Below are 129,746 nucleotides of genomic sequence, written 5' to 3'. Positions count from 1 at the left end.
TAACCTTATTTAGAATGAAAAATTATAATAAAAATATCAAATTTTGTTAAACTATCAATTTTTTTAATGATAGTTATTATTTTATTATTTTCTCAATAACCAATCTATAGTTATTATCATTGTTGTGATTACTATGACATCAAAAAGTATACTGACTTTATACTTATAGTACACTAACTCTTTTTTAGGATAAATTGCTAATTTAATTCCATAATCATTGACTTGACACTAATATGATTTTTTTTAAGTGCTCTTAATATCACGACACATAAATAGTCTCTTTTAATCTCTTTTTTTAATCATGAAATATTTATGAACTTTGTTTATGATTAATCTAAAAAATCTGACTGATTATCTTTAATGTGATTTTTTTTTTAATTATGTTTTTCATTCATAAGGTTAAAATTTAAAACCTTACCTAAGAGGATCGAATCTAATACCACTCAGACATTTTTAATCTTTAAATAGTTTATTTAATATTTCAATTTTTTTAATGATTAATGTCATAATTATAGACTTTAAATGATTAATAAGAATTAAAAAAAATACATGTATGAGTAATGTACGGTACAAAATCTGTTTAATTAAAAAGAACTCAAATAAATTAGAAAGTAAATGTATTTATGTTTTATCATTTTATTTCAATTACAAGTACTTAAACAACTATATTATTATAATTTTTAATCTATTTGTTTAAATTTACAAATCAGTCACTTATACTACATACTTAAAAAATAAAATTATCTACCAATACTTTTTAATTTAATTTTGATACATCATCATTTACAATGCCAACAAATTAGAAATCATCCTAAATCTATTTTTTAAAGCAATCATTAAAAAGGTCTATAACCTTACAGCAAATAAATTTTTGAAAACAATGTCGTCAAATTCTATTTTTACAACATCCATATGGTGCCATTATTTCAGATATTTAGATTTTAGTTGCAGAAGACTGGTATGAGACTCTATAGCATGTTCTCCGGCAAGGCCACTATTGCACAGGTTTCATGTCCAAAAGTTCATCATGGTAACTATTTCGATGTACTTAACTGCTAATCAAGTTGGTGTCCTCTTTGCTAAGAGTAGGTGTTTGCTCAGTGGCTTATGATCATTGTAGGTTTTTTCTAGTTTAAACTTGTCAAAAGGTTAAATGATTTTTTTCTTTTATCTTATTTTTTTAGTTTAGATTGATCTTTTATCTTTTTTAAAAAATAATTTTTAGTCTTTTATCTTGTCAAATTGGTTCAACTTAAATTAACATCATTAAGAATTTGAAGATATTAGCAATTAAAAACTACCAAAAAACACAATATTTTTCCAAGGTTAAAATATGTTGTTTGCCCCTATAAATATCAAAATGTTTGGATTTAGTCATATTGTAAAAATTTTGGTCTATTTTTTGTCTTCACAAAATTAAAATGTGTTACTTTTTGGCTTGAATATCGGTTTGGGTCATCCAAACCTATATATCATTCTTTTTAATTTAAAATTCAAAATTATAGTTTGTGGGAGTTAAAAATCATCACAATCGAAAAAAACAAACAAAAATGCAACAATCAGAGATCGTCCACACCCACCACCATTAAACACTATAACCACCGCACCTCCAACCAAACAACCACCATTTCAAACCAAACAACACCTAGATTTGCACCTCCAACGAAGCACCTCTCCTCCAACCAAACAATCACCTCCCTGTGTAGAGTAACCACCCACCTAAACCCAAATTGTGCTGTCATAACCAAACCAATGGACTCAGATTTGCTACGAACAACAACCACCCTAAAATCCATCAACGATGCAAACCTACGAACTCATATCTACTCTTTCTAGCTTAGATTTGCACTCTCTCTCTCTCTCTCTCTCTCTCAGATCCATGTTGCCGCTACCCCCTTTTGTAACGCCTCGACAAGTCACACCCGAAAGAGAAGGATCCAAAGACTATGTAGGTATGAGACTCTATAGTTGAGAATAATGTAAATGAATTAATTGATATTGTCTATACAAACAAGATGCATATATTTTTCGGCAACCCATCACTTAAGAACTCCATAGTTAAGCGTGCTTGGCTTGGAGTAGTTCTGAGATGGGTGACTTTTTGAGAAGTTCCTTGAAAAGCAGGTGAGTGAGGACAAAATATGTTGAAAAGTCTTGTGTTGGTTTATGGGGTCAGTCATTGATCCTGAAGGCAAACAGAGATGATTTTCGAGGTCTCGAAAAAAATTATCTATGGAGGATTCTGACTGGTGGAAGGTTCTGATCAATAGGGATGTTGAGTGGAGTGTCACATCGTAAAGTGTCGTAATGTGAGAGTCATTGAGAAATCGAAAATCAGGGATGTTACACCTCCACTATGTCATTGTTGGCACGTCCCCGTTAGGATCATTCCCTTGCAGCACCTGATGTAATAGCCGTCCCTTTACTTCCTATAAATAAATAAATTAAGATTAGGTCATCAATTCTCTCACTATATAAATTAACTTTTAACCCAGAATAGCTTTTACAAAAACACGTTCTATTTCTTTCTTCTTCTTTTTTTTCTGACGCACAAGAACCCTAACAGAGTAGTCGGAGGAGGAGCTCTAGAGAGCACCAGAAACGCCACCATTGCAAACGGGGAACGCTTGAGTGACTACATTGAGATAATGGATGAATTACTCACTCTTGGGAATTAGAATGGACATGTATAGGGATCTCTAGAAAATCAATTTTGGGTTGTTTTTATAAATTTTTAATTCATGAACCTTTTCCAATTGAATATTTCATATGCTAAATTGAGTGTAATATTTATTATCATGAACTTCTATGATTCTGTTTAGTGTATATTGACATAATATTTTTTTATTGAAGGGGTCATATTTTTTTTAAGTTGTCAAATTGTTATCACTTGATTTTTTATTTTTGTGTATATTAATGTGTACGATTTTTTTGTTTTACGCTTGTGCATTTACCATTGTTTTCGAATTTGTCAGTGAATTGCTATCATTCGAATTAAAAGTTTGACCCAAATAATTGTATTCCCTTTGCTTGCAATCAAAATTTATGAACCACAGGTATTGTACCACTTTGTTGAAATATAATATATATATCTCGAATATGAAGCTGACCACGTATGGTTGTTTTACTGAACTTCCCTCTTGTATCATCAAACCATCACCCATTAATACAACACCAACATTTTTGGATTCCAAATTCAAAGCATATATATATATATATATATATATATATATATATATATATATATATATATATATATATATATATAACATATAAAATAAGGTTATAGAAATTATTGCTTAATAGTGATTATTTTTGTTACTTTCTAAATTAATTGTTGTGGAAGTTTTTTTAATTGAAATTAATATATTACTATTGAATGATATATGTATGATGCATGAGATGTGATAAATTATTTTATTGGCGTTATGAAATTGTGATTGAGATTGTGTGTAAGTGATAATCATTTGGTATGTAATGAATTGTGAATTACATAGGTGTTGAAATGTTGTATGTATTCAATTGTGAGCTATGAATTCTGTAATCACACAACTGTATGACCCTTTAAGGGCGACCAATTAATGGGTGATGAGTTGTGATGGGTTCCACGGTGGGAACCCGACGAGTTTAATCACTTGAGGCGCGATGAGTTAAAATAATTTTCAAAAATAATTGAGATTTTGAAAACAATTAAGTAGTTGTGTGCATTGCATAATTCATAGGTAGAGTCTATGTGTTAAAATATTTTCTGGGTTGGACCTGAATTAAGAGGGAGAGGCCTTGACGGACTCCTTGGAGTCTAGGTCTTGGAGGTAAATACACTCGGTTTGAGTGTTCCTTTAAGCCTGTGCTGATCCCATATGGTTGGAGCATTCTCGCAAAACAGAGTGATCCTGAATGGTCTCCCTATGATTTCACTTAGTGAGAGTGACTTAACTTACCCATTGTGAGGCATGTCCCGTCATGTACTCCTAGGCGCCCGATGAGATTTTTCACTAAAAAATGGTATCATATTGCATGTAGGCTTGAGTCTAGCATATTTGTTGCATAACGCTTGTGTTTGACTTTCATTGAGTTAACAATTGCGTCATTTTCTAGAGTGTGTCAACTTGAATAAGTGTGAATAATGTGTGTGATTTTGTGAAGTGATGTTATTTATATAAATTCAGCTCTAAGTATTATATGTTTCACATGCTCTAATATTTTATTATATACGAATGTGATAACTCACTCCCGGTGTGTGTTTGTGTTTGGGTTGATTGCCATTTTGTTTTAGGTGAGCCAACATATAATGAGTTTCATCCTGGAGATTGAGAGACTTAGCCTATGATAGGGATATGCTCTGATAAGTGTGACATCGGGGCGTAGGATTTTACCTCACATGTTATAATTTCGTGAATGATATAATTGTGTTATGTTTTGTTTTCGCTTTGTTTTATATTTATTCAGAATGGGTGGCCTTGTTTTGAGCTGGGATAACTTTATCTTTTATTCGCATAATTTCTACTATGATTTCACTAAGTGGATGTGAACCTTTTACCTTTTGAATTGAATTAAATTAAATGTGTTTTTTAAAAAAAATTAATTCCGCATTATTTTATTTCCTTTTATTATTTATTTATATTTGTGAGGGTAGATGGTGTCACATTTAGTGGTATCAGAGCAGGTTGGACCTTTTGGCCATGTGTGTTATGAGCTTTCTGTGTTTCCTTGTGTACTCTGATGCGTTGTGTTTTGTTTTGTTTTGTTCAGAGGTGTACTTTGTTGTGTTGGTATATTTTTCAAAGTTTTGTTTCTTGCGTGACATAGGAAATAATGGCTGTGAGAAATGAGCGAGAATGACTTCTTATCGAGGCCTTGAACAACTTGGTGCAAGTTATGGCTAATCAGGGAGGTGGTGGAGGAGCAGTGTTGTACCATGGTTTAGATCGCTTTCGGAGGAACAACCTACCTACCTTCAAGGGGGGTTATGATCTTGAGGGTGTTGAGGCTTGGTTGAGGGGGATTGAGAAGATCTTCCGGATGATGGAGTGTCAGGACCAGCAGAAGGTGTTTTTTGCTACTCACATGCTGGCAGATGAGGCAGAGTACTGGTGGGAGAACACTTGCCCATGTCTAGAGGGAGCAGGTGGTGTTGTTGTCCCATGGGGGACTTTTAGACAGACTTTTTTGGAGAAGTATTTTCCAGAAGATATGAAGAATAGGAAGGAGATGAAGTTCCTCGAGCTGAAACAGGGGAGCATGACGGTGGCAAAGTATGCAGCAAAGTTTGAGAACCTTGTAAGGTATTTTCCTCATTATTAGGGGGAAGTTGGGGAGAGGTCCAAATGTGTGAAATTTGTCAATGGCCTCCAACCAGAAGTAAAGATGATGGTGAATTGTCACGGTATTCACAACTTTGCATAGTTGACCAACATGTGTAGGATTTTTGACGAGGATCAGCGGGAGAAGGTTGCATTTTACAGGAATGCCAATGCTAGTCATGGGAAAAAGAAGAAGCCTGTGACTCACAGTCGTGCTAAGTCGTATTCTACCCCTCCTGGGGAATATGGAAATCATTCTGGGGGACAGAGGACCAGTGGAGGACATCACCTTGTTGGTGGGAGTTCTCAGCCAGTTAATAGGGTGTCTTAGCTTGCTGATAGAGGTGGTACTCCTGCTATACTTGCTATGCCAACTCAGTGTGCTAAGTGTGGTAAGATTGGTCATTTTGCTCGTGAGTGCCCAGATAGTGACGTGATTTGTTTCAACTGTCGAGGTATGGGCCACATCAATACTAGTTGTCCGCATCCTAGGAAGGAGAAAAGTAATGGGAGTCTGAATAACCAGAGCGGATGACCGAGGACCACAGGGAGAGTGTTTGCTCTTAATGGTATTGATGCCACACAGTTTGATGATCTCATCCAAGGTATGTGTTTCATAAGTCAAGTTCCCTTGGTTGTATTCTATGATTCTGGTGCGACACATTTGTTTATTTCTCGTGTCTATGTTGAAAAACTTACCTTGCCTGTGTCTTCTTTGAAATTTGACTTGATTGTGGATACACCTGCTAGTGGGTCTATTTTAACTTTTGATGTGTGCTTGCAATGTCCTATCTTAATTTTTGATAGACAGTTTCTAATTGATTTAGTTGTTTTACCTGAGTCAGATTAATTTTATTCTTGGTATGGACTGATTATCTTCCAATCACATCTTATTAAATTGTTTTGAGAAATCTGTTGTCTTTCCTGAGTCTGGTATGAGTGAAGGTGATATGTTTTTGTCTGCTAACCAAGTTGAGACATCTTTTAGGGAGGATGCACGGGTATACATGTTCTTAGCTAGTATGAGTGTCGAGACCAAAACCCCTATGAGTGATATACCATTGGTGAGAGAGTTTCTAGAGGTGTTTGAGGAGGTGTTAGGATTACCACCTAAGAGAGAGGTCGAGTTCTCTATAGACCTAGTGCCTGGCATTGGACCTATATCCATAGAACCTTATAAGATGTCCCCTGTAGAGTTAAGCGAGCTTAAGAAATAGTTAGAGGAGCTCTTAGAGAAACAATTTGTGAGGCCTAGTGTGTCACCTTGGGGAGCGCTAGTGTTGTTAGTTAAGAAGAAGGATGGGACTATGAGGCTATGTGTAGACTATCATCAACTGAACAAGGTGACGATTAAGAATAAGTACCCTTTGCCTAGGATAAATGACTTGATAGACCAATTAGTAGGGGCTTGTGTGTTCAATAAGATAGATCTCAGGTCAAGTTACCATCATATTAGAGTGAAGCCTGAGGACATTCCGAAGATTGCCTTTAGGACCCGTTATGGCCATTATGAGTACTTGGTTATGCCTTTTTGTGTGACCAACTCCTTAGGTGTGTTCATGGACTACATGAATAGGATCTTTCATCCCTACCTAGATAGTTTTGTAGTGGTCTTCATAGATGATATCTTGGTGTATTCCCAGACTAAGGAGCATCTGAGGGTTGTGTTACAAACCCTGAAGGACAACAAACTATAAGCTAATTTATCCAAGTGTGAGTTTTGGCTAGAGGAGGTGAGCTTCCTAGGGCACGTTATATCCAGGGGAGGGATAACAGTAGATCCTTCCAAGGTAGAGGCGGTGATGAGTTGGGAAAGTCCTAAGTCAGTGTTTGAGATTAGGACTTTCCTTGGTTTAGCAGGATACTACCATAGATTCATAGAGGGTTTCTCTAAGCTAGCCTTACCTTTAAGTAAGCTTACTTGTAAGGGTCAAGTTTTTGTGTTGGATACCCAGTGTGAGAGTAGTTTACATACCCTTAAGGAAAGGTTGACCACTGCACTAGTTTTAGTGTTACCTGACTCGAGCAAACCCTTTGTGGTGTACTGTGATTCATCCAAGATGGGTTTGGTTGGAGTGCTTATGCAGTAGGGACAGGTAGTGACCTATGCTTCTCGACAACTCAAGATACATGAAAGGAATTATCCCACACACAATCTCGAGTTAGCAGTCATAGTTTTTTCTCTTAAGCTTTGGAGGCATTACCTTTTTGGATCTAAATTTGAGGTGTTTAGTGAACATAAGAGCCTTAGATATTTGTTTGATCCAAGAGAGCTTAACATGATGCAGAGGAGATGGTTGGAGTTCCTTAAGGATTACGATTTTGAGCTTAGCTATCACCCAAGTAAAGCCAATGTAGTAGCTGATGCCTTAAGTAGGAAATCCCTTCAGATGTCTGCTTTGATGGTTAGAGAGTTAGACCTCTTAGAGAAGTTTAGAGACATGAGTTTGACATGTGAGATCACCTCTGGTAGAATTAAATTGGGTATGTTGAAATTCACCAGTGAACTTTTGAGCGAGATCCGTGAGGGTCAGAAGCCTGACCCATTCTTGTTACCCAGTTAGAGTCCATAGTTGCAGGGAGAGAGAGTAGTTTTAGAGTGGGGCCTAATGGATTCTTGAGATTCCAGGATAGGGTGTGTGTTCCTAGTGTACCCAAGCTTAGGAGAGCGATCTTGGAAGAAGGTCACAGAAGTAGTCTGAGTATCCACCCGGGAGCGACTAAGAGTTTGTCCTTGCGTGCCTAGTTTGTCAGAAAGCTAAGATAGAACACCAGAAGCCTTCAGGGAAGTTGCAACCTTTAGAAATACCTGAGTGGAAGTGGGATAGTATCTCCATGGATTTCATGGTGGGGTTACCTAGGACCCCCAAAGGTTTAGATTGCATTTGGGTTATTGTACACAGGTTAATGAAATCTTCTCACTTCATCCCAATTAACATAAGATATTCCTTAGAAAGGTTGACTAGCTTGTACGTCAGTGAGATAGTTAGACTACATGGTTTTCCTTCTAGCATAGTCTTTGATAGAGATCCCAGATTTACCTCTAGATTTTGGAAGAGTCTTCATGTAGCCTTGGGGACCAAGCTTAGGTTGAGTTCTGCTTACCACCCATAGACTGATGGTCAGACTCAGCGCACCATCTAATCCTTAGAGGACCTCTTGAGAGCCTGTGTGTTAGAGCAGAGGGGTAGTTGGGGTAGTTTCTTACCCTTGATATAATTTACATACAACAATAGTTTTCACTCCAGTATAAGTATGGCGCCTTACGAGGCATTGTATGGTAGGAGATGCATGACACCTCTATGTTGGGTAGATCCCAGTGATAGCATTGCCTTAAGACCTGAGGTGGTTCAGCAGACCACTGAAAAGGTCAAGTTGATCCAAGAGAGGATGAGAGCAACCCAAAGTAGACAGAAGAGCTACCATGATAGGAGAAGAAAGGACCTTGAATTTGCTGTAGGTGATCATGTATTCCTGAGAGTCACTTCGTGGACTGGGGTTGGCAGGGCATTGAAGTCCCGTAAGCCCACACCTAGATTCATTGGTCCCTTTGAAATCCTAAAGTGTGTCGACCCAGTTGCGTATCAAGTGGCCTTACCACCATCTCTCTCAAATCTCCATAGTCTCTTCCATATCTCTTAGCTCAAAAAATATGTTCATGATCCATCGCACGTGATCGAGTTGGACAACGTCCAAGTGAAAGAGAACCTGACATATGAAACACTGCCACTGAGAATCGATGATCGTATGGTCAAGCAACTAAGGGGGAAGGAGATTCCCTTGGTCAAAGTGGTATAGGGAAGTGCTTCGAGCGAGGATGCCACTTGGGAACTAGAGGGCCAGATGCGTGATGCATACCCTACCTTATTCGATACTTGTAAGTTTTAGGGGCGAAACTTCTTTTAAGAGGGATGAAATTGCAACAACCGTCCCTTTACTTCCTTTAAATAAATAAATAAATAAAATAAGATTAGGTCATCAACTCCTTCACTATATAAATTAACTTTTAACCCAGAGCAGCTTTTACAAAAACACATTCTATTTCTTTCTTTTTCTCTGGCGTACAAGAACCCTAATAGAGCAGCTGAAGGAGGAGCTCTAGAGAGCACCAGAAATGCCACCATTGCAAACGGGGAATGCTTAGGCGACTACATCGAGATAAAGGATGAGTTACTCACGCTTGGGGATTAGAATGAACATGTATAGGAATCTTTAGAGGATCAATTTTGGATTATTTTGGGTTGTTTTTATAAATTTTTAATTCATGAACACTTTCCAATTGAATATTTCATATGCTAAATTGAGTGTAATGTCTATTATCATGAACTTCTATGATTCTGTTTAGTGTATATTGACATAATATTTTTTTATTGAAGGGGGTCAGATTTTTTTAAATTGTCAAATTATTATCACTTGATTTTTGTGTATATTAACGTGTACGAAACTAAACCAAAAAATAAACCAAGATACCAAAAATATGATTTGAACTTTTAAAATAAGTTCTTTTTTAATTTAGTTTAAGAAGTTTCACAACCAAATTTGTTAATACATTCTCAATTGATAAAAGCTTATTGAACAATTGTTGAATTAAACTATTTACCCAAATGTACTTAGTCATTTAGTTGTGGTTTTCACTTTAGCGTGCGCACACAAAAGAAAAGCAAGAATAGGCCAATCATATCTCATTATCTTGTTTAATTCGTACAATAAGAGGTTAAATTCATCTTAGGAATGCAAATCTAACCTCAGGTAGCATGACTTTGTCGACATGTATCATATATCAACAGATTCAATTACATTGGAAATTTTCAGGCAATATTTTATGATATTAAATTTGTGGTGTTGCCTGAACTAAAAATATTGTCCCATCTTTAACCACTCCTTCAATGTCCTGAGGGCAACCATAAACTCATGTTCACAATTTCACATCTCATAATGTCACAGTCCATCATCACATGTTTACATGTATCTCATAATTTAACACATGTTCAACTTTGCACTTATACTCAATCTCAATAACAATATTATAATCTCAAAGCAACATATTATTCCATAATTCATCACATTCAATTTATAGACATTGCTCATGAATTATACAATACCCATGACCTAACACTCGTGTTTCAAACACGTTTAACATATTGCGCTATAATTTAACACTGGTTCCTAAATAGGAAACCTACATTTTTCCTTTAACACTGCGCATCAACACTTTTTCTCAAGATAAACACTGGTCGGGTTATTGTATAATTCACAACTCACATCACAAGTAATGTCACATCAAATGTTAATCACACACTTATTCACAACTAAAACTCATGTTCACAATTTCATATCTCACTATGTCATAATTAACCATCTCATGTTACATGTATCTCGCAAATTGACACATTCCACTTTGCATTACTCAATCTCCATAACAATATTATAATCTCATTATAATAATTTATCACACATCATAACTCATATACACATCACACAGTAATAATATTTGCATGACAAAAAATACACACACATATATATAGTAAATCAAACTATATTATTTTTAATCAAAAGAGTTTCTACAACAATTAATTTAAGATTACATCAAAAGAAATTACTACTAAGCATTAACCTTACAACTTTCTTTAATTTATTATTTTAGTATTACATTACACACACACACACACACACACACATAACATGTTAATCATCATCGTGGGAAATACAGAATAAGATAATAATTTATATAAAATAAGTCATTAAAAGGAATACTACTTAGAGTATAATTCACATTAATAAAAAGAACTCAATTTTTAGGGTTCACACTCAACACAAGAACACATCAATTTCACATAAATTGGTTCGTTAAACATATATAATTCACAGTTATAATTATAAAGATAAAATCAAAATTTGCAGAACACTCTTCCCATCTAATTGATACTCTAAGGATCCTTACACATGTTCTCACTACTCCCCAATTGTGAATAACTCACCCCTTACCCCTAAGCGGGCTCACTTATGCATTGTGATAGCAATAGCGGCATCTCTAGCGATTTCTTGAGATTCCTCATATTTTTCTTCTGACTGCTCTGATAGGGTTCCCAAATGTTAGAAAGAAGGAGAAGGGATTGGAGCCTCCATTCTATTAAATATGTGAGATGAGTATTTCTCTCTCCATAGATGTTATTATGCAAATCCCAACGGTTAAGATGTGAGGAAATGAATCTCAAACCACATATCAAAATTTCATGATAATCCAACGGTTAACAAGTCCGGGATTGTAGTTTTTCCGAGACAGTTTTGAGTTTTTACGGGAAAAGAAAAAACTACGATGCAAAGGGTATTTCTCTCAGCTCAGACATTTTTTTCTTAAGAAAATGTTCAGAAATGAGTTCTGAACCTGGTGCTCAAATTTCACAATGATCCAACGGTGAATGAGTCCGATATCGTCATTTTTCTGAGATAGGTTTGGTGATATGCGGGAAAAAGAGAGGATTTTGAGAGGAGACGGAAAAACGAAATTGAGAGGAAGAGGAGGCGTAGAAAGTATCGTGAGTCTGAAAACTGACCTAAGATACATCTATTTATAGATATGGTACTCATAGCCTATTATTTATTTTATTTATTTATTTTTATTATTTTATAAAAAAGAACTCTATTTTATTTCCTATCAAACAAATAAATCAAATATTTTTTTTCAAATCATTATTTTAATACAGCTATTTATCTTTATTTATTTAATTATAAAAATCTCACCATTTTCTATTTCTTTTTACTAAAAAACCTTTTTATTTTATTTACGAAAAATGAAATGTTACAAGAAGAATTTCATCACGGATTCTCTTACTAGCATCTCCCTATTGCTTGGCTAGTTCAAGTATATTGTTTGCAGAAAATTAGTAAATCTGTCTTGAGCTTCGCTGATTTCACTGCAAATGGAATACAATTCATTTCATAAGCAACAGATAGGCTTGTGATACCAACGATTAAGATTAGTATTACTCTATATAGAACAATAAGTGAGGAATATCAAACATGAACAAGTTGACAATACGACAAAATACTTTATGAAATTGGGCTAAGGCAAATTATTAATTGGACCGACGATCCACCATCAACTACAACCATTCAAACTACATTGCTAAATTATAAGGGTTGAGAGAAAGAATGTCTGAGAGAAATTGTGTATGAGGGAGGGTTACATACTTGATCTTGTATTTACAGCTAGATTAAAAATCAATCAATGGAGTAATAAAGGAGCTAATTAGGATCCAATTAGTAGCTAACTTACAATCCTAATCACTAGCTAACTAATTAGCAATCATTATCATCACATTAGACCATATATTCTAACAAAATGCTAATATTCTACATATTTATAGTCGACGTGCGATCTCGACACATGCCCCTTATACCTAGGATTAGACATTTGGAGCATGAAAATTGTACAACTATATATATATATATATATATATATATATATATATATATATATATATATATATATATATATATATATATATATATATATATATATATATATATTGCACTGGGAAAGACAAGAGGAAAAACAAATTTTTGGACAATTGAGGGTACCCAATATCACATCTATGATGGCCTAAAAAGTGTATCATGAAAATGGTGCACACATACAAGTCTAACCTAAAGAAGAAAGGAGATTTATGTTTCACTTATAACAAATCCATAGTGAAATTGAACAGAATAATCCAAAGTTCAAAAGAAATAGTCTATCGAGCGAGAAAAGGAGATGCTATAATTATCACAAAATGGATATGAAACAAGAACTTCTATGGAAAGAATAATTAGTAAAAGGAGTGAAAGGATAATTATTTACCAAGGTTTTACATTAAAATTCTTATTCCATGTGAGATGCCTGCAAGCCATGAACCTCATCCAAACTAATATTCCAATCAGCCCTAGTTCCACTTCTGTTTTGCAACGATCTATCAGCTCCGTGGCAATATTGAACCTGAGAAAAATTAAACATATTAAATAATCATTTCAGAGTTCAACTACAATATATAATTTTTTAATACAAAAAAAATCAAAGTGAAAAGAAGGAATTTACACTACAATGATGATAGTAAAGATCTTCAACAACATAAAAACCAAAAAGGGGAAAACATAAGAAGAAAAGGAAGTAAACTAACAACGACTATATTACAATATTAATTTCCTTTCCTTTCCTTTCCTTCAAGTCTTTGTAATAATTGTATTACAATGTTCTCCTGTCTATATGTCTCACTAGACAAAGAAGTCACTAGAAAGTAACCTAGAGAGTTATCATAAACTTTGTTTTAATGAAAATGAAATAAAAGGTTTTGTGAAACACCTAATTATTGTTGGTTTTATGGAAGAAAAGAAAAATAAAACAAAGGAGCAAAGCAGAGAGGAATGGAATGCGTTGAATATTTGAAGAAGGAATGGAATGATAAATTTTATTCATTAGCAGCACTACATTTGTAATAATTCAGATAAAATAGAAAACTATCACATTACCAAGATTTTAGCAATATGTGGATAACAACCTAACTTGCTCCTAAAGTGTAGGAACCACTTATTGACTAAAACAAAAACTAAAACAATAGAAGATAAAGATAAAAGAGCCTCGTAATGTTGTCCAAAAGCAAATAATTAACACTCCTCCTTGCTTTAGGATCTGCAAACTCCAATCTTTTATCTTAAGAGCTCAAACTTGCTAACAGGAAGTGGTTTTGTAAGCAAATCTGCCAATTGATATTCTGACTTGCAATAAACTAAAATCACTTCTCCATTTTGTTGCATCTCTCTTAAGAAGTAGAGCTTGATGTTAAAATGTTTAGCCTTCCCATGACACACTGGATCCTTTGAAATTGCAATTGCTGCTTGGTTGTCAATGAAAATTTCTGTCATATGATTCTGCTGCATATGTAAATCACATAAAACCTTTTTTAACCACAAAACTTGATTTACAGCTGTTGTTGCTGCTATGAATTCAGCTTCTGCAGTGGATTGTGCTACAATCTCTTGCTTCTTTATGCACCATGAGAAAACTCCTGAACCTAGGCTGAAACAATATCCTGAAGTGCTTTTCATGTCATCAATGGATCCAGCCCAATCACTGTCAGAGAATCCATATAACTTTAATTCTTGACACTTCTCAAGTTTGACACTATAATCAACAATGCCTCTAATATACCTCAATATTCTTTTTGCTGCTCTTAAATGAATTTCACTAGCACAATGCATAAATCGAGAGAGGAGACTTACAACAAATAGAATGTTTGGCCTTGTTGTAGTGAGATACATTAGACATCCAATCAAGCTCCTATAATATCCTTCATCAACTTTATCAGCACCATCTTCCTTGCTCAACTTCTCTTTTTGATTCATTGGTGTGCTAACTATTTTACATTCCTTCATCTGAATTTCTTCAATATTTCCTTTGCATATTTTTTTGGCAGATGAACACATCATTCTCACTTTGTTTAATCTCAATTCCAAGAAAGTAGGTCATAAGACCAAGATCTTTCATTTCAAAAGCCTGCATCATTTCTTATTTGAATTCCTCAACCAGCCTTGTATTATCTCCGATCACTAAAAGATCATCAACATAGAGGGAAATTGTGAGAAAATTGTTTCCCTTACATTTCACATAAGAGTGGATTCAAATAAGCTTTTTACAAAGTCGATGCTCAAAAGGTGATCATATATCATGTTGTACCAAGCCCTTGGTGCTTGCTTTAGGCCATAGAAGGCCTTTTTTAGTAGATAGACTTTATCTTCTTCACCTCGCTTCACAAATCCTTCTAGTTGCTCTGCATATATCTCTTCTTGTAAAACTCCATTTAAAAAGGTAGGTTTGACATCTAACTGAAATACTTTCTAGCCTTTTTGAGCAGCAACCATTAACACCAATCTAATTGTGTCTAATCTGGACATAGGAGCAAAAGTGTCAGAATAATCAACACCAAAAATTTGTGCATACCCTTTTACTACGAGTTTGGCCTTGTATTTGTTGACTGAGCAATATGCATTAAGCTTTGTTTTGAAAACCCATTTAACTCCAATGACTTTTCTATCTATAGGGTTGTCAACTAGCTCCCATGTTCTATTTTTCTGAATCATTGACATCTCCTCCTTCATTGCAATTTTCCATTTTGGGTCTTTTAATGCTTCTTCACAGCTAGCAAGTTCACATATTACTACATTACATCTTTGATAAATGTCAGACAACGACCTTGTGCCTCTAATTGAGGGTTCACCTTCTAACTCATTCTGCAACAACTCTGTTGTTTGCTCTTCAAGATGATTGTCTTCAATATTGTTTAAGGATCCATTTGTTCTTTGTGGATTCTTCCAATCCCAATTATGATCTTCATTGAAATGCACATCTCTTGTGATAACCATCTTTCCAATTTGAGGATGATACACTTTGTAGGCCTTTGAAATTGAACTATAGCCCACAAAAATACCCAGAATCGCCTTCTTGTCAAGTTTGTCCCGCTTAACTTGTGGAACATGTGCAAAACAAACACAACCAAACACTTTAAGAAAGATCAGTGAAGGCTTATACCCATACCAAGCCTCAAAAGGAGTTTTATCTTCTAAGGTCTTGGTTAGAAGTCAATTTTAAAGAAATACTGTAGTATTAGCTGCTTCAGCCCAAAATTGTTTAGGCAATTCCTTCTCATGCAACATACATCTAGCCATTTCCATTATCGATCTATTTCTCCTTTCACTAACTCTATTTTGCTCTGGAGTGTATAGAGTTGTGAGTTGATGTTCAATGCCAGCTTCTTCATGAAATAAAATAAATTGTGCTGAGGTATATTCCTTCCCATTATCGGATCTTAGAACTTGAATCTTGCAGCCACTTTGAGTTTCCACCATCTTCTTGAACTTTATAAATACTCCAGCCACTTCATGCTTGAATTTTAAGAAAAAAATCCAGCACATTCTTGTAAAATCATCTATGAAAAGAATAAAGTATGAACTACCTTGTAGTGATGGTGTTCTTTGAGGTTCTGCCACATTAGTGTGAATTAGTTGCATCTTTTGAGAGGCTCTCCAAGTTGATTTGGGAAATGGCATTCTATTTTGTTTACCAAACTGGCAAGCATTGCAATTTGGCGAGAAAACACCATTAGACTTCTTGTCATGTCTTTCTTCTTCATGTTCAACATTCTTTGAATATGACAATGGCCAAGTCTCTTATGCCAAAGTTCTATGGGGCTGGCTTGAGTGAAATAGGCTACCCACTCCTCCTCAATTGGATCAAATGAGAAGCTTTTACCTCTCATTTTAACTCTCAGCATCTCCTGACTAGCAATGTCAAAGATAAGGCAATGTTGATTTTCAAAAAGGATACTTTAAATCCTTTCTCTATCAACTAACCTACGCTAAGAAAATTTTGGTCAATATCGGGTACATAAAGAACATATGAGATTGTCTTTATACCTGAACTTGTTGAGATTACGATGGCTCCTTTTCCTTTTGCCGAAATATAGCCACCGTTCCCAATTCTGATTTTTGAGACTTTAGTAGGCTTCAAATCCTTGAAGAGTGTTTTGTCATATGTCATGTGGTTTGTACAACCACTATTAATCAACCAGCATTCTGAACTACTCCTTGCTGAAAAAGATGTTGCCACAAACATTTGATCTTCTTCATCTTGCTCTATGACCTGGGCATTGTCTTCATGCTGTAGAAACTTGCTTTTGCAAATAACAGCTTCATGTCCAAACTGATTGCATTTGCTGCACTTTGCATCTGGTCTTCTCCGGCATTTGAATGGTGGGTTACCCATTTTGCCACAATGGTGACAAGGTGGGTAATTTTTCTTTTTACCCTTACCTTTACTTTGGTCATTTACAATACTTCCACATTCATAATGCTTGGCTGGTAAAGTACCATCAACCACATAATCTTGTCTCATAAGCCTTTGCTGCTCCTAGGCCTACAAGGCATGTAACACTCTTGCCAAAGTGATCTTGGATAGATCCTTTGTGTTCTCCAATGTGGTTATTGATGCTTCATATCTCTTAGGCACTGTAACCAGAATTTTTTATACAATTCTGGAATCAGCAAATTCAGTGCCCAATAATCTAACCTTATTAGCAATGCCAAGCAATCTATTTGAGTATTCTTTAATTGGCTCAGACTCTTTCATCCTTTGGAGCTCAAATTCCCTCATCAAGTTCAGCACTTGCATGCTTCGAATCCTCTCATCCCTTGCATATTCTTCCTTTAAATAATCCCATATTGCTTTTGGTGTTTTGATGGTCATGATTCTAGTGAAGACAATCTTTGAAACACCAACAAACAAACAAGTCTTTGCTTTTGCTTTCTTGGTTTTCCTTGTGATTTTTTATCTGAGTCATGGTGGGATTGTCTAACAGCGAAGGAACATTGTAATCCTCTTCCACAGCTTCCCAGAAATCCAATGCCTCTAGGTAGGACTCCATTCTAACTGCCCAAAGGTCATAGTTCTCCCCATCAAAGACAGGAGGAGCAACTTATGAAAAGCTTGCTTCAACGTCAATTTTCACAGGTCTCGTAAGAAGATAGTTATGATACCACTTTATTGGTTTTATGGAAGAAAAGAAAAAATAAAAAAGAGGAGAAAAGAATAGAGGAATGCGTTGAATATTTGAAGAAGGAATGGAATGATAAATTTTATTCATTAGCAGCAGTACATTTATAATAATTCAAATAAAACATAAAACTATCACATTACCAAGATTTTAGCAATATGTGGATAACAACCTAACTTGCTCCTAAAGTGTAGGAACCACTTATTGACTAAAGCAGAAACTAAAACAATAGAAGATAAAGATAAAAGAGTCACGTAATGAAGTCCAAAAACAAATAATTAACAATTATCATAATCACATGTGCATCAAAGATCTCTCAGCTTCTTTCTCTCTACGAGAAATTTCATCCAATAACCATAAAACAACCTCTTTTGCATCTCTATTGAATTGTATGTAAATTGAGCAATATGTAAGGCTTTTCAGGTAAAAAAAAATTCTAAAATATTATGTTACACAATTCTTTTAATTCCTAAAGGAAAAGTATTAGGGCTCTGCAACAATAGTAAGACCAAAGGCTACATCATTTAATCAACATGAAGGTTAGGCATTTATAGAAAAAGAAAATTTAATAAGAGGCTATTAGAGTAGAAGAGTAGAATTACTCCTTTTCAATTTTTTAACTACGGTTGGTTAGTTGTGTTAGTCAACTCAACTAACTTAAGGTTAGTTGGCAGTTACTAATGTTATTGTAACAACTGTCTAACTCTAATATAAATACTAAAGATGTAACTATTTTCAGTTGAGTTAGTTAATATCAAAACTCCATTTTTGAAGTTAGTGATTTTCTCTTTCATTTCTGAAATCCTTTTATGGTATCATAGAGCTTTGTTCAATCTTTTGAGCTTCAACAATGGCTTCCGCAAACAATTTTTAACCTCCTCCTCCCCCTCTACCACCGTTTTCTTCAACTCCGATGGCTAATTCTATTCCTCAATCGATTTCAACATTGGTACCGGTTCCTCAACTAATTCCAACGGCGATTATGGTTCCTCAACCAGTTCTGACGAAGATTCGCCAGTCTATTATGAGCCAACTCCAATTCCATTGGTTGCAACATTGCTTCAGGCGGTTCCAACTCTGGTCGCTGCAGCATCCTCGCCTTTGCAATCGCATCCTTCTACCTCCTTAGAATGAACACGTGTAAAGATCCCTAGAAGATCAATTTTGGATTATTTTATGAAATTCAATTCTATTCTTATGCTTTTATTCATGAATTGATTGTGTTTGATGGACTAATTGATGTCCCGTGCGAAATTGCTGTGAAATTGATATGTTCTTGTGTTAAGTGTGAACCCTATAAATTAGGAGGGAGAGGCCCTGACGGACTCCTCGGAGTCTAGGCCTTGGGGGGAAATACACACGATTTGATTGCTCTTTTAAGCCTATGTCAATTTCACATGGTTGGAGCATTCTTGCAAAACAGAGTGACCCTGACTGGTCTCCCTATGATTTCATTTAGTGAGAGTGACCTGACTTACCTATTGTGAGGCTAGTCTTGTCATTTACTGCTGAGCACCCGACAAGGTTTTTCACTAAAAATGGTATCACATTACATGTAGGTTTGAGTCTAATATATCTGTTGCATAACGCTTATGTTTGACTTTCATTGAGTTAACGATTGAGATTTCGGTGTTGGTTTCTGGAGTGTGTGAACTTGAATGAGTGTGATTTTGTGAAGAGATGATGTTTATGTTAATTCAGCTCTATGTATTTATATGTTTCACATGCTCTAGTGTTTTATTATATACGAATGTGATAACTCATTCCCGATGTGTGTTTATGTTTGGGCTGAGTGCCATTTAGTTTCAATTAGCCAACATATGATGAGTTTCATGCTGGAGATGGAGAGGCTTAGCCTTTCTCAGGGAAATGCTCTGATAAATGTGACATTGGGACATAGGGCTTTTATTTAACATGTTATAATTCCATGAATAGTGTAGTTGTTTTATGATTTTCGTTGTTAGTTGAATTTCTTTTCATAAACTTGGACGGCCGTGTTTTGAACCAAGACAATTTGATTTCTTTATTTGGACTAGTTCTATTTTGATATTTGAGAAGTGAATGTGAACTTTTTATCCTTGAAATTTTTTTATATATTATATGTTTGATGAACTTTTAATTAATTATGCACTTATATTTCTTTTATTACATATATGTATATGGGGTAGAGGGTGTCACAGGGTGTATTTAATCAATAGACTTCCCTATACATCTATTCAAGATAAGGTTCCTTTTCTGAAGCCGTTTCACAAAATTCCAGACTACTCCTTCCTCAGAATTTTTGGATGTGCTTGTTTTCCACTTTTAAGACCCTATAATTCTCATAAACTTCAATATAAGTCAGGAGTGTGTCTTCTTAGGCTACTCCAATTCACACAAAGGCTATAAATGCTTTAGATGACAGAATTTACATCTCTAAAGATGTATTATTCAATGAGTCAAAATTTCCTTATCCTACCTTATTTACTTCAAAACCTTCTACTTCCACTGATTCTCAACCTAATCCCACCCCCTCGCTATTTTATCCACTGTTCCTGTCTCTGTTGGTGCACAACCCTCCCAACTATCCACTGCATCTATACAACAACAACACTTTTCCTATCATCCTACACCAAAACCTAGCCTTTCCCTTCCAACCACATATGCTTCTACTTCTATTTCCCAACCTGAACCTATTCTTGAACTTGTCCTTGAACCTGTTAATCCCTCTCCCATTTTTTACCTCTTGTCAACTTTCACTTGAAGTTACTAGAGCCTCTCATCCTTTTGAACCTTTACAACCTACTGCACCAACTCAACCTTCTTTATCCAGACCAGAAAAAATTCATTTCGTATGTACAAGGGCCAAATCTAGCATTGAGAAACCTAGACTTAAATCCTACGCTGCTATTGACTCATGCTGAACCTAAGTCTGTCAAATCTGCCATCTTAAATCCTACCTGGTATGCAACCATGCAATCTGAATTTGATGCTTTGGTCAAGAATGGCACTTGGACTTTAGTTGAGTTACCTCCTAACAAAATGGCTATTGGCTGCAAATGGGTCTTTAGGCTGAAACAGAATCTAGATGGATTTGTCAACAAGTATAAGGCTCGACTGGTTGCAAAAGGTTTTCATCAGAGAATCGGTCATGATTATAATGAAACCTTCTCACCTGTTACTGAAAGAATCATTCTTACTCTTGTCATTTCAAATAACTGTTCCCTTCAACAGCTAGATGTAAATAATGCTTTCTTAAATGGTGTGCTAGAAAAGGAAGTTTACATTCAGCAACCATCTGGTTTTGAAAAGTCTGACAAGCAGCTAGTTTGTAAACTGAACAAGGCGATCTATGGCCTTAAGCCGGCTCCTAGGGCCTGATATGATAAACTCTAAAACACTTTGTTGTAGTTTCAGTTTATCCCTAGTGTGATCCCTCTCTATTTGTGTATTCTAAGGCAACTTCTAGAATTTACATAAATCTATGTGGATGATATTATAGTCATAGGGAATGACTTTAAACTAATTCGAACACTGGTGACTCGGCTAAACGGTGTGTTTTCTTTAAACGATCTTGGAGATCTTGACTATTTTCTAGGGATTGAAGTCACTTATCATCCTGATTGTTCTCTTACTCTTACTCAATCCAAGTATCTTAGGGATCTTCTAACAAAGACAAAAAGGGATGAGGCTAATCCTATTGCATTTCCTATGGTTGGAGGCTGCAAACTATCTAAATAGGTTCAGAGAGATTTTGAGATCCTACTCTTTACAGATTAGTGGTTGGGGCACTGCAGTATGCCACTATAATAAGACCAGAAATATGTTTTTCTATGAATAAAGTATGCCAATTTATGTAGCATTGGCAAGCTGTGAAGAGAATTCTAAGATATCTGAATAGGACTTTAACGCTGGGATTAAGGCTACAACCCTCTAAACTATCCAATTTTTCTGTCCAGGCATGTTGTGATGCTGACTGGGCTTCAGATCTAGATGATATGCTATCTACTTCAAGGGCAGAAATTTGCTTAGGACCTAATCTAGTGTTCTGGTGGTCAAAGAAGCAGAAAGTTGTTGCTAGATCTAGTACAGAAGCAGGGTATAGAAGCCTAGCTCTTGCTTCTACTGAAGTGACTTGGATTCAGACTTTGCTATTTGAATTAAAAGTTAGACACACTACACCAGTGATCTTTTGTGACAATATGAGCACAGTCTCTCAAGCCCACAACCCAGTTCTGCATTCCAGAACCAAGCATATGGAGCTTGATTTGTTTTTTGTCAAAGAAAAAGTTATGGAAAAGAGTCTTCAAGTGATTCATGTTCCTACTGTTGACCAATATGCTAACATCCTCACCAAATCTCTATCTCCTTCCAACTTCATTGTTTTTAGGGACAAGCTCATAGTTGTTCACAAAACTTTTGTAAAGGAAGGACCTCATGAGCTTGTCAGGGATATTAGAGTAGGATAGTAGAATTACTCCTTTTCTGTTTTTTAACTACTGTTGGTTAGTTGTGTTAGTTAACTCAAGTAACTTAAGGTTAGTTGGCAGTTACTAATGTTAGTTGTAACAGTTGTCTAACTCTAGTATAAATACTAGAGATGTAACTGTTTTCAGTTGAGTTAGTTAATATCAATACTCCATTTCTGAAGTTTGAGATCTTCTATTCTTTCATTTCTGAAATCCTTTTAGAGGCCATCATTAATACTACATTAAATATTAATAGGAGCATTCTGGTTTTAGTTGAGGAAAGTGATAACTTTGTCAGTTTTTTTCTTTTCTTTCTATTCCCAAGTTCTTTGAAGTTATCACTGTTTTCAAGGATAATTTGGCTAAGAGCAGTGTAGTTGGTTGAATATAGTCCTTAATTCTTTCTTTACATGCATCTTTGGCTTGTTGTCAAACCTTACACTGGCCTCATATTTTTTCAGTATATTTGGGTGGTAATCCACATAGTAATTTGGATAGTGTAGTTCAAATGGTCTCTATCTATTTGGATAACTTCGAAGGATTATTTTTATTCTTTGGGTACTTAATTCATGCTTATTCAAACATTTTGTTCAATATTCCCCTATCATCTCTCTTTTTTAGCACAGTTCACCCACTGAAAATCCTTTTCTTTCTTTACATGGCTCCATTTTCCCCTAGATTTCAACTTGCATAGGAAATTTAGTGATAATGAAATTAGTGAACTAGAGTCCATACTAGTTTTACTTGATTATATTCATCTCAAATATTATTTGTCTTTTTATTGATTTACTCCCGTAATCACCAGAGAATCCTACCTGGCGATCATTTCAGAAGTCCAAAACTCCCTCAAAGATCAATCTTTCATTTGGAAAGAGACTAGACAGGGCCCACCCAATAATGAGTGAGGCCTAAGGCAAATTTGGAGAGAAACTTTGTTTACTTTTAATAAGAGACTTATATATTGGACTTTCTTGACAACATATGTGACATTTTTTACTTTAAAAGACTAATAATAAATAATTTTTTGTTAATGAGCCTAAAACTTAAGTTTTAGTTGTTTTACCCTTAGGTCAGTCCTAAAATCAGAAAAGCCTATCTGACATTATTTTGCACCTTTTTGGCGCACTATTTTGTTTTCCTTTCAATTTCTTATGATTCTTCGGATGTAAATTCTCTCATTTCTTTCTATTAATTTATTATTCTCTTATCCCCAAAAAATAAAAGCATTATTTGGCTTTTTTGAGATTTCTTTTTTCTTTATTGAATGAGGTTGTTATATTTGACGATTTTGGTGGCACTTTAATAGTGTAGTCAAGACAAAAACACACAGGATTAAAAATGGAGCGAAAAAGAATTGCAGTCAATAGGACAAACAAATTGCAAGAGAGTTACATGGGGAACTTCAAAAAAAAAAAAAAAAGTAGTGAAGAAACAAAAAAAAAAAAAAAAGTAGTGAAGAAATCAAGCAAAAGTTGACAGAATTCGATGAAGGCATACAGGGATCATGGAAACATAATTGAAATGAAATATTAAATAATCAACATTACAATGTGAATACAACTGACTGGAATTGATCACCTGGTGTTCTATATGCTAATTCATTTAAAAACTTTTTCAGGAACTTTTTAATTGCAAGAGGCCAAAAGGGTGAGCATGTGGAACTATGGCCTGCATATTTTAACATAACATGAAAAATGTTAAAGAAGAAATATGAAAATGACCTTTTCAGTTGGATTGATTGGTTTGAGCTCCGCGAAGAAGTTTTCCCCATTGTGTTTAATCCAATATCCACCTGTCCAGATGACAAATTGAATACCAGCAAAATTCCTTTTCTGCAAATTGACATCTACAATCTTTTTTCGGGAAAAGGGGGGTAAGAAAGGTGTATGGTTAGTATATGTCTTTAACCCATGAATCCACAATAGTAGGACTGTGAAACAATGCACTTGCATAAACAACCTGAAAGGATCTATTCCCTGCAAAGTTATCTCTAAAATAGCTTTGACATGCTCCAGAAACCAGTTTTGAGTTTTCTGGCCATATCTCTTGTGGTGGCACCTTCCACAATATAGCAAAATCAGATAATGAAACCAAAAAAAACATGTAACTGCTGTAACAGAGGCTTAAGAATATGAAATTATAAACTCACCAACCACTCACTTGGAGAGGACTTGCATACACCCCAGTGAAGCACCGTAGTACCTTTTGTGTTTGCAGCAATGAAAATGTGGTTGTTGCCATTAATGGTTTTTGAAAATACCTATCAATGCATGAAAGTCTTAAAACTGTCCAAAAAAAAATAGTCCTTGAGGCATGACAAGAATGATAACAACAAAACTAACCATAATCTCATAGTTATGAACATGATATATTTGCTTTGACAATACATCTGTTCCCCCTATAAAATTCTCTATAAGAGCTGCTGTTGATATGGTGCCTTTGGCATGCCCTTCAGAATGCTTTTGCAACCAGTCTTCAATATTAAGGTAGGAATATTGGATACCACTTCTGAGTTTATCTCTGTTATCATTCACAGGTTTTATTCCTCCAGTTAGATAGCTATTCCGTGACTCGGTCAAGGTTATTCCTTTTGATAAGTGATTTGGGAGCTCTCTCAATGCAATATCATAATTTTGCTGCACCAAAAATGTGAAAGTACAAATGGGACTGAAATTTGTTTCAGAAAATGAATAATAAAGTTTGGCATATCTTTGATACAACAAAACATAGTGATCATACTTTTATTAACATAGCTACAGCAGAAAGACAACAAAAAACCATTACACAGGAAAAGACTCTATATGTAAACGAGAGAACTAGGATGAAAATTTCCCATCCTCGTAGGTTCACTTCAATGCATAGACTGTCATTTTATATTGAAGAAATATTGCCTTATGATAGAAATGAAGAGGGGTACAAGTGCATCAACAATATTAATTCCAAAGAGTTTTAATATTTCACTTTGTTGATAGTTATGGCTCTTCAAGTTGTGACTTTAATTCTTAAGGCTACTTGTAATTACCACTTCAGTAAATGAGAGCAAATTTGAAGGTACCCTTGAAAAGAGTATCTATATATATGACATACTTTGAATTTGTTGTAGGACAGATTGATTCACTATCTTGCCTCTCTTCTTGCACCTTTTGCTTTCCTTTTTCTTTCTCTCTACTCTATTTGCATTGTGCTTTTTCTCTAATCCCTTTGATGTTCAACATGTCACATTTTCTAAACTAGGCTACATGTACACAGCACCATATATAAAGTCTACCCAGATGTCCCACCAAAAAGACTCCGTGTTATAATTGTAGTGGTGAGAAAAATGAACAAGCCTCTCATTGAAAGTCTCTTTAAAAATATAAACTTTTTTTCGCTGCAATATGTTAAAAATACCTTCTGTTGCTGGGGCAAACTTATAGGCCTTCCCTCCCACCGTGAATAAGCCTTCTGTTCTATCAGATTTTTTGGTATTCTAGAATCAGAATGAGATATTCCAGGAGCATCACTTGCAGGTATCTCTATTCGAAAATTGCTGTGGTTCAATTTCAACCTAGAAACCAAGAAATATAATTTTCACTGGACAAGTTCAACGTTGCAAAAATTGAAACCAAGAAAAATTGGTACAAATCTTAGTTTATTTAAAAACTTAGAGGCAAACCATCTATCGTGATTTCCATCTTTCAGAACAAACTCAATGGCATGTATGCTAGGGTCCCGCAACTCAATTATAAGCATGTATATCTGTCCATTCTGCAAATCATGCATAAAAAAACTTTAACATGCTGACCTCTGGAGCATCATTTATCCATATTGTTGAATTTTAAGGATAAAATAAAACCTTTGTAAATTGTGACTGCAATGCACCCTGTTTGTAAGATTTTGCTCCAGAAGAATTACCAGCTGGAATGAACCAATTCCTACAGAGGACAAAATAAAAGTTTGTACACTTCATTTCACTTGTTTTTTGCCTTTAAACAGTTGTTACGTGAAGCAACAATTAACAAGGTATGACAAATCATCAAAGATATAGATAGTGTAGCAAAAACATATTTAAAATTCCATATCCGCAAATAATCCAACACTAATGCACACTGATTTTTTATTAGTAGGCATCCTCTATGGAAGTCAGGGTAATCCTAATCGAGCTGAGTGGAGGCTCAAGTTGAACTATTATATGCATATAAAAAATTCCAACTTGAAATTATTGAATAAACTGAAATAATCTCAATTAATCAACACACTAAGTGGCTAATGCACACTGATTCTAGGAATTAGTGATTCGGATGAAAAATAAAAATTGCACACCTAAGCATTTTTCTTGAAAAAAGAAAAAGGTTTTACTTTCTCCATTGTTTTTTAATTGTCAAATTTCGGAAAAAAATTGTTTCTATTTATCTATCGATTACAAAGTTGAAAATTACATTAATTACTACCTTTCTTTCTAAAAATAAGATTCTTTTAATTAATTCACATCAATCCTTATTAGAGATAATATATTTATCTTTTTAATTCATAACATTTATTGTAAAGTAATTAAGGTTATTTTGGTGAAAATAATTATTACAAAAAACAACATGAAGAGTCTTATAAAAAAGGATAAACAAAATTGAAAAATAGGAACTCATGTAACGTCTCTAATTATCAATTTATCGATAGTTCTTACACCACGACAACATTTTTAATGGTTTTCACATGATGACACGTCACTCATCATGATGATGACACGTCACTCATCATTCTTAATGGTCAAAACTCTTCGCATGTAGTCATTTCTAAGATCTTGACAACAAGCTCTTACACCATTCGACTTCAGGATCATTGTCAATCCCCATTTACTAGCACAAAATTTTTTTTAGTATGTTTTGTTTTCACTCACACGTTTTCTGAAAAATTTTCTATAAAATTATTCATCTCATAACTCATTCAAATTAAACATATTTAACTATAATGTTCTTTAAGTGATAGACTACCGAACAATAAATACATTTTGTTTAGAGTGTTGCAGCTCATATTTAAGGACAAATGTAATATTATTTCATCAATAAGATCCTTATTTTATCTTTTATTATTTAATTAATTTACAATACATTTATTATGGAATGAGAAAAAAATGGAATAAAATAGGAAATCATACAATTATTTTAATAAAATGAAGAAAATTTATTATATTTTTTAATTTCTAAAAAAACAAAAAGTAACGGAGGTAGTAGTATTTATTTACTTATTCCCATTGAAGACAAAACCCCAGTGAAGGATCCAAGTCCCTGTACAATTTTTGAGTTGAAATTCAATTCGCACGTTGCGATTCTCCAATGATCCGGATATAATAATCTAGGAAGATTCAACAAACAAAAAAAGTATTAATGATATACGATTTATTATATCTCAAGTTAGCTAAAATTATAATTAATGACTCAAGAGAAGCCTTGTACCGCAAATTGCATTCCTTCAATTAGATCAAAATGAAGAACACGAGGAGCCATGGCATTGTTGCTTGACCCAGATGGCGCCATAGCTACTGTTTATGTTTTTGTTCGCAACGAAAACGAAAAATGGAAAAAGAAGATTGAGTTTCAATTTTTATAGCTACCAATTTCCTTTATACGATCCTTTTTTTAAAAAAAAATGTTTTATGTGTGAAGAGATGCTGCAGACAGGACAGAAAGATTGGAAGGACCATTTTCCAGGTTGAGCGCCACCGCTAAGATTAAAGTATGGAAAAAGAACCGAATGCTTTGCTTTGAGAGCAGAATTTCGAAAGATGCTACAAGTTGTATCGGCGAAAACACTTGTTAGCAAGATATGTAAACATAAATATACAACATCAATTTATTTTTTTTGTTTTTTTATCAGTATATAAACCATGAATTTGTTGTTCGAGTATTACACTCCCTCTAAAAATAATAATATTATACAGATCATTCTTAAAATATTGAATATCTATTAATTTATTTCCTATTTAATATATTTTATTAATTTTCAGAGAGTAATTTGAAGAACGGTTCAATATTATTACAAATATCACATCAAATAGATATTTATCATGTCAATCAAAATCAATATTAATAGCATAAAAAAAACTAACAAAAATAAGATGAGTGAAAAAAATATATTTTAACTTTTTTATATATTTTGAAATTCCATCACTAATCACCATCATGTGTAGATTTACTTTTATTAAAAAGTGGGAATTTATATATTATAAATACTTATTTTGACAGATTTTTTTTCTTAATTAAATTGTTATTTTCCATTTTTTAATCAGCAAGCAAAACGTTAATTTATTAATTTTTATTAGTGAAATTTTTTACTGCCTCTCTCATTTTTCCTTCGATTACCATTACAAAGTTAATCTTATAACTTTATCACGTTACTTGTCATATTTTTATTTCTTTCTCCTTTCTTTTTCTTTAAGGTGTCACAACATGAAAGTCTCCGTGTATAATTTTTCAAACCGGAATCCAAATAGACGGCTATTTTACTTCTTGCTTTGGGCAATTGGGGCAGCATCAGATGCGTTCATTCACTTTTAATGACGATATTAGATATCACCCTTTGATATCATCTAACAATATTAGAATGTAGGTATAATTAAAAATTGCCTTGAAAGAGATAGTTGTGTTGGATATCACCGTTTTTAATTTGCAGCAATCAAGTCAATAAATTAAACGTTATAAGAATGAATGTATTTTTTTACATGTTTATACATTATCTAATGTTTTATCAAATTATCAAGATATATGTTAGAAAGAATGATGAATTGAAAATGAAACTCAAGTTTGATTCATTTGTGATTTCTATACTAGTTCGCACACAAATCTCAATAAGTAAATCAAGATAGACGACAGATTTTCATCAAGCCTATTTTACACATGTCTGTATAGCATGATTCAACCACTAAGAGTTAAAAATCTATAAGACTCTTGTATTTATTTTTTGTTGTTGAAACATTTATACCAAACACCCTGTAACACCTATCAGGTCTCATATCAATGACTGTTGGTTCTTTGAGTTGAGTGTATATTTCCAACCACTTCTTTCAATAAAAGTCTTTACATTGCGAATCATTTACTTACATTTCAATTTAATATTCTTACAACTTACATTATCAACCAACCTCTCTACTATTCGCTTCAGTGTGCTTTCATCTATTGTCCATCAAATTTTCTGCTCGAATATACTTGTAGCTTCTGATAAATATGCAATTTTGAGCTTCATATTTGGTTAGAAATGATACCATATCAATGAAATACAAATAAACACAATGTTGCTCTATATATCAACGCGAAAAAGTGGAATAATCTCGATACAAAACAAAAATCATAGCCAAAAAGAAAATAGCCATCAATATACATGTCTAGTAGAAACTAAATGATTCATGAAGGCTCCCCAAAAACAAAAGGGGCCCATGCATATGCAGAGAAGCACACATACAAATGACAGAGCACATGATTCGTACGTTAGAATTTAGCATATGAAGGACACTCCCGGTAAGTGGTTCGACCTGCATATTAGAATTCATGTTTAAAATGGAGATTGTACTCAGTAAGGTTGATTGTCATTTGTCAAATGAGACCCCAGATGTTTCACTTAAGTGGAGAATGAGGCTTGGAAGACGCTTCAAGAGGTCCTTCCATCGCGTCGACAAGACGCAGGTTCTTACGCCGTGTTTGGCGTTCAGGAATGTTAGTATGTGGAGGAGAACGCAATCGTTTCTGCTCTGGCCGTTGCTGCGCTTTCTCCGTTTCATCTTAGGAGAATCAAACACTGTCTCGTGCGATAGATTACGCGCGTTCGGAGAAGAATCTAAGCGTGAAAGAAATAGGGAAATGGAAACGAGAAATTAGGAATACCTGCTACGGTTGAGAGCATGTTTGGAATCCGTTGCAAAATTAAGTTTGAAGAACTATATTTTTGCGTTCATTTTGTTTCCATCCGTTGTATTTGCATTGAAATGCCTCTCGCAGCACTTCCAATATGCATTGAGTTGGGAGTGAAATGGAGGTGTTATGAACCCTGGTTTGTGTTGGTAAGGAAGGAACGCGTAGTAGTGTGAGAAGCGGATAGCAATCGTTTCGTTTTCAGGTTTTGGAGGGTTGATGGTTTTGATTTCGCGCGGACGGGTGGGGTCTTAAGACTGCATATGCGTTAAGTTAAATCAAGTTTCAGGGTGTTACCAAAAATAAATAAATTAAGTTTCGGGGTGGGTTCAACTTCAACTTGTTTATTATTTTATTTTTTTAAACCAAAATTGAACCTAAAACCTTATACGTGTCACTTAAACTTTCACTGTTAGACCGATTCTAATAAGTTACTTCATTTTTAATCAGTCAAGTAGTAAACTTTCAAGTATTTATAAAAAATAAAAATACAAAATTGGCGAGCAGTTACTTAAAATGTCCATTTGTTTTAATTAAATAAACAAGTTACTTGACCTAAGATGCCCTGTGAGCATTAAAATTTTGTAAACAAAGATTACTCCATGGGACCTAAATTATATATTTTACAATTTTTAATTAGATTTCAGTATTTTTTTCAACTGAATTCTTGAATTTTTATTTTTTTTAATTGATCCTTCCATATCATTATCGTTATAGAAAATTAATTGTGTGAGTCAATTGTATAAATTTATTATAGGGTGAAATATGAAGAGGCTTTTGAAATAATATTAAGGTTGAGTGCAAAATTAATTGTCCAAGTCAATTGTGTAAATGCGCAGTTATAAGGTGAAACATGAAAATACTTGTGAAACAATATTCAGATTGAGTCAACCAGCAAATGTGAGAGAACACTGATTGAAGAACTTGTTTGATATAATCGGTAGAGATGAGAATGAGATGTGAGAATATTAAATTTATACAATTAAGTATGTGATTAATTTTTTGTCATAACAATTAGACATGAGAATCTGATTAAAAAATAAATGTCAGTTCAATTACACAATTAAAAAATAATAATAATTTAATGACCTAACGTCAAACATTCATTTCAAAGAATCTATGAAATAATTTAACATATTTTTATGATTTTTTTTTCAATTTATGTGTATGGACAATGTTATGAAAATAAATGACTTAACTAATTCAACTAATCAATTATTTTAGTAACAGTTTAAGTGGATTATTGGATCGACTTTTAATTGGTGTTATTGATTTTTGTTCCTTTTTTTTTCCCCTTTTCTTATCATTACCTTTTTTCCCTCTTCTCACCATTACCTTTTTTCTTAATATTTTCAAAATATTTTTATTCTCTCTTACCTTCACACCCTCATATTTTTTTATCGACAAATATTAGTTATTAGAATTGTTAATTTTTGTTAATGAGAGAATTCAGACCCACAGTCTCTTCTGATTTTATTTTTTTTTACCTTTAAATCAATCTTATATCTCTATTTTTTTATATCTTATCAAAAGGTTGCATGTGAAAGAGTACTTGCATGTTGGTTATTTTATTCTTAGAGATGGAGGAAGGGTGGAGAGCTTACTTTTTATATTTTTTTTATATATTTTAAAAATATCTTATCTTCTCTCACCTTTATGCTTCCACTTTTTAACTTTTGCATATTTTACATGAACTAGTTTCTATAACATAGTTATATTTTACTACATTACGGAAATTAATTTTCATAATATATTAAAAGATACACTACTTATTTTCATTATAAAAAAAATAAACTAACGTACTCCAATGTCCAGAAGTTCCTGACTATGTGAAGGTATGAATGAAGGTTATTAATATTATACCCCATCTTACATATGTAAAGAGATTGTTTTCAAATTCATATTTACAATCAACCAATCAGCAAGATATAACTTTATCGTTATATTGTGTCAGGGTTCGTCTTCATTTTCATTATAAAATAAAAAGAAAAGATTTTAATACGATATAGTATGGGTAAGCTTCTTGCCCCAGTGCAGCTGGATAATTTGTATTTCTACGTAGTCTTTTTTCTTTTTTCCCACCTTATGTACAAGGATGCTAGATATCATAGTGGATCTCTAACAGACAGGTTTTGGATGAAAAATTAAAAGAAAAAGGACAATCGGAAGAGAATTGAGTATCAAATGAATCGATAGTTAATATTGTTAACGAACGTCAACAAATGCCTCATTGAGGTTACAGTGTCTTTGACTTTGAGCACTTTTTGGCACCTATCCGTTTTATATCACTTTACTACTTTTGGGTGTGTCTTCATTCACGGTATGTGTATGGCAAAAGAAGACTCAGCAATTAGAAGGAAAAAAATGAATGTAGAAGTACGAAGACAAAATTAGTTGCATATAACACAAATGACAAAATGATACTATTTCCGGTTTTGCAAATACACGACTTTAATGGAAAAATAAGTGTAATTATTAAGGATAAAAAAAATTTAAAGATAAAATAATTTTTTGTTTCTTATAATTAGAAATAAAAAATGTTATATTATATTTCTTATATATAAAATTGGAGATAATATTGTTGTAACTTAATTTTTTCTAACCCAATGGATTGTCTGACTCCAATGAAACATGAGGTGTTCCATTTGGCTAACATTCTGTAATTGACAAATACTGAAACAAATTTAAAAATTTGGGAAAAATAAAACTTCTTAAATAATAGTTTTTCCCAAAAAAAAGTGATATTATTATACTCGTAAACAATAAATTCAACTTGAAGTTGCAAATAGTCCGGCAACAATTAGTTGTAACTAACATGAACATAAGTTAATAATAGACTTGAAGGTAGCGTAAAAATTCTAACAATTTTATTTAATTATAACTATGCTTAGTATAATATCATAATATTGGGATATAATGATAACAAGAATGACAATTATTTTTGAGCCACCATGTGACACCTTCTACCCCAACATGCATATAAATGAAAAAAAACATATAAAACATGAAATTTAATTAAATCAATTTTATTCAATAAAATTGTAAGTAAATTCATGTGGGTAAAATATCCACATTCGTTTCATTGTTATCAAGTATAACTTCTTAGGAATATTTTCGGCTCAGAACAAGGTCGTTCAAGTTTACAAAAAGTCCAAGTTAAGTAGCAGAATAAAATAAAATAACATATTCAAGAATATCATGCAATTAAAACAGAAACTCATGTTCCAATATCACATCCTATCAGAACATTGTGTCTTGGCGTCCTCCAATAGAAGGTTCCTTAAAGCAATCCACCTAGTCATCTACTCCCACGAACACAAGATTCGAGATCATCACAATCCAAACATAAACAACACACGAGGAGTAAGTCATCACATTCCTCAACGAATAGAGGCAAACGGAAGCATACATGTATGATATAAATATAACGATAATATAATTATAGCAACAATATAGGTATAACAAGACTCAACTTTGACAAAGTTCGCATCATTTCAACACTCAAGACATAACCTCACTTGTTCTAGAATTTAATCACAAATCACATTCCATGCCTTCATGATTAATCACATATTTAAGACAACATATCTCTAATGCAATACCGCATCACACACTTACACAATTCATTACATACCATCACATAACAAGTCACAATGATCATTACACGAGCGTTATACAACAGATACACTAAGACTCAATCTTATATACAATGTAGTACTATGTTAATGAAAAACCTCGTCAAGCGCCCAGGAGTACATGACAAGACAGACCACACACTAGTAAGTCACATCACTCTCACTAGGTAAAATCATAGGAAGATCAGTCAAAGTCAAATTGTTTTGCAAGAATGATCCAACCATGTAGTCTCACAATTTAACACATACCCAACTTGTCACTTACACACAGTTCATCACACATTCATAATCCCAAGACATCACGTTATCATACCTCATTAATCATATACATATCATACAATAATAATATTAATATGTTATGTTCATATGATTAATCATCTCATTAAAACAGACATTTAAAATCATATATGTGCCGCTGGAGTTTGAACTATGTAATACACACAACTATTCAATTGTTTTCAAAATCATTTTAACTCGTTGCATCTCAAAGTGATTACATTTGTTGGGTTCCCATAATGGAGCCCATCATAAAACCCGTTGTGCATTAACTCATCGTCCTTAAAAGGTCTTACAATTGTATAATTGTACAGTTCATAGCTCACAACTCAATGCGTACAAAATCTCAATACATATATCTTATAGTTCAACACATCCTTAATTTATCACATATACTCAATCTCAATCACAATGTTATAATCTTAACCCAATATGTTATCACATCTCATGAATCATATACATATCACTTAGTATTAATATTTCCATGATACAAAACATGTATATATTAAATCGAACTATACTATTTTCAATTAAAAAGAGTTAATAAATAATTAAAATAAATATGCATTAACAATATTTATCATTTAATCTTAATATATTAATTTCCTTCAATTTAATTTTATTATTTGGACTATTAATTACTAATTTATTTATTTTTTTAAAGCACAAAACAAGGGAATAGAACACATCAAATTCACAATAATTTCACATCAGGACATTAACCGATTCATCAAACACAGTCAATTCATGATTAAAAACATAAGAACGAAATTAAATTTCATAAAACAACTCAAAATAACCCGAAATTGATTCTTTATGGAACTATACACATGTTCAGTCTAATCCTCAAGCGTGAGTAACTTATCTCTTACCTCTAAGCAGACTCACGTGTGTAGCTCAACAGTGATAACAACATCTCTAGCGATTCCATAAGATTTTTCAAGTTTTTCCTCTAGTTGCTCTACTAGAGTTTCCAAACGTTAGAAAGAAGGAGAAATGATTGAAGTCTCAATTTCATTGTCTTTGTGTGAGGGGAATATCTCTCTCCTTAGACATTATTTCACAAATCCCAACTGTGAGAATGTGCAAAAATGAGTTCCAAAGGTGTTATTCAAATTTCAAGACGATCCAACGGTTAATAAGTCTGAAATCATAGTTTTATTATGACAAGTTTAGGTATATGCTAAAAAAAAGAGTTTTAAGAGAAGAATAAGAGAGTATGAATTTGAGAGGAAGAGATAGTGTGAAAACATATCGTAAATGTAAAAACTGATCTAATATGTCTTTATTTATAGTACTCTGAGCCTATTATTTATTCTATTTTTCTTTATTTTATTATTTTATAAAAAGGAACTATATTTTACTCTTTTATTAAATAAATAACCAATTAAAACATCTCTTTATTTTTTAAAACATCATTTTACTCTATTTATTTTCTAATACTATGAAACCCTTATCTTAATTAACAAAAACCCTTTTCTCTTATTTATTTAATTTCTAAAAAACTCTATTAATTTTTACATAATTTTTTTTTATTTTACAAAAGAGAGGGTGTTACACACCACAACAAGAATGATAATATGCATGAAACAACACAGAAGACGACAACTAATATTTATTTGTAAGTATATGTACATTTGGAACAAGTCTATCTGTACTAATTAACATATTCCAAATGTTCTCACCAGAGCACAGCAGCACAAGCCTAAACTTCATCAGAGGTCGAGATTAGCACACCGCTACGTTGATATTCAAATTAGCAACCCATCCTTGAGTGGCATAGCATATCACCTAAAATTCATCTCTAAAATCAGGGTAGCAGAGCTTTGATCTCAATGAAATTATTACAGTCAGGGACAAGCAGACAGCATTCTTACAACACAGGCCCCATACTAATGAATATTTTATGATATAAACACTGAAGGAAGATCATCTGATAACATATACACAAACAATGTCTTGGCACTTATACCAGCATCAATATTGCAGACTACTATTTAATGTTAGACCGGAACAGCAGTGCTTCTTGACACTTGCTAATCAGTAATCATTTCCATTTCCGAGGGCTACTATCAGTCATAACCCCGAATTTCCTAATTGTCTCGGGTATGTATCACTGCTTCTAGATCTGCATCTGATTAGTACACCGACAATATACTACAGAGGGACCATTTTATAAAACCCCTCAACTTAATGAATCACTTAGTACCTTCTAATCAAAGTTTCCTGGAATGTCAATATCTGTATCTGAAGGATTAGAAAGCTCAACCAGAGGTTCCTGATGATCAAATAAACCCCACGTAAGAGGTAACTACTCATATGCATCTTATAAAGAATTGTGTTACCTACATAATCATTGTATTTACAAGTGTACAGTTGGCTCCATTTTAAGTTTCATTGGTAAAGTGGGGCCATTTAAACTCAGATGAAGCCGCCTGTACAGTCAGAGTCGTGAATACAAGAGTTGTGTAGTTAAGATTACTCAAATAGGAATACCTGTTCACTGTCATTTGTTGAAGAATGACCAATTCCCAGTGGCAGAACGTTCGTAAAGTGTTCTGCAGTTTCAGGCAATTCCTGAACAAGAAAATCACCCCAATACCCATCAGACAAGTATCATAACAATTCATTAATGAGAAGCTTTCAATTTCTCAATACCAGAGGAAATATGTTGGAATACTCCAAATTATCTGTAAAAGAATGTGTGTGTGTGCAGAGAGAGAGAGAGAGAGTGAGATTAAAACTACCTCATCACTGGGGTTTACAGCATGATTACTAGAACCATCCGCTGCATTGGACTTGGAAGGATCTTCAGAACTACCCTGCATACCCCACAAAAGGTTTCATGAAAATGAAAATACATTTGCACTGCTGAAAATGAATTTGCAACATGTAAAAGATTCTACTTGCTCATCATGGATGCCAGGCAATTCCCCTTCAAGAACAGAAGTAGGCTTGACATCAATAGGAGTGTCCTGCAAATTCCATTGAGGTTGATAGGTAAACCACCAATGTATATAGGACTATGATGTAATTAAAAGGACCTAACAATATGCACCACAAAGATTTTCAGGCGAGGCTCCCAAATCAATTCAAACAACCCAACTCAAACTATAAAGTTGGTTTATTTGCTTTTCACCCTTTTTGGGGTTTAGGTTGTTTTGGATTTTGAAAAAGAATTGGTTCTGATTCTGGTTCTGGTTAGAAATAATTTTAATCCAAATCTTCATATTGAACTACAGTGTTCAATAATAAATCTTTTACAAAGAACTAAATGAAATTTATTATCATGTCAACGTATACTGTTTCCATCTGTTTATGACAATCAGAAATCTAAAGTGGTGAATTTATTTATTAGTATCATTTTCGCTGAAATTTAATTGAAAATGTTGATAAAAAAAGCATTTTGTTTAGCTACAGATATATTATTTGATATTAGTGTTGTATGAATTATCCATGCCTGTCAGAATTCTTTAACTAGTAAGTTTCATCCAGATACCTTATTGAATGGGATTTTGATCTGTGATCTTTGACTTTGTTAAGAAAGGGGAGTAACTGAATCGTAATTAGAACATCAACAACTTGACTTATGACTAAATTATTATCTTATTCTAATAAATTTAATTTTCCCATCACAAAAATATGGAATTATTTTTCTTTTCCTATCCAGAAAAAAAAAACTTAAGATATTGCACACTCAAGAATTTACAAGTTATAACAGATCCATCACCGAAACCATTTCATTGGGAACTGATAATTAAAAATATAAGTAGAACTTATCCCCCTTCGCATTTACAATTGGCTTCCAATCAGGGAATAAATCTGGAAAAACATTAAGCTCTCTGTCTTACATACCAGATCACTTTGCTCAACAGAAAGATTCCTTCCACCCTTACTGAGATCTCTGAGTGTGCCCTGTCAGAGTTAAGAAGTGGATTCAGGGTAACTGAAGATATTTACAAGGTGCAAACAGTTAATGAGATTGAAGATGCAGTGCATAAACTGGAATGTAAGGTAAAAGAAACACAAATTAATATTCTGACCAGCATATCATAAAGTTAGAAACTAGCCACTGCTAAGGTAAAAGGGCATTTACTATAAAGCTCCAACCAGTTCCTGTATGGCTATACCATTGGGACCATAGTCCAAAGTAGTTGCCAATTATCTTTTGGAGGGAATTATATGAAAGGGAAAAATAAATATTGTACGTCAGATTTTGATAATTCTACTTTAAGTTTTATATGGCCTTCCTGAAGACTAGAATTTTGACATAACACGATGGTATCATTTCAACCATGTAGCTGACTCCATTTAGCAGAGGAAAATACTTTTGTTGTTGTTGTACTTCAAATGAAATATAGAAGTTCAAGTTCACAGCAAGCATTTCATCACATCCAAACTTATAAGCACAATGACTAACCTTGTTAGCCCACATAAGGCCGCATGCATTACATAAAGTCCTTGGTCCAGCTGGCCCCCGACGCATTGCAGGAGTATTATTTTCACCGACACCACAATGGTGACATCTACGTCTAGAAAGCATGAAAAAGCAATGTGGATAATATTTACAGAAATGCAATTAAATCATACATGCAAAAGAACCGCAACATTAGGATAAAATAATATATGTAGGAAATTCAAGCTTTAAAACTCACACAGATTCAGAATGAGAAGTGCCAACTTGACCAGAACTCTGTGCAGAATCCCAATTAGATGAACCTGGGCTTTCCTTCAAGGAAGCAAACTGCCCATTCTTCCGATGCATCCTAGCAAGAATAAAAGACAGCAAAAACAGAACAGAAAAAAAAATTATAAATATAGAAGAACAAATTAAACTTCAAAAACAACCTGCAATCAAACAAAACCTACAAGAATCCCTCAAAATGGCACTCAAGTACCAACTATCAACACAACACATTATGTTCCTCAGTCCTTAGCTGTTGGGAAATATGCTCACTGATTTGACTTTACCTGATAACAACTCAGGCCTAATATTTCATGATAAAAAATTTCAATGTAAAAACAATTTTAGTCAGACCAGACACAGACCCTCTTTTACATTATAAATTCTACATATGACAATCAAGTTCAAATGTATTAGGTTTGTCCCGTTAGTCTGAATAACTTTTTTATAACTTGCTTACCACAGGAACGTATAATGTTAGAGATGACAAGATCAGAAAAAAGCAAGCTTTCTATTTTAATCTTTTTTTGTGGCATTTCAATGGTATTAGTGCTAAAAAGTTTATCACTGGAGCATAATGCTAGGGAATATAATAAGCAAGTGCTTATTTTCTTGACCTCCTTATGGATTAAAGCACATTGCTTTTCTCAACAAACTTCCTTGATAGTTTTGTTGAAGGGGGACAGGGAAAGTCTATTAAGTTAGTTCATTTCTTTCTCTAAAATAAAACACATAAGCAACAGTCTTCTCAGGAATATTATTCAGATGCCAGCGACACAAATATGGTGTAGACATGATAGTGTCCTAGTAAAAGAGTTCTAACAGATCACAATAGAAGATATTTAGCGAGGGAAAAAATTTAGAAAGAAGAAGCGAAAATGATTATTAGCCACTGAACTTTGAGAGTGCAGTTAAATACTGCAACTCTCTGTATAATACTTTAATACCCCCCTCAAACTCAAGGTGGGTGAGACTTTGAAGGAGTCTCAAAGCCCATTGAGTTTGGCCCTTAGAAACATGAATCTGGTTGGAGAGAGGGGCTTGGTGAGAGCATCTGCCCACTGATCAAGAGCAGGAATATGATGAACAACCAGCTGCTTGGTTGAGACTTTTTCTCTAACAAAGAAGACATCAATCTCCATGTGCTTGGTCTGAGCATGAAGAACAGGATTATGAGCTATAGCAACTGCACATTGATTATCGTAGAAGACAATGGGAGTTTTGAAAGGAACTTTTAACTCAGTTAAAAGGGTCTGAATCCAAGATATTCTGCCTCTGTACTAGACCTTGCAACAACCTGCTGCTTTCAGGACCACCATGAAATGAGATTGGGACCAAAGTAGATAGCTGAACCAGAAGTGGATCTTCTGTCTTCAATATCAGAAGCCCAATCTGCATCACAGAGGGCAACGAAAAGGATTTTTTTTTTATCGGCAAAGATAATATATATATATATAATGAGTACCAGAGGTACAAACAATACATGTAAATAAACTGCAAGCATCATGGTTCCAAAATCAGACAAAGAGCAGTCTCGAAAGGAACCATTAGCTGCAGAGGCAGGAAGGCAGGGAAATACAGTGATAAGTTGCTCCCACTTCCTATATTTTCTACCCCCCTGAAGAGACAAAGCCTGTTGAGATGTTAGATGCCCAGTAAGTATATGGGATTGCGAAATCCTTCTCAAAACTCTTCAGCCATGTCCAGAGTGTGAAAATAGCATCCTCCATCACCTTGTTACCATCAAAAGTGACATTTGAGAAGATTATTTTATTCCGTTGCTGCCACACTGACCATGTGAGGGCCAGCCACCAACACCTCCATCTATTAGCACAAATACGATTAGGCAAACAGATCACATGCTGGGAGAAATGCTGCCACAGTTTCTGCGGAAGAGCACCATGGATGTTGACCCATGACATAGATTCCCACCATAGCGGGATAATTCTGTCACATAGAAAGAATAGATGTGCTTCATTCTCCTCATGGCTCCCACAGAATGGGCATAATGTATCATTGAGTTCCACCCGTCTCCTCCTCAAGTTTGACTTTGTTTGCAGTCTTTCTTTTATTAGCCTCCACGCAAAGATTGCTATTTTAGGTGGAATTCGTATCTTCCATAACTCCTCATACACCCGCGCCTCCTCCCCTTCAATTTCCTCTGCTGAGAGCACTGTATAGGCGCTGCTGGCTGAATATTGGCCGCTAGGTTCTAATGTCCAAATCCACTCATCTTTTCTGTGAGGCTGAATGCAACTGCCAGCAACATCGTTTAAGAAACAATCAGCCATACCAATCTCACTATCAAACAGATTTCTTCTCCATTTAAAGTTCCATTCCCACCCAATGCTGGCCTGCTTTCCCATCTCCTGTATAGTCTGATTCTGTTGGCATGATATCAAATATAATCTGGGGTATTTTGCTAGAAGTGTTGTATCACCATGGCTCCACTTGTCCTCCCAAAACTTGATTTTCTCTCCATTCCCCACCTTCCATGCTATCCCTCCCTGCAGTGCATTCTCATATTGAGGATTATGAAGAGCTAATTTAAGATCTTCCCACCACAAGGAGACATTATTGTCTCTTGTTACTGCATCAAGGCCCCTCCACCCGCCGTACTTTGATTCTAGAATCCTTGCCCATAGCTCACCATTGTGATGGAATAAATTCCATTTCCATTTGGCAAGCAATGCAAGGTTAAACTTGGTGATATCCTTTATTCCTAAGCCTCCTTTGTCTTTAGGGAGACATACCGTCTCCCACTTGACCCAAGCAATCTTGTGTTGGTCATCACCACCACCCCAAAGAAAGCTTCTTTGTATGCAAACCAACTTTTTCACCACCCTTCTAGGAACCCTAAAAAAAGACAAGAAATAAATAGGAATAGAAGTTAGGATTGACTGAATAAGAGTGACTTTCCCCCCCCAGGATATGTGTTTCTGTTTCCATTTTGCTAGTCTCCTCTCACACTTTTGAATGATTGGATCCCATAAATGATACTTCCTTGAGTTTGCCCCTATAGGTATCCCCAGGTAAACAAAAGGAATGACCAATAAGCTACAATTCAAGAAAATTGCCACGTTTTGCTTCCACGAATCAGACATGCCAATAGCTCCAAAGCTGCTTTTGCAAAATTTATTTTAAGTCCTGACACCAATTCAAATGTCCTCAAAATGGTCTTAATTGCTTTAATGTTCTCCATTGACGCCTCCCCAAAGAATATCGTATCATCCGCATACTGCAGAATGGTAACATCCACTTTATCTCTCCCCACTGAAAATCCTGTATAGAATTTTCTATCAACAGCTTCCTTCACCAAACCATTTAGGCCTTCTGCTACTATGTTGAAGAGAAACGGCACAAGAGGATCTCCTTGTCGTAGACCTCTTTTGGGGGAAAACTCCTTGGTTGGGCTCCCATTAACCAGTATCGAGACAGACACTGAGGCTAGACATCCCTCAATCCACCGAATCCATCTAGGACTAAAACCCATCCTTGTCATCATGTACATTAAAAAATTCCATGATACTGAGTCATAGGCCTTCTCATAATCAACCTTGAACACAAGGCATGGGTTTTGCTTTCTCCTAGCTTCCTCCACCACCTCGTTTGCTATTAGTACACCATGTAATAAGTGTCTACCTTCAATGAATGCAGACTGTCTTCCATCTATAATGGACGGCATCACCTTCTGAATTCTTTTAGCCAAAAGCTTGTTGATGATCTTATAGATACATCCAATTAATGAAATAGGCCTGTATTCCGATATCTCTTGTGGGTCACTCACCTTCGGAATTAATGCTATGAATGATGCATTACCACCCTTCAGAAAAATTCCATTCACGTAGAATTCATCAAGGAAGCGAAGGATGTCAGGCTTCATAATGTCCCAAAATTTCTTAATGAATTTGAAATTAAGACCGTCCGGACCAGGGCTTTTGTCGCTTCCACAGTCCCAAATAGCCTCCCTCACCTCCTCCTCCTGAAATCTCCCTACCAACATGTCATTTTGCTGTTGGTTAATTGACTGAAATCGGATACCGTCAAGAGTTGGTCTACTAGGTTCTGGTTCATGAAATCTCTGTTGGAAGAAAACTCTAACTGCCTCTTTCACCTTCCTAGGCTCATCCACCCATGCACCTTCAATCATGATGCCTTTTAGGAGATTATGTCTGCGGGATGCATTCATCATGAGGTGAAAATACGTTGAGTTGCAGTCACCTTCTTTGAGCCATCTGGATCGAGCTTTTTGCCATAACAAGGATTGATGAGAGTGGGCGGCCACCCACAGGTCTTCCTGTAACTTTTCCTGCAACGAAAAGGATATGGTTTCCCCAAAACAGTAGGTCTAAGATGAAGAACAAGCAGCACTATACCTTTCAAGTATCTTAGGATTCTTTTCACTGCAATTCAATGAGAATCTAAAGGATTAGCCATAAATTGACAAACTTTATTTGCTGAGTAGCTGATCTCAGGTCTAGTGATAGTCAAGTATTGTAAGACACCCACTACAGACCGATACAAAGTAGGATCAGAAAAGAGATCTGAGTATGTTTTAGTAAGTTTGCAGCTGGAAGCCACAGGAGAGGAAATAGGTTGAGCCTCTGCCATATTAGTTTTCTGCAACAAATCTCTGATATATTTACTCTGAGTGAGGAGTAATGACTTGTCAGGAAGAGTCTAGCAGACCGAGTTGTTTAAGAAAAAACTTTGAATTAAGTTGAGATGTCAGGTGCTGAATCAACTGAGTGGAACTGCTAGTAAGGATGATATCATCCACATAAACTAAAAGATACACAGTGAGATGAAGTCTTGAAAACAAAGAGCGAGGGATCACACTTACTAGCCACAAAACCAAACTAAGTTAGAGCAGATTGCAGCCTCTCAAACCATTGTCTTGGGGCTTGTTTGAACCCATACAAGGCTTTATTTAGTTTACAGACTAGAGAAGGATTTGATTGTTGGAAACCAGGGAGTTGAGACATGTAGACAGTCTCATTTAAGCAAGCCATTAAGAAAGGCATTATTTGCATCTAGCTGAGCAAGCACCCATTGATTTGTGATTGCTAGAGTTTTTTTTTTTTTTTGAAGGGCCAAAAATAATATATATATATATATTAATCAAACTGAAACACAGCAGCACCAGAGGTACTACTGGTGATTGATACATATGTGAAACACAGAAAAAGAAATCAAGCCCCCCAAAAACAAACTGAGAAAATCAGTTACATCCCATCCCCAACAGAACTGAGAGATCAGTTAACCAAAAAATTGCACTATATTGGACGACCAAAAGTTGAAGGATTCACAAAAGCTTTTGTCTCTGGTTTTTAGCCATGACCACATAAGGAATAAGGCATCTTCCATCACTTTCAGAGGCTCAAAGCTCTTGCCTTGGAATAGCATAGAATTCCTATGCTGCCATATAGAACTTGTTAAGGCAATCCACCAACAACGCCAACGGTTTTGCTTTTTGCCAGCTCCAAAGCCCTCACAGAATTGAATATAATGATTTGCTAGGGAGTCTGCTAGGGGGCCAACCATCCTATTCCAGCTCATGGATTCCCACCATAAAGCAATAGTGACCTTGCAGTTGAAAAACAGGTGACCAGCCTCCTCTTGATGGGATCTACAAAGAGGACAAGTGTGGTCTGGAATGGATACGTTTCTTTTTAAAAGATTGTGTCTAGTGGGTAATCTGTTTTTTAAAATTCTCCAAGCAAATACCGCAGCTCTTGGGGGTATGTTAAGTTTCCACAGCGAATTGTAAATATTTGGGTGAGGGAGATTTCTATTGACATTGATTAGCAGTCTGTAGGCTGACTTAGTTGAGTATAGGCCCGAAGGATCTGCTAACCAACTCATGGTATCCTTCATATGAGGCTGAATATGAACATTGCTAATTAGATTCATAAATGTCACAGCTTCTACCTGTTCATGATCAAAGAGGTTTCTTCTCCATTTTAAATCCCAACACCAGCTACCTTGGGATAAACTACCCATACTGCGGATATTACAATTCTGCTGCCTGCTGATGAGAAACATCTGATTAAACTGCTGTTCCAGGTTAGAAGCAGTCCCTAACCATTTGTCCTTCCAGAAATTTATTAAAGTCCCATCCCCAACCTTCCATTCCATGTGCTGGATAATGGGGTTGAAATCAGGCTGTTTAACTAGCTTTCGGAGGTCCTTCCACCATTGAGAATGCCACAGCCTATCTCTTCCATTAATAAGGTCTGCCCAGCCCCCATACTTGGATGATATAATTCGAACCCAAAGCTGATTTTGGTTAGAGGATAGATCCCATATCCATCTTCCCAACAATGCTGCATTGAAATTATTAATATCCTTGATCCCAAGGCCCCTGAACTCCTTGGGAAGGCAAATGGTGTCCCATTTTACCCACGGAATTTTCTTATGGTCATGATCCCCCCCCCCCCCCCCCCAAAAAATTCCTTTGCAAGGAGATCACTTTCCGGACAACTTTTTGGGGGATTTTGAAAAAAGATAGGAGGTATATTGGTAGGGCAGTGAGGACTGAGTTTATCAAAGTGATCTTCCCAGCCATTGATAAGAATCTCTGATTCCACTTAGACAGCTTTGATTCGAATTTTTTAATGAGAGGTTCCCATAGCAACCAGCTAGAGTGCTTAGCCCCTAGAGGAATCCCCAAGTGCTGAAAAGGGATCTCCATGAGTCTGCACTTAAGAAAAAGAGCTGCATCATGAACCCAGTTAAGGTGATCCCCAAAGATACCCACACTGCTCTTGGAGAAGTTAATCTTCAGCCCGGATGCCATTTCAAAGCCCCTAAGCATGGTCTTCATGACAATTACATTGTCCCAAATAGCTTCACCCACAAAGATAGTGTCATCTGCATATTGCAGAATATTTACTGGCACCTTCTGTTTACCTACTAGGTAACTACTGTAAAGGCCTTTATTTAGAGCTGTCCTCATCATGCCATTCAAGCCCTCTGCCACGATATTAAAGAGTAAAGGGGCTAAAGGGTCCCCTTGCCTCAAGCCTCTAGTTGGGGCAAATTCCTTTGAGGGACTACCATTTATAAGAATGGAAATAGTAGCTGATTGGTTGCATGCCTTGATCCATCTTCTCCATTTGAGGCAGAACCCCATTCTGTCCAGCATATAGTCCAAGAAGGACCATGAAACAGTGTCGTAAGCCTTTGCAAAATCCACCTTAAACACCAGGGCTGGCTTCTTGCATCTTTTAGCTTCCTCCAATACCTCATTGAGAATTAAAGTTCCATGAAGGATGTGCCTATCCTTTATGAAGGCTGTTTGTCTCTCATCAATGAGGGCAGGCATTACTCTCCTTAACCTGTTAGCCAATAATTTAGCTACAATTTTATACATACAAATAGGCTTCACAACTGGAGAAAAAGTTTCTGAAAAATCAAAGCCTTTAACTTGATTAAAACCTTTGGCAACCAGTCCAGCTTCACATTCTTCTGCAGAAAGAAAACAGAGAGGAATTTGAGGATTGACAACGAAACGTTGAAGGTGATGTGATTTGATGACTGACTCAACGTGTTAACGCCATAAAAGGAAAGTCGAATCATCAAGCTTATGGCGCAATTGAATGAGGAAAAGGAGTAAGAAACACGTTGCTTTGTGCCGCCATTGACGACCTTACCAAGCTCTTGATACCATAAATATGTTCTAACAGATCATAATAGAAGATATTTTGAGAGGGAAAAACTTCAGAAAGAAGAAGTGAAAATCATTATTAACCACTGAACTTTGAGTTACAACTCAGTATATATAGGCTTAGATAGTTAGTTATGACTAACTAACTGAGAACATAAAACTAACTCCTGAGAGTTCAGTTGAATACTGCAACTCTCTGTATAATACTCTAATACTTAGAGGCAAAACATACAAATGACTTTCAAATATCAATCTGATAGGAACAAAGAATTGAAAAGAGAAAGAACAAAAGGATTTTATTGACTAGTAAGAAAATAGCAGAAAATAGGAAAGAAAACTCTCCTCCAAGGGTTTCCCCTTCACAAAGGATTTCTCCTTTCACAAAGAGCTAACACTCAATCTACAAATGATAAGATCTCCCTCTCTCCTATCCTTCTTTCCCTATTTATATCTAATAAACCCCTCTAACTAACCCCTTAACTAACTAATCAATATCCTAACTGGAGTAACTAACCTATTAATAGTCTAACTATGTTAACTAACTTTCCCTTCTCCTTATATTCTAACACAACCACAATTATCAAGAGCATAAATGGTGAGACAATTGAGCGTCCATATTGTTTTCACTGGCAAGTTAACTTCCATTGGACAAAAGTCATCAACTATTTGGGTGAAATTGTGCAATATGGAATTTTATTTACCTCTGTGCTACCTCTTTTCTGACGGAATACCTAATTTTCTTGTCAAAACATCTTTCCTTGCGTTTCTCGCGGAACCTGACCAAGGATGCTATTCTTCGTGAAAGGTTTGAACGCTTTGGAGTATCACCCATGTCCTAGAGATTTTAGTAGAGTGCTCAAATGCAAGCATAAAAAGGCATTACAAGTTATAAAACTGATCTCGTTAAGTAGATGTATACATTACCCTGTTACTTTGATCAAATGGTGGTTCAACTGCTGGCACACTTGCCTGCACATCACGTCCTCCCAAAAGCAGCAAGACAGCTTGCACCTGCAATGTTAAATTTAATCACCAAGCATTCCTCAGTTATCTTCCTTTTTCAATAATTGAGAAGTAGATAGGTCTAATTTAAATGCAGGTTACTTTGTAACTTTATTCCATAATATTGGTTAATTTTCTATGTTCTATCAATCTGTTTTAACTAATCAGAAATTTGAACTAATTTATAATTGGTAACTTCATTTCTAATGTCAAAGGTTTGCTGATAACTTTTCTGACTTGGATTGCAGAGACTAATTATGCTCAAGAGTCAAGAAGAATATTAGTAACACATTTTCTAACATATTATTTTATTGGTTAAAATTCATGTGGGACCCACTAAATAAGAAGTGAGATCTATTGGGACTCACATCAATTAATGAGACTTACATGAATTTAATCTGATAGTGTGTTGCTATCATTTCTTCTAAGCTTAATTTATTTTATATTGCCTCAGTCATAAGATGAAAGCATAGGCTTAGTAGGCTACACTTATTGTTCCTATTATTAAGCCTTACCAAATCAAACCCATGCTTCCAACACTCCTATTAAATGTTTTTGTTTTGAAAGGTTTAACAATATATTTATTGAAAGTAAGAGAAAGAATAAGAATATTTAGTAAATTTGTTTCCCTAATAAATACTAATTCTCTTGAATACTTGTTTTCTTAATTTGTGTGAATAAACCTTAAACAACAGTCAATTTGGGATAGAGGGAGTATATCTTTCTTTTAATTAAGTAAAAAACCAAGACATAGAGACAAAGCCCGCATGCCCGGCAGAGTATCATTCATTTTGCATTATACGGCTTCATTAATCATCTCTGCTTTGAATATATCGGCAATCAGCATGCCACTTTGCATTTAATCTATACTCCCTCCGTCCCTAATTATAACATCATTTTCAAAAATTTGTTTATTCCTTTTTATAAGACCTTTTTCTAATTTCTAGATTCATTAATTATTTTTTTTCTTCATATCGTTGGTTAATTATTTTTTCTTCAAACCTTGATGAAAAACAATTAAGTAGATATAGAGATATGAAAAGGATAATCTTGGAATGATAATACAAACTTGTGTTATTTTCTTAACGCTTAACAGCATTCCCCTTCCCCCTCAAACTCAATTTGTTAAATTTAACGAAACCTACTAGTCCCAAGCCAATTGCAACGAAACATGCTAACAAAACGACGAGCTACACCAATCATAGCATAATAAGACAAAACAAAACAAAAAACTTGAACTCTCCAAGAAAGTAAAATTACCTTCTGAGGAGTGACAGCGGGAAAGACATAAACTTCTCCCTCGAAAGAAAGAGTGAGCTCGCTAGTTCTGGAAGGCATAGCCACTACCGCTTCATAATTTACACTCGCGGCATTAGTAACGTTCACTGAGTTAACATTCGCATCCTCCAACTCATCCATAGCGTCATCATCACCACCGTCGTCGTCGTCGTCATCGTCTTCGTCGACGGGTATCGCTGGGTCCTCGAACTGCAGAGGCTGCGGATTCACGGTCGCCATCGATTCCCCCCACGCGCCTGTCGGAAACCCTAATTTCGGAGCATGACCCAAGTGACGGAAATTGGAAGCATTGAAAATAAGTTTCGGAATTGGTGGAGGGTACGAGAAGGATAGGGGAGAGAGGATTGAATGAAGTGAAGTGAAGATGCGTTATGTTGTGGAGAGCAGGGGTTGTGTTTGCAATTCCTGGAACGCACTCAAAATGAGAGTGAAATCTGGTTTGACGGCGTCAGAGCGTCGTGAATTTTCTTTCTCCTTTGAGATAGTAGTGGTAGTTAGTTATCGTGAAAAGGTGTACGGTTATAGAGTGTAGGTACTACTTCTCAAGTTAACGGTTCTCAGAGTCAGAAGGGTCTTGCAGCCATCTAACGTCTGCTGATAGGTTTGACCATTGCTCAATGGGATTTATCTCTTTTGAAACTCTTGATAAAGTATAATTGTAACTGTAACTAATAATAAAAAATTATATTCAGAAGGATGCATTAAGAAATGTATTTGTTAATATTCCTTATCCTATATTTTTAATCCATTCGGTAGTAAAGTTTACTTGATGATAAAAAATGAATGAATAGTAAAGAACATTTACCAAGAAGATTTGCTAAAAATTAAAATGAAACACTTTAAATTAACAAATATTACAAAATGTTTTAAATTCTTTGTTAATAATTTTAAAAAAATTAAGTTTTAAATATATTAAATCATTTTTATTCACCTAAAATATTCATGAATAATTTTTTTTACATATTAAATGTTTTTAATATTTAATCCATTGACAAATATCCTTGACGAAATGTGTTTGATAGTAAGATTCTAAAACAACATTAAAAACAGTGTTGAAAAGTGAAAACTGCGGTGCTATCATTTTTATAGTAGTGAATTTCAGTGATGATGTAACGGGAGACAGTCTGTTCTGAGCATTATTGGAAGTGGGAACCAACCATTTTATAGATAGTTCGTGGGATGAATATTATGATGTTGGATTGGAATCTGCGTTCTGGTTCATTGGTCTCTTGGATTTTGTTTGTGTCATTTTCTCTTGATTAAAAATCCTAAAATTAATGCACTTACTATTTTAGATGTTTGCTACAATTATGCTTTTTGCACTTATGAAACACAACTGACATCTTAAGATATTTTTGTTACATCCGAAGATATAATCATAGGCATGTAGAAAAATTATAACATATAAATAAGTAAATAAATAAAAAGGTAGAACGATTTATAATTAGATTACAATATGTATTAATGTAAATTAACAAATGTATCAGCTAATATTAAGATTCCACCAAAAAAAAAATGTATCCATAAATGAATAATAATAAGACTATAAGAGTGTATTTTATTTCAGGTTAAAATATATTTTTTATTTTAAAATATAAAAATATTTAAAATTTATCCTTACAAAAAATTTCAATACATTTTTTATTTTTATAAAATTAAGATTTGTTCAAAATAAGATTTAGATATCAAATTCTACTTTGTATTATTTTTTATATTTATTTTATATATATATATATATATATATATATATATATATTGTAAAATCATCATATTCACATCGATTACATGTATAATTAATATAAAAAAATATTATATTTATTAATTTTATATACATATCTAATGTAAAAAAATTATCGCTACAGTATGTACAGCTGTATCCATCCATAACCAAAAACTGACATTTTATGAAAAATACACTAAATTTTTTTAGAGAAACCAATGCGAACATTTCAATATTACCAGGATAACAAAATATTTTATCCTTTATTTTATTAATAGCTGCATCACTTTACCGGCAATTTGTCGATATAGTAGCCGTACAAAATAGCATCTTTTGTTTGGACTTTGGACAGTCCAGCAGAGAAAGTTCAAAGTGTCCTTTACAAAATCATTATATTAGTTTGAAAAAAAAAACACTACATTTAATTCCCACATTGTAAATATATTATGCATAAAAAATTTCTATTTAAAATAGTTTAAAATAAGCCCTAAAAATTTATATTTTATATAAAATGTATGTTTTTTAAATAAATAAAAATAAGTAACACAATCTTCACTATTACATTGAAATACTAGCTTAATCAGATGAGAGCATGAAAAGGGGTAATCTTGACTATATGATTAAATTAAATGGTCAAGATTATTTTTAACCACTATAATCTTTACTTTTTTGTAAGGAACGTAGTTATTCACATGTAATTATATGATAAAGAATTCATTTATATACATTGTAATAGCAACAAGGCAAAGTGAACACTGAGGATGATGCTAGATGCACTCAACGTTTTAAGTGAATGGGCGAAAATACCTTTCGCTCAAGTTGATTCGTATGACTCATACGGATCAAATTCATCCATACAAATCAAACGAATCAACTTGATCCATATGTTTAAATTATTCTTACGAATTATATGATCTGTATATTTATACGGATCATGTAATCCATAAGTTTAATTTAAACATACGGATCAACCACGAATTCGTTTACCTTCGATACAGGATAATTTTAAAATTAACAAAAAATATTTGATGCACAAGCAATAAAACTAGTGTACCTAGCAACACTCGAACACATATAGTAGCTACCTTCTACCCATCCCAATAGATAGAAATATGTCCCCCGCCCAACCTAGATAATTTGTTTATAAATTATCCAGGAGTATCAAAAACATCTATGGATATTCATGGATATTTTCTAAAAAATAAATCAACAAAATTATTTTGTAAGATCCAGACACATGCTGCAAATATCACTGTAAATTTATAAATTAAAAATTGTAAAAAATAATCACTATAACCCAAAATTATTGTCAATTTTTCTAAAACAAAATTATATTGATAAATTTACGTCTTTTTTCTCCCATGATGCATAAGATTTATCATATTTCTAAAGAAAAAAAAACTATTCAAACTATCTAAAAAAAACTGTCTATTGTTCAATCTTAAAATTTGGTTTTGAAAACATCAATTCCATCGCTAACACTTCGCCTAAGCTTTGGTTAAAAAGTTCAAAATTGTACGGAGAAGCAGGGCTCGATCCCAACGTATACACATGCCAATACCCCTCTAAAATAAAATAAAATAAAAATAGGGAAGTGGAAAAATTTTCCACCAGAACTATTGCATGTTGTTGCGCACATTTTTCACTAGACTAAACTAAAACCACCGACCACTGTATGAGGATCAAGTTCGTTTCAAATTCCAGTTTATACATTCATAGATAAAACAGTTAATGCAACTGTCCGAGAGTAAAGCAATAGATCTCTTGTATGAGATCAAGTCATTCCAAATTCCAGTTTGTACAGTCATAGATAAACATTTTAATCTGATCAGAGAGTATAGAAATAGAGCTCTTGTATTGACGAGAACTTTGCTATATACTGTACATTCTATAGGTCAAACTGAATGGAATTACTATAAACCTGCGAATGTCACAGTCAAGGACTTGCATTTCCTGTGAGTGGAAAACTCAACGATCAGATACCAAAGCTTTGCTATCATTAACAAGATTGTTATGCTGTGCAGGGATGCCACTCCGAATGTCCAAGTCATTATTATTACTGCCCTCATCAACCTAGTCATCAGGTGCAAAAGAAAAAAAAAAAGGATGCTTTTGTTACCATACAGAGTAAAAGATAACCTGATAATAATTAATAAATGAAAACATACCTGCTCAGGTGGTGTAAGAGAGTGTTCCAGGTTTCTCTTAGAAAGATCCCTCAAAGTGCCCTGCAGAATTGCAGTGTCAGAGGGACTAAAGAACATCAAATTCAGAATTACTGAATTTAGCAAATTTCAGATACACAGTTGGGCAAATTTTAATATAATGCTCACAAGAATATAGTCACACCTTCCTTGGCATGCTTTGAAATGGGAGGGAAAGGAAATTAAATTAATATCGGATGTCTCTAAGAAGAAAATAGTATAATACTATAGCGCAAAAGAACAAAAGAATTGGGAGAGAGATCAGTGTAGAAGAATAGGACTTGATGTAGAGTCCACTCCTAAGTCATAACAAGCAGACAAGGCAGAGTCTTGGCTTTAAATGAATTCTGGGTCTCACACAGCTGATATGGGACTAACTCCTACATCAATCCCATATGGCAAGAAAGAGTGGTCCGCTGGTCCACACTGCAGGTGGACAAGCCAATCTCTAATACCAAGGGTTTAACCTATGGCACTTGAGAAATAGAGGAAAGAATAGGAAGGAGATGCAAAAGATAGCCAAAAGTGAGCGTCGTCGAGTTAGAAGAGTAAATTTTGTATTTTTTTAATTTCAATAGCTTTAGATAGATTAACTTACAAGTATAGAAAATAAAAAACATGAACCGATTACCAACCCCCCTCCCCCCTTGGCAAAAAAAAATGGAGAAATACTTACCCTATTTGCCCAAAAAAGCCCACAAGCATTGCAAAGTGACCTTGGACCAGATGGCCCCTTACGCATCATTGGAGTGGATTTTGAACTTATTCCACAATGTGTGCAGCACCTATACATTCATAATCATGCAATACAAAGAGATGAATAGGCATATCCTCAACCCAAATTGCACCACCAGAAACCCACAATCAGTCACCGAACAATATTAGGATGAAAGAAAGATTCTGGCCACATGATTGCAAGGGTAACATGATGAAACTTACAAGGTTTCTGATTGAACAGCATCCTGCCCTGACTCTTGATCTGAACCCCAACTATTAGTTCCATCCTGATTCTTTGATGAAGTAAATTGACCCTTATTTCGATGCATCCTACATTTAAAAATCAAATAAGAAATATACATTGATGCAAATTAAATCAAACACCTAAAATGGTGAGCAATAAGAATAAAATGTGGAACATAGATGATGTGCAATAGTCCGTGGGAAGATATGAACTTCTTCATTTGATAGCATTAATTACATATGAAATAACAAATGCCCAAAAAGGTTCTTGCTGATAAAAACAAAGCAATTTGTTAAAACAATGCAACCATGTACATACCAATACACACACACACACACGCATACCCATGGCTATAGCAACAAAAATCTCAATGTCCAAAATTAGCCATTCACTTGAGCATATATATCCAACTTGCTGGCAGAGGATGCTGTTGAAGCATGCCTTATATTTGAAATCTTGTTGTACACAATTTGTCATATGGGAAGGGGAAGCAAAAACATAAAAGCACTAATGTCAATTTCATCTTAAATGTATTAAAAGGTCAAAATTTGTCACACAATAGTAACAAAGTAAGAAACAAATAAAGTAGTTAATGAAGGAAGATGGCTGGGAGTGAGTCGAGTGACTACCCCCGAAAATGCTGTATTGGAATTGTTGACTATAGAATGGCCGCTACAGCAAACATAGCAGCTGCAAATAATTTTATCCTTTAAACCGGGAAAAAAAAACAGTGAACAAAGTTTCAATTCTCAAAATTTAAAGCACTTATCAATTATCCTAGTGAATAAGTTATAAAAAGAAACATAAAATACAATAATGAAAGTCTACCAAGCAGAATTAAATAAAAGGAAATACACTTATTATCCCCTAAAAAAGGGACAGTGTAGTCAATTACCAAACACAAAAAACAGTAATGTAAATAACACATCTTTTCCCTTGCGGTTGCTGTCTACTTGGAAGGTAGAAAGCAGAAAGAAAAAGTTCAGAAGACAGTGTGGTGCAAATCAGAGGAAGGAGTGCCATGTGTTTCAGCTACCAAGAGCTATTGTGGCACTCTGCACCATAACAGCAAAACACTCCGATACCAGCATTTGGGAGAGGCTCCACTCTGGTAGTGCAATTACAGACACACCAGCCACTATTAACTACTTTGGAAACCTATTATGCATGGATACTCCAAAATTAGTGATGTATCTGTACAGTTTTACTATCCAATACCAATACTTATCAATATAACAGCATTCATATATCTGACATCTCTATTTTTTTATTTAAATGTGTTCACTACCTGCAAGGTTTTGGTATAAAAAAAATCTAAGATACAGATTCAACTGCTGTTCTCACTAATTACCACTCTCAAAATCATATTTCCACTCTTGAAATCATATCTAACTAAAATTATTCATATAATGTAAAGTTTCTCCTTATTACATGAGGAGGGAAGAATTAGAACACATGGGATTTGTATGGCAACAATGTTACGCAGACGAATTGTATACATTATTATATATTTTATTTGATAGATCCTGTCACACCCATATCTTAATTTTTAAAAAAATTATTTTACTTGCATGTCGTATTGGTATTGGATACTTGTACCGGTACACATGCAACATAGCTTGAAACAAAACCCTTTCAATCCTCCGATTTTGAACTACCTTCATGTAAAAACCACACATTTAAAGTACAATGGAATTGATTTGGCATATAACTCAGAACCGATACACTTGTTTCAACTTTGAAGAAAAATTATTTTATGATATAGCTTTCTGTTTAGAACAGTTTTTAGAGGTGCTGTTATTTCTAAGTTATGTCCAAAGAATTAAAACACCTTTTTTGAGATAAAGGTTGCCTAATTTTTATATTTTTAAAATTTCTTTTACTCAAAAACCACTTTTTTCTTTAAAAATAACACAAACAATATGACCTAAATAAAATAAATAAATAAATAAATAATCCAGGTTTCTGACAGAAATGAATTACAGGAATCCACAACATGCTTAAATTTATACAAAAACAAATGAAATTAGAGTGAAAAATAATGGACAGCATTAAATCTATCAAATATTTAACCATCTTCTTTGTCGATTTAAAGTTCGCTAGGTATCAGTTACCATTATTATTGCTGCATAGCATAACAAAATGAAACATAAATCAGGAACCAGTCCTACAACTTCCACAATACAAAAGTGCTGGCTGTAGTATAGTGCAGTTTAGGGATTACTCCTCATCAACCCAATCCTTCAAAATATACATCGTAGAGTGATCTGAGTTCTTCACACAGTAAAACTACAAAATCTATACATTCATGATGAGATGATGCTTTTTACAAAGCACGTATTATTCTTGGCTCTTTACCATACTGATCAATAATATAATATACCTAGTAAACACTTAAGACGGAATTGGTTTGAGAAACAAAGAAATGCAAAATAACTTAATATTAAAAAAAGTTCAACATTCCAACTGCAAATAGAAAGCTTACTATCAGATTCAGACCTGAGTGCAACTTCTTGACGTACACTATATCTAACTTTCTTATCAAAGCACCGCTCTTTCCTCTTCTGACGGAACCTATTCAATGACGCTGCTCGATGTGGTAGACTACATTTTGCAGGATATTCCTCCTCACCCTGCATCCATCACCAACAAACAAATAATTAGAAAATACCTTCACAAAGATCCGTTTGAATAAACTTCTCCAAGCACTTACAGGAGAATAAAAAATATAAGAAAGTAAAATGAATTGAGCTTCTCTCATAAGTTAAAATCAACTTATATATTAAGTTCTACAGAAGCTTTCTCATATAACTTCTCTAAATATTAGGGTGATACGTTAATTTTAACTTCCGAATAAGTTCAATTCATTTTTCCTTCTTATTTTCGGAGATGTTTAAACCTAAAATTCTCTAAGCATCCAAACATACAGTCTGATTTCGAGATGATAGCTCCGCACATTGCGAACCCGAAGTTAGTTCATTTCCTCCCAGCAGCAACAACACTGCTTGAACCTGAAACGGCGTCGTAATAGTGACAAAAAGAAGAAGCATAAATTAGTTCAGTCTCAGAAGAGACAGTGATTAAAAAAGGGAAAAAGTGAAAACAGAAGAAAAAAAAGTGCCTTATCAGGTGTAACAGCATCGAAGACATAGACTTGGCCGCGAAACGAGAGCGTGAGCTGGCTAGAATTGTCGATAGAGATTTCAGGGCCCGGAACGGCGGAAACGTCTTCGACAGCGGCGCCATCGTCTTCGATGGTGTGGGAACTGTAATGGATGTGGTGGTCGGAGGCGGTGCCGTCTTCTTCGATGGTGTGGGAACTGTAATGGATGTGGTGATCGGAGGCGGCGCCGTCGTCTTCGATGGTGTGGGAACTGTAATGGATGTGGTGGTCGGAGACGGGGCCGTCGGTGTCTTCGGCGGAGACGATCTGGTTGATGGAGCCGAACATTATTGTTGTTATTGTTGGAAGGAAGGTAGAATTACGCGGGTAAAGTAAAGAGGAACCCTAACCCTAATCCTACTTCTAACCCTAACACCGTTTAATTGAGAGGGAGTAAGAAAGAAAATAACGACAATGGGGATAACTATAAATACGTCTCAGAACGTGTTGTGTTTGTGGGGGTGTGAAGGCGAGCAATGTCGGAGTGAAGAGACTCAAGAGAGAGAGCATACTTCTAAAGTGTCCCCAATGCTGCCAATATTTAGCAGGCTGCCGCTCTTTAATACTATTCGCGTTTGAATATAGAATTTTAACTGAATAAAATAATTTATAAGAGAATTTGAATTTTTGTAACTTAGAATTTATTGTTTGGATGCTTTTTATAAAGAAATTAAAATTTTGAAATTTTAAAACAGAATTTTAAACAACTAAAAGGTGAGAAGTTGAAATTCTCTTTTTACCGTCTTCGTCAAGACACACCGTCTGAGCTCCTAACATATCGAGGAACACGTCTAACTAGCACACCAATTATTTCTTCTCTCCTTTCATTCATTTTTTTCATCCTCATAATTTTAATTTTTTTTATCCAAACACAAAATTTTAAAAATAAAAGAATTTCAATTAAAGTATTTGAAATTTATCAGAATTTTAAATTTTTCCATCCAAACACACTCTAAAGGAATAAAATATAAGAAGAAAATAAAAGTTGAATTACATTCATGAAGAAAATTATTATCTCAAATTTCTTTTTATTTATCTTTAGGTTGTTTAATGGAAACCAAAAACTACAATCAATTTTCTTAATTCTAATAAAATACCTATAAAATTTCCTATTCCTTTCCTTTCCTTTTTCCACTCCATAACAAATACATGTGTAAATTAATCAAAAATAAGAATACAAATAAGAATTATAATTGATAAGATAGGAATTATAATTGATAAGATAGTAATTAATATGATGTTAAACTTTACAAAAAATAAATAAATAGGAACATGATTTCTCCAAAAACCCTACAATAAAAAAGTGGAAGAAATAGTCATCATTTAATTTTGATAGTCTCAATAAAAAAAGTTGTTGGAGTAATTCATTTCCAAAAATATCATCTACATTAATTGCATAAAGAGAAAGTTATTAAAAATAAAACTTTAATTAGATAAAAGATATTTTAGATATTTAATCACTAAAGACTTAATTATTGCTTTAGTCTCTAAATTTGGGAATATGCTTTTTTACTTCCTGAAATCTAAAAATGATTTTTTAGAAATTTTGACAATTTACTTTTTTTAGTTCTTCACACAATAAATTGACACTTTATGACATTTTTAGCACTTTGTGACGATTTAGCACTATGACATTTTTAAAATGAAAATTCAAGCGGTTAAAAAATAAAAACTAATTTATGAAAATTAAAAACTGTCACAAAAATATTAATTTATTATACTAAAGACTAAAATGAGCAATTTGTCAAAATTCAAGAGCAAAAAGAAATAATTTTAAATTTTAGGGACTAAAAAAAATACACATCTCAAATTCAGAAACTAAAACAGTAATTAAACCTTGTTTTAAACTAATTTTGATACCAAAGATCATTTTTTATACTTATTTTAAAATTTATTGAAACTAATTTAGCAAAGAAAATGGATTGATTTTGAAATTAAGTCATAATGTTAATTTATTTTGAATTTACATTTTAAAATTATTATTAAGTGCTAAAAAACCGTCACAAAATGTTAAATATTGACATAAAATATTAATTTATTATGTTAGGAACTAAAAATAATAATTTATCAAAATTCAGGGACTAAAAAAAATATTTTAAATTTTAGGGACTAAAAAACATATAACCTAAATTGAGACACTAAAACCATAATTAAACAATCATTAAATAATAAAAAATTACTTAAGAATTACTTTTTAATCCAATACACAATGTTTTTTTTTCCCTTCGATTCAGTATGGAGGAAATAATACTTAGTAAGTAATAGCACACTAACATCTAATGTTTAGTTTTCTTGTTTGCATTAAAAAATATTTTTTTATAGACAAACATGTTATGTTAGTGAAAAAATTTGAATCCATGATTTTTTTTTTATCATTCTAACCCTTAACCCTTATGCCCCTAAAAAATATTACTTTTGTCCATATATATAAGACTCTTAAATATTTCACACTCTTTTAGAAAATTAATTAATTTAATTAATAACCTTAAATTTGTATTTTTTTTTCCAAAATTTGTCATAATTATTAACACTCATCATCTCTCTCTTTCTATCTAATTAACTAATGTATGTCAATCTTTTTCTTCAATCTTATAAGATATAATACATGTTTATTTTAATAAAAAATAAAGATAACTTAACAAAAGTCATGTAAAAAAACAAACAATTGAAAAAAGTATTATATCTAAGAAAAGAGCTAGTAAAATCTATTTATTGTCATATAATTTTTTTTACACAACTAATATAAATGAAGATATAAGATAAATCGGATAATTAAGAAAAAAAAAGTTGCGAGATTGATCCTACTAACAAAACTAATATTTGTCGATAAAAAAAATAAATTTTTTTTTTTTGTAACAATGATATTAAAACTTAATTTTTGCCACGTGATTATTACAAAGAATGGACTTATATCTAAGAATCACTTTTTTTTATTTATTTTTCAATGATAACCGCTTTATTACGTGAGATTGTTTAGCTACACAAGTTGCTGATAATCGTGAAGCCCAAATTTTAACACAAACCTGGCATAGTTCCATTGCATAAACAAGAAAAACTGAGGGTTGTATTGGCAAGGGTATGAAAGAAGCAGAAGGTCAAAGCGGAAGTAAATTAAGAGGTTAGAATATACTGTTTTAATCAAAGAAACTAAGATATTCTGTTTTACGAGTGATAATTCTCCGTTGCCGATATTCCCAGTCAATTGTTCTTAGTATCCTTAAATTTCATTTCATAGACCTTAAAGTGAGCAACATCAGCAGATACAAGACATGGGCGGAGAGTTATCCTTCGCCTGTATGATAAGCCATTAGGGCCTGTCTGTCTGTACAATCCAAGTGTTAACAGAGAAAACCAAAAATAATAGCACAGCTACAATTTTAGTTCACAAGAATCCTATTGAAGAATTAACGAATATAATGTACATGTATGACCAAACCCGCCAAGTCTTTACCTCCCTAATTCCAGGAGCTTAGAAAGTAGATGATACTCCACCCAGTTCTTCTATTCCACAGTACGAAAGAAGTCGATATGCTGCTTTCTATATTCAGGTAAAGCTGGTACTCACTCATCTCATCTCTGATCTCACAGTATCCACAAGCACTTCACGGGGATGATACACAAAACAGCCAAAGGAAGAAAATGAGAAGATCACCACGTAAGTGATATCAGCAATTTAGCATATAACCCCAAATATGTTGTCAATTGTCAGTGGGTGCACCTGTAACATCTGTAGAAGAAGAAACATCATAGTACGTTTTGGATGTAACTTTTCTAAGTACAATCAACAAATATTGTGGATTATTCATATTATCTACAGATTAACATACACAGAGCAATACAAAAGTGTGGTAAGAACAATAAAAAGAAAGGCTCACGTTTTGAACATACCCACTTTCAAAAGACAAGTTTAAATTATCAACACTATAGAGAAAGATAAGTTCAGAAAAGAGACATTCAAGGGCAAACTGTCACCCATTTATTAAAATTACCAGAGTTGTTCGGCTCCAAATATATATATCTTGAAGAAAAATTATGAGTTCTAAGACAAAACTTGCATTGTGAGTAGTATTGATGTCACCTCTGATTTTAACGTTTACTTACAAGTTTTGAGACAACTTGCATTAACCAATTATAATGTATAATAAATAAATGGTTAATTACAATAATTCAATTGATAAATGGTTTTCTTATGTGGTAAATGTGTAATCCTGCCTAGGTTAGCTTTGCTATTCTTAGCCGGTCCCAAGCCCGGATAAAAGGAGAGGGTTGTGTTAGGCTTTCGACAGCCAACGTTAAACTTTGTCGAATCTCTATGACATGGATCAATTACGTAATAATGTGAATGCTAGGTCGTTGCCCGGAAGCAACGCGCTGTATGGCTCGAGTACAGTGTCAAAAGAGCAAGAGCCGCTGCATCGCCGTCCGGATGTAGTGAAAAGTAAGCAAGGGTTCCCACATTTTCGTGAACGGGTGTGGGTAAAGAAGCTAGTTCATGACAGGAGGATTCGCTTTGGTACATGGAATATAGGCACACTTACTGGAAAATCTATGGAAATAGTGGATGTTATGGTGAGGAGGAAGATCAATTTTATGTGCCTACAAGAAACTAAGTGGACAGGTGAAAAAGCGAAAGAATTAGACAACTCGGGATTTAAGCTGTGGTATACGGGAAAAATCAGATCAAGAAATGGGGTAGGGATTATTGTGGACAAGGAGTGGAAGAAGGATGTCGTGGATGTAAGAAGAGTAGGAGATCGTATCATAGCCTTAAAATTGGTAGTGGGACAGGACACCTTTAATGTTATTAGTGGGTACGCACCTCAGGTTGGGTTAGCAGAACACTTTAAGGTAAAATTTTGGGAGGATCAAGAAGGGGTACTTCAGGATATACCCCAAGGAGAGAAAGTTTTCCTAGGAGGGGATCTCAATGGACATGTAGGTAGCGTGGCTAGAGGTTTTGAGGGGGTGCATGGGGGTTTTGGCCTAGGGGAGATGAATGGGGAGGGTAAATCCATCTTGGAGTTTTCGGAGGCTTTGGATCTTTCTATAGCCAATACATGGTTTAAGAAAAGAGAGGAACATCTTATCACTTACAAAAGTGGAGGGACATGTTCTCAGATAGATTTCTTCCTTATCAGGAAGTCTGATAGGAAGTATTGCTTGAACTGTAAAGTTATCCCGGGAGAGAGCTTGACTACCCAACATAGAGTTTTGGTTATGGATGTAAGAATTAGAGATAGGGCAAAGAGAAGAAGTCCTATGGTAGCACCAAGGATCAAATGGTGGCACTTGAAGGGTGAGAAACAAGGAATCTTCCAACAAAAGATATGGGAGGGATGGTGTGGACAATCACAAGGAAGTGCAAATGATATGTGGAACAAGATGTCCCAAGAGATTATTAAAGTGGCTAAAGAGACGTTGGGTGAATCTAGAGGTTTTGGACCTAGGGGTAAAGAATCGTGGTGGTGGAATGAAAATGTTCAGAGCAAAGTTAGAGTAAAAAAGGAGTGTTTCAAGGAGTGGTCTAGGTGTAGAAATTCTGAAACTTGGAATAAGTATAAGATAGCTAGAAATGAAACCAAAAAGGCGGTGAGTGAGGCAAGAGCCCAAGCTTTTGACGGACTATACCAAGCTCTAGGAACCAGGGACGGAGAAAGATCTATATATAGGCTTGCTAAGGGTAGAGAGAGGAAGACTAGAGATTTGGATCAAGTAAAGTGTGTTAAGGATGAAGAAGGCAAAGTCTTAGTGCATGAAAAAGATATCAAGGAAAGGTGGAAGGCGTATTTCCACAACTTATTTAATGATGGATATGGATATGACTCTAGCAGTCTAGACACAAGAGAAGAGGACCAGAACTATAAGTACTATCGTCGGATTCAGAAACAGGAAGTAAAGGAAGCGTTGAAAAGAATGAGTAACGGTAAGGCGGTGGGGCCAGACAACATACCTATTGAAGTGTGGAAAACTCTTGGAGATAGAGGTCTTGAGTGGCTCACCGAACTCTTTAACAAAATTATGAGGTCAAAACGCATGTCGGAGGAATGGAGGAGAAGCACGTTAGTGCCAATCTATAAGAACAAGGGGGATATACAAAATTGTGCAAATTATAGGGGAATCAAGCTCATGAGTCATACCATGAAATTATGGGAAAGAGTGATCGAACGGAGATTAAGAAAGGAGACTCAAGTTACTGAGAATCAATTTGGTTTCATGCCGGGAAGGTCGACCATGGAAGCGATTTATTTATTACGGCGGGTGATGGAGCAATATCGCATGGCCCAACAAGACTTGCACTTGATTTTTATTGACTTGGAGAAAGCGTATGATAGAGTGCCTAGAGAGATTTTGTGGAAAGCTCTAGAGAAGAAAGGGGTTAGGGTTGCATATATTCGAGCTATCCAAGATATGTATGATAGGGTATCGACTAGTGTTAGGACACAGGGTGGAGAGTCAGACGATTTTCCCATCACAATTGGTTTGCATCAAGGGTCAACCCTTAGCCCCTACCTTTTTACCTTAATTCTGGATGTCCTCACGGAACAAATCCAAGAGATAGCGCCGAGATGCATGCTTTTTGCAGATGACATAGTCCTCCTTGGAGAGTCGAGGGAGGAGTTGAATGAGAGGTTGGAAACTTGGAGACGAGCTCTAGAAACACATGGCTTTCGCCTAAGCAGAAGCAAATCGAAGTATATGGAATGTAAGTTCAACAAAAGAAGGAGGGTTTCTAACTCAGAGGTGAAAATAGGAGACCATATTATCCCTCAAGTCACACGGTTTAAATATCTTGGGTCTGTAATACAGGATGATGGGGAAATTGAAGGGGATGTGAATCATCGCATTCAAGCAGGATGGATGAAATGGAGAAAAGCATCGGGGGTGTTATGTGATGCAAAGGTACCGATCAAGCTAAAGGGAAAGTTTTATCGGACTGCGGTAAGACCGGCGATTTTGTACGGAACAGAATGTTGGGCGGTCAAGAGCCAACATGAGAATAAAGTAGGTGTAGCGGAGATGAGGATGTTGCGGTGGATGTGTGGTAAGACTCGACAGGATAAAATTAGAAACGAAACTATTAGAGAGAGGGTTGGAGTAGCGCCTATTGTAGAGAAGATGGTGGAAAATAGACTTAGGTGGTTTGGACATGTAGAGAGAAGACCAGTAGACTCTGTAGTGAGGAGAGTAGACCAGATGGAGAGAAGACAAACAATTCGAGGTAGAGGAAGACCCAAAAAGACTATAAGAGAGGTTATCAAAAAGGATCTCGAACTTAATGATTTGGATAGAAGTATGGTACTTGATAGAACATTATGGCGGAAGTTGATCCATGTAGCCGACCCCACCTAGTGGGATAAGGCGTTGTTGTTGTTGTTGTTGTTGTTGTAAATGTGTATTGGGACATCAGCTAGATAGAGTATATTAGTGGAAGGCAACCCTCACTCTATGAGTTAGTTTTTGGGATTTAAACTCAAACCCACATTCTAAGATGATATTAGAGATTATCTTAGATCCATTAAACGGGTCACACACCATGTTATCTACGCATCAAACCCAAAAGTGCTAGGAGTGAAGGGGTGTATTGGGAAAAACCTAAGTCCCACATCAGTTATGAGCTAACTTTGGGGTGAAATTAGACCCAAATCCACATTCTAAGAATGTGAAAGTGAAATTGATTATTTAAAAGTCAAATGTGATTAACATTTAACATTACTACTGAGATTAGCATCAGAAATGTAAACCTGTAGAACAGTAGTAATTATTAATTATTATTAATATAATACCATTGCAAGATAAATTTAAACAAATGCGGACTGGCATTCCTAAAACATGTCTTCACTCAACATTGTCAACTCTCAAATAATAATTTCTACACATTTTATATGGAAAAAAAAGCCAAAGTATGCATCTTTGTTACTTGCAATATAGTCAGCAAGAAGTCAACAATAGTACTTTGAAGGATAGTCCGATACCTTCAAAAGCGTTCCCCAACAATCATGCTTAAAGGATAATTATGAAAAAAACCTCAGGTATTATTTGAATAATTTTAGTAATTTCTATATGTTTCCCTTTTTTATCTTTAACAGAAGAAATGACTGGCAAATTTCCGTAAGGAACAATAGGGTACAGACATTGTTAATCATGGATAACTAAAGTGCATGGGAAGTAATCTATCGGAATTCTTATGTGATAAGCATTAAGCAATCTGCAATCTGCAATCAAGCACAATCCTAAGTATTGATACAAGAGAGAAAAAAGAAAAGGAAGCAAGTAGTCATAAAATTGACGGCATTTTACCTGAAACAGTCATCATGGAACACCTCTAACTTTCAAAATTCCACATGCACCTTCTGCATGTATTGTTATATTTTCTGTTATGTCAGTTTTGATTTTGTACTTTTGCTGTGGCTAGTTTTACGAATCTGAGGATTTTCTATTGAGTACACTAGGAGGCTTCCATCTTTTGTGCCAGCTAAGAAGCATTCTTCTGGGGTTACTGCCAGAGATGTCAAAACCTTTCCAACTCCTTGATATTTCTTAACAACTTCAAGGGTGTTCATAGAGCGAACAAAAATCTGTCCCTGGTCACCTGCGCCTACCAAAAACTTTCCACATCTGCTCAATTGAACAGCATTAAGGCGTCCATTGGATTCAGAGGCAGCAAGATACTTTCCATTAATTGAATACAGGTGCAAACTAAGATCATCATCAGCATAAATCACAATCTGGCCACACTGAGAGACAACTAGCTTTGTGATTGGACTGCCTGACGGATGCCGTAAGGATCTAACATATCTACCTTCTCGCAGGGTGTGGAATACACAAGTTCCATCTTTTGATCCACTGATTATAATATCAAGTTCATGACTAACATATAAACAAGTTATTATATCATCATGCCCACAAAGGATGTGGCATGGAGTTTCAATTATCACATAATTCTTACGGGGCAACTCAGATTGACTGTTACGAATTCTCTTTTCTGCAGTTTTACCACGAAAAACTTCCCAAACCATTACTGTAGTATCATAGCTTCCAGTTGCAAGGATACTTCCATCAGATGTAACTGCAGCTCAGATATCATTCTCTAGTCAGACAGGAGCAGGAAATAGAAGGTTCAAGGTTGAACATCACAATGCAAAACTATATGTTAACAAAACACTCACTGAAAGCTGTCAAATGAGACATTTATATATGGGAAAGAAATAACAAGTATCACTAGCAACCTTCGGATATACAAAACTGGCAATTCAATCTTTCAACCAACAGCAAAGAAAACATCTAAGAATAAAATGATGGTTGAAATGAAGAGAATAGAGAAGGACTATTCTGAAATTGATATTGACTCAAATATACAATTGTTAGACATGTTACAATATGATTACAAAAGAAAAACCACCAATTCCTATTTATATATTTGTACTAGACACTTAATCTAAATAAATATGGATATAAATAATGAGATAATAAGGTAATAAAGAAACCAATCTTAAGAAACTCTAAATTATTCCAAGATATAATATATCTGAATGTTGTGCGTCGTATGTCCACACGTGCATCTTATATATAATTACATCATTAGAGTACAATAAAACAACAACAACAACAACAACAAAGCCTTATCCCACTAAGTGAGATCGGCTACAGGGATCACACGACATCATTCAACAAGGTTAAAAACCAAAGTTTCATAAATATTATGAAATCTGAGATCTCCCTTGATGATTTCTTCAAACGTCCTTTTTGGTCCCCCTCTTCTCATTTTTCCTGGGCTAAAAATCATGCAATCTACTCTTCTAACTGACACCTCTTGTGGCCTTCTTTGTACATGCCCAAACCACCTTAACCGATTTTCTCAATGGGTGCTACATCAATCTTCTATCGTGAGGTTTCTATAGTTAGCATGTATTAAACATGCTATTTGTAAGAAAGTGAGTTGAGTCTTACTCAACCCTACAAAACTGGCTTATATGGTGAGGATTGCTCCCCACTTATATAGTCTATCTTGACACTATCTTTAGTCAATGTGAGACTTCAACATGTCCCGCTTTTGCCGACGGCTACCCACCATATCAGACTTTCAACACACCCTTCTATCTAGGGGTGACCATAATTTAGGTGGCTTTTCCAACACTATCTGATAAAGATATTATAGGATATTTTTCATATATTCTAACAATGACCATAATGATTGCATTTAGGGCTCTAGGCTTAAAAAAAAAAATCTTTATCACTTCATTGAATAGGGAAGATCACAAGAAAAAAAAAACAGATTTAAGGAATGGATGCCACTCTTAAACAAACAAGACCGTATATTGCAGGGCATTAATGGTAATTATGTAGTCACCATATTAGGAATCCTTTCTGAACCATTAAACATACCTGCAACACAGCTCACCACATCCTTGTGCTGTCGGATACTCTGTACCATTCTGCCATCGCTTAATGATATGACCTGAAAACTATTTTCCCAATTGCCACATGATATTAAGAAATTCTCAGAGGGTGATTGCATTGTTGCAAAAGATTGAGCTCCAAGTTCAACATTTTCAGGCACAGGAATCCCAATTTTGCGTGGAGAAAGTATGTCAGAACCAACTCCAAAGAATGGATCCTGCTGAAAGTTAGAGTTTGTTTCATTACTTATGAAACCAAACATAATTCTAATAAAAATACACCAAATAAATATCCAAATGTATTTTTCAGTGTCTGATGAAACCAAGCCTAACCTGGGAACCAGAAAATGTAAAATTTCCACCAGACTGTAGTTGAGTTGTCAACCACATCTTTACAGACAAGTTGAGACCCTCGTCCACAAGGACAATATTCGAGTCCATCAGACCAACATAAAGCATAGCAGATGAATATTGACTTGTATTACAAACAATGGAAGTCAAACTAATAGAATCAGGAGCAAAGTACAAAGGATGTGCAATTGGAATAGGTGGCCCTCTTCTCGGGTGTTTCTTACGAAATATCTGGATTGGAGTCTGACCAAAGTTGGCTATCTGGTCTTCGATAGCTGCTCTTTGCAAATCATCTTCCATTGTTTCCAGATCAACAGCACCTTCATAAGTCAAGTAGTAGAAGATGTTTGCTGCCTATATTCAATGTTCAAATTTTAACAACTCAACAAACCTGAGTTTTTAAAGTTTAGCCAATTCTAATTTGCATAAATGGTCATTGAAAAAAAATGTGATCTTGATGTATACCTCTACAGCAGGTTTTCCACGTTGCTTGTAACCAAATACCAAATCTATCCAGTGATGAAGATTTGAGCTAACATATTCACTTTCAAGGGCCTCCCGATTTCTCCTAATGAATTCTTCAGGTGAACCCTGTGTAAACAATTTCTAATGAAGTCCTGTCTATTTATTTAGATTTGAGTAGAGAAAATGAACTCAGGTTTTATTGAGCCTCAAATAAAATGGTTCAGTAAAAGATCATAAATTAATAATTGCCACCAGTATGCTACTCTGTTTTGCATATAGTTGATGTACCTTAGCCCAAGGAGGCAGGCAAACATCCCCAATAGGTTCACCATCCTGTTTAACTCCTAGATGATAAGAGTTTGAATTGACAAGAAACTCAGGCATGTAAAAGAACTCGGGTATTAACTCCTTCACATCACTAGTATTTGTAAGGCAATTTCTGTAGGTACCCTCAATACCTTGAAAAAGACGGTCAGCATGATCAAATTTACCACCCTGACAACAACAAAGAAAAAGCATTAGCAAAAATGATTTGTGGTGTACTGTGAATATCAGGGAAAAAAAAGATAAAAACAGAAGAAAGACAATACAAAGCAATGGACAATACACACAGAAGGCCAAGAAACTAGCTCTTGGCTAGTCATAGTTTTTTTTTTTTTGCACAGCAAAAATCAATATATTATATATGAAATCCAGTACTAGGTGTACTGAAAATACAAAGATAAAAGCAATACAAATACAGTCTGCACCCCATTAGGAGAGACCGAAGTCAGCCCACCAAAGTACAAACCCATCCCCTCTAGGAAAAAGCATCCTTTAGATTGGTTGACCAAAAAGTAAAGTGCATGTTGAAGTCCTCCACACATTTTAGCCAGGACCAGGTATGGAATAAGGCATCATCCATGACCTTTTCAGGAGTGAACGGCTGGTTCTTGAAAAGCATGGCGTTTCTATGATACCAAATGGAGAAGGACAGGGCTAGTCATAGTTAAGTACCTTGAAATAGAAGATGAATAATTAAAGGGCATACACATACGTTTATGAATTCAATTTCAGTTCATACAACAGGCTAAGGCCCTACCTAGATAGAATACTTTCCTGTGAAAGAATTAAAATTAGTCCCACATAATATACCAAAAATAAATGTTAAAGACCAATTCACCTAAAAACTTAAGCTGCAGTGTGGAGACTCCTGAAAGATTTTGTATCTCTAATCATTACATACCCTCTTACACAAGAGCCACCTTAATAGTGATCGCCCCTAGCCTGCCTTAATTATGGTTTCTTTGTGGGTTGCTTTAATTGCAGCCTCGAGGGAGAGTATTTAGTCCCACATAGTCTAGAGATATAACTTAAATAGAGCTTATAAAGTTTGAGCAATCCTCACCCTACAAGTCGGTTTTATGGGATGAGTTAGGCCCTTTCCCTAAGCCCAAATTCTAAAATGATTTCAGAGTCTATTCTAGATCCATTTTTGGGTCACCTGCATTGCCATGCTCTAGGCCCATAGACATTTGTTTTTTGCTCGGCAAAGATAAATATATATAAATAATCAAGTACCAGAGGTACAGTGAATACATGAAAATAAGCTTCCAGGCAGATGGTTCCAAAATCAGACTATAAACAGTCTCGACAGGAACCAAAGCTGGGAAAATACAATGTTAAAACTCTACCCGATCCTCTGCTTTCTACCCCACCTAATACACAAAAGCCAATGACATGTTAGACGACCAATGGTAGTAGGGAATATCGAAGTCCTTCTCAAAACCCTTCAACCACGTCCATAGAGTAAAAATAGCATCCTCCATCACCTTGTTGCCGTCAAAAGTTCCATTTGAAAAAATTATATTGTTCCTCTGCTGCCACACTGCCCATGTAAGGGCCAGCCACCAACACCTCCACCTTGTATCCCTAATGTCCTTGGCCAAACAATTCACATGTTGGGACAAATGTTGCGTTGGGTTCAGAGGGAAAGCACCTTGAATGCTCACCCACGACATCGATTCCCACCATAACGGGAGGATTTTGTCACAGAGAAAAAACAAGTGTGCTTCATTCTCATTGGAATTCCTACAAAAAGGGCAAGATGCATCAATAATTTCCACGTCTCCTTCTCAAATTCTCTTTGGATGACAATCTTTCTTTAAGTAATCTCCATGCAAAAACAGCAAATTTAGGTGGGATCCTTAGCTTCCATATCTCTTCAAATACCTTTACATCGTCCCCCTCAAGCTCCTCTCCTCTCAACACATGGTAGACACTTCTTACTGAAAACTGTCCACTCGGGTCTGGTTTCCAAATCCAAGCGTCCCTTCTGTGAGGTTGAATAATAGCTCCATTCACATCCTTGAGGAAGCAATCAGCCATCTGAAGTTCACTGTCGAACAAGTGTCTTCTCCAGTTGAATTTCCACTCCCATCCATTACCCTCCTGAGCTCCCATCTCCTGAATTGTCTGATTCTGTTGGCATGAAATTAGATACAACCTAGGATATTTTGCAAGTAGTGTTGTGTCGCCATCAAGCCACGTGTCCTCCCAAAATTTGATCTTGTCACCCTTCCCCACCTTCCACACTATCCCTCCCTAAAGAGCGGTCTCATGATGCGGAATATGGATGACCAATTTTAGATCTCTCCACCATAACGAGATATTACTATCACTTGATGCTTCATCAAAACCCCTCCATTCGCCATACTTTGATTCCAAAACCCTTGCCCATAGCTCTCCACCATGATTGAATAGGTTCCACTTCCATTTGGTAAGTAATGCAAGATTGAATTTGTTGATGTCCTTAATTCCCAAAACTCCTTTGTCTTTAGGGAGGCATACTGTCTCCCACTTGACCCATGCAATCTTGTGTTGATCGACTCCACCACCCCAGAGAAACCTTCTTTGAATGCATACCAACTTGTCCATCACTCCATTCACCAAAATTGAAACGGACGCAGATGATAAGCAGCCCTCGATCCATTTGATCCATCTAGACCAAAACCCATCCTTTTCATCATATAGAACAAAAAATTCCATGAGACTGAGTCGTATGTCTTCTCATAGTCTACTTTAAACACAAGGCATGGCTTTTGCTTTCTCTTAGCCTCTTCCACCACCTCATTTGTAACTAGCACTCCATGTAGTAAGTGTCTACCTTCTATGAACGCTAATTGTCTTCCATCTATAATGATCGGCATCACCTTCTTTAATCTTTTGGCCAGAAGCTTGCTGACGATCTTATATATACATCCAATCAGTGAAATAGGTCTGTAATCCGACAATCCTTGCGGATCAGAAACTTTAGGGATTAAGGCTATGAACAACGCATTTCAACCCTTTGGGAAGATCCCATTCACATAGAATTCATCTAGGAAACGAAGGATGTCAGGCTTGAAGGTTTGCCAGAACTTCTTAATGAACTTGAAATTAAGGCCATCTGGACCCGGGCTTTTCTCACTTCCACACTCCCAAACCGCCTCTTTTACCTCCTCCGAAAATCTAGCTATCAGTGAAACATTCTGATGATGGTTGAGTACCTGGAACCGTATTCCATCAAGTTTGGGTCTGAGAAGCTCTGGCTCTTTAAATCTTTGTAGAAAAAACTCTCTAACTGCCTCTTTCAGCCTATGAGGTTCGTCAACCCAGGATCCCTCAATCATGATTCCCTTCAATAGGCTGCTTCTACGAGACGAGTTGATCATGAGGTGAAAGTACCTTGAATTGCAATCTCCCTCTTTAATCCATCTTGTTCTTGTCTTTTGCCTAAGTAAGGACTCATGTGAGGGGGCAGCCACCCACAGTTTTTCCTGTAGCTGCTTTCTAAAGATTGCCTCCTGAGGTGATAATTGCCTATCCATTGTCATCTCTTCAAGGTTGTTTAGCTCATCCTGGATCTGCTTTACCTTCTTGTATGTGTCCCCATATTGCTCCTTATTCCATATTTTCAATCTATTTTTGAGTAGTTTTATCTTTTCTTTGAGTACGTAGGCCCCCCACCCACTATGTTGGGTAGATGACCAGCAATCCTGCACAACTCTGGCAAAGGATTTGTCTAGAGCTAAGAATCCAGAACCCTAAAAGGTTTAGGTCCCCAATCAATAGATTTCGACCTGAGGATAATCAGACAATGATCTGAGTAATTTCTGACCAAAGTGCATTGCGTGGTTGCTGGCCATTTGGTAATCCAATCAGGTGACAGCAGAAATCTATCAAGCTTGCTTTTGGCTGTTACCAGGTGAACTTTCTTCCCATCCATGGTGCATCCTCTACCTCCAAATCCTCAATCCACTCAATAAACTCCCTTATACTATTGTCCCCCTCTCCTCTGTGACAGCTGCCTAGTCTTTCTGAATTGTTTCTGACATTGTTGAAATCCACCAGAATGCACCACAGTCCTCCAGTATATGCACTTTTCAGCTGCTTTATTGTCTCCCAAAGATTTCTCTTGCTCTGAACATCACATGGTGAATATATGTTTACAATATGGACTTGTTGAGCCTCCTTAAGCCATTGGCCTACCAACAAGATGAAGCCACTACCAATGACTTTGTTTTGTAACTTGAAAACTTCTTCACTCCATATACACAATAACCCGCCTGTTGTACTTGCTGCTGGCTGCCATTCCCACCCTACCTCCTTGTCCCCCCACAAAGCTTGGCACAAGCTCACATCAATGTTTTCTTTCTTAGTCTCTTGAATATACAACAAGTCAATTTTCTCTTTACGGACCATTCTCCTGATTGCGGCCCATTTTACCCCCCTCCCTAAGCCTCTTCCATTGTAGGAAATAATATTCATGGGTTTTGTGTTCTTGCACCCAATCTCTCTGCCTCCTTCAAATCCCTTTCCTCCATTTCCTCAATTTTGTTGATCAGCCTTTCTTGGTCTGTTTCACCTGTCATCCCCAACACCTTAGCCATTTTCAAAATATCTTTTGCCTCCACTGGCTGAGAAGTGAAATTACTATTTGCAAGCTGTATGTCTTTCGTAACTGGTGTGCCTTCTTTCTGTCCCGAGTGCCCACTATTGGGAGAAGCACCTTTGTCATTTTCTAAAATTTGCTGCTGATGTGTGTTCACTAGCAAATTTTGTTCCTTTAGACAACCCATTGTTTTTTTGCCTTTGATTCCTCCTTGTTCGAGAGTAACGTTTGAAGTTGCTGTTGAGGGCGGAAAATAATGTTTGTGGGCTGTTCCGCACTTGGTCTTGTTAACAATGGGGGTGTGGGTAGAAAAGCCCAACCCATTGCCCCCAACTTCTTTTTCCAACTGGCACTCACGTGCTACTTCTCCCGCATAAGTAAACTTCCTTTCCACGGCACCATCACTTACAGCTTCTAGCTTTCCTTTTTTGTGTTCTATTTCTACCCCCTCGATTTTCTTGACCACCCCCACCTGCTCCCCTTCCCTCTTCTAATTTCGTTCAAATCGCAAGTCCAATAATCCTTCCATCAATTCCTGTTGTGCCACGTGGCAGGCAGTGACGACATCGCAGGTGTCCCTTACACTAGGTGTCGGACTGTGCGACTTTATCCGCTGGACAGAGTGAGCGTCCATCGATCCAATGCCAGCGGGTTGACTGTTGGTTAAAACACCATCGTGGATCTTCGTCGCCGGCGGTGCCGATACTTCGACACTCCGTGCCTTGTTGACGCTTGGTGTAGCCCACGATTTCTGTGCTTTCGTACCATTCATCTCTGTCGTCTCGTCGTCGCTGGATGCTCCCGTGGTATCCTTTGTCGGTGAGCCCAAGCAACTGTCGTCAGAGTCGATTTCTTCTGACGACCACGTCTCCCTCCGTCGCCGGCAATTACACGTGTCCAAGCCTCAACTAAGTTCCTCCACCCCCTGCACTTGGTACACTTCCTCCCCGATGTCGAGATTTACGATGTGATGGATGGTCGGGCACCATGGCGTACGGATGAGCACCCTAGCACGGTCCACCCTTCGAGCCTCCTTTATAACGTCGTCGACATCCACCAATTCCCCTATTGCAGCCACAATCTGCTGAATATACTTCCTATCCCAGGCTACGAGTGGAATGCCCCAGCAGTGAACCCAAGCTACTCTTTGTCCCGTTCTTAGGCTCGGGTGCCATTTCTCCAGCGAGTAAAACATGGAATGTTCTTCCTCCATTGCCTCCTTCGCCATGCGTTCAGCTGAAGCGTTCGTAAACCCGAGTAAAAGCACCATGTCATCCCCCATGTACTTTGGGGTTATTTATGCTCTGAAGTCCCATAATGGGTCTTCTTCAAGTCTATCGTACCACCTCAGGTCTTTCAGACACCCGACCTAAGCTTGTCTGAACCACTGCTTGTCATTCATTGGGATGTCTAGGTGTAACGATGATCAAGACTCAGCTCGCTAGGTAGCTTCCTTGTATGATCCCTTTGGCTGGCCATGTTTGTAGCTGTCTCTGGCCACTACCTCCACATACGAGGTTGAAAACCTTGTTGCTTGATGCTGACCTCGATGTGGTCCTTCTTTTTGTTGCTTCCCCTAATGCCTGTTTGGTACTGGTATTGTCGCTGCCTTCATTGCCTTGTCCCTCTCATATTTAGGTATGTTAACGTACAACTTCAAGCCTCCGATGACAATTTGGTCCAGTTGCCTAGCTAACTCATGCGCATCCTTCACTCCCTTGAATCTAGCGAAACCATATCTCCTGCCATTCCTGTTTTTTTTGCTTTGAGATGAAAATCTCCCTCAAATCACCCCACTTCCTGAAGCGATACCACAGGTCCTGTTCTGTGATGTCGTCTGAAAATCTTGTGAAGTAGAAGGTCGAAACATCCAGCTTATCCCTCCAGTTTTCTCGTTTGTAGTTTTGCTGTTGACCATCCCTGTTGCTGGAGTATGTCCGTCGAGGATCCACGTGAAAGCTCACTCTATCTCTCACTATTGTCTTGCCTCTAGTCCTAACTCTCTCCCACCCCCTGTTTCTCTCTCTACTCATTCTCTCTCCCCTAACTATACACATTTTGCTCATTGATAGAAATATTCTCAAGGATAGTATTTACCATGGGATTTCTTTTAATACTTTCTCCAATGTCCTTCTTGGCCTCTCTCTACCTCTCCCCATAGACATTGGCATGAAAGGGTGTTGAAAGTCTCCCAAGTTGTGGTCACCCTTAGCTGGCCTTAATTGCAGCATGACAAAGTTTAGTAAGAGAGAGAGAGAGAACATTACTTAAATCAAAGGCATGGATAGCCAATGACACAAGCTAGCATTCCATAAGAAATGGAGGATTGAAGCAATGAGAGCAGCAATTGAATTGATTTTGTTGCTACCAAGCAAGAAATTTACCGAAGACAAGACTTGCTTCAAGAAATTCACCGAAGACAAGACTTTGATTATTTGATGACTCCATGAGATAATTCTTCATGTTGAGTTTCTTTGAGATTGTATGTAAGAACGTCATCAGTGCAGAAGATGATGCAGCCATTGAAGACAAATGAGAAGGGAAAGGGACTGACTGATCACAATAGTTTTTTTTTTTATCAACAAAGATAGGTATTTATATATATATTAAAGAGTACCAGAGATACTGAAATACATATAGGTAGATGGCCGTGCAAATGGTTCCAAAACAGACTAAATAGAGTCTATGAAAGAACCAAGCAGGCTACAGCATGATAGGAAATGTTACTAATGTAAGTATCTTTTCAATATTAATACAAAAACCCTTCTCTAATGTTACTAGACCACTGATTGAAAGGTAGTGAGAAGTCCTTCTCCAAGTTGGATAACCATGTCCACAATAGAAAAGCCGCGTCGTCAATCACTTTGTTGGCGTCGAAGGAGTCATTAGAGAATATAGTCTTATTCCTCTTCTGCCAAATACTCCAAGTTACTGCCAGCCACCAGCATCTCCATCTAGCAGTTCTAATCCCCCCAGCCAGTATCAACCCATGTTGGAGGAAATGTTGCTTTGGATCATTCGGGAAAACTGCAGAGATGTTCAGCCATGATATTGATTCCCACCAGATAGGAATGATTTTCCTGCAATGAAAGAACAAGTGTCCTGCATCCTCTTCCATATTTCTACAAAATGGGCAGCTCCTATCCACAACCTCGATTTGTCTCCTATGCAAATTTATTTTAGTAGGCAGCCTGTTCCTGAGTAATCTCCACGCAAACACTGCATATTTAGATGGCACCTTTAGTTTTCACAGCTCCTCAAAGGCCTCATCCTGTATCCCATCAACTTCTATCCCCCTCATTAGATTATAAGCATTTTGCGCCGTGTATTGCCCTGTATTATCTGCCAACCACACCCATTCATCCCTTCTATTCAGCTGTATAGTCCTACTATCAATGTCTCTTAGGAAGTTAGTGGCCATTGGTATCTCATTGTCAAACAATGTCCGCCTCCATGATAAGTTCCACTCCCATTCCTCATCCCTAAAACCTCCCATCTGCTGAATTAGTTGATTCTGTTGGCACGAGATTAGGTACAATCTGGGGTACTTTGTTATCAATGATACATCACCATCTATCCACTCATCCTCCCAGAATTCAATCCTATCTCCACTTCCCACCCTCCACTGTATCCCTCTTTTTAGCTCTTGTCTCTGTTGTGAAGACTGAAAAGCTATCTTTAGGTCCCTCCACCACATTGATTCTTTAGTACACCCCGGTGCTTCATCCAATCCCCTACAACCACCATATTTTGACTCCAATATCCTTGACCATAGCTGTCCCTCCTGCTGGAATAGATTCCACCTCCACTTGCCTAGTAAGGCAAGATTGAAGGTGTTTATGTCCTTCACCCCCAGTCCCCCCTTTTCTTTTGGTAGGCAAACTTTGTCCCATTTAATCCACGCAATCTTGTTATTTTCTGGACCGCCTCCCCATAAGAATCTTCGTTGCAATCCAACTAGCTTATCCTCCACCTTCTTCGGTATCCTGAAAAATGACAGAAAATAAATGGGAATAGAATTTAGGACTGACTGAATAAGGGTTATTCTCCCCCCAAAAGACAGGTGTCTTTGTTTCCACTTGGATAATGCTCTCTCACACTTTTTTATAATAGGATCCCACATTTGGCCCCTCCTCGGATTTGCACCAATAGGTATTCCTAGGTAGACAAATGGAAAGGACAACAAGCTACAGTTCAGCCAACTGGCTGCTTCAGACTTCCAACTCTCTGGCATTCCAATTGCTCCACAACTACTCTTTGCAAAATTAATCTCAAGGCCTGATGCAAGTTCAAAAATTCTGAGAATGGCCTTAATCGCCCTAATGTTCTCCTGCGATGCCTCTCCAAAAAAGATTGTGTCATCCGCGTATTGAAGGATGCTTATCTCAACTCTGTTTGCTCCCACTACAAACCCCCGATACAGGTCTCTCTGAGTAGCTTCTCTTACCAGTCCATTTAATGCCTCCGCCACAATATTGAAGAGAACAGGTGCTAGTGGGTCCCCTTGACGAAGGCCTCTCTGTGGAAAGAACTCCGCCGAGGGGCTGCCGTTAACTAGAACCGAAATAGATGCAGATTTTAAACATGCCACTATCCACTGGATCCATTTATCACAGAAGCCCATTCTTCTTAGCATGTACACGAGAAAATCCCATGAAACCGAGTCGTATGCCTTCTTATAGTCAACTTTAAAAACTAGACATGTCTTCTTACTCCTTTTAGCCTCTTCCACCACCTCATTTGCTATCAACACACTTTGTAGCAAATGTCTCCCTTCTATAAAAGCGGATTGTCTTTCATCAATCAAGATTGGCATAATCTTCTTCAGTCTGTTTGCCAATAACTTAGCTACTATCTTGTACATACATCCAATGAGCGATATTGGTCTGTACTCATCCAAAGACTGTGGATTTGTCACCTTAGGGATTAAGACTATGAAGGAAGCATTACATCCCTTTAGGAAAGATCCATTAACATGGAATTCATCCAAGAACCGTAGAACATCTGGTTTCACTAAATTCCAGAATCTCTTGATGAACTTAAAATTAATGCCATCTGGTCCCGGACTTTTGTCACTTCCACATCCCCAAACTGCATCCTTTATTTCCTCCTCCAGAAATCTCCCTGTCAACGTGTCATTGTGCTGCTGGCCAATAGACTGGAAATGAATGCCATCTAGGTGAGGCCAATAGACTGATCACAATAGTTGAGCATGGATCAAGGTGGGAGAAAAATTCCAATTCATTACGGTCTAATGCTCTTGATACAATAACGAATAGTGAGAGAGAAAAAAAAATCATAACTAAAATGTAACTATTATTATGACTCAATTACAAATGATACAAGAGGGATAACTGTCTATTTTATATATAGACAGACCTAACTAACAGTGGGCCAGCAAAAAGACTTGGCCCATAGAGAGCTAGCATACAAGGAAAAGTAACATCCTACACATTTATCTCTAATATACCGAATTCCATTTGTCCTTCCATACCAAAACATTATAATTTCAATTATTATTAGAAAAAAAACTAACTACCCCAGTGTGCCCAGAGCCTCCTCGCTATGCAAAGGTATGAGGGAGGGTCATCGTATGCAACCTTACCCTTGCATATGCAAAGAAGTTGTTTCCGGATTCAAACCCATGATCAACCAGTCACCAAGGCACAACTTTACCACTATGCTAGGGTTCACCCTAGACTTCAACAATTATTATCTTTTGTAAAAATTATTTACCAGAAAAAAGGGGGTAAAGGAAAACAGTCGCTAAAAAACTGTGGTACATTCATTGCAAGACATTTCATGCTAGACTAATAGTAGAAAGAACACCATATCTACCATCTAATTGAATATAAAATACAAATCAGGTAATAAATTTTGAAAATATGTTGTGAATTCCAATACCTGCAGATTACGGTGAAGAGAGGTAAAGGGCTCCAATCTAAGAAGGTAATAAAGCACAATGCCCATACTTGAGTAATGAGATCCATAGTAGAAACTGCATCAATAGACAAACACCATTACATGACAGAAAATTATCTATCTATCTGTGTGTGTGTGAGAGATAAATAAAGGATCACTGGAAATCCTAAACCAAGCCTGACCAAATTACCTGGGTATATCAGGATCACAGAAGTTACGGTATCTATCTTCAAATACCTAAATTTAAGAAGCGTACACTAAGAATGATAATTAAAAAAGAAGAGAAAAAAAAGACCAATCCATCCACATTTTAAATAATAATAGAACAAACAAACCTCAAATCGTTTAGTATCAAGCGCTCCAACAGGCTTTGAGAGATCTCGAAATGTAGATGATTTGTTAAAATCAAGAACCTCTGATGAGTGGTCAGCCAAGACCCATGGAAAAACGGGATATTGTGTCAGATCATTATAAGATCTTCCAGCAAGTGTATTGAGAATCATTAAATACTCAAAGTTTGTTATATCCCTTCTCCTCCAGCTTTCTCTGGCAGTTTCTGCCATTTCTTGTGCCACTCGTCGATCAACAAAACTAATAGATCCACTCTTATCCTTTCCACTTCCTTTGGGAAATGAATATTCATTTCTTGTAGTAACTATCAAGTTTCCTATATCTTTTGCATCCTTCTGCGATGCAAAGTTTAAAAATACTGGGGCAACTGAATCACTAAAGAATATCTCTATTGCAGTATATCTGAGCAAATATCGCGTCCAATGAACAGCTTTTATCTAAAATGATAATCAGACAAAGAGTCACCCAAAAGAAAAGAAAGAAAAAGGGACAATCAAATTTCAATCTGTAAAAAAGAATATGTGAAGAAATTAAGAAAATGAAACCAGTAAACCAACCTTGGCCACACTCCATCTTCGATGGCGTTTAACACATCTCATAAGTTTAACAGATCCATTTCCATTTATTAGCTCTATGTTACCGACTGCAGTTCCCTTCTGAGGATCCATACCAGAAACAGGCCACTTCAATGATCTTTGTTTTAGATCAGACTTGGTCAGATCAGAATTAATTGAGGCATCAAAGTTTCTAAAAACAGATGATCCACCAGTACCCTCTACCAAGAATTGAGCAAAGAAATGCAAAACATTTTTCATCACTGCCAAATGACCAGCTAATTTTCTCTTTGGGGTCACAAGAACGCATGGAACTGATACAAGCACCTGAAAATTGAAATTAGGCACAACATCAACATTACTGTTTCAGACACCCTTTAAATATCAAGAGATCATATTCCTTCATACCACATACCTCACTAGCTTCTGTTTCAGGAGAAGAGGAAGTATCTTTTCGTTCTTGCACAATATCCTTTCTGTCACTGGCATCCTTTAGTAAGTCTGAGGATTGACATTCTGAATAATCAGTGGGAATTTGAGAATTTTGTCCACTTATTACAGTATTGGTTTCACTAATGTCCAAAGTTCCCTCATCAGTTATTTTTCTCATCCCTTTCAGCAAGAGCTGCTTCATTTGTTCAGGTACATAACCCACAAAACCAGGATTACTTTCATTGACAGGAGTAGCAACCCCACTACCAATGGCAGGAGGACTACACAGATTTTCATCAAAATGGTAATTTTGCCTTAGTTTTGGCCTGCGCCGCCATGTGTCTTCTGTCTTATCAAGTTTCCAGTGTGTTACAACAGAATTTGGAAAAGGGTTAGTAGACCACGGACCCCTCTCATCAATTAAAGAACGAAACATGTGTATCCATTTTTCCTGTAAAAAAGCAACCCTGGTTGTTAACAAACATACTGATATTAAATTTCACCTCTTTTATGATTAAAAAGCAGGGTTAACAAATAAATAAATATATAAAATAATGTTATGCTTACAGCAACATTTTGCTGCTTTTCCTCATAAGCAAGCTGGAATTCAGCTCTTCTGCTATCATCTGTAGCAAGAACAGAGTTCAAGCTACTTAGTATATCGTCTTCAAAAGCTTTCTTACTGCTAGATTCTGCCAAGGAGTTTTCATCTATTCTAGAATGAAGCTCCTGTATCTGCTGGGTGCGGTCAATTTTAGATGTCTTCATGTATTTAGCCTCATCACTGACCTGAAAAGTGAAAGGCATCAGTGAAAAACACAAAATAGCACCAGTGGTAGACAGAAACACAAGGGTTGTAGAAAAGGTAAGGTATAAACATGTGTCATACAACAAAACATTGCATTAACCATAGCCAAAGAGGTAAATAATAATAATTTCATTCATATTTAAGATGCCTCCATGATCATTCATATTTAAGATGCCTCCATGATCATTCATATAGAATGGAAATAGTCTAGCAGGGAATGAAAAAACTAAATTGATGAGTAAGATTAACAAGTATGAAAACATTTTATGCATTGTTTGACCAAAGGTTTTGCAATAAATTTCAGTTCATGTGATGATCTTAATTAGTTTTATAACTGACAGTCATCAAGTAACTTCAATCCTATGCAGGGGGCAGCATGGGCTCACATGCTGATAACTTAATATAGGATATTTTTCTTACAAAATGGACAGAAGTTTCACATTATGGATTAATTGTGAACCCATGGCTTAGAAATGTCTTAAAAGTTAACATATAACATTTCAAATAATTGGAAATATCAGGTGATCAACTTATTAAATTCTCTCAATGATATTGGAGATTACCCCCCCCCCCCCCCCTGAAAAAAAAACAAAGAAAGAAGACATATATGTATTCAACAATATATTTTCAGACATACTGCTGTCAGAACTCGATCCTTTTGAATTAAATTTTGAATGGACCCTGCATCTTTTGAATTGTAGCTAGGATCAAAGGCATCATCTCGACTCGCAATGCTAGTAGCAAGCATTGATTTTCCAATATTGACAGTCTCCCGTATCAAATGTGATAAAAGATGAAAACGAACACCATCATCCAATATTCCGTACTGTGACCTAACAAAAAGCAGTGTCCTACCAACATCCAAACCAAAAGTTAGTTTCTGACAATTTAATCTCAAAAATGAGAATTGACTTTGAGCCTGCTTGTTATAGGTTTTTGTGCCCATAAACACATCTGTGGCATTTCTGTCAGAGGGAAATATTTCTTCCTGTGGTCAAATCACCAATTGGGATACTTCCCACCATGTAAAATCACATTCTTTAATTGGGAGAGGAGAGGGGACAAAAACTATAATCCATGTTGAATAAACTTTTAAATTTATATACTTGCTCTTATGTATTTAGTAGAAATGTTACCAGATAATAAGTTGTAGCCTGCTCTTGCTTTGCTCATCATCAGCATTCAAAAGGCAAGGTAAAAGTGAGATGAACTGGTGGACACACTGTGATGCTCTTTCTAGAGAGGATTTACATAAATACAGAATAACAAGGCGATAAATAATTCTTGGACACCTCTCTCCTCGTAAAACCATAGCCTTATCAACATTTTTGTTAGGTTTTGCAGCTAAAGCAGTGCCAATCCCTCCTGCTACAACAACTGCAGCGACTTCAGCAGCAGGAATGTTTAATGACTCAACTAAACCACGAGCCCTTTGACCAAGAGACGGTCCTGCAAATGACGATGACTTGGGTAACATATTGCTGGGTCCTTTACCATTCATCTTGCTAATAACAACCCACAATTTGTCATATAGATTCCACCATTTCTCCTCAATTGTATCATCATTTGGTATTGGCTGCTTAGAATTCTGTGATTTTCTGAAAGTGCACAGAATCAAATTGTAAAGAGTTATCTCAAGCATCAACTAATATTTGTTTTCATTGTCATAAGTAGTGTCATGGGTAGCAGGGTTCTGCATTTTCATACCTAGATGTTTGCACGTCAGCTTCTTCTACCAATACTTCCTTTAAGGCAGAACTATACTCCTTGTGACACTCCATTTCAAAATCAACATGACAATCAAAGTCACTTCCGAGAAACTGTAAGAAAAAAAATGGCACGTCTTGAATAACGTATTAAATGGGCTAAAAACATTACATATATATATATATATATATATATATATATATTAAAAGATATAAATCCGTACAAGAGGTACTGTGATATGTACATCCCAGGTTTTATCCTACATTGAGCTACGGTAACCTAATATTAGCATTTGAAAGCAAATATTAGGCAACCATAGGTCTATATCTATGCCGCGATACCCTTCATTAATTAATTATATACAGAAATAAAAGCATGATATAATACCATTAAACACATGACATTATCATATTGTAGGCTCAAAGGCTTTTATAGAGTATTATCTCCTGATGTACAAGTGATATGATAATAAAGTTTGGAGAAAACTTGTTTTTACTTTATTTCTTAGCTTCAAACATTTAGAGAAGAACCCTTAGTTATTTTTAGGACTGGTCCACCAAACCTTGTTGAATACTTAGCATCCATGAGATACAATTCTTTTGTTAGCATCTATATGTTGGTAAGATAATAGCAGTTTCAATAAAACTTGGGTATTATGTCACAAGGATGTCCACATTTGATATAAGGATATTGCATCTTCCACACATAATTTTCTTTCCTCGTAACATTGAACTTTATAAAGGAAAAATGAAAAATCCATACAAAAAAATTGCTAGTAAATGCAATACCGGGAGTTCTTTATCAATTTCAGAAATTAGCATCTCATCAATCAATCTCAGAAGGTATAACGTATTGTCTCGACAGGGCTGTGAAATGAAAATATTGTCCATAGCTGACAGCTCTACCAGATTCTGAATCAAATCCTCGTATATATCACGAAGAAAAAATCTATACGAATTGCCACCCTACAACAAAAATTCGACACAAAATCATCACTTGAATTACATGATATATGCTGACTATAATAGCTAGGCTAGAATAACTATCATAAACACATTCTTGCATCATTAAAATGAATAATGTCAAGGTGTAGTCAGATTCCCAACATACTTCCTCAAAGTGCATAAGAATAAAATTGACTGTCTCTTCCATCTGTTGCCAGCCACCTTTTACAGAATGCAAATAGTGACAGAGAACTAGGGAAAACAAATTCCTCACCAAGAGCAGCTCATCCATCCCACAGTCACCTTTATCAGGTAATTTGGCATTGTACTCTTTTAACACATCCAGCTTCAGAGATGATGTTAACCAGGCATTCCACCCATATTCCTGTTAACAATATTATCAATTAAAAAAACAATTCATCACCTGTAAACAAAGAAGAGCTTTCAAGAGCCATACCATAAAAGCTTCAATATTAGAAGCATTTGAATCAAGAAGGTCAAGTAAATCTCTGACTATTTTCATTCTTGCAGGTGCATCCTTACAGCCAGACAGATATCTGAAAATCAGAGGCAACATTTGAGGAAGTAAAAAATGACTACCCTTGCTTCTCACCCTCTCCAGGTGGTTATGTCTTTGTAAAACCTGTAAAGAAAACTTCCTTTAGAAATTTCAGGCGCGTAACCATCAATAAGCATCATAATGTAAAAGACTTTGTCTTGGCAACTTAATTCACTTTAACTCATTATCAAGCACACAATTTAAACCTTGTAATTTAAACTAGCAGGGGGGGAAACATGAGGGGTCTATATGTCATATTACCTGTTTGGGGCTAGCACCACCAAGAAGAACATCAAATAAAGTGGCACACAGATTCTCGGTCTGTGGAAAACAGAACAGTCTATTAGATATAGCTAAGAAAATTGGTTGCATTCTGATTTTCCTCTGGTTATCTGAAATTGATCTGGATCTTCCCATTGGGAGATTAAAGAATCTTGACCCCTTCTTCTCAGCAGGAAGGCCAACCAAAAGCCTCCCTATGAACTGTAAGCTCAACAATCTAGTAGACTCAGATCCCCTAGGACAAACCAAAAAAAACACAAGAAGGCATCAGACCCAGATATCTAGTTACTGATATCATAAAACTATTTCTTTAACCTCCAATCTACATGTCAGTTGTACAGCCTAAAATATTTAGAAAACAATGCAATTATCTTTTATAATTTCTTTATAGTAAAAGAAACATTTGTTTTCATAGAAAACAAATTATAAAGGTAGAAGAGTGCAAAGGATATGATAATGGATTTTGTTTGGATTGTACAGAAAAACACTGAACTCTGAACTTCCATTTATATTTAAGCTTTACAGTAAGATACACTTAATTTTTACAGAAATATGAAAAGAGCATAAATAAGGAACCTAGTAAAGGATAATGTAATGAGCCTAGTAATCTGTACACTGTACATGGATTTTATTTCTACACTCCCCTAAAGCTGGAGTGTGTATATTGTTTATATGATCCAAGCTTTTGAATAGTACAAAGAAAGAGCACAAAGACAACCTCTCAAGAAAACAAATGAACCAGAATCTATGAAATTGAATCATGTAACAAAGGATATATATATACTTATCTTCTCGAACCACCAGCTTGGGCAACAAAACAACTGTAATTTAGTACCTCTGGTACTCTATTATCTATATATATACTTATCTTTGCTGATAAAAAAAAAATGTAACAAAGGATGTCAATTTCTCACAAGTCAAAAAACACCTCTAAGAAGATCATGAGCAGGAAAAATAAAAAGGTTAATGAAAAGACATCCGGACCAGGAGCGTTATCTTTATCTTTATCCAAAAGTAAAACAGCCTCACAAAGGTCTTTCTAACGATGTGGCCTTTTCTGAAAAAATGGGATTTCTATCCAGCCCCTCTAAAAATGGTCTAGAGGATCCCTCCTACAAAAAATCTCCATATAAATTCTGGAAATTTCAAAAGCAATAACCCCAGAATCCCTAAATAGACTCCATCTTCCAGATCCATTTCAATAGAATTCTTCCTTCTTTTCCCTTACACCATCCTGAGAAAAAACTTTGAATTAGCATCCCCTTCCTTGGCCCATAGGACTCTAGAATTTTTCCTCCAGCAAACTTCCTCCTCTAGCAATAAGGTTTCAAGTTCAGTTGCTCTTGCTTAAATCTGGTCATCCATGCCCGCAATAAGCACGTTGAATTGGATCTGTTCTTTGTCCAAGAAAAGGTTCTCAGCAAGAAGTTTCATGCTCAGCATGTTCCATTCCATCTACGGAGCAATGTGCTGATATCCTCACCAAGGCTCTGTCCCCTGCCTCTTTTACTGCCTTTAGATCGAAGCTCAAAGTGCGTGAAAATTTTGCATCACTCCCATCTTGAGCTTGCAGAGGGTATTAGTGTATTGTATACTCTTGAATTGGTTTAAGTATTTTAATCAACAACTAGAGTTTAGTACTGTAAATATTATCCACGCACCAAGCCCAAAAGTGTTGGGTGTGATGGGATGTATCGGAAAAAACCCAAGTCCCATATTGGCTAGAGATAAAGCAAAGATAGAATATATAAGTTTGTTAGAATTAGTTATAACCGTAATATGATAGGCTAAGCTTGCTTAACAAGCTGTTCAGCAACAATAATATAGTCTGTTATACCCAGATTCATAATAATGATAGATTTCAGATTTTCATTTCAGAAAACCTTATTTCTCTCTCTCTCAGACAATCCTAGTTTCTACAAGAACAAAGTATGATTAGAATTAGACATACAGAATTTGAAAATACAACAGAAAAGGGAGGAAGATAAAGAACAAAAAAAGAAAAAGGGATAGGAAAAAAGTAAAGAGGAAAAAGACAGACGAAGGGAAAGAACAGAGGATGAAACACAAGTACAGAAAAGAGACAGAAGGAGAAAGTGAAACAAGTGTAAAACAGAGAAGGAAGAAAAGGGAGGACAGAACAAAAAAGAGAGAAAGGAAAAATAAATAGAAAATCTTACTTAAAAGTGGGTAAGACTCACTAGAGACTTGCCGGCTGCTGCAAATGACAGAAGGATGGACGAGGGCATGAATGGAAACAGATTGAAGAGTGGGGGAATCTTTTATGATAGCAAAGGGTTACCAATTTAGTTAGTGGGTGTGAGACTGACAGTGCATACATGTGCAAAGGGTGATGAAAACAGTCAGTCACACCCAATGTGACTATTCATTTAAAAAACAAAACTAAAACAGTCATGTCTTCCGCGATGCATGTGACCACTTTTTTTTAATTATTATTACATGTGACCACTATTGTGGCTGCTACTGTTTCATGGAATACATAGCAGATTCTTCAAAATCCACAATGCCATAATGCAACTACAGCCGCTATTTAACACTGAGCGAATTCATGTAAAGATGGGCATACCGCTGGAGAAGATTGACAAAAACCTGACAACCACCAACTATATTAACTTGTTCAAGGAAAGAAGCCAATAATGATATCTGAGAAACAGCACGAATAACCATGTGCAAGACATCTTCAATGCAGGTCATATCCTGACTTTTCTCAAAAAATGCTATCAGAGCTTTTATGTCTCCAGCAGCAATGTTCTGCCTGCGTATCCCCAAAAATTTGGAATGAAAAATTGAACAGAGTATGTAGACTATGAATAATAAATATTAAATGTCAAGTGGAAAAGGGGAAACATGAAACTGTACCTGAGACTCATTTCACCAAGACTCAACAAAAGAAGACGGATCTTATGCATTTCGTCTTTACTAGGTCTTTCCCCCGTAACTTGCTCAGAAACAGAATGTTGAAGGGGGTTACTTTCAACAAATGATTGAGACTTTACATTATCACGATAGAATTGGTGAATTATATCAAGGACACGCGGAAGTCGGCATAGGCTCTTCAGTAATCTAGGATCATTGTCAAATTGTTGGATGAGAAACATGTACAATTCACGTTGCACCTTGTAAACAGCATAAACCCAGATAAGAGGATTAAGAAATATGTTAGACATAGCCTCTTCCACAAGTAGCTCTGCCAGTCCTGAGAAGCATTGAAAAGGAAATAGAAAAAAACAAATTTATGGCAAAAGAAAATATCATCAAATGAAAATTACATGTAGAAGACATGGGAACAAATTACACACCAGAATTGGAAACAACATTAAAAAGATGCTTCAATGCAGAAAGGGTTTCCAAATTAAGTTGTCGTCGAGGAACTGATTGTAACAAGAATCCCAGGACAGAAAATCCAGAGACAATATGCATCTGTTGTTGATTTGCTAAATTCTCATCTAAAAGAGATGCAATAAGCTCAATAACTTCTGTTGTCACACACTCCCTCATTGTCTGTGTTAGTGGTGCGCCCATTTCAGATACTCCAACTTCTTCGTTTTCAAATTTACAACACTGGGTAATAAGAGGGAAAAGCACAGATACACCACCAACACAGTATATTATCTGCTGCAGTAAACGTCTTGAACATAACTGAGTACCACCAATGACAGCTGCTTCAAAAGAATTCTTATCCAATTGATGACTTGTTATCGGTGAAACATTAAACAGCATTCTACTAACGCTTGCCTGAAAAAAATAAGAAACATGCTTGAGTTTAGATGTTGATGAAATATGGCTCAAACATACCTCTTCTATGAAAACAAACAAATACTAAATAAACATGCATGTATAGGCATATAGAGGACAAAAAATTCATGGACCTGGGCATTGAGTCCAAAGATAATTCTTGATGCCAGACCATCTTTAGCATCAAGAATCCCACTTGGTACTTTGTCACCAGAAAGAGGCAAAGATTCATTGTCAAGGAAAGAATACATATAACTTGGTCCAAGAGAGTAGATACTCTGTACTTGTTCAGCAGAAATGGCATCATTAAATAAATAAACAGGACCAATTTGGCCAAAAAAAGGGGATGAATCTGCGATGGATTCGAATGTGAGCACATTGTCTTCATAGTGAGGCATCTTGAGTTTAGCACCAATCATGCAACTTGTTAATGATTCACTGACTTTTGCATACCTGAATAAACAAAGCATACAATCAAATCAGAATGTCACAACTAGCAATTTAGCAATTAATCACAAAAAATAAAATCACAGAAATAGAAAGGAAAAAATATGAAGGTATGAACCTGCATCTTTCAGATGAGACAAGATCACCATCCAAGTAACATCTCAACAAGCTACCGGCAGAAAAGGCTCTTCCTATGCTATGAGTTATGCAAAGAAAATGCCATCTCCTCCTGACTAAACTAACATGCAGGTCCATGCGCTGTCTCTTCAGATTAATTGACTGCAAGGGACAAGAAAAATCAAGCCAGCAAAAACTTGCATTTAAAAATAAGAACAAAAAAATGTTGAGGAACAACACACAAGTTGAATAAAAGAACTAATTTTTCAGAAGATTTATTTCTAACCTCATAAGTGAGCTTCTCCTTTGCAAGCACAGCCAAGGACCCTCTTCCATTTTCTGTAAGGAAACTGAAAAGACCCATTGATCCATTTCTAGGGAAGTTCTCAACCCTAAGCCAACAGGAAAAAGAAAAACCCTTATTGAGGGGCCACTGCAGAGGGGTTTTCAGAATGATACCCTACAAGAATTTGAAAAGAATGAGATAATCGATGGAATACAAGAATGAAGCAGTAGTTTGGCAATGAAAAACTGCTTCTACAAGAACTATAAGCAGGGAACAAAAAACAATACTTTTACAAGCATCATACGACATCCATTAACAACTAACATAAAGAATGTATCCTATACACCCAAGAGTATTTGTAATTTAACCTAAAGCTCATTAAGAAATAAGAAATGTTCCGATTCATAAACCACAATTAAGTCAAAATAACTCAATGCTACTTAAGTCAAGATTGACATGGTCAGGTAATACTTCTGTCAGCTGCTCATTATGATCTGGCATAGCCAGTTTTGATGGTATTTGTCATAAGTAATAACTTCTATCAAAGATACATCATAACCCAATCATCCCATATAACAACAGTTCACAAGTATCCATACTCCTTAATATATTCATTGGTTCAGCTAAAGAGGTTTCCAAGTGAGCTTCGTTGGAATTGATGGATTACTACGTTCCTTCATTATTATAACTCAGATAAGTTCTTCAGTTACTTGATTCAAAATCCTTCCAGCAAGAATTTAGTCCTTGCTAATTCTTTCTTAGAAGCATTAAGCTCTCACCAAAGTTAAAGTCTTAGTTTTGACAAAACTAAATAGAACTTGAACATATAAATGATATCCTGAGTAGACCACATTAGGTTGTATACTTGTATCCTTGCATTTGTTTGACGTGTCTCATAGCAGAGATTAGTAGCCACCATTTTAACACTGAATTGTCTGGCAGCTTTGTAATACACATTCTATTATATTTTAGGAGCAATGGGCGTACAGCGTACCTGTTACCTAAGTAGAACGCTTGGAACTCCTATTTCCACATTTCAGACTTTTAGGAAGACAAACACATATTCTGTTGAGGCATGCACATATGTTGCAGTTAAAGTAAGGGTAGAAAATAATGCCACCAGCTTTTACAATCTCTGAGGATGGACTAGTTTTTTGGGCTTCATTAAGAATAAAGGCTCATTTTCCAGTTAGGGAGAGGAGAGATTCCCTTATCAACTTGGCAAAGGGATCAGATAGCTCTTCTAAGCTAATGGTTTCCATATATATCTTTTTCATCAACAGTCTTCTCGGTAAACATTCTCAGAGGGTATTATATCCTCAGTTTTCTTAAAAACTGTATTAATAAAAGATGTTTATTATTCAAATATGACTCTTCTTTTCTTCCATTAATGTCAGCTAGTCACACCAATTATAATTATATACTGAATATATCTAGGATGGAAGAAAAAGTACTGTTGATGCCAAATACTTCAAAAGTAACTAAAGAAGAACATGGAGTTCTAGAGATATATCTATAATGGCTTCAGGACTTACAGAATCAATTCCATCAAGATCAAAAAAGGCAGTTGGCCCCTTCTCATGTAGCATTGACAAGAGACTTGTTAACAAAACAGAGCAGTACTGCCTCCTCATCCCAACTTTCTCACTTCGGAGTAAAGCAAAGATTTTGCGGATATCCTTCCCTGATATGCTATGCCCACCAATGGCTTGAATTAACTGTGCAATCTGAAAGATCACGCTGTCATTATCTTCTTGAGAAAACCAATTAAGAAGAAAATCAAGCATTCCTGCTCTGACACAAGAAGCTCTATTAGAAATGGAGTCTCTTAGAAGCTGCTGAAAAATGTCTAGCCCGTGATGCTGCAATGACTCACTGCTCTGCCCAATCAAAAGATAACAAGCAATAAAACAAATGGCATTATTTTCTTAAAACAAACTTTAGCAAAACTACTAAAATAATCATTAAAGAAAATAATTGATCAGAAAAAACATGGGGAAATGAATTGCAAACCTTTTGCAGTACAATAAGATATAATATTATTACATCTTCATTCTGAAATAAAAAAAGAAAAGCAGAAAAATAAGAAAACATGAAAACAAGATTTATTAAATGAAGATTTCACAGTACTAAATAAGATATAGCATCAGGTCCACCAAATACCACTTTCTTCAGTTTCCTGGAATAGAAAATGAAACAATGCAAGTGGATCAAACAATTTTTGAAAGCTAGGCCTATGTACTGGTACATCACCTTTATCATAGGACTCATTTTGACATTGAATTTTCCATCAACAAGCATATCGAGCAAAGCATCTAAAAGGATTTCACTTGAATGCAATTGGCAAAAATCCAATAGCAGACTCTGCAGCGTCTGGTAGCCCTTTCCAGCCAGAGCTCTAAATGCTGCCTGCAAGAGATAATAATACAAGAAGTTATTGAATTGGAATGCATTGGTACAATATAAGCAGGTACAGGAAAAAGAATATAAAAATATGATCTAGTTGCAAAGCAAAAAGGATAACACTTTAAAGGAAAGAGCGTGATTGTTGTCAAAAGGCACTCAGCCTATACTCAAATTCGTATGCAACCAAAATACAGAAAATAGAAAAATTAAGGGCAGTTCAAGACCTAGTGTCTGGTTTATAAATTTTTTTAAACTAAAACTAAAAACTGGTTGTTTTTAAAATTTTGGAAACTTACAACTAAAAACCACCCCAAACAAGCCCTAAAATTTCAGCATATCTGTCTAGCTCCTACTCAAGTAAAAACCCTTTGAATCCATAGACAAAATTTGCTCTTAATCATCTTTGGGCATAGAGAATGAAGAAAGTTCCATAGCCACTTTGTAGACAAAGAAAAGTTTTCGGACCAAGCTTCCATATCTTTTTACTTCAATTTGAGAAAAAAAAATATTTCATGAAAGATCAATTGATTTAAAGAGCAAGCGATATTAAAGAAAGGAAAAAAAAAGGATTTATCCTTAGAAGTGATGTAATAAACACATTCATATGCCTTTACAGCTTCAGGAGAATTGGTTATAACATCATTTGTGTCAATTTTTTGTTTTCACAAACTGTGAAATAGGAAAATACGCCACCGAGAGAGAATGAATAGGTTTACAGAGAGAAACACTGGGTGGGGGAGAGATAGGTTTAGAGGTAAGGTAGCTGAGAGAGACAGAGCGAGCTTCAGGGAGGCACCCCGACGGGACTATGCCGGAAACAAGGAAAGAGCCCAACAACTCTGCACTGTGACAAACTGGAGGGACCACAAGGATATCACATCCTTTTACTTCACTCGTTTTGGTGAAGACATTACAGAGAAGGAGCTGTGGCATCATTTCAAGAAGTGGGGTGATGTAAAGGAAATTTTCATACCCAATCGTAGAAACTACAGTGGAAGGAGGTATGGATTCGTCAGATTTAAAGGGGCACGCGACATTCCCTACTTGGCAAGGCAGCTAGATAGGATCGTTATTGGCGGGATGAAATTATATGTCAACATCCCCAAGCATGGAAGGGAGATGCCAAGAAAGGTAGTTGCAGGGATCAAACCACAGGGGTATGAGGAAGCACTCAAATAGAAGCTAATTGAGCAAGACAAGCATGTCAAACAAACCCAGTTTCATACATGGATGTGCTGACAAGAAATAACAGGGTTTCGGGACAACGAATGGCCCTCAACAGCCCAACCCACAGCCGTGAAACTTCAACTTCCTCGGTTCACATTGACATCGGACCAGAAGACATCAAATGGCTGAAGGATGCGTGGGTAGGGCGTCTAAAAAACGCAGCTATGTTTGAAAGAATGGAGGACGATTTATGGTGGGAGATAGGACTGGATATAACTCCCAAATACATAGGAGATGACTTAGTCTTGTTACTTGGCCTCAATGACGCCGGTGCAGAACAAATCATGAATGGTGGACAAGACGGAGGCACATCTATGTTCTATTCAATGGAACGATGGAGTCCGAACTTACGCACAGGGAGTAGGCTGGCCTAGGTTATATCCACCAGATTTTGGCTGTTATGGGAGAAATGGTGGATATGGATGACGAGGTTGAGGAAAAACGGAGGCTGGATAGAGCAAGAGTGCTCATTAAGACCCCTTGGAGGCCGACAATCCAACACACCATCAACGTCCATATTGGTGGCGAAACCTTCAAGGTGTATGTTGTCGAGGAGTGCGGCAGTGGTACTTGTGACTGCCTGAGGAGGGGACGAAGCTTCAGGGGTTCGTCGGAGGAGATCGACTCCGACGAAAGCTATCTCGGCAACCCCACTCTGACATCGACGGAAAACATGGTGTACGAAGATGACATGCAACACCTGTCGGCACCGGAAACGCGACCCGCACCATGCTACATCACTACTAGGCCCAGTGCCGGCGTCGTAGATCACGAGATGACTCTATTATCCAGCGGTCAAAGTGGCTACAATTACCCACTGGATACTAGCAATAGTCCGCAGGTGTTTGGCGGAAACCAGCGAGTACCTACGGCTGTATAGGAAGACAATCACAGGCGGCAGGCACAGATCACCTACCACCATGACGAATCAGCCAAACAGGGGCAGCCACTCAGTGACGGGTTCACCAACCATGCAGCAGGGGAGCAGACATTTCACGGAAATGGTAACAAAGAAAAGGGGGAGACATGTGGCATGGCAGAGGCCCAGAAGATATTAGTAGTTGCAACACGTGACGAGGCAGAGGCACAAGACAGCTTTTGTGCACATGACAATCTTAAAAGACAGGAGTGTGGTGAAGCTGTAATTGAAGAAGCAGCACGTGAGCAGGGGGGAGTAGTGTCGTGGATATAAGTGGGCCAAATAAAAGGATGGGTTGTTTAACTTACACCCCCACTGAGAAAACATACAACTTGGGCCTTAGCCCAGAAAATAACAAAGCAGGAGCTGAAAATACCTGGCACGTGTATTCAAGACAAAGGAGGTGTCAAAAGAAATCCCAAATGGGTCATTCTTTATCTACTACAGTGGCAGAAATAGATAGAAGCAGAATACAACCACAGAACCTGGCACAAATTGGGACTGCGTGTACTGCCATTAATACCCCTACCACTGAAACAGCTACACACAATGGAGGTCAAGAAGCAAATACAGAGCTACAGCACATTCAAGAGGCAGCTAACATATGGAGCATGGCTAAACAAATGGGGGCTACAGGAGGAGATGAGCAGAATACAATCATTGAAAAAATTAAGTCTACGGAAGGAAGGGACAAGATAGAATGTGAGAGGTGGGGAGACAACAGAAGGAATCAATGAATATAATTTCATACAATGTCAGAGGTTTAGGGAGGGGGTAAAGTGGGCAGCAATTAGAAGATTGATCAAGAAGGAGGGTGCGGATATGTTATGCCTCCAAGAGACAAAGAAAGAAGTGATTGACAAAGCTATGTGTCAGGCTTTATAGGGAGATGTTGAGGTTTGTTGGGAGATGCAGCCTGCTAATAATACAGCAGGAGGCATATTATGTCTATGGAGCGAAAAAACATTCAGGTTACAGAGGAAAGTCATTAGCAATGGATTTATTCTCTTGGTAGGGGAATGGATCAAAGAGGCACTCCAAATCAATATAGTTGCTATCTATTCACCATGTGACATTCATAATAAGAGAATACTATGCGATACTGTAAAGCAGTTGAAAGATTCATTGTCTGGAGGGCTATGGTGTATCCTGGGTGACTTCAACAACATCAGGGACACAGCTGAAAGATTTGGCACATGTCAAAGACTATCTGGGGAGAGCAGCATCGAAGAATTCAATGACTGGATAAATGATCTGGAGGTTATTGAGGTACCATGGTTGGGAAAAAAGTTCACCTGGTATAGACCAAATGGAGCATCTAGGAGCAGGCTTGACAGGTTCCTGATATCCCATGAGTGACTTGGCAGATGGCCTGGTAGCTGTCAAGCTACTCTCGCAAGGAACTTCTCAGATCACTGTCCAATCTTGCTTCGGTCCAAGGTCGTAGATTGGGGTCCTAAACCTTTTAGGATTCTAGATTGCTGGCTATCAGACAATTCCTTCAAGGCAACTGTACACCACTGTTGGACTTCTCACCAGCAATCAGGTTGGGGAGGTTATGTTCTCAAAGAAAAAATAAAGAGATTAAAGCAAAGGCTGAAGATTTGGAATCAAGAACAGTTTGGAGATACCCTCAAAAAGGTCCAGAAAGTTGAGGCTGAATAAATAAATTGGAGGAAGACACAATCCAAAGAGAGCTATCCTCCCAAGAAGTCATGAAAAGGAAACAATTACAAGAAGCACTATGGGTAGCTGCCCAAGCTCATGAATCTTTGTTGCGGCAGAAGGCGAGATCGAGATGGCTCAAGGAGGGAGATTGCAATTCACGGTACTTCCATTTGCTGATGAATGCCAATCGTAGGAATAACTCCCTAAAGGGGGTCATGATTGATGGAACATGGACTGACGACCCACATAAGGTGAAGGAGGAAGTTAGATCTTTTTTCTCACAAAGATTCCATGAACCAGATTATTACAAGCCTAGGCTTGATGGCATCAGTTTTCAAACTATCAATCAGCATCAGAATAACATGCTGACGGCTCCATTTCAAAAGAAGGAAGTAAAACAGGCTGTCTGCGATTGCGGGAGTGAGAAAAGCCCAGGTCCTGATGGGCTGAACTTTAAATTTATTAAGAAATTCTGGCAGATGTTTAAACCTGATGTTCTTCGTTTTCTAGATGAATTTCATGTTAATGGTGCTTTTCCTAGAGGCTGTAATGCATCCTTCATAGCATTAATTCCCAAGGTGGCTGACCCGCATCTCTTGAATGACTATAGACCTATCTCACTAATAGGTTGCATGTATAAGATCGTGGCGAAGTTGTTGGCTAAAAGAATGAAGAAGGTAATGCCATCTATCATAGATGAAGCCCAATCTGCCTTCATTGAAGGTAGACATTTACTACATAGTGCACTCATTGCCAATGAGGTGATTGAAGAAGCCAAAAGGAGCAACAAATCATGCCTTGTATTCAAAGTAGATTATGAGAAGGCATATGACTCAGTTTCATGGGATTTTCTGTTGTACATGCTAAGGAGAATAGGTTTCAGTTCCAAATGGGTCAAATGGATTGAGGGGTGTATGAAATCTGCATCTATTTCAGTTTTGGTGAATGGCAGCCCCACAGCTGAGTTCCTTCCTCAAAGGGGATTTAGGCAAGGGGATCCATTAACACCCTTCCTATTTAATGTTGTAGCTGAAGCTTTGAATGGGCTGATGAGGAGAGCTATGGAGGAAAATCTATACAAAGGTTTCTTAGTTGGCTCCAATAATGTGAGCATTAGCATCTTATAATATGCGGATGATACAATCTTTTTTGGGGAAGCATCTAAGGAGAATGTCAAAGCAATAAAAGCTATCCTACTGACATTCGAACTAGTATCAGGTCTAAAAATCAACTTTGCAAAGAGCTGTTTTGGAGCATTTGGGGTAACAGATCAGTGGAAGCAATCTGCAGCCAATTACCTGAATTGTAGTATGCTGGCTTTTCCTTTTGTTTACCTTGGCATACCCATAGGGGCCAACCAGAGGCGATGTCAAATGTGGGATCCCATTATCCACAAATGTGAGAGAAAATTGGCAAAATGGAAACAAAGACACATATCCTTTGGGGGGAGAGTGACACTAATACAGTCAGTGCTAACATCAATTCCTATTTATTTCTTTTCTTTTTTCAGGGTGCTTCAATTAGTGGTGGATAAGCTAGTAAAATTACAACGTAGATTTTTGTGGCAGGAGGACCTGACCAAAACAAGATTGCATGGATTAGGTGACAGACAGTGTATTTACCAAAAGAAAAGGAGGGTCTGGGCCTCAAGGACATCAACACTTTTAATATTGCTCTTCTCGACAAATGGAAGTGGCATCTTTTACAGCACCAAGGGGAATTATGGGCTAGAGTATTGGAGTCCAAATATGGTGGATGGAGGAATATGGATGAAGCAGGTAGGGTAGGCCCTGAATCAATTTGGTGGAGGGATTTAAAAAGGGCTCTTCATCACTCACATCAGGGTAGGGTTATCCAAGATGGATTAAAATGGAAGGTAGGAGGGGGGATAGAATCAAATTTTGGGAGGATAGGTGGATCTGTCGGGAGGAATCATTAGCAGAAAAATATCCTAGACTATACTTGGTTTCATCACAGCAGAACCAGCTTATTAGACAGTTGGGTACTCACAAGGACAATGGTTGGGAGTGGAATTTTATATGGAGAAGACCGCTGTTTGATATTGAAATTGATTCGGCTGTTAGTTTCCTAAGAGAGGTTAAAGGCAAGTCTATACAGCAACAGGGATCTGATGGATGGGAGTGGTTAGGAGAACCATCAGGTACATACTCTACACACAGTGCTTATAACATGATATGGGAGGAGATAGCAGATGGGAGCCAGGAGGAATGTTTTGAGGAGTTATGAAAAATCAAGATCCCAAGCAAAATTGCGATTTTCGCATGGAGATTATTTAGGGACAGACTGCCAACAAGAAAAAACTTGCAGAGGAGACAAGTGCAGATTTCAGACATGTCATGCCCTTTCTGCAGAAGGGTGGAGGAGGACGCATCCCACTTGTTCATCCACTGCCACAAAATCCAACCTATTTGGTGGGATACCATGTCTTGGTTGAATATTAAAGGTGCTTTCCTTTTAAATCCAAAACATCATTTCCTTCAACATTCATTTGTTCAGGCTGACGGCATAAGGGTCAAGAGGTGACAGTATTGATGGTTGGCTGTAACATGGTCCACTTGGCAGCTTCGAAACAGAATATTATTCTCCAATGCAACTTTCAATGGTAACAAACTGTTTGAGGATGCAACATTCCTACTATGGACTTGGCTTAGAAGAATGGAGAAAGATTTCTCAATCCACTTTAATCATTGGTCAAGTAACCTCCGACAGGGCTTTTTGTATTAACAGAGGGTAGTATAAATAGGCTAAACAGCAGATGTACATTTCATATGTAGTCATAGTCTGGTTCCTATTCAGACAGTGTTTGTCTGACTATGGAACCATTTGTATGGCTTCCCTACCCATGTATTAAGCACCTCTGGTACTTCAATTATTTATATATATATATATATATATATATATATATTTGCTGATAAAAAAAAACATAGTTCCAAAGCCCCTTTGTCTAAGTAGTTAAGAATTTGATCCTTGTCTACCTTATATTCTTCTTAATAAAAATTGAATTCAAGTATATGATAAAAACGAGCCAGTGTTTTGTTCATGCCATAAGCCCATAGGCTCTTGTATAAGGTGTGATAAAGAAATAATTTTATGCATGAGTTTTAGTCCAACAACTTAAGTTTTTGCCGTAATTGGTTTGCCACAATCAAAAAACAGCTAAAGGACAACAAAAGAAAGAACTTATGGAGCCTATGGAAAAACAGTAAGATACAATTCATAAATGTGCTTAATCGAAACAAAACGTTTGTAAAAAAAAAAAAGTAACAACATTAGGGAAGAAAAAAGGGGAAAAAACAATGAAGATAAGTACCTTTGAGGTATCATTACTTGCAAGCAGACAAGTAAGTGTTTGGAGTACATTCAGAACCAATTTCTCCCCATTTGCCTCATCAAGGTTGCTGTTCAGTAATGATACAACATGCAAAAAGCATTCCCCATCCCGAAATAGAGTCTGATAGTACTGAAGCAATAAAGCATTAAAGTCAAGCCTTCAGTAAAATTGCCAAAAGCATTTGAAGACATTTAAGCAAAGAGTAAAGAAATAAATCAATATTGGACACATACTGCTTGGTTAGCCTGAAGCATATCTCTCATTCCTACCAACAAATCAACAGATAGATCAACAAAACTTTTCTCACGTTCTTTTAATTGAGTAAACATTTCTAAATACTTAGAGCATAACTGCAACTTCGCTTTTTTATCTTCCTCGGAGAATGGCATAATCTGACCAAAAAAATAGCCATGTTAAAACTGGTAACACAGAAAATCATTTCCCCAATTACATTATAACAGCAAAATTCAAGCAAAAAGCACATAAAGAATACCTTCATGAGATCGAGTATGTGTCTAAGCACATCATCTCTCAAACCCTCCACCCAAAATAAATCAAACAAGCAATCAATGCATGTAAAACTATGTAATATCAAACTCCTAGTATCTTCAGCAGCTGCTATAAACTTGGCAAAGAACTCCATGCACATTTTCATGCAATTAAAACAACTTTGTATAATCTTAGGTGAATTGCATGTATTTTGATCTTGCACTGATACCAATGCTTCCATGCCACTATTCTCATTGGAGGGCTCCATACTTCCTGGCCTTCTAGACTCTTGTGCTTGAACACAGGCAACTTGTAGAACACGAGAGACTGCATTCAAGTTCTTAAAGGAAGCAATTGTTCTCTCAGGAGAAAGCTGCAAGATGCGAACCAAACTCCCCACAAGAACACATGCAATTTCCGGATTACAGGCAGAATGTTCAAGTGCATCCAGCAAAGCAGACAATTCTCTCTGTAATTAAAACAAGGTATAAATACTTAGACAATTGTCAAATAATTTACTTCAATTATACAATGCATGCACAAGTATCTAAAAAATTAAAAAAGAAAAAAAAGATATTCAGGAAATTAAGATCACGAATAAATAACACAAGCATGCAAATGGATAATATATACACATCAGAACTCTTAGTTCAGCAAAATAATAATGAATAAAGCCAAATTAACTAGACAGGTAGTGCATAATTTAAAACAAATATCCAACATGAGTGACATAACAACATCTAGTTTCAGAATGCAATCACTGTGTTGCTAAAAAAATCATCTGATCATTAGCTGACTTCCGCCTGAAGCACTGATCTCGTCAGCTTTTTGTTCAGTTCTTTCCTCACCTAACCCGAATTGAGTGGGGTCACCATTTGGTGAGTACGACCTCCTGGCATCATTGTTGACCGTGGTTACAAAGTTTGTATAATAACCAACAGGAAATTGCTGCAACCCGATGATTCTGTCAGGTTCGTCTCCCTCTACACCCGCTGCTGTGTTGGTTCCCGGAAGCTCGCCGCCAACCTGTGCTTCCTCCGACAGAATATCCATCCTAACCTCACTCCCAATTCATCAGAAGATCCTACATAGCCCCCTCTGTTACAATTGCATCTACAATAATTGTAACACAGCTCTTCTACAATCGTAACCACATAATCGACCCCATTAATGGACGCAGTTACTGTGTGGTTAATTGTAAGAGGCCATGGTGTTTTGATTAAAACTCTTGCCCTATCTAGCCTCTAAAGATCATCTACGTCTTCGTCCACATCAACCACCTCCCCGATCCCCTTCGCGATCCTTGCGATGTTTTCCGCATCCCATGCGTGTAACAGAATCCCCAAGCACATCACCCATACCAACCTGAAACCAGGCCTCAAGCTTGGACTCCATTTCTCTAGAGTATGGAACATAGATAAACCACTTTCGACTCCTTCTCTGCACAGCTCTTCTGCTCTTGTGTCATTGAGCCACATGAGAAGCACCATGTCACCGCCAATGTATTTTGGTTTAATTCTTCACCTCCATCCCACATAAGTACTTCATCAAGTCTATCAAACGCCATTAGGTTCCTCAGTCTACCTATCCAAGCTTTGGTTAGCCATGCCTTCTTATTCATTGATAGTGTTAGTTGGATAGACGAGCGAGAGGTCATACTTGATGCCTGCGCATACTTCAATGTCCACCGTTTCACCACATGCATACTGTCTGCTGCAACCACATTCGGATATGATCTGAAAGTTGCCTCTCGTTGGGGATTCTGCTGTTGTAATCCTGTATTCAGTGTCATATGTTCTGTTGTCCCCTTTCCTTTACCTTTGTCTCTCTCTTCCACCTTTTCTATGGCTACCTCCTCCTTTTCCTGGTGTTTCTTGTTGACTGTCTCTATCGGATTCCATTCCCTTCCATGCATCGGGATGTTCACGTGTAGCTTCAATCCTCCAAGAACCAGGTTATCCAATTGTCTCTCTAGTTTCCTTGCATTTTCAACCCATTTGAATCTCACGAAGCCATATTTACGGCCACTCCTATTTCAATTCCTTGAGATGAATACCTCCCTAACGTCACTCCACTTCTTGAACTCGATCCATAGTACCTTTTCTCCCATGTCATTTGGAAACTTTGTGAAGTAGAACGACAGTATGTCCGGTGCATCCCTCCAATTTTTGCTCCTTCCCTTCCCCCATCTGGTCGTTGTTGCCGTCGCACCATGTTGCACATTCTCCTTCCTGGCATAGTTGAGGCAAGGCCTATCACTCACGTTCTCTTTGTTTCTCTCTCCCACCCACTCTTTGTTTCTCTCTCTACCTCGCTTTCTCTGTTTCACTCCCATTTTGTAATGATATGTTCCAAAGATGTTCTTTTAAATGAACTAAGTTTTCCTTACCCAACTTTGTTTCCTGAACCATCATTAATCACTTCTGATGTTTCTGACACTACATCCACCCTTACTGTTTTATCAAATACTCAACCTTCACTTGCACCTAATCCTACACCTCTACCTTCATCCACACCTTCCATCCCAAGTAACACCTCTATTTCATTCAATTCATCTCTATTGGAAAAAATCCAAGTCCCACATTGACTAGAGATAGTGCCAAGATAGAGTATATAAGTGGGGGCAACCATAACCCTATGAGCTAACTTTTAAAATTGAGTTGAGCCCAAACTCACATTTTAAGATAGTATCAGAACCTAACCTAGATCCATTAAAAGGGTCACCCACCAAGTTATCCACACACCAAGCCCAAAAGTGTTGGGCATGATGGGGTGTATTGGGGAAAAAATAAGTCCCACTAAAGATAGTACCAAGATAGAGTATATAAGTGGGGACAACCCTAACCCTATGAGTTAACTTTTGGGGTTGAGTTAGGCCCAAACCCACATTCTAAGAATCTAAACATTTGCCATCTCCTTTATCTGTTCATTCTAAATAAAATGCTTCTCCACTCATCCAACCCAATATTAACATCGATATTGATCAAGATTGTACTGTCATATCATCTGACACTGGCCCTACTTCAGAAAGACCACTCAATACTCACCCTATGTGCACTCGTGCTAAATCTGGGATAGCTAAATACAGAATAAATCCTACTCTTCTCCTTGTTCATCTTGAGCCAAAATCAACCAAAGCTGCCTCGACAAATTGCTCTTGGCAATCAGTTATGCAAGCAGACTATGATGCTCTCATTAAAAATGGAACATGGACTTTAATTGATCTTCCATCCTCCAGAATTGCTATTGGGAGTAAGTGGGGTTTTAGGGTGAAAGAAAATCCAGATGGCTCTATAGACAAGTACAAACCCAGGCTGGTTGCAAAAGGGTTTCATCAGCAGTTGGGATTTAATTAAAAGAAATTTTTTCTCCTGTGTCTATTAGACTTATTCTCTCTTTTTCCATTTCTCACAAATGGCCTCTTCAACAACTAGATGTCAACAATGCCTTCCTCAATGGCATCCTTGAAGACGAAGTGTATATATCTCAACCCCCTGGATTTGTTTCCTCAAACAAACATTGAGTGTGCAGATTACACAAAGCCATCTATAGCTTAAAGCAGGCACCTAGAACCTTGTTTGACAAGCTCAAGGCTACTCTTCTTAGTTTTAAATTCTCTTCTAGTAAATGTGATCCATCGCTCTATGTATTTTTTGAAAATGGTTTTGTAGTCTACATTTTAGTCTATGTAGATGATATTATTATTACTGGTAACAACATCAAATCGATTCATTCACTTGTGTCACAACTGAATTTTGTATTTTCTCTCAAAGATCTTGGTGACTTGGATTATTTTTTGGGAATTGAAGTTCAAAGACAAAAGGATGGATCACTCATTCAAACTCAGTCTAAGTAGATCAGAGATCTCTTGGTCAAGACTAAAATGGATGAGGCTAATCCTATTTCTTCCCCTATGGTTGGAGGGTGTAAATTAACCAAGCTTGGTTTTGAAGATTTTTCTGATCCTACCTTATACAGGTCCATTGTTGGGGTCTTGCAGTATGCTACCATAACAAGACCAGAGATTAGTTTTTCTGTAAATAAGGCGTGTCAATTCATGTCGAAGCCTTCGGAGCAGCATTGGTTAGCTGTAAAGCGAATTCTGAGGTATCTTAAGGGTACTGTCAATCAGAAAACCATGAACAACTTGCAGAAAGTGTTTGGAGCATGGTCACTGATTTGGGGCTGACAACAGGTAATTCACAGAGGAACTTTGTTCAACAGCCGCTGGAATTGGAGAAAAGAGATGGAGAAGAGGCAGCTAGATTGGGAGCTACGAGACGGATCCCATGAATATTATTTCATACAATGTAAGAGGGTTAGGGAGGGGGTTAAGTGGCCGGCAATCAGAAGGATGGTCAAAGAGCATCATATTGATCTTCTGTGTTTGCAAGAAACAAAAAAGGAGAATATTGACAAGTCTTTGTGTCAGGCCTTATGGGGGGATTCCGAAATTGTATGGGAGGCATATCCATCAGTTAATTCAACTGGTGGTATTCTTTGTATCTGGAATGAGAGAGAATTTAAGGTTGAGAGCAGATTCATTGGAGCTGGCTTTATATTGCTGTCAGGAAAGAGGGGTCAGGAGTCGCAACCAGTGCATATTGTTAATATATACTCTCCATGCAATCTTCAAGAAAAAAGGGTGCTTTGGGACAGTGTATCTCAACTGAAAAATCAAAATGCGAGTGGATATTGGTGTATTTTAGGGGATTTCAATAACATTAGGACTTCTACAGAGATAATAGGATCGTCTCAGAGGGGGCAGATGGACGGAACCATAGCGGAATTCAATGATTGGATTGACGACATGGAGGTAGAAGAAGCGCCTTGGGTGGGAAAGAGATTCACGTGGTTTAGACCAAATGGTATAGCTAAAAGTAAGTTGGATAGATTCATGGTTTCCCCAGATTGGCTTTCAAAATGGCCTGGGTCCACTCAATCTACGCTGGTCAAGAACTTCTCGGATCATTGCCCCGTCTTACTTTCATCCAAGAGTGTCAATTGGGGCCCAAAACCTTTTAGAATACTAGACTGTTGGTTATCAGATAAGTCCTTCAAGAAAGTGGTTTTTGACAGCTGGTCATCCAATCCTCAGAGTGGGTGGGGGGGCTTCGTGTTAAAAGAGAAAATCAAAGCCCTCAAACAGAAGATCAAGGTGTGGAACAAAGAACAATTTGGAGACACTTTCAGAAAATTCAAGAAGATAGAAGAAGATTTAAATAAAATGGAAGAGGAGTTAACAGATAGGCAGTTGGAAGACAACGAGCGGGCCCTCAGAAAGCAGCTACAACAGGAGCTGTGGGAGGCCGCTCAAGCTCATGAGTCGTTACTGAGACAGAAGGCCAGATCTAGATGGATCAAGGAAGGAGATTGTAACTCGAGATATTTCCATCTGATGATTAATTCCAAGCGGAGATCAAATTGTTTGAATGGAGTGTTGGTTGATGGATCATGGAAGGATGAGCCGAAAATAGTCAAAGAGGAAGTCAGAAGGTTCTTTTCACAGAGGTTCAGGCAAGATGATTTTGATAGACCAAGACTAGATGGTATTAGTTTCAAGACCATTGATATGCATCAGAATGACTTGCTAGTGGAGCATTTTCAGGAGAAGGAGGTGAGAAGGAGGTGAGAAGGGCTGTATGGAGCTGCAGTAGTGATAAAAGCTCGGGCCCGAATGGAATTAATTTTAAATTCATCAAGAAATTTTGGGATGTCATCAAACCAGACTTCCTCAGATTTTTTGATGAGTTCTATGCTAACGGAGTCATTCCGAGGGGATTGAATGCATCTTTTATTGCCTTGATCCCGAAGGGAGCGGACCCTCAAGTGTTGAATGAATACATGCCTATCTCACTAATAGGATGTACTTATAAGATTCTTGCTAAGGTGTTGGCTAATAGACTGAAGAAGGTTATGCATTGCATCATCAATGAATGACAGTCAGCATTCATAGAAGGCAGACATATGCTCCATAGTGTGTTGATCGCCAATGAGGTAGTCGAAGAGGCTAAAAGACGCCAAAAACCTTGTATAGTTTTCAAGGTGGATTATGAGAAGGCGTATGATTCGGTGTCTTGGGAGTTTTTGATTTACATGATGAGGAGAATGGGTTTTTGTTCAAAGTGGATTTTATGGATACTCGGTTGCTTAAAATCAGCTTCAATCTCGGTATTGGTAAATGGAAGCCCCTCATCTGAGTTCTTACCACAGAAAGGACTCAGACAGGGAGACCCACTATCACCTCTTCTATTCAATATTGTTGCCGAAGGATTGAGCAGTCTAATGTCAAAGGCTATAGAGAGAAGGCTCTATAAAGGTTTTTTAGTGGATATAGATAAGGTTGAAGTTAGCCTACTCCAGTATGCAGATGACACAATATTCTTGGGTGAGGCAAACTATGGAGAATGTCAAAGCTATCAAAGCTATACTGCGTGCTTTTGAACTTGCATCGGGGCTAAAAATAAATTTTGCTAAAAGTAGTTGCGGGGCTTTTGGGGTGTCGGATCAGTGGACCTATGGAGCATCCAAGTACCTCAATTGTAGCCTGATGTCCTTTCCTTTCACATATTTGGGCATCCCTATAGGTGCCAATCCCAGAAGATGTCAGACATGGGAACCCATAATCACTAAATGGTTCCTAAACAGGTGATCGACAAATTGGTCAGGTTACAAAGGAATTTTCTATGGGGTGGGTCATCCGAGCAAAACAAGATTGCGTGGATCAGATGGGATACGGTGTGTATGCCAAAGGAAGAAGGAGGATTAGGAGCCAAGGACATAACCTCGTTTAATATATCATTGCTGGGAAAGTGGAAATGGGATTTGTTTCAGAATCAAGGGAAGACATGGGCAAGGGTACTACAATCAAAGTATGGCGGTTGGAGGAATCTGGATGGAGCTCAGAGGACTAGTAGCGATTCCATGTGGTGGAGTGATCTGAAGAAGGTATCTCAACATCCTCAGCAGGGACAGCAGTTGAACAAATTGACATTATGGAAGGTTGGGCGTGGGGATAAGTTTAAATTTTAGGAGGATAAGTGGACAGGTGGAGACAGGCAATTAGCAGAAAAATACCCAAGGCTGTACAACATATCGGATCAGCAACATCAATTTGTTCAGCAATTAGGAGTTTTCAATGAAGCAGGGTGGGAGTGGCAATTTGAGTGGAGGAGACCATTGTTTAATAGTGAGATAAAGATGGCGGTCGCATTCATACAAGTTGATGGGCACAAGATCAGGTCTGACATTGAGGATCAGTGGGTGTGGGCGGCAGAGTCAAGTGGTAGTTATTCGGCTAGGAGTGCATACAGAGTGATTAGAGAAGCCATACCAGAAGAGGAACAGGATGGAGAATTCAAGGAATTATGGAAGCTCAAGGTCCCAATGAAAGTGGCTATGTTCGCATGGAGGTTACTCAAAGACAGATTGCCAACCAGAGATAATTGGAGAAGGAAACGGGTAGAATTGCACGAATATGTGTCCTTTATGCAGATCAACGGATGAGAGCGCAAGTCATTTATTCTTTCACTGTAGCAAAATTCTCCCAATATGGTGGGAATCGTTGTCTTGGGTGAAATTGGTGGGGGGCTTTCCCACACCACCCAAGACACCATTTTCTTCAGCACAGTCAGCGAGTTTATCAAGGACTGCAGGGGAACAAATGGACATGGTGGTGATTAGCACTCACTTGGACTATTTGGAAGCACAAAAATAGCATTATCTTCTCCAATGCTAATTTCAACGCTTACAAAGTAATGGATGACGCAGTGTTTCTAATTTGGACATGGCTTAGACACTTAGAAAAGGATTTCACTTCCCATTACAATCAGTGGTCTTCAAATCTCAAAGAAAGTTTTCTTCGGACATGAAGATAGGAATCTAGGATTCACTCCTGTACTTTTCTCTTATTGTGGTTTATACCAGGTTCTGTAATTACAGTGCCTGTTTGTGAACCAGCTCTTGAGTGTATTTCTAAAACATGTATTGCTTTAGTACCTCTGGTACTTATTAATATTTATATGATATTTTTGCTGAGCAAAAAAAATCTTAAGGGTACTCTGTCTCTTAGGGATTACACTTTCAGGTTGCTTCTCTTCAGCATCCCTTCTCTCTTCATGCATACTGTGATGCAGATTGTGCTTCTGATCCTGATGATAGGAGGTCAACTTCTGGTGCTATCTTTCTTGGGCACCAATCTCATCTCTTGGTGGTCTAAGAAGCAATCAGTTGTGGCAAGATCCAGCACTGAGGCAGAGTACAAGAGTATGGCTCTTATTGCAGCAGAAATAACTTGGATTCAGTCTCTTCTTTCTGAACTTCAAGTTACTTGTACCACTCCAATTATTCTGTGTGACAATACCAGCACTGTCTCTTTGGCTCATAATCCTGTTATTCACTCTAGAACCAAGCACATGGAGCTGGATCTGTTCTTTGTCAGAGAGAAAGTTCTCACCAAACAGCTTAATGTTGTTCACGTTCCTGCCATAGATCAACTGGCTGATATTCTGACCAAGGTTTATCTCCTTCATTTCTTTTGTTCAGACCCAAGCTCAGAGTAGTTGAAAGACATTCTTCCAACCCCTCATGAGCTTGCAGGGGAGTATAAAAGTATACATTACTCGCAGTGTATTTTTTACTTAGCTGTTATTCTAACTAGTAGTTAGCAGTTAGTCAGTTTATAGTTAGTAGTTTAGACCTTTAGTTCTGACAGCTTTGTGACAGCTGAATCAACTAACTCAGGTTAGTTGACAGTTAGGATAGTTGGTAGTTATCCAACTATATGATGCAGATTGGGCTTCTGACCCTGATGATAGGAGGTCAACCTCTGGTGCTGCTATTTTTCTTGGACCTAATCTCATCTCCTGGTGGTCTAAGAAGCAATCAGTTGTGGCAAGATCCAGCACCGAGGCAGTGTACAGGAGTATGGCTCTTATTACAGCAGAAGTAACTTGGATTCAGTCTCTTCTTTCTGAACTTCAAGTTACTCATACCACTTCCCTTATTCTTTGTGGCAATACCAGCACTGTCTCTTTGGCTCCTAACCCTGTTCTTCAACCTAGAACATGGAGCTGATCTACTCTTTGCCAAAGAGAAAGTTCTAACAAAACAACTTAATGTTGTCCGTGTTCCTGCCATTGATCAACTGGCTGATATCTTGACCAAGGCTTTATCTCCTTTATTTCTTCTGTTCAGATCCAAGCTCAGAGTAGTTGAAAGACATTCTTACAACCGCCTCATGAGCTTGCGGGGGAGTATAAGAGTATTCATTCCTCACTGATTTTTACTTAGCTGTTATTCTAACTACTCTAGTTAGTAGTTTAGCCTGTTAGTGCTGACAGCTTTGTGACAGCTGTATCAACTAACTCAGGTTAGTTTTCAGTTAGGGTAGTTAGTAAGGTTAGTTGTCAGTTAGGGTAGTTGGTAGTTATCCAACTATATAAACAGTATTGTAATCTGATGTTAGTTGGGTTGAATAATATCAGATTTCTCAATCTCAATTTTCTCTCTTCTCTCAACTCTCTTAAAACAGAATTGCAATCTGATTATTGTTGGGTTGAATAATTTCAGATTTCTCAATCAGAATTTTCTCTCTTCTCTCAAATTCTCTCAACTCTACTATTATCTAACTTACCTGAAAGTTGAAGTGCACAAGTTAATTTTAGCTTATGGAAGAAGCTCAATTCGTTTTACCTTCTTAATTTCTTCTCCTATAAGTGTTTATAGAGAAGTTAATTCAAACAAAACATGAACATATCCAACCCCTAAAATTTAGAGATGCATAAATTGTGATATGTGATTGTGAATATGAATATAAGCTCAAGCAAATTAAAAAAGAAAAACAAGAAAATATAAATGCAAGAAGAGGGAAATAAAAGAACCAACCATGTTCTGTGTGTTCCCATTACTAGTTGAAGCAAATTCAACAAATGAAATTACTTGCATCTGTAGACTATTAACCCCATTAACTTCTTCTGTATTACCAGTGCTCCTTGAAGCAGACGATATTTCAGACTTCTCGGTGTATGCAAATATCTGTCCAGCAGATTCATCTGAACCTGATTCGAAATAAAAGAAATTTTCTGAAAATATAAGATCCCATATTCCCTCTTCGTGAAAAATTTCAAGTGACATGGGAGAAGAAGAAAGAAGGTTTCTAAATGCATTAAGAACTGTGTTCTGTAGAGTTGAGACAAAGACCCTGCAAAATGGAAAGAAAAACAACATATAAAAAATCAGTTCAATACACGAAGGTCCTACTTGAGAGCCATATTAAAAGAAATACTTTGCAATACTGTTTTTGATAGTTAATTAGACTTTTCAGTTTATAACAAGGAAAGACACAGCGAGCCATTGGCAAATTTCACCTTAAATAGCCTGGCAACTCATTCTGACTTGAGCAAGTTTTGATGCAAGGAAATATTGTAAATAAAACCCTCATGACCCATTTGATTGAAAGTTCATAATACGCTGAGGAAACAGGCAATGCAACTCGACCAGAAGATACTTGAACATTAAGAGATTTTGAACCCTCGGGAACTAACAGAAATGAACAGAGACCTCTGCTCAGCATAACAACATAATTATTCCAAAAATCAGAAAAAGAAGCACGTGATGGAAGGCTATCAGAAACCACCACTGGATCAGGCTTTGTGTGATTCTCATTTTCTTGAATGTCAAGACCAGGCATACCAACAGCATGCCGTCCAGCAAAATCCTTCTCCCGTCCCAAATCTTGAAGCAGAAAAGCCGGCGAACAAAAACTATTTGCAAATTTATGCACCCTACCATTTTCACAAAGAAATTGTAAGTTGTTCACATTCCCAAAGCTGTATCAATGTCAAGGTCTCAAGCATCAATAACTTCTTCACTAAATTTGAACGAGATTCAAGTAGCAATCAATCAAAAAAAAAACTCAAGTTAAATGCAAAAAAGGACGACACTGTCCTAACTGCCACAGGAATAAAAATTCAGAGAGGAATACCTAAGAATGACAAGCAAATACATCTCTAGTGAATACACATGATATGTTTCAGAATGTCAATAGGCAATGATGTTGATGCAATTTTTTTGTTTTATGTTTTCATTTTTTTTTATAATTATCATATAACAGTTCACATCAAAGAACTTGTCAAAGTGACCATGTTCACTGAATGAAAAGTGGAATCTTCTGAAATTACACCATGAGCAAATTATGAAGGATACACAGCCTCCCTCAAAACTTCCAGAGAAAGAATATGAAGTTGAAAGATTTTTTGCAATGGTTTATCATCCCTGCAAAAACCAAGCAGACAAATTTATCAAGGAATGCAAGACAGGCTGTATAATATAACAATGTAGATAACATAGTATTCTCTGGAGAGAAACAAGTACATGTTAAGCCCAAATATTTGTAAAACAGACAGCAAACTCAAATTATGATGAATGAAATAAGGAGATTCACCAACATCAGGCTAGTCATGAAATTATTTTCCACAAACTCAAACTTCAAGGCATGCATTGATCCCTCAAAAAAGAATATTGCAGATACAACAAGCTTAAAAGAACCATCATATCCTGCCCCTTGATCAAATATAGAATAATTGGCTTGAGATACACCAAACAATACCTGAATCCATCAGCCAAAACAAAATTGCTGTAATTTTTCGCATAATTTGAGGGAAATCCAAAACCATCCAGCAGCACTTCCAGCCCTCCAATACTTTTAAAATGATTCTGACCCCGAGAATTTGCAGATAAGGCCAAAGAAAGGATTTTCAAGCACAAATAGTGAAGTGAATCATCCATCAACAGTTCTTTCAAGCTAAATCTTCTAATGACACGCAAGAGCTCTGTGAAAAATTTAAATTTGGTGAGTAGAAAATGGATGATAATTGAACAAAAGATATAAAATAAGTTTAAAAATCTAAGCAGCATGGATTATAAACATTATGTGAAATTCAATAAACACGGGATGGCCAAAGAAAGGAGTGGTAGTTGAGCTATTTAACAAAAGGATTGTTGTGATGCAAAATTAGGGCTAAGGAGAATGTGAAGCCAACCTCTCAACTTAAGGAGACCAAGATAATTTTCATTAATTTTTAATATGAAAGAAGAAATTTATTTAGACAAAGAAAATGAATTCTAAACAGAAAGGATGACAAGGAATCTTCCTAAATGAAAAACAAAATAGAAAACAAGCAAGAAAAATAAGAAAAATCGATGAAAAAGTGCTTCCTAATCCCTTAACATATCTGCTACTGAAACCCCATTAAATGGCATGTGTTTTACACCAATCTAAGTGATGTGCCAAAGAAGCCTCCTTAAATATCCCTCAACATGAAAAATAATAATCAAGAATTTGTCCAGAGACATGAGACACAGCCAATATTTGCCAAAATAATAAATAATGGGTGATATACAGAGACCACAGCAACCAAAACAATGAAGAACAGGTGAAGAACAGATTCTGAGCAAGCATCAGAGGGAAAACTTAAATAAGTAAAAGAAGTAAAATAAAAGTGATAGTCATAATTATAAGCAGCAGCAGTAATGTAGAAATCTGCAAAGTGAACACATTCAACCAATATATAATTTCTCTAGGTCAACCACTACCATAATTTAGAAAACATAACTTCATGTCAACAGGGGTTGTTTCTTTTTGGCTTCAGCTAATGTTATCTTGTAATTTCCAGATGGGTTAGGCAATTTTGCCTTGTACTCTGTATCCTGTATGCAGTACACCTAGTACTACATTATATATAAAATTCTACATCGATTTTTGCTGTGCAAAAAAAAAAAAACTTCATGTCAACAGGCATTGATTGATTATTGTGAGGACCAATCATCCTAAAAAATTAATCTAGAGTAAAAATAATGACAGCAAAAACCAGACCTTACCTTGTGCTGAAACTTATTTTACTAAGAAGAATAGGCAAGTTGGGGACCAAACTCTACACCACTTTATTAGAATATTAGAGCATGTGTTGTATAACTGTATATACAGTTTTGTAATTTTGTGTACTTGTAAGGGTTGCTAGCCTTTGTGAACAGCACTTCTCTAGCATTAGATATTTGATAACAGATTAGTTAGTTCAGTTAGTCTGTTAGTTTAATGAAAAAGAAATAAAGGTTGATGTGTGGGAATGCGGGAGCGACAAGAGCCCCAGACCAAACGGCCTTAATTTCAAATTTATTAAGGAGTTTTGGGAAGTTATCAAGGCTGATGTGCTTCGTTTCATGGATGAATTTTTTGCACATGGAACGTTCCCGAAGGGGTGCAATGCCTCATTCCTTGCTCTCATTCCTAAGGTAAACGATCCGCAGAACCTAAATGAATATAGGCCTATTTCTTTAATAGGTAGCATATATAAAATTGTAGCCAAGGTACTAGCGAGGAGGATGAAGGAGGTGCTGCCAATATTAATAGATGAGAGACAAACAGCATTCATCAAGGGCAGACATTTGTTACACAGCACCCTAATTGCAAAGAGAAGTAATTCATGAAGCAAAGAGAAGTAACAAGCCGTGCTTGGTGTTTAAAGTAGATTATGAAAAGGCTTATGATTCAATCTCCTGGAATTTCTTGTTGTACGTGTTAAGAAGGATGGGATTCTGCAATAGATGGCTATCATGGATTGAGGGCTGCCTAAAATCTGCCTCTATCTCCATATTGGTAAATGATAGCCCTTCATCTGAGTTCATTCCCCAAAGAGGTTTAAGACAAGTGGACCCACTAGCTCCCCTTTTATTAAATGTTGTTGTGGAGTGACTCAATGGACTGTTGAGAGAAGCAATGGAGAAAAACTTGTTCCAAGGTTTCCTAGTGGGAAGAAATGAGGTGGAATTTAGCATCCTATAGTACGCAGATGATACAATTTTCTTTGGGAAAGCATCCATGAAAAATGTCAAAGCAATCAAGGTGATCTTGAGAAGTTTTGAACTTGTCTCAGGCCTCAATTAATTTCTCAAAAAGTAGTTTTGGGGCAATTAGGATGTCAGAGAGATGGAAGGTGGATGCTGCTAGGTATTTAAATTGCAGTCTATCGGTCATACCTTTCCTTTACCTAGGTATTCCGACTGGGGCAAACCCAAGGCGTAGTTACGTATGGGATCCTATTGTCAAGAAATGTGAGAGAAAGTTGGCGAAATGGAAACAAAAGCTACTATCATTTGGGGGAAGGGTCACTCTCATAAAGTCTGTTCTAAATTCTATTCCTATCTATTTCTTCTTTTTTTTCAGGGTTCCCAATAAAGTTTTGGATAAGCTAGTGTCGATACAGAGGCAGTTTCTGTGGGGGGTGGTAAGGAGCAGAATTAGATAGCGTGAGTAAAGTGGGAGTTAATGTGTCTACCAAAGGAGAAAGGGGGAATGGGAATCAGGGATCTAAGGAAGTTTAATTATACACTTCTCGAAAAGTGGAGATGGAACTTATTTCATAACCAAGGAGACTTGTGGGCTAGGATACTGATTTCAAAATATGGTGGATGGCGGACTCTGGATGGGGAAAGAAGGGGCAGCAGTGAATCAGCATGGTGGAAGGACATCAATCTCATAGCACATTCCGGTGAAGATGGCCGCTGGTTAGATAAAGGGATAAAATGATCAGTGTGGTGTGGAGCAAAGGCCAAATTTTGGGAGGATGGAGTATCACTTAAGTTGAAGTACCCTACACTTTATTCTATGTCCTATCAGCAACATGTCATACAGCAGATGGGAGTTTTCACAGCTGCAGGATGGGAATGGGATTTTCAATGGAGACGACAAGTTTTGACGACGAGATAGATATGGCTGCAAAGTTCTTGGAAGAATTAGAAGGTATTAGCATTCACCTAGATCGAGAAGATAAGTGGATTTGGAAGGAAGACGCATCTGGTGTATACACAGTGGGGAACGCATATAAGATGCTTATGACAGACCACACTGATGAAAATCAGGATGGTGTTTTTACTGTGTTGTGGAAGGTAAAGGTCCCTAGTAAAGCTTCTTTCTTCGCAGGGAGACTAATCAGGGACAGACTGCCAACTAAAATAAATCTGCGCAAGAGAAATGTGGAAATAAAAGATCCCACCTGCCCATACTGCAAAAATAAAGAAGAGGATGCAGCACACCTTTTCTTTAGTTGCAGCAAAATTTTGCCGCTTTGGTGGGAATCAATATTGTAGATAAACACTTCAGGAGTATTTCCGCAAAACCCGAGACAGCACTTTCTCCAGCATGTGTTTGGAAGGGATACTGGGATCAGATTTCAGAAATGGAAGTGCTGGTGGATCTCCTTGACATGGAGCATCTGGCAGCATCAAAATAGGATCGTTTTTGCAGATGAAAGTTTTAATGCTAGTAAGCTGTTGGAGGATGCTATTTTCCTATGCTGGACTTGGTTAAAAAAATTGGATAAAGGTTTCGACATACATTTTCATCAATGGTCTAGTAATATGAGTGAGGCACTTTTGTGATTAGGATGGGATAACTCTATAACTGTGGGTAGCTTTGGGCCAAGTATACTGTCAGAATTATGGTTTCTTAATTCATGTTATATACCTTGTATTAGGGCACCATATTTCTGCTCAATTTGGCCCCCATGTGTAAATTTCACAGTACAACTTGTACTGCTTTATATATAATAAAATATTATTTTGGCTGATTAAAAAAAAAGTTTGTTAGTTAATTCAGTTAGTCTTTGCTGCTAGTTAATTCAGTTAGTCTTTGCTGCTAGTTAGATTTTGTTACTGCTAGTGTAAAGGTTCAGAGGTCTATATATACCTCTCATTGTAACCAACTCAGATTAACTTTTCAGTCTAGTAATAGTATAAGTCTTTTCTCTCAATTTTCTCATCTTCTCAAACACTTTCTCACCTTCTCAAACACTTTATCACTCAGTTTTATCAAATACACTTAAGCTACTAGGCTCTGTCAAAAAACTAGTTTTTTCATGATGAAAGTCCATAAATGATTCTTTATTTATGTCCCTACATATCCCCCCCAAACAAATATCCTTCTGTAATGAAAGGAGGATATAAACCTAGATTGGTCCCTAAATTAAGCTAAAATTTAGTTTAATTAAAAGAATGAAGAAAGAGCACCAAATACAATCTCAAGAACCAATTTAACCTAGAAGTCCAAGGTATTTAGAAGAACACCAATAAATGTTTTATCTTTTAGGAACGGTTGGATTGGTTTAAAAACATGGTATTGGACAGGACAAATTATATTTGTTCTACGTTTGTTTTGAAAAAGGTTCGTGGGTCAGCACAAATAAACAAACATGGACAGGACAAAAAGTTCAATTTTTGTTACTTAAAAAATCATAGGACAACTTTTTGTTCCTAGTACAAAGTATTAAAAAGACATACATACCCCCACCTCTCTCATATCTCTCACCCATGTATCCCTCCCCCAACCAATTATCCCTCCCCCTACTTTCGCTCTCTTCTCTCTTTTTAACAACTGTATCAAAAAAGAAACAGAAACGCTCAAGCTTTTGTTTTTGTGTTTCTCCGTGATTTGAAGAATCGGAATTTGGAAGAGCTGTGCCACTTTCCACCGTTGACATCTTTCTCTGCCAATGGCGTGAAACAATAATTGAAGCCCTACCAAATATTCAATTGAAGAAATAAATATTCAATTGCATGGAGTTTTTTCGTGCCAACTGCAGAAATTTAATCCGTGATTTTTTTTTTTGGAAGGCAAAATTAGTAATATTATTAATAAACTAAACAGTACCAGGGGTACTGAAGATAGCAATTACAAGCCACTAGGTGCCACCTTCCAAAAACAGAAATAACAAAACCCCAACAGAGCCCCACACAAAGGACACCAATACAGATATCATTTAACCAAAGGCCTCCACAAGATTGGTAGACCAGTGGTTATAAGATGTATTGAAACCTTTGTCTCCAACTTTTAGCCAAGACCAAACTAAAAATAATGCATCCTCCAAGACTTTCTGTGGCTCAAAAAGAGTGCCTTGAAACAGGAGAGAGTTCCTATGCTGCCATATTGTAATAGATAGAGCAATCCACCACATGCCCCGCCTACTGTGGTTACTCGAAGCAGCAAAACCATCACATGCCTCCGTGATTTGAAGGATTAAATATTCAATTGAATGGAGTTTTTTCAATTGCAAAAAAGTTGTACCAATTTCCTCAATTGAATTGAAGCCCTACTACTTACAATTAATTTTCTTAAATCTCAGCCCTGTTCACGCTTTAAAAAATCTTCAATTGAATTGAAGTCCTTCCTAATAGCTCACATAATTGCATAAGATGAGTGACTTGAATCATTGAATCCAAACACATAATATATATTATCTTTAAATATATAATAATGACAATAATAACAATAGTAATATGAATTATATTAAAATAATTAATATTAAAAAGGTTATGTCAGTAATTTTTAAGATTTTGTTTGTGCTATTCATTGGCTATCAAACAATTCACAGATGAAACAATTGTCCTGTAACTCAGTGTTTGTCTAGTGTTGTTCTTCTTGTACTGTACTCTAGAGCGTATCAAATGCACCCTTAATAATTAACTTATCTTCACATTCAAGTAGGAAACAAAGTTAAGTCCAAGTCGCTTCTTTCTTTTTTCTGAAAAAAAAAACAAAAAAAATAGGGGATAAAGGAGCCATTACATACTCTGGCCTTAATTTCCATCAGTGGGTTTGAGTATTATCACATAACCAACGAATCATCATTTCAGGTTACACAACTCTAGGTCCCGGTACAGTAGTTCCATTAAATTTTTTAAAAGGTCCCTAAAGTTCAGAAATTTTTTACGAAAACATTCAAATAGGACCCTATACACCCAAGAGATCATTTTATTCAGCATGTGTCGTATATTGTGGAAGGAATGGCTGCATCCAGATGGAAAGGATGGTGGATAGCACTGACTTGGACAATTTGGAAGCATAGAAATGACATAGTTTTTTCCAATAGTAGTTTCAACGCAAACAGAGTGATGGAGGATGCACTGTTTTTGGTTTGGACGTGGATGAAAAACTTTGAGAAGGATTTCACCACTCACTACAATCAGTGGTCTTCAAATCTGACTCAAGGTTTTTTATGTAGTAAGCGTTAGGAGTGGCAGGGCATTTACTAGTATTAGGACCTGTTTTGTACCCCATCATGGGGAGGTAGGATAAATGGGCTGATCACAGATATGTAACACTTATAATCTTCTTCATGTACCTTTTCAGTACCCCTGGTACTCACATAATATATATATAGATTATTTTGGCTGATCAAAAAAAAAAATAGGACCCTAAAAGTTTTTACTTAGGACCTAACTAATTATGAAATTTTATAGTTGATTCATGGAAACCTGTAACAGTAACACAGCTGCAGAATGGCAAACATATAATGAAGTCTAAATGGTCGTCAACCCAAATGACTACTTAAAATTTTTATAGGGGCCTAAATAAAAACTTTTTAAAACTATAGGAACCTAATTTTAAGTTAGTGAAACTATAGTAACCTAAGGATAAATTTTTTAGCCAGCATTTAATAATATATTTGCTGAATTAATTATACCCCATCATGTATCTGTATTTACCTAGAGAACATATTTTTGCCAAAATTAGAAAATCAGTAACTAAAAACAACAAATGACTAATAACCTCTAAATATACAATGATAACAGATGCGTACCTTACCTACTAACCAATTTAGGCCACCGGCTTCCATCACAGAAACAATTGCTTTCTGACGCCAATGTAACCTTGCTTCAGTAGACAAAACCTTTGAACTATTTGAAGAGATGATTGGAGCATCAGCATGTGAAATAAAGCCTACAAGACTGCAGAATAACTCATCCTTTTTGTCTATATTTGAACCTAAATCAATGAAAATATAAATTATTGATACAACATATGTAAGAATTTGTTGGAGCAGCTTGATTTTCTCAACAGCAGAGTCAGACAAACTTTCATCAGCAGAAAGGGCACCACTTATGGTTTTAAGTTCAACAACAGCCCCTGTGACAAATTGAACATAGAAAAAACAGTTCTGTTATTTTCCCATCATGAAGGACACGCACATTAGAGAACAACAAAAGGCAACTAATTAAAGCATCAAAGGTAAATTTCCAAAACATAAGCTTATAATTCATATGAAGAGTGGAAAATAAGATTTGGGAATTAAATCCTATCAAAATTCAGGAATTCGTTACATATTTTGTTCATAAATAAAATCTGGTTAGAACAAAATGCATAGCGGTATATCCTTTAAAGTGAGACTGAGAAACAAAAATAAAGAACAATGAGCATTTGTTAAGCTATAACAGTGAAACACATAGGTCTAAAGCCTTTAGCAACATGAGAGAATACTAAAGGATTATAAAGAAACTATATGCAGATCATAAAAGATAAAACATATTACAGTTTTCTGCAAATATCATCCATAGAAGCAATCAACATCAGGAACAAAAGAAGAAAATCATTAGTCAAATAGTTTTTTTTTTTTTTTGATAAGCAAAAGTATTATTTATTAGTCAAATAGTATTGATTATACCTTTCATTAAGGCTGTAAGTTTTTGAATTCCACCATAGTATCCAAAAACTCTGCAATTATATAATGAACGAGTGATAATTTTCAGTGCATCCAAAATAAAAAATCCTTCAGAAGTGATAAACAATTTTGCAGAAGCCCCAGATAAATCTGTTGAGGATTGCCCCATGTCGGTGTTCACTGAAAAGAAAGGAAAACACAAATTACTGCAAATTACATGTAACTGATGTAAGCAGTGACAATTTTGGTACAAATGACCAAAATTACCATTTCTAGATTTTTAGGTTAAACATCTTGTATTCTGAGAAAAAGTCTGACTCATTATAGAACATAACAAATGAAAATTTAGAAGTAAATGAACCAGTTGATACCAACAGAAGAATTTTGAATAAGTATATGGACTCCCTTCTTGCATCTGTTTCACATATAGATGGTCCCTACCTCCAATTTTAATTGCATTCATAAACTTATTTGGACTTCCTTGTAGTGGAAGTTACTTAACACTTAAGAGGAAAGAAGGTAACCATAATAATGATGATGGCAATGATTTGCAACTTACACTCAGTAACTAGTGAGCTTAACTGTGTGACCTCTTCAATTAAAACCCGAATGACTTCAACAGGATGTCCAGCTGAGCAGCCAACAACCACATCATCGGCAGATGATAAACTCTCAACAGAAGTAGACTCCAATAATATGCCTGAATTCACAGGTTCCCAATCCTTGTAGGCAATTACAAATTGCTTGATGAAAACATGAAGCAGCCTCATTTTCTCCACCTAAATCATCAAGGTCATTTTCTTATATTCAGCAAATTTACTAAATAGACAACTACTTTTGTGACGAAAAGATATTAAGCAATGCATTTAGCAACATTCTGAACAAATGCAGAAAAAAAAACTAAGAAAGCATGTTAATTAATAGCTATACGACACCAACAGACAACATATCTACATGACTTAAATGCATATATGAAATTATCAATAAATAGTTCATATGAAGCCATCAAGCTTCAGAAAATTAAATATTCAATAAGTATAAATCCAGTCGTACCTTATCATCAACTTTCTCATATCGCTCCCAAAGAGTATTTACAATTGCCTCATCACCAACATCACTGGAAAGAATTGAAAATTAAACAAAACTCAAGAAAAAGGGATAGTAAGTAACAACTACTAACACATGATTTTTGTGACTAGTTTTCTTGTTTTTTTTTTTTTTGCTCAGCAAAAATAGGATTGCTATTAATATGAGGAAGTACCAGTGGTACTATAATTACAGTAGGCTGTAGGGATCCATCTAGTTCCATTAATTACAGAAACAGAGAAGATACACCTATCAGAATTACATAGATTCATCATCTGATAGCCCCTACTAGTTACTAAACCCTTCCTTTAAATTAGTAGACCATTGATTAAAGTGTATTACAAAATCCTTCTCCATGGATTTGACCCACGTCCACATTAAGAGGACAGCATCATCCATCAATTTGCTTCCATCAAAACTTCTGTTTTGGAAAACTATTCTGTTTCTATGCTGCCATATTGTTCTTGTGAGAGCAATCCACCAGCATTTCCATCTTGTAGCCTTCTTTCCCTGATTTTTCCCAATTCCATGTTGCAAGAAGTGATCCCTTGGGTTTTGAGGTAGGGCTGTAGTTAGATTAACCCAAGACAATGACTCCCACCATAGAGGGAGGATGTTGGTACAGTTGAAGAATAGGTGAGTAGCCTCCTCCTCTTCAGATCTACAAAAAGGGCATAGTGTATCTGTTAACATGACTTGTCTCCTTCTTAGGTTTTACTTTGTTGGTAATCTATCCCTAATTAGCCTCCAGGCAAACACCGCAGACTTAGCTGGAATTTTGAGTTTCCATAGCTCCACAAAATCTGAAGTCTGATCTGCCCCAACTACTCCTCTCCTTATTAGGTCATACCCTGATTTTGTTGAGTAATGTCCACTTGAGTCGTGTTTCCATATCCACATGTCCTCCTTTTGAGGGTGTAGTTGCTGCTGCGATATCTCTCCAATAAAGGAATCCGCCATTGCCACTTCACTGTCAAAAAGGGGTCTCCTCCAATTAAAACTCCATTCCCATCCGCTACTCGAGTTACTCCTCAACTGCATGATGGTTTGGTTTTGCTGACACGAGATCTGGTACAGCCTTGGGTATTTCTCCATTAACAGTGCTTCAGATTCCAGCCATCGATCCTCCCAAAATCTAAATTTATCTCCCCTGCCCACTTGTTTTCTTGTAAAATCCCGCTTTTAATTCCTCACTCAATCCCTCTTTTAATTTGCTATTATTTGGTGCAGAAATCTAGAATAAAATGCACACATCTTTAAGGGTGTCACCTTGCCCAAAAAACTTGCTTTGGGATAGGTTTGTAGTGCCAGCTTCTCTGGTATTCTGAAAAGTTTGTTTCAAGAGACCAGCCAATGCTGATGACATGCAAAGGAATAGGACAGCCTCACAGCCTTCCTAGTTCCTTTGTAATTTGTGTCTTGTTTTGGTTTGTTTTGCCTTAAAATCTTCTAGCTCTTAATCACCTTATTGTCACCCAACCCCAATAGCACTTTCAGCCCTTAACTATACATTTTTATATACACCACCACCACCCATAAAAAATATCACATAAAACTTCAGACATTGTTTGGCAAGTCTACATAGTCATGTTCCCATTAAATAAACAAAAAAATAAGATAAATGTCATCATATCTTGCACTTAGGAAATATAAATTTGCATAAAAAGTAATTCACATGTCTTAACAGCTTACAGCATCTAACAACATTCTCTTCTATGACCACCAGCAACATGGATGTTACACCGATATAGTTCACCATAGATATCAAAAATGTTGAAGGCTTATATATATAAGCACTCTATTGACTTTCAAAGCTCTAACATGGAAGGCATTTCACAAATAATAGCATGAAAAATAAGGCATGTCTCATCGGGGTCTTCCCCAAACAGATCATATGCCATACAATGACAGAATGCAAGAAAGTCCAAAAAGGATGAGATAACCGAGAGTAGTATTGTTCCAAAAGACAATAATCACTACTCAGGGTTCCTTCTTCAGTACAAACTCAACAAGATTTAAACATTATATTTATCATTTATTCTCATAAAGCAATAACAAAATAATAATGTTAATAAAGCAATGTGTCCAAAACTTTTAGTAAAATATGATACGTTTTAGTAAAATATGATATTAATAGCCCCCAAGAATTTGTCTAACATAATTTATTCTTTATGCACCAGAACATTAAATGAATCATTAGATATGTGATAAAACTCCCTTTCCTAAAACTCTACTCAATTATAGAAGAAGGCTGGCAGTAGCAGCCTTGGCGACTTGCCAAACACTCTGAGGACACTTGATGATAACTTGTGCTTCTTCCATACATGTGAAATAACATACTTTGCACATGTGAAATATGGAGCTTTATTATTTGATTCCATAATAAAAACCGTTTGAAAAAAAAAATCATTACCTAAAGCGAATCCTGGGCCCAGGAGGAGAGAACTTTTGAGCTTGTAAACTATAAGATTCGCCAGTATGCCCAGCAGAAGTTCTTCTGATAAGGTCAGCAACACCCTTAACGATATTCATCCTTCCTCGCCAAAATCAGCTCAGCGTTGAGAGTTCACGGACCAATCAACAGTTCCACCCATCACACTCGTGAAACTAACTTTCTAGCTAAAAGAAACCAATCACCACTAGTAAGATTACACAATAAAGTTGAGTGTTGGACAATGATCACCGATGACAAAAAAAAGAGGTGAAACCACTTACTCATCAAAAAAGAACTTTAGAAAATAACCAAAAATTTCACACACTAACTTCAACCGTCCCTTTTTCAGCTCACTAATCAGACATAAAATTAAAGGATTAAATTAGCTCAGTCGAAGATCATTCCACTCGCTAATTAACACAGGATTATGAACATTACAAGAATCTAGAGAATTCAATGTAAAAGACACGCGCCATTATCGAAAACAGAAAATACTCAATTAAACATCGAAGATAAAAATCGAGACGGAGTATATATACCTGAATAGTATGAAGAATCAAGAGTTCTAGGGTTTCCGAATAGAGATCGGAAATAGCGATTGTGGGAGCTTCAATAATAAAGCACCCCCCCCCCCCCCCTTTTTTTCCCTGGTCGGAGCTACTTTAATGAAATTGTCACCGTTGAGAGAATATACGATATGCTAGATTGAGGAAAGCGTGAGAGAGAGGAGAGCACTATATTACTCGTTTAATTTCCACGTTGCCCTTCTTCTGGTTTTTTTTTTTTCTTTTCCATCTTCTTTTTATTTTCCATTGCTGTAAGAATGTATGGAAAAAAGAAATTATTAATTAATAATGAACAGACTCCAGGTTTTTTTTTTTTTACCATTATATTGTATAGTTTCCGTCAAGAGTGATCACAAATCATCTCTCTCGAGCACATAAGATGATGTTCTTCTTCCAAAGATGTCCCCAGCAAATTTTTATTGTGTCCAAAAATTTCACTTATGATACATGATTATTGGTTTAAGAAAATTTTAAATTTCACACAAAGAGAATAAAATATATATTCTATCACTACATATATTATTCTTCAAGTCTGAAGGTAATGGAATCTTACATATCTTAGGTAATTACATCAATCTTATGGGTTAGCAAATTGCAATTACGCAATTTTACTAAGTATTGAAATATGCATGGGTATTTGATTCACAAATTTTTTCTAGTTTTTCTGATAATCTGAAATTTAATATTTCGATCTAATTTGGGATGGTTTTTAGTTTTGAGTTTCAAAAATTTTTAAAATAACAATAAATTTTTAGTTTTAGTTTTTAAAATATGATTAGTTTCAAATAAATTCATTTTAAAAGTATCATGTCATATTAAAATTAGTTTAAGAGTGATTGTATGGTGGTGACGTCACCAATGATAGCGGCAACAAAGATACCAAGATAGTTGGAGTGGTGGAGGTGTCATTGTTGGTGGTGACGATGTCGATGATGATAGCAATAGAGGTGTTGGTGGTGACGAAGATGATAGTAGTGGTGACGATGGCAACAGAGGTGGTAACAATGACGATAATGGGGTGATACTGGTGTTGGTGATGGCAACAAGTGATGGTCATGGTGGTTGGGACAAGGTTGGTGGTGGTTGTAATAGCAGTGATGGAGGTGGTATTGTTCGTAATGGTGATGACAATGACAATAGTCATGATGATGGCATTAATGGTGTTGGCGGTGACAATAACGGTGTCAGTGGTGGTACCACCAATGCTGGTGATGATGGTGATATCAGTAGAACCAGTGGTGACAACAACGATGATGACAAAGGTGGTATGGTAGTGACAATGACAAAGGTGTCATTGGTGGCGGCAATGATAGTAATTATAACAATAATGGTAGTGGTGACAATAACGATACTGATGATCGCGGAAAAGTGAAAGTGTCAAGATCAAATAGAGGAAATGTGTATGTTTTAAAAAAAAAATTAAAAATCAAACTCACAAAACTTTTTTTCTTGGTTTTGAAAATGGATGTAAGAATGTTTCAAAAATGATATAAAAATCATTTTAACTTTATTTTTGTCAAACGAATTTTATTTTAAAAATTACATTTCAAAACTAAAAATCAAAAACTGGTAATAATCCCAAATTGACCCTTCATTTCTCATGTTTAGTTTATTTTTTAAAAACTAACATTTAATGGAAATGATATTTTTTGGAAATATGTTTAGCTATAATTAAAAATTTTGTTTCTTATATAATATGTAATATTATTTTTAATTACACGATAAAATCATTTTGTGAAATTTTATTGTTTAGAATTTTTTTTCATGTATTGTACAATTAGTTTTCCATGTATCTTATTTTAATATTGTGATATATTAGCTAATTAGAAATACAAATAATAAGTTTCATATGTGTATGCTCTTTATTTATTATATAAAAATTATTAAATTTTATTTTATAATTTCCTTCTTCTTAAGTTTAGTGTGCTATGTATTCCCAATATGAAAATTGGTCTACTATCTTAGAATTGTTAATTTAATTAAAAAAATTAGTTTTGTTTTACATTGTTTTTTAGAATGTTACTCTTGGTTTTTTTTTTACACAATAAACTCAAATATTTGTCGCTATTTTAAAAATATAACCCGTTAATTATGTAGTGATTTATTGTATGTAATATGTATTTTAGTATTAGTTTTTCATTATTTTTTCAATGAAATTGTGTTGCTTAGATAATATATAATATTATTTTTTGATTACATGATAAAATTATTTTGTAAAATAAAACCTTAACTTTTTTTTTAAAAAAAAGTGCATATATGTTTAGTGTTAGATTTTTTGGGCCTATAATATGTTGTTGTTAACAAAACCTTAGCTTTTAAGAAAGAATTATATGTTGAAGACTCATAAGTGTAAAGAGAAAACAACTTTAAAACAAACTTAATGTCTTTTGATTTATTATATTTTTACGGTTATTTTAATTTGATACATTAAGTTTTAAAAATTTTATTATAATAAAATGTATCATTTTTTTCTTTTTTAAAAAAATGTTAAAAATACTAGTGTTATGTTAACTTTTAAATTTTAAAATGATTTAATGTCACTTTTAGGTCATTATATTTTACAATTGTTTCGCTTTGATATATTATGTTTTAAAAGTTTCATTTTACTCATTTATGTTTTCGAAATATATGATTTTGGTCTTTTTTTCAATTTTTTTGTTAGAAGCTTAGTGTTGGTCAGTGTTTTAAATAATTTTAGAATAGTTGAGTTAACATAGTAACAACTAAAAATCATCACTATCTTTTCTATTTAAAAAATAAAAAATTACTAAGTAAATAAAGAAAATATGGATCTAAAATCATGAACAACAATAACTTTAAGTAATAATGACAATAACTCCATTTACCAATTGTTGTCAATCACATATCACAATATCCCTCCGTGCTCCATTCAACTTTATTATTAGTAGTATTCTCATTGTTGACCCAAAAAGATTCTTGCTCCTGTCTCTACCACAACATCCCTATGTGGCCATAATTTTTTGTGGTTCCAACGAGATTATGTTTTGACATTGCTCGATTTTTGTAGTGTTGTATTTTTTATCTTTTCAGATTTGAAAGAGGTTGAAGGAAATGACAATTTTTTAGTTGTTTATTTTCTAAAAAAATAAAATAAAGATAGTGGTGATTTTTAGGCGTCACTATGTAAAGTTTATTATTTTAAAAGATTTAATGTCATTTTGGTCTATTATATTTCACCGTTGTTTCACTTTAGTACATTATGTTTACGTTTTCAAAATGTATTATTTTGGTCTTTTTTAAAAATTTAAAAGTTAACATAACACTAACATTTCTAACATATATTAAAAAACTATCAAAATAATACATTTCAAAAACATAAAAGAATATAATGAAACTTTTAAAATTTAATGTATCAAACTGAAATAACTATAAAATATAATGGATCAAAAGTGATATTAAGCCTTCAAAGTTTTATGTGCAATCAAGAAAATTGAAGAATCTCAACTACCAAAAATATTAATTATAAAGAAGTGTTTCAAAAAAATATAAATTTGTTTGAAAGTAAGTTTACTTTTAATTTATTTTCTCATTTATTCAACAATATTACTAAACTACTATTTCTTATGATTATTCATTTTCACATTAAGAGTACAAAATAACCTTAATCCCACTAAGTAGTCTTTATTAGTTTGTGCTAATTGTTATTATTAAGTAAATATCAGTGCAATAAAAAAATGGGACAACTTTTTGTAACATGACAAAAAATAAGACAAACAATTAATGCAAGTCAAGTGATATGTTACAATTTTAGGAGTGAAAAAACAAATTAAATTTAAAAAATTGTAATTTTTTTAAAGAAGTTTAACTACTGAAAAATATTTTATATATATATATATATATATATATATATATATATATATTCTTTTTAAGTTTTATGTATTTTTCTTATGAAGAATTGTTTATATTTTAAAAATAGATTAAAAAGAAAAGAAAATTGAACATCAGTAGGAGAGAACTCTAGTTAAGTATACACGTTAAAATAAAATAATAATGATTTAAATGATCGAGAGGAATAGTATTTTAATTTTTATAGGAATAATGAGTGAAATACATGTAACCCAATTATTTTCAAAATCATTCACTAACCAATAACATCATGTTTTGAAATCACTTATATGTTTTTCAAAAAACTTTTAGGGAGATAAATTAATATAAAATTATTCTAATTCAAACATTTCTAATGATAGAATTCTTAAATAATATATTACCAAAAGTAGATACATTTTGTTGGTAAAGTAATGATAATATTAATCAATTTCTTCAAATCATTCTTAAATGTACAATTTTATATTTTTACTATCTCTAAATTACTTTCATTCGAGTGTGTATTTGATTCATTCATAAATCTCTACTATCAAAAAATTTAGGAGCCACTATTTATTCATGTCTCATCATTTTTGCACTGGCGATTACTCTCTACCCTAGTTAGTGCTCAAGATGTTATAATACATATCTAAATAAAAGAAACAAAAAATATTAAAATTGTTTTGAGAAAGTAAAAAAATGTGTTCAATACTCCAACTTATACATTTGAATTTCCAATACAATAATAGATGTAAAATATAATCATGAACTTCTTAATATTATATTTACAATTAAAATTCAACATCACCTATATTTTTATAATTTTCATATATATATATATATATATAATTTTCTTAATATGTAATGTTACTCATCCTAGCGACATTAGAAAGTTTTTGTCAAATATAAGAAATAAAAAAAAAATTAATATGTCCTTTTGAGATTGATCTATATCTCGTTAAAAAAAGAAAACAAAGATCATTAATTGATTTAATTCACTTCAAAAAGTCTTTATTTTGCAATAAAAACTTTTAGATTATGTTTGACAATAAGCTAAAACAACTAGTTAATGGCTAAAGCTATTCCATATTTACTAAACAATTAAATATTTAACATAAAAATTATCATAATAGTAACCGGCTCTATTCACCGTTCCACAACATTTAGTTTGTCAAATAATCTCTTTTAAACACATTAAGAAAATTAACTTTAAATTATTAAACACACATTATGAATGATTGTAATGGTGAATGTGATGTATTGATATTAGAATGAAACGTAAAATGAGATTGGAGTGTTTAGTCTATGCTAGTTAGTGGTTTAAGAAGTCTTTGTAAAACTATTAAGAAAAAAAAGAAGGAAAATGTAGGAATTTGAAAATATTTAAGAAATGACATTTAAAAAACATATTTTGTGTGACAACAATGCAAATCTAAAAAAATAGAAATGTCATGATAATTGATTAAATACTTGCATGCATAGGTAAGTGTACAAATTGATCCAACTTGTAAAAGCATGTTGTCATCAAAGTTAGTTACAAATAGACATGTAACATGTTATACTCATTTATTTACTTTTTTTGCTAATACAAAATGACAAATGCCAACAAGTTACGGTAGGAATAATTAATTATTGTAGGTCCCACTAATTTTACTTTGGAACAATTGATAATTAATTGTGATAATTAAAATATAAAAATTGTATATGTTGAATGTATTATCCGGGGCCTACAAATTGACGTGGTAGGTGACGTGGCGTCAAAATATACACATCAGTCTTCCTTGTCAGTCCTAATACAAGAGCGCGGACACTACTCGCTTAACAGTCGGGTAGTTGGACCAATAAATTGTTAATATATTTAAATTCTAATGATAATATTATTATCCTATTATCAAATTGCAGGTACCCGCTTATCTACAAGGTTGTTACGCTATTGTTACAACCTCAACAATCAAGAACTCATGGCTCCCATCCAACGTTATAAATACTAGGTTCTACTTTCACTTTCAATTTCATTATCAACTCACTCACATACTTACTTAATTGTTAGAGTCCTTTTTTGTAGGTCTCCCCCCCCCCCTTCGTTCCCCTAGTGGAGGACACCTGTAAATCCCATATGAGAGATTGAGGAGCCCACCTTGACTACGTCAACCCTGACATTGATATGCTCCAGATTTTGATAAGTACATTTGGCATTCATCGTGGGACCGTGGTAACACCTCGTAGCCACCTGCATTCATGGTTAGCACACACTTTGGCCTTCAACTAGAGCCACCCCAAGAAAATTTCAATCCTCCTTGGACAACGACCATGATGAACAACAATGTCCTCTATCAACTTCAAACCCGCATCGCAAAGATGGAACACCGCTATGAAGAGGGATTGAGAAAATTGAAGGCCGACCACAAAGAGTTGGAGGCTCATGTAAGATGCTCCAAGGAGACAAACATTCTGCCCACATGATCAACGAGCGCACCCAGGGTGAATCGCATCCCCATTCGACCAACAATACCCTAGATGACCACAACATCTCGCACATACATTGTCAAGAAGGATGGACGACAGACGAACATCTGGATGCACTCCTCATTCAGGTTAATCTTTACACCAACGACGACGTGATCCTGTATCGAGTCTTTCCCACATCCCTTAAGGGGGTAACATTGATGTGGTATGGATGGCTCCCTCCCCAATCCATCGTCAACTTTGACACCCTTGTCGAATGCTTTAGTTCCCAGTATGCGACTAGCTAATCGCATCGCATTACATCTACAACCTTGGCTAGTTTACACCAGGCAGACGATGAGTCACTCCACAAATTTATGGATAGGTTCAGTCAAATCGTTGTCCAAATCAGGAATCTCAATCCTGAGGTGGCTTTACACTTCATGTTGTTGGCCTTGCGACCTAACAAGTTTACTGATATTTGGTGCAAAAAACCTTATAGCAACATGGACGAGCTACACGAACAAGCCAAAAGGAACATTCAAATGGAAGAAATGTCGATGTTCTGAAATGAAGTCCAACAGGCTTGACACAAGAGAGAGAAAGGAAAAAGTAGTGAAAGGACCGACTCATACAAGTTGGATAAGCAACACAAACTAGACAAACGTCAACCTATTCTGAAGGGACCAAAGTACGAGCATTACACGCCCTTGACAGCAAATCGAGC

The 129,746-nt window shown here is 36.0% G+C and overlaps 4 protein-coding genes across 15 annotated transcripts; all 4 read right to left on the bottom strand.

The window, feature by feature from the left end:
- Positions 1-12,066: 12,066 nt before the first annotated feature.
- Positions 12,067-28,020, bottom strand: LOC114409234 (alpha-glucan water dikinase 2-like). Of its 2 annotated transcripts, XM_028372619.1 has the most exons (11): positions 27,762-28,020; positions 27,551-27,660; positions 26,168-26,246; positions 25,988-26,079; positions 25,723-25,879; positions 24,675-24,968; positions 24,482-24,592; positions 24,292-24,390; positions 24,054-24,185; positions 13,144-13,278; positions 12,067-12,217 (listed from the first exon to the last, which is right to left on the bottom strand). In XM_028372619.1, the coding sequence occupies exons 1-10, from the start codon at positions 27,840-27,842 to the stop codon at positions 13,165-13,167; spliced, it is 1,269 nt and encodes a 422-aa protein (XP_028228420.1). In that variant the 5' UTR covers positions 27,843-28,020; the 3' UTR covers positions 12,067-12,217; positions 13,144-13,164. The 2 variants fall into 2 exon arrangements, with proteins under 2 accessions (XP_028228420.1, XP_028228421.1); XM_028372620.1 differs by lacking the exon at positions 12,067-12,217 and having other exon boundaries at positions 13,042-13,278.
- Positions 28,021-35,701: 7,681 nt separating this feature from the next.
- On the bottom strand, positions 35,702-49,368 carry LOC114409232 (GATA transcription factor 24-like). 4 transcript variants are annotated; one of them, XM_028372616.1, is made up of 10 exons: positions 48,736-49,368; positions 47,398-47,484; positions 47,175-47,308; positions 38,776-38,886; positions 38,541-38,652; positions 37,976-38,035; positions 37,027-37,095; positions 36,868-36,942; positions 36,617-36,697; positions 35,702-35,911 (listed from the first exon to the last, which is right to left on the bottom strand). In XM_028372616.1, the coding sequence occupies exons 1-10, from the start codon at positions 48,991-48,993 to the stop codon at positions 35,849-35,851; spliced, it is 1,050 nt and encodes a 349-aa protein (XP_028228417.1). In that variant the 5' UTR covers positions 48,994-49,368; the 3' UTR covers positions 35,702-35,848. The 4 variants fall into 4 exon arrangements, 3 of the variants coding, with proteins under 3 accessions (XP_028228417.1, XP_028228418.1, XP_028228415.1); XM_028372617.1 differs by having other exon boundaries at positions 35,702-36,398; positions 47,175-47,287; positions 48,736-49,367; XM_028372614.1 differs by having other exon boundaries at positions 35,702-36,398; positions 48,736-49,366.
- A 2,800-nt stretch (positions 49,369-52,168) lies between these two features.
- On the bottom strand, positions 52,169-57,110 carry LOC114409233 (GATA transcription factor 25-like). Its single transcript, XM_028372618.1, has 7 exons — positions 56,781-57,110; positions 56,587-56,670; positions 56,159-56,292; positions 53,638-53,745; positions 53,375-53,483; positions 52,663-52,722; positions 52,169-52,567 (listed from the first exon to the last, which is right to left on the bottom strand). Exons 1-7 carry the CDS (start codon positions 57,108-57,110, stop codon positions 52,463-52,465), a joined length of 930 nt encoding a protein of 309 aa, XP_028228419.1. The 3' UTR covers positions 52,169-52,462.
- Positions 57,111-59,919: 2,809 nt separating this feature from the next.
- On the bottom strand, positions 59,920-122,995 carry LOC114409230 (BEACH domain-containing protein B-like). Of its 8 annotated transcripts, none has more exons than XM_028372606.1 (42): positions 122,723-122,993; positions 122,465-122,536; positions 122,163-122,368; positions 119,717-119,780; positions 119,223-119,442; positions 118,667-118,843; positions 117,811-118,131; positions 110,782-111,004; positions 110,379-110,447; positions 109,541-110,002; positions 109,059-109,374; positions 99,178-99,642; positions 98,918-99,076; positions 98,664-98,813; positions 91,366-91,521; positions 91,126-91,167; positions 90,648-90,992; positions 89,113-89,286; positions 88,828-88,988; positions 88,397-88,715; positions 87,827-88,262; positions 87,387-87,723; positions 87,094-87,282; positions 84,486-84,741; positions 84,123-84,308; positions 83,832-84,050; positions 83,510-83,686; positions 82,722-82,834; positions 82,151-82,612; positions 81,652-81,865; positions 80,774-80,995; positions 80,190-80,657; positions 79,778-80,101; positions 79,205-79,657; positions 79,060-79,106; positions 78,852-78,945; positions 68,324-68,530; positions 68,036-68,161; positions 67,553-67,924; positions 67,206-67,440; positions 65,121-65,889; positions 59,920-60,549 (listed from the first exon to the last, which is right to left on the bottom strand). In XM_028372606.1, exons 3-41 carry the CDS (start codon positions 122,279-122,281, stop codon positions 65,198-65,200), a joined length of 9,771 nt encoding a protein of 3,256 aa, XP_028228407.1. In that variant the 5' UTR covers positions 122,282-122,368; positions 122,465-122,536; positions 122,723-122,993; the 3' UTR covers positions 59,920-60,549; positions 65,121-65,197. The 8 variants fall into 8 exon arrangements, with proteins under 8 accessions (XP_028228407.1, XP_028228408.1, XP_028228412.1 ...); XM_028372607.1 differs by having other exon boundaries at positions 59,920-60,540; XM_028372611.1 differs by having other exon boundaries at positions 67,206-67,437.
- Positions 122,996-129,746: the final 6,751 nt, after the last annotated feature.

The sequence above is a fragment of the Glycine soja genome, chromosome 4 (genome assembly GCF_004193775.1).
Source record: "Glycine soja cultivar W05 chromosome 4, ASM419377v2, whole genome shotgun sequence".
Taxonomy (NCBI): Eukaryota; Viridiplantae; Streptophyta; class Magnoliopsida; order Fabales; family Fabaceae; genus Glycine; species Glycine soja.
This window is presented reverse-complemented; position numbering and strand designations above follow the sequence as displayed.

Coding starts and splice junctions, on each gene's coding strand:
- LOC114409234 (XM_028372619.1), bottom strand. CDS start 27,842: ATGGCGCCATCTGGGTCAAGCAACAATGCCATGGCTCCTCGTGTTCTT. Junction 25,880..25,987: donor GATGGAAATCACGATAGATG/GTTTGCCTCTAA, acceptor CTTGGTTTCTAG/GTTGAAATTGAACCACAGCA. Junction 24,186..24,291: donor CAGGGAATAGATCCTTTCAG/GTTGTTTATGCA, acceptor TCCCGAAAAAAG/ATTGTAGATGTCAATTTGCA.
- LOC114409232 (XM_028372614.1), bottom strand. CDS start 48,993: ATGGCGACCGTGAATCCGCAGCCTCTGCAGTTCGAGGACCCAGCGATA. Junction 38,036..38,540: donor GCCTTATGTGGGCTAACAAG/GTTAGTCATTGT, acceptor TAACTCTGACAG/GGCACACTCAGAGATCTCAG. Junction 36,943..37,026: donor CTGGCATCCATGATGAGCAA/GTAGAATCTTTT, acceptor TGGGGTATGCAG/GGTAGTTCTGAAGATCCTTC.
- LOC114409233 (XM_028372618.1), bottom strand. CDS start 57,110: ATGTTCGGCTCCATCAACCAGATCGTCTCCGCCGAAGACACCGACGGC. Junction 56,293..56,586: donor TATCATCTCGAAATCAGACT/GTATGTTTGGAT, acceptor TGATGGATGCAG/GGTGAGGAGGAATATCCTGC. Junction 52,723..53,374: donor GGCTTTTTTGGGCAAATAGG/GTAAGTATTTCT, acceptor GCAATTCTGCAG/GGCACTTTGAGGGATCTTTC.
- LOC114409230 (XM_028372606.1), bottom strand. CDS start 122,281: ATGAATATCGTTAAGGGTGTTGCTGACCTTATCAGAAGAACTTCTGCT. Junction 80,102..80,189: donor CTGAAACAGAAGCTAGTGAG/GTATGTGGTATG, acceptor TTCAATTTTCAG/GTGCTTGTATCAGTTCCATG. Junction 78,946..79,059: donor TGTGATCCTGATATACCCAG/GTAATTTGGTCA, acceptor CTATTGATGCAG/TTTCTACTATGGATCTCATT.